The sequence below is a fragment of the Phyllopteryx taeniolatus genome, chromosome 1 (genome assembly GCF_024500385.1).
Source record: "Phyllopteryx taeniolatus isolate TA_2022b chromosome 1, UOR_Ptae_1.2, whole genome shotgun sequence".
In the NCBI taxonomy this organism is placed as follows: Eukaryota; Metazoa; Chordata; class Actinopteri; order Syngnathiformes; family Syngnathidae; genus Phyllopteryx; species Phyllopteryx taeniolatus.
In genome coordinates, this window is record NC_084502.1 from 43,157,168 (window position 1) to 43,301,346 (window position 144,179).

General features: G+C 41.7%; 4 protein-coding genes and 1 long non-coding RNA gene across 17 annotated transcripts; 3 read left to right on the forward strand and 2 right to left on the reverse strand.

The window, feature by feature from the left end:
• Positions 1-4,794: 4,794 nt before the first annotated feature.
• enpp4 (ectonucleotide pyrophosphatase/phosphodiesterase 4) lies at positions 4,795-16,357 on the forward strand. Of its 3 annotated transcripts, XM_061797547.1 has the most exons (8): positions 4,795-4,834; positions 9,988-10,231; positions 12,293-12,586; positions 12,654-12,758; positions 13,930-14,128; positions 14,231-14,404; positions 14,491-14,760; positions 14,860-16,357. In XM_061797547.1, exons 2-8 carry the CDS (start codon positions 9,989-9,991, stop codon positions 14,964-14,966), a joined length of 1,392 nt encoding a protein of 463 aa, XP_061653531.1. In that variant the 5' UTR covers positions 4,795-4,834; position 9,988; the 3' UTR covers positions 14,967-16,357. The 3 variants fall into 3 exon arrangements, with proteins under 3 accessions (XP_061653531.1, XP_061653546.1, XP_061653539.1); XM_061797562.1 differs by lacking the exons at positions 4,795-4,834; positions 14,860-16,357 and having other exon boundaries at positions 4,851-10,231; positions 14,231-14,418; positions 14,491-14,728; XM_061797555.1 differs by lacking the exons at positions 4,795-4,834; positions 12,654-12,758 and having other exon boundaries at positions 4,857-10,231.
• A 53-nt stretch (positions 16,358-16,410) lies between these two features.
• Positions 16,411-50,476, reverse strand: LOC133488947 (XK-related protein 6-like). Of its 4 annotated transcripts, none has more exons than XM_061797536.1 (5): positions 49,557-50,476; positions 49,323-49,480; positions 25,175-25,371; positions 23,386-23,803; positions 16,411-21,887 (listed from the first exon to the last, which is right to left on the reverse strand). In XM_061797536.1, exons 1-5 carry the CDS (start codon positions 49,773-49,775, stop codon positions 21,383-21,385), a joined length of 1,497 nt encoding a protein of 498 aa, XP_061653520.1. In that variant the 5' UTR covers positions 49,776-50,476; the 3' UTR covers positions 16,411-21,382. The 4 variants fall into 4 exon arrangements, with proteins under 4 accessions (XP_061653520.1, XP_061653502.1, XP_061653493.1 ...); XM_061797518.1 differs by having other exon boundaries at positions 49,323-50,152; positions 50,275-50,472; XM_061797509.1 differs by having other exon boundaries at positions 49,323-50,172; positions 50,275-50,463.
• A 13,510-nt stretch (positions 50,477-63,986) lies between these two features.
• On the forward strand, positions 63,987-74,491 carry gckr (glucokinase (hexokinase 4) regulator). Of its 6 annotated transcripts, none has more exons than XM_061797610.1 (19): positions 63,987-64,140; positions 64,366-64,515; positions 64,573-64,641; positions 64,714-64,782; positions 65,755-65,828; positions 65,920-65,986; positions 66,101-66,154; positions 66,246-66,340; positions 69,325-69,430; positions 69,558-69,676; positions 71,127-71,225; positions 71,336-71,433; positions 71,574-71,650; positions 71,791-71,887; positions 71,956-72,059; positions 72,566-72,643; positions 72,722-72,862; positions 73,440-73,574; positions 73,642-74,491. In XM_061797610.1, exons 1-19 carry the CDS (start codon positions 64,126-64,128, stop codon positions 73,753-73,755), a joined length of 1,761 nt encoding a protein of 586 aa, XP_061653594.1. In that variant the 5' UTR covers positions 63,987-64,125; the 3' UTR covers positions 73,756-74,491. The 6 variants fall into 6 exon arrangements, with proteins under 6 accessions (XP_061653594.1, XP_061653586.1, XP_061653610.1 ...); XM_061797602.1 differs by having other exon boundaries at positions 71,336-71,432; positions 71,558-71,650; XM_061797626.1 differs by lacking the exon at positions 71,127-71,225.
• Positions 74,492-74,642: 151 nt separating this feature from the next.
• On the reverse strand, positions 74,643-96,100 carry rp1l1a (rp1 like 1a). Of its 3 annotated transcripts, none has more exons than XM_061797591.1 (8): positions 95,968-96,100; positions 91,012-91,264; positions 89,936-90,328; positions 89,360-89,624; positions 85,238-89,268; positions 84,237-85,115; positions 81,838-82,695; positions 74,643-78,160 (listed from the first exon to the last, which is right to left on the reverse strand). In XM_061797591.1, exons 2-8 carry the CDS (start codon positions 91,243-91,245, stop codon positions 77,936-77,938), a joined length of 6,885 nt encoding a protein of 2,294 aa, XP_061653575.1. In that variant the 5' UTR covers positions 91,246-91,264; positions 95,968-96,100; the 3' UTR covers positions 74,643-77,935. The 3 variants fall into 3 exon arrangements, with proteins under 3 accessions (XP_061653575.1, XP_061653559.1, XP_061653568.1); XM_061797575.1 differs by lacking the exon at positions 95,968-96,100 and adding an exon at positions 93,086-93,279; XM_061797584.1 differs by lacking the exon at positions 95,968-96,100 and adding an exon at positions 92,847-93,054.
• Positions 96,101-120,913: 24,813 nt separating this feature from the next.
• On the forward strand, positions 120,914-122,588 carry LOC133475591 (uncharacterized). Its single transcript, XR_009787882.1, has 3 exons — positions 120,914-121,089; positions 122,189-122,297; positions 122,395-122,588. It is a non-coding gene; the product is annotated as an uncharacterized LOC133475591 (long non-coding RNA).
• Positions 122,589-144,179: the final 21,591 nt, after the last annotated feature.

Here is a 144,179-nt window from a genome sequence, read left to right on the forward strand (position 1 = left end):
GGCAGCTGATGGGTACCGGCTGGCCAAGCGGAATGAAGCTTTGGTGGTCACTGAAGCAAAAACTCTGACATGGGAGGAGTTCGGTGAGGCCATGGAGAAAGACTTCCGGACGGCTTCGAGGAAATTCTGTTCCACCATCCGCCGTCTCAGGAAGGGGAAGCAGGACACCATCAACACTGTGTATAGTGGGGATGGGCGCTGCTGACCTCAACTCGGGACATTGTGAGTCGGTGGGGAGAACACTTCGAAGACCTCCTCACACGCCTTCCCATGAGGAAGCAGAGTCTGGGCTCTCCTATCTCTGGGGTTGAGGTCACCGAGGTGGTGAAAAAGCTCATCGGTGGCAAGGCACCAGGGGTGAATGAGTTTCGCCCGGAGTTCCTAAACGCTCTGGATGTTGTGGGGCTGTCCTGGTTGACACACCTCTGCAACATCGCGTGGACATCGGGGACAGTGCCTCTGGATTGGCAGACTGGGGTGGTTGTCCCCCTTTTTAAGAAGGGGGACAAGAGGGTGTGTTCCAACTACAGGGGGATCACATTCCTCAGCCTCCCTAGTAAGGTCTATTCAGGGGTGCTGGAGAGGAGGGTTCATCGTGAAGTTGAATCCCAGATTCAGGAGGAGCAGTGTGGTTTTCGTCCTGGACGTGGAACAGTGGACCAGCTCGACACCCTTGGCAGGGTCCTCGAGGGTGCATGGGAGTTTGCCCAACCAGTCTACATGTGTTTTGTGGACTTGGAAAAGGCGTTCATCCGTGTACCTCGGGGAGTCCTTTGGGGGGTGCTTCGGGAGTATGGGGTACCGAACGCCCTGATACGGGCTGTTCGGTCCTTGTACGACCGGTGTCAGAGTTTGTTCCGCATCGGCGGCAGTACGTCAGACTCGTTTTCGGTGAGGGTTGGACTCCACGAAGGCTGCTCTTTGTCACCGATTCTGTTCATAACTTTCATGGACAGTATTTCTCGGCGCAGCCGAGGCGTAGAGGGGGTCTGTTTTGGTGGCCTCAGTATTGCAGCTCTGCTTTTTGCAGAGCATGTGGTTCTGTTGGCTTCATCAAGCCGTGATCTCCAACTCTCACTGGAGCAGTACGCAACCGAGTGTGAAGCTGTTGGGATGAGAATCAGCACCTCCAAATCTGAGAACGTGGTCCTCAGTCGGAAAAGGGTGGCGTGCCCTCTCCAGGTCGGGGATGAGATCCTGCCCCAAGGGGAGGAGTTCAAGTACCTTGGGGATTCAGATTTTGATGGGACCTCTTTTGTTGGAGACCTGGGGGGGGGGGGGGGGTTAGTGTCCCCCAGAACTGGTCTGGTGTTGTGATAACTCGGAGATTTTTTTTTTATGAATTTTTGAAATCCGTGAACATGACAGTGAAATATACCAATTTCAGTGGACTTTTATTTTGAAATGCCACATCAGATTTTGATGGGACCTCTTTTGTTGGAGACCTGGGGTGGTGTAGTGTCCCCCAGAACTGGTCTGGTGTTGTGATAACTAAGAGATTTTTTTTTAAGAATTTTTGAAATCCGTGATCATGACAGTGAAATATACCAATTTCAGTGGACTTTTATTTTGAAATGCCACATCAGATTTTGATGGGACCTCTTTTGTTGGAGACCTGGGGTGGTGTAGTGTCCCCCAGAACTGGTCTGGTGTTGTGATAACTAAGAGATTTCTTTTAAGGAATTTTTGAAATCCGTGATCATGACAGTGAAATATACCAATTTCAAGAGTCTTTTATTTTGAAATGCCACATCAGATTTTGATGGGATCTCTTTTGTTGCAGACCTGGGGAGGTGTAGTGTCCCCCAGAACTGGACCGGTGTTGCGATATCTCATTAAAAAGATTTAACAGATTTTTTCAGTCAGGGGTAATGAAAGCAATATATGCAGTTTTCAGAGATTTTTATTTTGAAATACAATATCAGATCTTCCTCAAACCTCTTTTCGTGGAGTCCTTGGTGGTCTGTCACACAGATCTGGACTTGTCTTGCGATACCAATGGGATTATGTTGGGGTGGTTTTGGCTCAGTAGGTAGAACAGGTTCGAATCCCTGCTACGACTGTCCGCATGTCGAAGTTTCCTTGGGCATGACACTGAGCCCTAATTTGCTCCCAGTGGGCATGGCAGCGCCTTGCATGGCAGCAGTCGCCCATTGGTTTATGAATGTGTGTGTGAATATGAGTCTTTGTAAAGCGCTTTGGCCACTGTGATGATGGAGATAAAGCACTATATAAGTGCAGTCCATTGCCATTTATTTTTCCTAAGATATCAAATAAAGTATTTTTTTTAATGTATGTATCTATGTAATGTATCTCAAGATTCAAATTAACTTTGCTGGTTGCATGCCTTAACCGAAGAGCACTTACGTCCGTATTATTGAGAAGCTTTTATTTTGAAGGTGGCTTTCGCCGCGAGTTGGCGACCTATTACCGTAATGCCGAGTATGAACAAAATTAGGGGCGGCTGGCTTGACTGCTACTTTTCGAGTGGAGGCTGGCTTGACCGCAGTTGGCAGGCCCACTGGGAGCTAATTGCGGTTCGGTGTCTTGCCCAAGGACACTTCGACATGCGGACAGTCGTAGCAGGGATTCAAACCTGTTCTACCTACTGAGCCAAAGCCACCCTAAAATAACCCCATTCTGTGTGACAGACCACCAATGACTCCACGAAAAGAGGTTTGAGGAAGATCTGATATTGTATTTCAAAATAAAAATCTCTGAAAACTGCATATATTGCTTTCATTACCCCTGACTGAAAAAATCTGTTAAATCTTTTTAATGAGATATCGCAACACCGGTCCAGTTCTTGGGGACACTTCACCACCCCAGGTCTCCAACAAAAGAGGTCCCATCCAAATCTGATGTTGCATTTCAAAATAAAAGTCCCCTGAAATTGGTATATTTCACTGTCACGAACGCAGATTTCAAAAATTCATTAAAAAACATCTGTGAGATATCGCAACACCAGTCCAGTACTGGGGGACACTACACCACCCCAGGTTCCCAACAAAAGAGGTCCCACCCAAATCTGATGTGGCATTTCAAAATAAAAGTCTCCTGAAATTGCTATATTTCACTGTCACGACTACTGATTTAAAACATTCATTAAAAAATGTGTCAATACTACTTCTTTTAATAAATAATTAGAAATAATCCTGTTCGTATCGCAATATCTTTACCCTTCATACATGTAGGAGACAATCACAGGATGCTACTACATTACTGCCATCAGCATTTGATGTAGTATATCTGCAATCTTTAAAAACCCCAGATTGTTTTATCATTAAATATGATTTTTTGGGTATCAACATTAACACTTTAACAACTGAAGTAATTTCTCATGCCAGTCTGACACTGGAAGGAAGACATGCATGGATCCATCCATTTCAACAGCACTTATCCTGTTGAGTCGCGGGGTGTTGGAGCCTACCCCTACTGAGTTCGGGCAAAAGACAGAAAAAACCCTGAGCTGGTCGGCAGTCAGTCGCAGGGCACATACACTGTAGAGACCATCACTGAGTGGGAACCAAACCCACGCTGGCTGCATTGAAGTCAGGCGAATGAACCACGACACCATCAGTAACTGGAAGGAAAACAGTATATTTTAAATAGTTAAAAGAAAGACGGTTTTCTATTTTTTTTTAAATCTTTGTCAAACCTCTTTTGATGGAGACCTGGTGTCGTGTAGTGTCCCCCAGAACTGGACTGGTGTTGCGATATCTCGTAATTTTTATAATTAATGTTTTAAATCAGTGGTAGGGACAGTGAAATATACCAATTTCAGATGATTTTTATTTTGAAATGCCACAACAAATTTGGATGGCACCTCTTTTGTTGGAAAACTGGGGAGGTGTAATGTCTCCCAGAATTGGACTGGTGTTGCGATATCGCATAGATTTTTTTTAAATTAATATTTTAAGTCAGTGGTAGTGCCAGTGAAATATACCAATTTCAGGGACTTTTATTTTGAAATGCCACATCAGATTTGGGTGGGACCTCTTTTGTTGGAGACATGAAGTGGTGTAGTGTCCCCCAGTACTGGACCGGTGTTGCGATAGCCCATCGATTTTTTTTTTTTAACAGATTTTTTTCAGTCAGGGGGAATGACAGCAAAATACGCAGTTTTCAGAGACTTTTATTTTGAAATACAATATCAGATCTTCATCAAACTGCTTTTAGTGGAGTCCTTGGTGGTCTGGCACACAGATCTGGCCTTGTCTTGCAATACCAATGGGATTATGTTGGGGTGGCTTTGGCACAGTAGGTAGAACAGGTTCGAATCCCTGCTTCAACTGTCCGCATGTCAAAGTGTCCTTGGGCAAGACACCGAACCCTAATTTGCTCCCAGTGGGCCTGGCAGCGCCTCGCATGGCAGGAGTCGCCCATTGCTTTATGAATGTGTGTGTGAATGTGAGGCTTTGTAAAGCGCTTTGGGCACTGTGATGATGTAGATAAAGCGCTAAATAAGTGCAGTCCATTACCATTTATTTTTCCTAAGATATCAAATAAAGTACATTTGTAATGTATCTCAAGATTCAAATTAACTTTGCTGGGTGCATTCCTCAACCGAAGAGCACTGACGTCCGTATTATTGGGAAGCTTTTATTTTGAAGGTGGCTTTCGCCGCGAGTTGCCGACCTATTACCGTAATGCCTAGTATGAACACAATTAGGGGCGGCTGTTCTTGACTGGTACTTTACGAGTGGCAGTCTGTTTCTTGACTGCCGTGAAACTTCGCTGTTAAACGTAACAGGAAACAACCGTATCACGGCTCGATGCCACAAAAATAACATCAAGCGCGTCGATGTGGAGGACAGTTTGGCAAGTGTACAAGGTATCGTGAACTGTAACTTTACGTCAGCAAATGGACTTACTCGTTGATTACCGACGATATTGTAGTTTGAATGACTAGCCTCCACTGACAGTCTTGGAGCCGAATAATATGCTGTGCACCTTTGAGGTGTCTTAACCACCTTTCTCTCCCGTCCTTAAATATGAACAAGTATGAGTTTCATTTGTCATGAAATAAGTCAGCGTTTGTTTAAATGGGCTCCCTCATACAAGGGATGGCTAATATGAGATGTCGCCAACTCTGAATCATTTCAAGCAAGTTGAATAAGAGCCTCCGAGTCAAGTCACGCCTTTGCAATTCATAATTGTTACGGAATGGACTCAAATTTAATAACCCGTGTACATTGGAAGATTCTGGGCCACAGTGCTGCATTTCTCCCTGTAAGCTTTTTCGTAAAACAACATGGGGTCTCCTCGGTTTCTGCCGTAGCTACATACGACGTTTCAAGCAAACGTGGGGCACGCAATGAACTACAACAGCTTGCCAAGCGGCGAGAAGTTTTCACGCGGAACAACAAGGCACGCTCTGTTGCCGCCGTATTTACTGTTTTCCCTTCGTATTATTTAAGACACTTAAGTGTTTCCTCATACAAATATTTACTGCAACTGTGACTTTTCTACTGCTAGACTGTGGTGCATCTTGACTGGCATACAAATTGGGGTTACAGTGAGCCCCCACATATTTGCGGTCACAATTTCTCTTATTCACGCGATTCTTTTGAACCTATTCTCATTTATTTGCTAAAAAAAAACGTAGCTATTCTATGTTATTGTGCTTAAACCAAAGCCATGTCTAATTTTAAAATATTTCCTAGGCACCATCTCGTCACTTGATTTTGAGTAACTGCCGATATCGAGTCCTGATTTGAGACCTTGGCAAAGCATTAAGAATAAGAAAGCAAGCATATCCAAAGTGTCTCAACTGTCAAAAGGCAACTAAAGCCATTTGTTTCTCCAAGAATACGTTAATGTGCCCTCACTACTCTAAAGACACTATTCTGATTAATATTGCGTTTGTTGAATAAGAATTAAGATGATGAATTCAATAATTTTCACCCATCTCAGGGGGCTGCCATGTTGGGCAATATCACCCTGTGCTGTTGTCCGAAATTAATGTCACAACTGCTCTCGCGTTTGCGTTGCGACTGTCATGGGACCAGAGGTGAGTAGACAAGCCAATTATTGTACTCAAATAAGAGTATTGTTACTTTAGAATAATATGACCCGGGTAGAAATAAAAAGTAGTCCACAAAATAATTACTTGAGTCAGAGTAACAAAGTACTCATGAAAGCCATTCAGCATAAAATGCTAAATATCGGCCGATACCGATCAGCCCGATAAAATCGGTGTAAAGTCTACTTTCTTGTGTTGTTTGATTGGTGAACTTGAGTCAAACATCACTGTGGTTACGTTGGATTGGTGCAACGGCGCCGTTGTGGAAGTCGAAAACGAAAGTCTAAAAATAGATGGAGCACGCAATAATTGATAAATAAGAGTTAACACCGATCTGCTCAGCTTGATCGATATCGGCCGATAATTAGCATTTTATGCTTATCGGCTGATCGTCTTTGTCATTTGCCAATCCGATCAATGACGTCATTGACCGCCTCCGCATAAGACATTTACTCCGCGTCGACATCGTGTACAGTATATACTTGAATCCGAAAGCTAGTTTATTTTTAGCCTTCTCGCGTGTCTTTTGTCGTAGTACTGTAAATATCTGACCGGCAATAAAGTTTAAAAAAAAAAAAAAACAACATGTTGGCGGTGTGGGACAGACAACACGTCTGAGACAGACAACACGTAATGCCCAGATCAGACTACAAGACAAATTTGATCTTTCACGATTGTACTATGTCAGACTACTGCAATAAAATCCTGTATTCTGATACCACCGCATCCCGTCTTTTACGATAACTGGGCTTTATCTTGTCAACTCAAACGCAACCGGTTACATTCGTTACCATAGCGACGACAACAACAATGGGTCGCGTTGTGTGTATTATAAGAACAAAATGGGGAAAAACGTGTGCTGGTGGTCACCGGTTCTCGGGAGAGGACTTTCATTCAAGGCTTGCTTGAGGTATGTTCACATACTTTTAATACGATACGGCTCGCAAGCAGGCAACAAAACGTTATGTAGCCTAGCAAAGTAGTGCTAGCACGGTTGTACGTAAACATGCCGGCGTTCGGTCGAATCATGCTCTAACCTTTCGGTGTGTGTGAAGTAATTTAATTACAATAAAGTAATTTAATTACAGTAAGTTAGCACCCATTATTTCTGTTATCTTGTAATGTTGGTTTGACCTGACTGATTAGAATACATGACTTGAATAGAGAATACTTTAAAATACTCAGTATACAGTACACAAGTATATACAGTTAATGAACAAGTCATTTAAATAGACACATTGCTCCATCTTGTGATCGGATCGGTGATTGGTTATCGTTTTTTTAAACGTGTTGATCGGTGATCGGCCACAAAAATCCTGGTCGTGTAAAGCCTAATAAATTACAGTAGCGAGTGGCAAGTATATCATTGTAGATTAAAAGTATTGTTTCCTCTTACATAAATACTCAAGTAAAAGGTATGATGCATTAAAACTACTCTGACAAGTACAATTTCTCCAAACTGTGACTTGAGTAAATGTAACAGCGTAAATGTAGCACCCTACCCACCTCTGCCCGTGACTAAACCAGGAAAACAGATTAGCGGACTCCCCGCGTATTTTGCTATAACTAGCATAACTACGGGTTGATGACATGAATTAATTTGCGTAGGAATGGAGCTAACCCAATAGCACACCCATCAAAATTACGATATACAGTGGGTACGGAAAGTATTCATACCCCCTTAAATTTTTACTCTTTGTTATATTGCAGCTATTTGCTGAAATCATTTATTTTTTTCCCGCAATGTACACACAGGACCCCATATTGACAGAAAAAAATGGAATTGTTGAAATTTTTGCAGATTTATTAAAGAAAAACTCAAATATCACACAGCCATAAGTATTCAGACCCTTTGCTGTGACACTCACATATTTAACTCGGGTGCTGTCCATTTGTTCTGATCATCCTTGAGCTGGTTCTACACCTTCATTCTTGTCCCGCTGTGTTTGATTATACTGATTGGACTTGATTAGGAAAGCCACACACCTGTCAATATAAGACCTTACAGCTCACAGTGCATGCCAGAGCAAATGAGAATCATGAGGTCAAAGGAACTGCCTGAAGCGCTCAGAGACAGAATTGTGGCAAGGCACAAGATCTGGCCAAGGTTACAAACAAAAATTCTGCTGCACTTAAGGTTCCTAAGAGCACAGTGGCCTCCATAATGATTAAATATAAGTCGTTTGGGACGACCAGAACCCTTCCTCGAGCTGGCCGTTCGGACAAACTGAGCAATCGGGGGGGATAAGAGCCTTGGTGAGAGAGGTAAAGAAGAACCCAAAGATCACTGTGGTTGAGCTCCAGAAATGCAGTCGGGAGATGGGAGAAAGTTGTAGAAAGTCAACCATCATTGCAGCCCTCCACCAGTCGGGGCTTTATGGCAGAGTGGCCCGACGGAAGCCTCTCCTCAGTGCAAGACGCATGAAAGCCCGCAAGGAGTTTGCTAAAAAACACCTGAAGGACTCCAAGGTGGTGAGAAATAAGATTATCTGGTCTGATGAGACCTTTTGGCCTTAATTCTAAGCGGTATGTGTGGAGAAAAACGGGCACTCCTCATCACCTGTCCAATACAGTCTCAACAGTGAAACATGGTGGTGGCAGCATCATGCTGTGGGGGTGTTTTTCAGCTGCAAGGACAGGATGACTGGTTGCAATCGAAGGAAAGATGAATGCAGCAAAGTACAGGGATATCCTGAACGAAAACCTTCTCCAGAGTGCTCAGGACCTCATACTGGGCCGCAGGTTCACCTTCCAACAAGACAATGACCCGAAACACACAGCTAAAATAACAAAGGAGTGGCATCAGAACAACTTAATGACTGTTCTTGAACGGTCCAGCCAGAGTCCTGACTGAAACCCAATTGAGCATCTCTGGGAGACCTGAAAATGGCTGTCCACCAACGTTCACCATCCAACCTGACAGAACTGGAGAGGATCTGCAAGGAGGAATAGCAGAGGATCCCCAAATCCAGGTGCGAAAAACTTGTTGCATCATTCCCCAAAAGACTCATGGCTGTATTAGCTCAAAAGGGTGCTTCTACTAAATACTGAACAAAGGGTCTGAATACTAATATCTGTGTTATTTCAGTTTTTCTTTTTTAATAAATCTGCAAAAATTTTAACAATTCCATTTTTTTCTGTCAATATGGGGTGCTGTATGTACATTAATGAGGAAAAAAATGAACTTAAATGATTTTAACAAATGGCTGCAATATAACAAAGAGTGACACATTTAAGGGGGTCTTAATACTTTCCGTACCCACTGTACATGAACAATACACGATTATATGGTACAGTAGATGTTTTTCTATCACGCAACTTTTGTTTTGCTTAGAAGCAACATCATTGGCCAGCAGCTTTGTATAGGGTGTTGCTTGATGAGCACACCTGCTTTGATGGACTTGTTTAATATAGTTCCTGTTCTTTTGTCAATCACCTCACCCAGTAATGTTAGGTAACTTGTGGTCTCTTATTCTGAGTTAATGTATGAACAATTAGGTGCTGTACTACCGGTCTTAAAAAGTTGCAGCTTGAATACTAGACATGCATTTTTGTCGAGTCACAGCCCTTGTGTGGATGTGGTTTTCTGCCTCTTTTTTTTTTGTTCACGCCACGCCACCACACCAACCCGAAACGTTACACTGTATAATATAAAACGAAGCTATTGATGTTCCATTTGGAAGATGTTCCCTTTTTTGTCGAAAATAAAACTCATCTTTTTCACCTGATACCGATCAGCTAGAAATTCCATGATCAGCTAAAAAAGAAAAAAGTATTTTGCTGCCATCTTTTGACATCTCTAAACTTTACAAACCTTTATATTTGGGCAGATTTTTGCAATCCGCTGCAGGGCTTGGTCACTATCCCCTGCGAGTAGTGGAGGTTCACTGTACATTGCAACAATAGGAATGGAATTCCGTTGTAAATTGAAAATTCCTGTGCAATAAATTCTTTGTCTTCAGCATGTTCCCGAGTATACGTGTTCAGTTCAGCCTCCTGTGTGGTATTTGGGCTCTGGTTACTGGAAGCGCTGCATGCCAGCAGCGTCCTCCGCCACTGCTGCTTGTATCGTTTGACGGCTTCCGAGCAGACTATCTGCAGAGGTTCCCTATGCATAACCTGACACTCCTGTACAGTCAAGGGGTCCTGGTGGAGGAGCTCACCAATGTCTTCATCACAAAGACCTTTCCCAATCACTACAGCCTGGTGAGTCAGTCTTAATATGAATTCAGATGATGAATATTGATATAAAAAATGAAAACAAGTGTAAGGATGGATTGAAAGTAATTACAAATGCAGACTTAAACAAATAGAAATACAACAAACATTGGATTGGAATAAAGAAATGTTACGAGTATATAAACAGAAAACATATTTTAATTTAGTATGTCTTGAGTTTGCTTTTAAAAATAGAAACAACATGAGCAGCTCTCAGGTTCTCAAGACTGTTCCACAGACAGGAAGCTGCTGCCTCACAGCAGGTTTTGGTTCTCACTCTCGAAATTATTAAAAGGCTACAACCAGAAGACCTCACAAGGCTCAAATGGTAAAAAAAATAAAATAAAATAAAAAGTCTGATAATTTAGGTGGCACCTTAAAACCCAATAAAAGGATCTGTAAATAGCTCTGAAGTATGCAGGTAGCCAATGTAGGGACCTTAATGGTTGACATTATGGAAAATTTACTTTCTGTTTATATACAAATCCTTTGATCTCTGAAGTGACTGCCCACCCATCAAGTGTGAATTAAAAAACAAGTGCATCTTTAGTTAGCTCCCTATTTCAGAAAATGTGTCTGAAGCAAGCCATTCTTCTTTCCTGCCCCACTGTTTTATAACATTTATTAATTAACATAATTACCACCCTCAAATAGTTTCTCAGCCAAAATCATGCACGAAGAAGTCACTTTCGAGGCATCCTTGGATCCCTTGAAAGGCACTGTATAAATATAAGATTATAATTGCTGCTGAATTTGCTGTTGCAGTAAGATTAAGCTGTGTATCATCATCTTAACTGTGAAAAGGGATACTGTGCCTCCTGATAACATATCATGACCAAATATTGACCCCTTAACACATTCCGTAGTTCGTTCACATAAAGTTCTCTGTCCGGAGCGGCTAATAAAACTATGAGGTCTGTTTCAAAGGATCAAATTATTTACTGTGTCAAAGCACTAACGCTGAGCGTTTATGGTGTCACATCTCAGATGCCGCCTCTGTTGTGTGATTTGTTCGGTAGATGTTTAAGAAAATTTAACTCATTCAAAACTCTTTTCTTTAAAGTGTTACTCAAATATGGTGCCTTCGAAACTGGTCCGTAGTTATTCAGAGGTCTAACAGCTGCTGCTTTGAGAGTGAGTGGGAAAGGCAAGTGATATTAAGTATGCAAAAGATGCCATCCAGTGATTTATAAAGGGACATAAGGATAAAATATATAAACTGTAGGTTGATGGTTTTAGTTGAGATAACCTCAGCAAGCATTTGAGTATCAACCAGGGCAAATTAATCTAGTGTTTTCTCATTTGAAAACAGCCTGCTTTAATTCAAATTGCTTTTGCGATTAGAAAATATTGAGCTAATGTTGGAAAAAATGTGAATTGAAACTTGTCTGTATTTTTAGGCCTGATGTATAAAAAGTTGATGCCATTTTGGATGCACTGACACCCCTTTTTTCAGACAGAGTGCAAGTATTCACCGGTTCTGAGTACCAATATTTGACTAGTATGAACCTCCTTGGACTCCTTTTAATCTTCCCCACAATCCTGTTAACTTTTACTATACTATTATACACACACTTTCTATTCTGTTAAACACCCTTTAAACTCTTAAAAATGGAGTAATGTACAGTAGTACTGTGCACTATGTACATTTTGTTTCTTCTAATACGAGTTTAATGCAATTTTCTTTCTTTTTACAGTTTTATTGTTTTAGGCTCGTAAACGTTTATTTTACCCCACCCCCAAAAAAAAAAAAAAAAAAAAAAATTGATGGCATCCACTCAACATCCCACAATATGAATATGGCAAAAAAATTCACACTGCGCTGAATCTGTCATAGGTGATTGCTTTGAGTGATTTATAGCTCTTTCTTCTTAATAATTCATGTCAATTTTGTGGGTTCTTTCTTGCTGCTTTAAGTGCAATATTGTGACAGAACCTATAAAAGAAAATTGTGGTCATTATATGTAATTATTACATTTAATCTCATCTCTACTCCCAGCATTTACATGTTTTTGAGTTTGAGTAGGGAATTGTTGTGCTGCCCCCCAGGTGACGGGACTCTATGCAGAGTCTCACGGTATCCTTGCCAGCTCAATGTACGACCCCATCAGGCACAAGCACTTCCACGTGAGCAATCGCAGCGACGCAATGTGGTGGAATGAGGCGACACCTATCTGGATCTCAGCACATCAAGCAGGCTACAAGACGGCGGTCGCCATGTGGCCTGGCTCCGACGTGGCTATCCACAATCAAACGCCAACGCACTTCTTTCCTTACAGCCCCGATGTGACCTTCCGGGAACGGTTGGGCAATGTGACAAACTGGTTGCTGGGAAGTGAGAAGGTAGCTCCATGTAGTAAGTTCCTATAAGGAAAGTGGCACTTAATGTGTAGGAGTTGTCTCATTCTAGGAGGAAGGAGTGATGTTCGCAGCTCTCTATTGGGAGGAGCCTGACCGATCAGGACATCTATTTGGACCTGAAAATACTTCAGCCATTGGCAAAGTGCTGAAGGAAGTAGGGACCTTTCTTAATTTGGTCAATTCATCATGGAATATTGATGCAGGAAATATATAGGAATATAAAATACAGCAAACTACACTAGCGGCACGGTGATGGACTGGTTAACACGTCTGCTTCACAGTTCAAATCTGGCCTCGTCTGTGTGGAGTTTGCATGTTCTCCCCGTGCCTGCGTTGGTTTTCTCTGGGTACTCCGGTTTCCTCCCACGGCCCAAAAACATGCGTGGTAGGTTAATTGAAAACTCAAAATTGCCCGCAGGTGTCAATGTGAGTGCGAAGGGTTGTTTGTTCATATGTGCCCTGGGATTGGCTGGCGACCAGTTCAGGGTGTACCCCGCCTCTTGCCCAGAGTCAGCTGGGATAGGCTCCAGCACGCCCGCAACCCTTGTGAGGATAAGCGATATGGAAAAAGGATGGATGGAAACTGCACTACTCACAGAGGTTATAGATAGATGGCTTTCGCATGAAATTTGAGGATGAACCTAAAATGCACTGTAACCATTATAAGTGAACTTAATTTAACGTTATCTAAACATTTGAATGCAAATGTCCAAATTTCAATGTGTCATTACTTTTTGCAAAACTTGCTGTTCTCTGGTAAAGTCACAACAGGTGTTTTTATTTATTTATTTTTTTATTTATTTCCAAGGACGTCTACTTCTATGCCTTTTGTTGACTCTGTCGGCCACTTCCTCTAAGAAGATCCTCTTTGCAGTATTGCACTGACGAGGTACTATTGATCAACTGTTGGGCATTGTCTTGGGCTCATAATCTCAATATGAGAACTGCATGATGAAGAGGATAATTGAGAATACCAATTCTATTTTAAGTAGGAAATGCTTTCGTCCAGCTATAGAGCCAACACTTGTTTTTAAATTTGCTGTTTAGCTCCTTGTTAAAGAACAGCAAGACACATTGAGCAGTTGGACGTGCATTCAAAAGTTCAGAGATGGTCAAATTATATTCACCTGTAAAGGTTACAGTGCATTGTAGGTTCCTCCTGAAATTTCAACTTTTGGTGTGGAGTGTATATATCTGTGTCTTAAAGTTCAAGCACTCAGCTAACTGGTGACCCATCTAGATAATGTGATAAGATGTGCCGCTAATAATGGACAGATGGTTCGATATTTTTCACATTGAATCAAATGGTGTGGTCCTACTCCCAGGTTGATGACAACATTGGCCTGCTGAAGTCTGAACTGAAGCGGACCGGCCTGTGGGGTCGCGTGAACGTCCTGGTGACCAGTGACCACGGCATGGCTCAGTGCTCGGCCGATCGTCTCATACGACTGGATGACTGCTTGCACCCCGACAACTACACAGTGGTGGACCTTACTCCTGTTGCCGCCCTCATCCCAAACAATAGTAAGCAGCCACTGTTTGACGACACCAAGTTAAACGTTGCAACTTGTTGTTGTTTGTTGCTGGCATGAACGTACATTATATCCTGTTGTCGTATGTTCTTAGAGCCAGAGGCTGTCTTTGCCCTGCTTGACAAGTGCCATACCCACATGACTGCCTATTTAAAGGAGGCCATCCCAGATAGTTTGCACTACCGCAACAATGAACGCATCCAACCCATCATACTGATTGCTGATGAGGGATGGACTATAATACAGCGAGGGAACAAACTGCCGAGACGTATAACTCCAAATGTGACATGAGAAACTTAACCTAGCAAAGCTGATCATTTTTATGTATTTATTGATTTATTTTACTTCCCTCAGTGGGTGATCACGGCTACGACAACTCCTTACCCAGCATGCACCCCTTCATGGCAGCTTGGGGGCCCAGCTTCCGGAGTGGATACCGGCTGAAGAGTTTGCAGAGCGTGGACCTTTACCCACTCATGTGCCACCTGCTAGCTTTGGCCCCGCAGCCCAACAATGGTACCCTGGCCAAGGCTCGGTGTATGCTCGTGGGTGAATGCTGGCAGGATGGGCTGGCGCTCATCGGTCTGGTGTTGGGTATCTTAATTGTGTTCGCTACTATACCTGGTAGGTATGGGTAGTGACAGCCATATGCTAATATCATACTGATTAGATACTTTGCAAGACACGGAATTGAAATGTCCTTCAATTAGTTTTTCCCCACAGTTCTGTTGAAGCTGATGGTACGCCGGCTACGGCCTTCCACTTCCTCAGCGTTCCGCAGACTTCAAGTTGACCGCAGCAATGATGAGGAGGAATCCCTGCTGGAGTAACATCTCTCAAGCTTTGCCTGCTCATGCACTTTACCCACTGAGGTGGAAGAAGCAAACACATTTAGAGCAACTGACTGTTACTTACACTGTTACTTAAAAGGCTGGTTGAGGAGATGTCAAATGAAGGAGTTAAACCTGTATGGCAGACACTTTGACTGTGGAGTAGAAGGCAGATTCAAACAAGTTCGTCTTCATATTCAAGATTCAGCTGTTTTTTGTTTCCTTTTCCTTAAGCCAAACCTAATTATTACCCTACCCAAGTGAAACGAACAAACAAAAAAATCATGCCAAACAGGCTTCCAAGATTCAGGGTGCAAAGACAACACACAGAATGATGGGGTAATCAATCATCTAAAAAAAAACACTTTTGTTTTTGATTAATAGAATCATGCAAAAGTTTTTTTTTGTTTTGGTAAGGTTAATTTTTCATTCAGCTCTAGTTCTATTTTATTTATGTATTTGTCGTACAACTTTTAGTCAGCAGTGGGGGTTAATAGCTCAATTGTGCAATCATTACGGCAGCTCTTCTCCAACCTTTCACAACAGTACCACATAATATAATTCTGAGTGTTCCAATTACCACCACCTTGACCAAAATGACAATATGGTAGTGTAGTAGGTGTAAGTGTTCATGAAAATGATATTGAAAGGTCATATGACATCATGTACAGTTTAAACTTTAACAATGTGCCTAAATATAGGAAAATTGTTCTAAAACGTTAAGTACAACTGCAATAAGCTATTGCACGGACGCTTGAAATTATTTGATGTGGTAATTCATACGATAATGAAATGACCGTGGTATGTGTTGCACAATTCCGTCCAATAAGAAGCTGTAGTACGCAGAAGTGCCCCCAATTAAATAGGTCAATTTGCTGATTTGAGGAGAGTTATTTTCTATGCAAAATTACACTGAAATAGTTTTCTCAGGGATCTAATCTAGGTACAGATGATACCAAAGTACAATCAGCAGGGGAAAAAAAATACTTAAGTCCTTCTGTTGCAGTGGATTTGTTTTCAATGTTTTTTTTAAGTTGGAATATCACTTTGCTTTCTGTTCTGTAGTATTTGTGCCATCCTTTAAGAACTGTTAAGACACAACAAATGACATTACTTTCTAGTGGTCTTCTATGATTGCCATCCTCAACAGTAGGCATTGAGTGAGCATGATGGTGGGATATGGTGGTTTGTCAAATATGCCAGTTTTGAATGTGTGTCTGGCCTTCTCTGATGTTGAAGTTTGTCTTTTGTCTAATATTAAGCTACATGTTTTACACGTTGTTTGAGATCCAGTTTTTTTTTTTGGCATTTTGTGTAGGCATTTTCAGGCCTGAAAGAGATTCTAGTGATGACATGAGATTGTTATTGTCAATAAACTCCCTGGGATTTTTGTTTTGTTTTTTTGCTTGACTCAAAAGAAAAATAGGACAAATATTTGGAAAAATGTATTCATATTATTTTATTATACTTTTTTTCCATTGCAGTCACAACAAACAATACAGTGTAACAAAACGGGAGTACTGCATAAAACATACTGACATACTATTGTTTTAAAATCCAAATGAACTGTTTCCATATATTTTACTTTTATCTTCACGAGGTATTGTTAGAAAAATAACGCAATTTCTAACAGTGGCCATGTTGAGCCATTTGCGAAAATATTCAACTCTTTCCCAGAATGATAGGACACTGTTGTAGACTTAAAGAAACCAGTGATACACAACAAATGCTTGTGTCTCTGGTTTCCACTGAGACATTTGGTGTGAGTTTGGGGATTTCTCCCAGAAGACAAGTTGGTTCCTGAATGATGGTGAGGTGGACATTAAGCTTAAACATGGCTGATGATTAGACCCATCGCTGAACTTGCTTCTCAACCGATAATGCTGCAGGAGGTTCTTTGATTAGATTAAATCTCACCATAAAACCTCACATGAAAATTAATTTGCTTCAAAGTTTGCAGAACCTCTAGTCTGCAAGCTATGTTTATATTTTATGCTAAACAAACTGACGCTGCATTGTCAATCATTAAATCAAAATCCAGTTTCTATGCTTGTTCTAACTGGAAGTAAAATAAATTAAAATGCTTTTCTTTCTTTTCATGTGAACGAATAAAGCAACTGCCACTTTGGCAAAAGTCTTCCCAAAACTTAATCATGCGGACAGACACTATCATCTGTCATTGTGCTTCTATTTAGGACAACACAGTGGCACAGACTCTTACAAAAACACCAGTATTTTTCTTCTCTCACCGTACATTCTGGATATTTATAGAGAACATTTACTAGCCTTGGAATGAGCAATCTACAAGTAAACTCTGTCCACATTGAGGAAACTAATGAGTTTACAGAAAAAGCTATTTACAATCAAAATGCCACAATAAATCAAATCTAGCACATCTTAAGCACAGTTTCTACAGCTACTTATTTTCAAGCTGAAGACCACAGCAGAAAAGCATGACCCCCCCAAATCAAATCCTTTTAAACTGATATTAAACTATAGTGGGTGATGATACTTTCACAACTATGTAACAATCTTTTTTTCTTTTTAAAATGTAGCTTAATAAATAAATGTGACTGGCACACGCACGCATATCCTCACATATCGGCATCATACTCTTTGCAGACCCTGATAGTGAAACATTTAAGTACTTAAAAGCACAAAAGGAGTTGTGTTTCTTCATAATAGGATGCAAATTCCTCAGTCGGGAGATCTCAGTTGTTTGTCACTGTTTTAAACCCTCTCCCAACTATAATTTGAAAACATTCCAAATCAGTCAACTGTAAAAAAAAACAAAAAAAAAACAGATCTACAAATGATTACGAATGCAAAGAAATAAGGAGAAAAATGGACACTACTTTATCCTCCCTTGCACCGCGTGTCTAATAAAAAAAAGCGACAATAACAAATGAAAAAGTAATGGTGCCCAGAACCTTTGTGTGTAATCTTGCATAGCTGTGACTGTGAAGCCATACAACACTGCAATGAAATGGAGGGACCTTTGCACGTACAGTGATGGAGGGTCGCCCATAGCTGGACAGAAGCGATGAGGAGGTGATACCTGAGGCTACAATTAAGTCTGAGCACCACACATGCAAAGCGGGACACACACTATAGTTTGGGACAATGCCTTTATCCTCCATAATGGAGCTTGTATTTAAGAGGTTTCCAAAAATCATGGTCTTTTACCATTTAAGAATTACATTTATTTGATTTTATAGTACATCTAGAGCATGTATAGTACCTCTAATATTCATAAGACCAAAAGACAAAGCGAATGACAGCAGAGAAAGCCATGAATATCAGCAGTTGTAGGTGTACTATTGTCAGAATCTACAATCAAGAGATGCCTTCATACTATCATTCTGTATATTTGTGATCCATGTCAAAGACATTTCAATTGTCTCACAATGGAATATCATGTTTCTTAAAAATCCGGAATGAAATACAGAGGATTTGCAACAACCCGTGGTGACAGTCATGCACAGGAAAGCCAAATGACCAGGAAAAAAAACAAACCCTCGGCAAACACTTTTTCGACAGATAAACCCAATGACAATTTGTATCAGAACAATGACAAAAGAAAAATTGTGGAGAAGCAAAGGATCCGATAATCATCCCCTGCAGCATACCACGTCCTGTGTCATGGACATGTCTAGCTGCCAGTGGAACTGGGTCACTGGTGTTTACTGATGATCTGAGGTGTATAGCACTTTATGCTTGACTCATATTTCGCCAAATGCTGCAAAAGGGACATGGCGCTTCACAGTATGGATAAACAGGGAGCCTAAAATGACTGGAAAAAGCAAGAAAGGACCTGCAATATCCAAGTCAGTCACGTGATGTCAAGCTAAGATTGTGTGTAGTGCGTGCAGTATGTTTATGTCAGTTTTCCAAACACTTGTAAATGTGATATTCTCAGCATAAAATGGCTGTAATTCACCAATGGTAAATTGCCATTTTTTTGTGTGCGAAACCTCTTAAATTAAAACTGAAAGGTGACAGTACTTTTTGGTTGTGTCAGACCTGATTTGCCTGTGAAACACCTGACTGGCGGGAGCTCTGGGAGTGGTAGTTATGGCGGCTGCTTAGTATGCGAACATAGCACCCACGAAACACTTCAAAGTAAGCAGTTCACACTCTATAACATGAATTCCTGGCTGTGTTTTTTTTCAGATGGTACATGATGTTGGGTTTGCACACACTGACCCCTTACTCATTGTACAATGCCTGCCCATGTGAGTGTGTAGCACTGACACCCCCTGGATTTTCCCTTCAAAAAAGGTCCATAGCCACTCCTGCCGAGTGGGTGAGGCAGGCTTCAGTGAGTGTTGCAACTTGACTGTGGAGCTCACAACACATATTTGGCTAAATTCTCCATCACACTGTAACCATGACTACAAAACCTACCCATCTTCACTTGATAGCACCATAAGAATCTTTTCCCAAATTGTAAAGGGGTCAAGGGTTACTTTACTGTATCTGTGTGTGTGTTCAAGTGGTGAGGTCGGTATACATCCCATGTTATTATTACACTACTTTTCACTGTATGCATGAACAAATTAGCACCATGCTGTACAGGACAAAACAGTTTGTGTGTGTCTTGTGAGTGAGTTAACTAAGCACATCTCCCTGCAATGAGAGAGTTGCATAGCAGTGGTCCGTGTGGCTGAAGCCTTATGGCCACTAACTGAAGGCAGTACTCAAGTTGCACCATAGAATCCAAAGTGACAATCTGCCCTTTTTGCTGCTTAATGACGCATGCTTAAGAAGTACATGTTACATATTTGCACATACTGTAAGCATATGAGTCTATTGCATCTTCACACTGACTAATCTACTCATCTGTTGGCAGCAAATGAACTGTAGCACCCCAGAAAGTAGTGTAGACTAACTCATTGTAGTTTGTATATTTAAAACGAGCTGCAATCCCAACTTTACTTTGCCATAGCATAACCCCTATAGGGCACATCAAAATATTTGGCCACATAAATTTATAAGGCAGTCAAACTCCAATGCAGAAGGGTAGTAATAACAAGGAAAGTGCATTATATCTACACTGGTACATCGTAATGAATAATATGATTATAATAATTCATAAGAAAAAAAAACTGAAAAAATTGGTCAAATCATAAATTCCTACTGCAATTTGTATGGGAGATTTTGAATTGCCAATGATTCCCTGTAGCTCTTTTTTATGCTATGTATGTTCCCTAGACAGCAACGATAATAATGTTTGTATGCGTGTACGTGTACCTCTTCAAACTGCACCATGTGTAAAGCCTAAAGCAAGTTTACCCTGTTTGATGCCAGAAGCACTCCCCAACCAGCCCCACCCCTTAATCCAAAACCTCGTGTTTGCGGTTGTCACAATGTGTTAATGCGACACCCTGATGACATGTGAACAAGACATGACTAATATTCTATGTACATGTTTTGATTCCTGCCAATGTAACAGATTGGATTACAGGGAAAAACAAACCCTGAAAAATTAAAATCACATCTTAGCTGTAGGTGGCTTTGGATGAGTGGGTACTCTATGCGTCAACATTAGAAAAAATTGATAAATAAGGGAAATGATTTAAGAACAGACTAGTCTTGCATTTGGTCATATTAAAATGATATTTCTTTTTGGTAATTGTCAAGCATATTAGTTACATATTACATCCTATTTTACACATTGACTCCTGTAATGATAACAGGGAGGATAGAGAAAAACCTTTCTCTGTTCCTCTCCAGTCTGTGCTTATTCATGGTACACGTTCATTTCGAAGGAAATTAAGTATTGTACTTCACTTTAAATACATGCTAACATTTGTGGAGTTTATCGTTGTTTATGTCTTATTACTAGCCTAGTCTGCGGCTCAAGCCCTAGGAATTTCTCAAATTGTCCCTAAATCCAGCAAACTGGGGGGATGTTGAAAGCCATATGAACCTAATTAACAGGAGCCTCTTTTAACTACAGTAGCTGATTTCTGGTTCCTTGTACAGAGGGACTTAATTCCTCCAATAATTCAATCAACTTACAGAGGCGGGTTCCTCTTTTCAATGTCTCATCTTGGTAGAGAAACGCGCGAATTTGTGTCTGAGACAATGTAACCAGCCAGTAGCAAAATCAATCTGGTATGAAATATGCTCACGGTTCTGGAGCTCTCACACAGATAAACGGCGGTATTGCAAATAGAGAGGAGGAGATTTCGGTGGATTCCCACTGAGGCAGCTTGTTGAGTCCCGGTCAAGGGACTCGCAGGTTGAAGGTGCTCGCAAGGAATGTGTGTGTTTTTTTGTGAGGGTGGGTGCATTAAAATGTGCCAGACTGCTATAATGTCTCTGTGCTTATACCAAGTGTGACGTGTTTCTTATTCATCAGTGAATGTGACTATGAAGACAAATATTTCTCCTCACAGTGGCTGTGTGTGTCAAAGTGAAGACTCATATTGTAGGAGTTCATACAGCAGGGGTCCCTCACGGTAGCGGATGCCCACAGCGGCCGGTGTGATGTACTGCAAGATGTTTATAGTCCTCCGCAGGCGCCTGTCAACGTAGTGGGCGTCCCACGCTGGGTATCGCTTCCTGGGCATGTCGATCTTTATTAGTGGGCCCTCGGGTTTGGAAGTGGGGGGCACTGACCTCACCTGGAAGACGGGAAGACACGTCTCAGCCACATCCTCATCTGTCTGGGACTTGGTCATGTGTGCAGGGGTAGGTGGGGCGGTAGGTGGTGCAGAAGGGGGAAGGGGAAGACCCCATAGCAGCTGGGCGCAGCAGGAGGAGGCGGGGCTCGGCTGGAGGCGGGCGGTGGCGGGGTGCAGGAAGCCGTAGTACAACAGCATAACCAGGACGCCACCAGCAAACGTTAAGTAGACGCCGCACAACGCTGGGACGGCGTACGAGTCGGTCAGCACGGGGTCCCTGTAGGCGTACCTGCACGCGGACACAGTCATGTTAGTACTAGCTCGACCTATGTCAATTATTTTTGTGTATTTTGTATTGCCATTGTAATTAAAGCGGCTACCTCTCTAGAAATCTTGACTTGAGACTTATTTCTACACTCTTATATTTTGTTAAACCACACCTGGTCTGCAACTAGGTAAAGCCTTGTCTGCTGGCCTAAACGCTATCAGAAGCATGTACCTACATTTACAACCTAAATTCTCATACATGTTCCATGAAATTGTTTGGATTTATTCCAAACATTGTATTGTCTTTATTTTATAGCATTTTTCTCATGTGGATATTAGATTGTTGTCCGATCAGATTTCAGCCTCTATGTGCTGCCTTGTCAATCTGCTGTAATCTGCCCTGGGCCCTTAGAATCAGTAGTTCCTTGTTGATGTAATTTAACTATATTTGCAAAGAGACTGCTTAACCAATCACATTTCAATTTCTCCTCGAAGGACCAGCTATCTGGCCCAAAATAGCATCAGCGTTTTTCCGTCCTCTGATTGGATGGCCAGAGCAGGCCAAGTTTGACGAGAAAAGCATGACTGTAGCTATCTGTAGACATGAATACATTTAATAACCCACATCTATGGTGCATTTTATTAAAATAACTAATGTTATTAGATAAATATTGATTCTGAACTGTACATCAGATTATGTACATCACACAGTTGCTTGCTGCTATTTTGTTTTTGTACATATTGATGGTGGGATTAAGAAGTGGGTTAAGTTAAATGAACCGAATATGCATGAATTTGGAATATGGCTGGAAGGGGGTGGATCTAAAGAAGAAAAAAAACAAAACAAGGAGAATGCAAACTCCACACAGCAAAGTCTATGCTGAGATTCCAATTCAGGACCGAACACTAGTTCACCGTGTTCCCGGTTTGAATTTCTGCAATTTCTTACAGTGTATAGGCCCAACTCTTGTGCGGAATACACATTTATTAGAGTGATCCATCTTCCACAGAAAACCAACCAAAACGGCACTCCAGTGTGTTGCGTGCAACTTCAGCTGCCAATTTTGCTCATATGAGATTGACAGATCAACAGAAAGATGCTGTAGATTCTGATATGCTGGAAGGCTATTCTTCCAATAGATGTTCTCATTACATTTTGTTGTGAAAGTTTTTTTTGTTAAATCTCTATTTGATAATGTACGATTTGAACCAAATTAGTTTTGCATGAACACAGTCAGAATCCATAATGTCAGATGAAATCGATCCATGTTGGGAATTTTGCAGCTATCCAAATTTAGCATGTAAAATTGCATTTCGCATTCTCCGATATGTCAAATCAAATTGTCTTGTGTTTTACTTATCCAGCACCCTGATGTTCCTAAGGAAGCAAAATGTACACGTTTAAGTGCCAATCCGATTTCACAGGGGACACATTTTTAAGCATGTTCTGCTAATGTCTAAGAATCCCTGATCAGACCATGTCATTAAGATCTCACTCTAATTCTATTTTGTTTACTCACCACAGGCCAGTGAGGATGGTGTTCTCAGCCAACACCACTGTGTAGTACGTAATCATTCTGTGTCGTGTCTGGCCCTCCTTCACATTAAACCAGCAGAAGATGTAGACAATGCCCACCACCATGTTGAAAAGCACCTCTTCCCACTTGGACATGCAGAAATCGGTGCCTCCGTGCACCACCCAGAAGGCCATGACGCACCAGTGGACCACCACAAAGATGCCAAAGTAGATATGAAAGAGCGAGGCAAAGAGGGCAAGCGAGAGGACACGGGACGAGATGGTAAAGAGGCGCCAGAAGAGGTGCAGCAGGGCGCCACGGTAGCTCATGCTGCGCTGGTCGTCACGCGAGTCCCGCAGCAGTTTGTGGTAGGACGCCAAGACCCAGGCGAGAGACAGGAGGGAAGCGAGGGAGGAGATGCCTGCAGGGAAAGTGACGAGACTCATGCTTCATTTCCTCTGATGAGCTAAATCCTTTTGGAACAAAGTTTGGAGAAACGTCAAGTGAGTAGGCACAAAGTAGGTTGAGCCAGTCGAGGCTGTCTTTAACTTGAACCAACCTGCAATTATTCAAAGACTTACAAAGCTCATACACTGGGTAATTATGAGGGCTGTCAAAGTGAAAGTGATAAGTCGTGATTAATCACAAAAAATTTGCACAATCGTGTATTAACACAGATTAATCACACTATTTATTTTGACAAGACATGCTCCTTTACCTTAACCGCAGATGGATATCTGAAATGCGGTGCAGGTTACTTTAAGGTCAATGAGCCTCAGGTCAATGCTGACGGCAGTGCAAAGATAAGTGAGGAGACTCCCACTGGGGTGCTCGGCAGCAAATCTTGCTTTAAAAGTCACTCCGATGGGACTTTCGGAAAAAAAAACTAACTAAAAATAATTTGCATATAGTCTTGCGCTAAACTCTCTTTGCATTGAAGCACAACAAATTTAAAATAGCATCTCAAAGCAAAATGTTGTACTGTGTGGTATATTTGGCACCCGTGATTAATTGCGATGAATCCAAATTCAAAAGTGTGATTAATCTGATTTAAAAAATTAATCGATTGACAGCCCTAGTAATTATTACTTTTGTGATCATCTGATACTATCATTAAGTTTCAAGACACTGTTATATTTATTATCAATATTTTCTTTGCGGTTCAGTTTCAGATTACACACCTCTACTGCCTGATACTGAGTCTATTATAACCAGTAAATTTAAAAAAAAAATTGTTTCTTTACTATATGACAAGATTATTTTTTTTCCTTTTACAACAGTTCTTCCAAAAATATAGTTATCATCACATACACAGTAAGGATAATCCAGGACAGTCTCATATGATTTTCCTTCATTTTTTAAAAATTTTACTTTAGCTCGCTGAAATCACATACCTGTAGATAATTTGGCATGGACTTTGCCTTGGGTTGTAGATACCAAATTTGGTTTGCTGTTCTATAATTTTAATGTTTTAGCTGCTGTGTCTCCTATACAAGTTGCACATTTTCCTTCTGTGTGATGACTAACACGAGTGGGTGACCCCACAAATGATACATTTCCTGGATGATTAAGCAAGAGGGGACTGATGGCCCACTGGCTAGCAACGCGCCCTGAACACTTTGGATGCCTGTGCTTTCCTGACCAAAACACACAATTAAAGTCCCAAAAGCAGCCGCATTAGCACCCAAATTAGTGGACACAATGTGTGCAGATTGCTAATTAGCATTTGTCCAGCTTCTGTTTTGTGTACTCTTTTTGCGCATCATGTAAACACGTCATTTCATCCACCTACATTGCAGCGTCTCGGCACGATTCTCCTGGATCATGATGCACAGCTGCAGGACCAGCTGAGGCGCCGACTCCAGGAAAGTCTCCAGCAGCCGAAGCATGTTGACATCGGCATACTCGAACATCATCGCCCAGTACCAGCGGCGCTGGTGCTCCTTCTGGTGACGGGACATGAGGCCGAGGTAGAGTGTCCTGATGTACCTGCAACAATCATAGGTAATTAATAAACTTAACAAATCAATTGAGAAGGAAAACATAACTTAGTTAATGTACACATGCATCCATGATGAGATAAAAAAAAATGCCTTGTCAGAGATAATAATGGTCGGGTTTGACCAATTTATCTAACTCTTGGCGACACAACTATATTCGTTCATTTCATTTTAGTTAGAGCTTGATTTAATTAAAGTCTGTGGAGCAAAAGCATGTGCAAACTTGATTGCTAGCACAAACAGATGTGGAAGCTAGGCTTGACACGATCAGGATTTTTTGCGCCGATCACCGATCAGCGAGTTTAAAAAACGATAACCGATCACCGATCCGATCACAAGATGCAGCAATGTGTCTATTTAAATGACTTGTTCATTTACTGTATATACTTGTGTACTGTACCCTGAATATCTTCAAAAGTATTCTCTATTCAGGTCATGTATTCTAATCAGTTGTCCTGTGATTGGCTGGCGACCAGTTCAGGGTGTACCCCGCCTCTCGCCCGAAGATAGCTGGGATAGGTTCCAGCACTCCCGCGACCCTAGTGATGACAAGCGATACAGAAAATGGATGGATGGATATTCTAATCAGTGAGGTTAAACCAACATTAAAGCATGACAGAAATAATGGGCGCTAACTTACTGTAATTAAATTACTTTATTGTAATTGCTAGGCTACATAACGTTTTGTTGCCTGCTTGCGAGCCGTATCGTATTAAAAGTACGTGAACATACCACAAACAATCCTTGAATGAAAGTCCTCTCCCGAGCACCGGTGACCACCAACACACTTTTTTCCCCATTTTGTTCTTATAATACACACGACGCGAGCCATTATTGTTGTCATCACCATGGAAACATGTATCCAGTCGCGTTTGAGTTGACAAGATAAAGCCCAGTGATCGTAAAAGGTGGTATAGGAATACAAGATTTTATTGCAGTAGTCTGACATAGTACAATCGTGAAGACCAAATTTGTCTTGTAGTCTGATCTGGGCATTACGTGTTGTCTGTCCCACACTGCCGACGTGTTTAAAAAAAAACTTTATTGGTTGTCAGATATTTACAGTACTATGTCAAACGACACGCGACAAGGCTAAATATAAACTAGCTTTTGGATTCAAATATACTGTTCACGGTGACGCGGAGTAAATGTCTTTTGCGGCGCTGATCTCTGTGAATTATGACATTAAAACTGATCAGCCAATCAGCATAAAATGCTAATTATCGGCCGATACTGATCAAGCCAATCAGATCGGTGTAAAGTCGAGTAGAAGCTGATCATCTAACCAGGCGCACCCCGGATTGCGCCTGTCAGACGTGCAAAATTCCCACACAGTTCATTTTACGTGTTATAGGAAGAATACAGTACGTCCAAAGAGATTAATTTAGCATGCGCAACACGATTTTTCAAACCTGAGATGAATTACGATGGCCTCATTTTGCATCACAAATCGGCAAATACTGGGCTTTACACGATCAGGATTTTTGGGTTTAAAAAACGATAACTGAACACGATCCGATGACAAGATGGAGAAATGTGTCTGTTTACATGATTTGTTCATTTATTGTATATACTTGTGTACTGTATCTTCAAACGTATTCTTTAGCATTTTAGACAAAAGTTAAAACATCAATGACCACTAAGGGGCAGTCAAGGATTGGCCACTGACATATGTTTAGGTCAAATCAACATTACAACATCAACATAACAGTGGGTGCTAACTTACTGTAATTAAATTACTTTATTGCAATTAAATTACTTTAAGAAATACTGTTAAAGACATGTTTACTCTAACTTTGTCACTGTTCCGTCTATATGTTGTCCAGAGTTTGCGTCCGTTTGGCTTTTCCTTTGTGTTTTTGTTTTTTGTTTTGCCACGCTGCGTTGCTTGAACGCGGCATGCTCCTCCTTGTGTACATTCTTCAGGTGCCTCATCAAATTTGTGGTGTTCAAACATTTCGATGACGTTCCCCGCGACGTACTTCAGTTGTGCACAGACTGCAAATAACTTGCGTGTTGTTTGTCTGAAACACCGCAAAATAGTCCCACACCGACGACGCGTTTTTTTCACCGACATGATTGAATAAAACTTTATTGGCGGTCAGATATTTCCAGTACTACGCCACAAGACACGGAATAAGGCCAAAAATAAACCAGCTTTTGGATTCATACGCTACGGCGTCGCGGAGTAAATGTCTTGTGTGGAGCCGATCAATGACGTCGTCCGATCAGCATAAACTACTAATTATCAGCCGATACCGATCAGGTCGGTGTAAAGTCTAGCAAATACAGTACATCCAATTGCCACACACTCAGGATGAGTTAAATCAAACAAAACATGGCTTTTATACAGTTACTGGCTTCCCCCCAAATATTTGGAGCATCACTTTCTTTTCTGTAACTCAGTAATATCTTTGTTTCTCTTCCACTAACACTTTCAACACTTTTACACTTGTTGCCAACAGCCCTGTGCAATGAGTGTATGAAGATGCTATTCAGTGCCCGCTATTAGGGCTCTTCTTAAAAGAACCCAATCTAGATTATGATGAAACACACCCACAAGTGAAGGCAATTTAGTGCCCACGTTTTAGGATCTTAGTAAGTCAGGCTCTTAGTGTGTTATTGTCTTTCTGATGTCAGAATAGATGAGATCCCATTGATATGACTCTTATATTGGATGTCATATTTTTGCTTGGTTGCTTGCAGATATGAATACACAAAAGAAAATTAGATATTTCACTTAATAATGAACAACCAATTAGTTTCCTCCTTTAGATAAACAAACGTATTTTTCTTAAATTTGCTTTGTGCATGAAGCAGGGCACTGCATTTTCTTGTCTACATACATTTCAAACACAAATGTAAATAGATTTCAGTTTAAACTTGGCATTTCTTGTGAATATCAAAAACATAAGGCATGAATAAATCGTGTTATAAAGGTACAATTTCATCCCACTGTGGTATGTCAGTTGGAACACTAGGGGTCACTACATAAAAATATTGAATCAAAAAGAGTTTCATGTCAAATAGATGTTATCTGTGTGCTGATCGATCGGTAAATAAAGTGAATAAAAGACATAAGAGTACAGGACTAATTCTTGAGAACACTACACTGACTAAACCAGACTGTAATGTACAGGAAGCCCAAACAGCGCACTGCCAGCCCGCCGTGTAACTATTTGCGTGATCGCTCACAAAGCTACCTGCTAATGCTAACGAAAACAAACGTACATGACGTCAAGCCATGTGATTCCCACAATGCAAGGCTCCTGTTCTCAGGTGATGTATTAATTCATTTCCGGTTTTTGGTTGTGGTCCTGTGTGGCTGTGAAGCGATTGTGTAACATTTTCTCTTCAGACACTTATTAATCATACACGCAAATCAGTCGCCTTTCGACGAAATTTGCCCTTTTGAACTCAAAATTGGCCATTTACATGAATCATATAGATCTGATGAGTTTTTCCTGGGCATGGTCACCGTCGCCATCGCTGTCGTCATAGGCTGTTTCATACTCCTTGAACGCTGGCAGCTAGATCCATTCCACACATCCACCATCCACACACAGATGTAATTTCTGAATATTACTCCGAGGCGGACTAATATGTGAACACATCGGCCTGAGGTTCCGCCTGTGCGCTCGGGACCTGCTTTGGATAAGTCACAGGAGCTGACGAGACCAGAAAAAACACTTCCGCCGCTTCTGCTGTTAAGAAGTAACGGTACTTTTACTCCGTTACAATGACCTAAATGTCGCTCGCTACTTTTATTGATCAATTATTGTTTATTAATCAACTATTTGGTGCGTGAGACGAGGACTACGACTTCAACCACCCAGATTCACTCCTCATTATTCTTGGGGCCTTTAAGAAAGCAAAACTCAACCATGAACTTCCTAAATACAAGCAGCACATTGACTGTCCCACCAGGGAAAACAACATTCTAGACCATGCCTATTGTGCAAACAGGTCTGTGGATGACGTAGTCAACATGGGACTGCACTTCATCCTCGAACACCTTGTCAGCACAGGGACCTATGTGAGGATCCTGTTCATGGACTTCAGCTCTGCGTTCAACACCATCATCCCCGAACTCCTCTCCTCCAAGCTTCTCCAGCTCAGCGTCTCGCCTGCCATCTGCCAGTGAATGGAAGGACACAGCCGGTGAGGCTGGGGGGCACCACCTCATCCACACGCACCATAAGTGGCGCCCCAAGGATGTGTCCACTCTCTGCTGCTCTTCTTTCTCTACACGAATGACTGCACCTCAACGCACCCAGCTGTCAAACTCCTGAAGTTTGCAGATGACACCACTGTCATCGGCCTCATCAAGGACGGTGACGAGTCTGCGCATCGACAGGAAGTGGAGCGGCTGGAGCTCTGGTGCGGTCAACACAACCTGGAGCTGAACAGGCTCAAGACTGTAGAGATGATCATGAACTTCAGGAAACATCCTTGGCCACAGCTGCCCCTCACTCTGCCCTGTGTCAACCATTGAGACCTTCAAGTTCCTGGGAATGACAGTTTCTGAGGACCTGAAGTGGGAGACCAACATCAACTCCATCCTCAAAAAGGTCCAGCAGAGGATGTAGGGGAGACCGGGGCTTGTTGTCACATGGGTAAGTTGTCACATTGCAAATATCTTCTCCACAAGAGGTCGCAACTAAAAAGTAGAATACTAGTTTTCTTCCTTTACATGCTCAGGGGTCGTGTCCTGTCTGACAAGAGAATCACATATTGTAAAATGAGATGAGCGCCAATCAACCTTTTTGCACAACCCAAAGTAAAAAAAGTGAATTTGATATATTTGAAAATAACCTTCTTCCAGATACAAATCCTAGAGTGAACTTGTTAGAGGAGAGATTAAGGCATCTTCTCATACCTTAGTCATTGTTCTGTTTTAAGATAACTTTAAGTTTGAGCAAGCATTGGCAAACATGGTAGTTTGGGGCAAAATGTCTCAGTCATTTTGGGGTTAGTTGTCCTATGTATTTTCATAATGAAGCAAAGCTTTCTTTTTTTGTAATTGAGTTTAATCTTGAATTTTCAGTTTAAGAAAGGTAAAACAGGCATTTGAGACTGAGAGCCATGGCCTACGTGCCGGCAGTTTCTAAAGACTTGAATCCATTGTATGTTGCATATTTTATCTTAACTTTTGTTCAACGGTTATGTTCAATGACATTTTCGAGCTTAATGATAAACATTTTCTGTGCCTGACTTCACTGTTCACTTTCAAGTAAAAATGGATAACAACAACAATATTGTTGTTGTTGTTGTCCTTGTTTTATTCGTAATAAAATCCATTGTGACGTTTTACCCCATATAGCGAGACGACTTACCCAATGGTGGGGCAACTTGTCACATGTTCACACTCTCTATTAGATTGCGTCTCACTCTGTACTGACACATAATATGAAAATGACATGAAGACGAAATATACACCTGACAGTTTGGTCTTTCATCCGGTACACATTTTGTTTATATATGATGTATCGAGTAAAAAGTGTGACATCTAGCCCCGGTCTCCCCTTCCTGCGGCTTCTGAGAAAGCACACCCTGCCACAGGAGCTGTTGAGGCAGTTATACACAGCAGTCATAAAATCGGTTCCGTGTTCAACCATCAGTCTGGTTTTTTGAAAAAACTTCTGCCTTATGGCTAATTAAAATTTAGGAGTTAATCATGGCTTTAGAAGTCTATCAAATAAACTTTGTGGGAAGCAAATAAGTAAATATACCGTACCTCCTTATGTACAGTATATTCTATTTCAAATATAATGTGTCATCATCCAGGCTATAAGAAGTTTGGTGTCTATTGGTAAGTCCACCAGTTTTGGTTGCTCTGTTTAGTTTAATTGGCTCTTTTATTGAAATCATTTCTATTATGTATTTTCTGGATAACCCTGATATAGCAGCTCAGGCTTCAGGCTAAAAGGTGCTCCTTCCCATAAAAAGCTACAACATGCATTTGTAGCATGCAAAAAAAAAGGCTGCTTTATGAACTCATGCAAAGCAACTATGTCTCAAAGTCCCTCTTTTAATTACAACCTATGATGTTACAACCTGCTTACCATTGTGCAGTTACACTTTTTCGCTCACCCCCGGGTTCAAGTCTACTTTTGTGCCCACTGCTGCTGTCTTCAGCTTGGTCTACCATCAGCTGTTGCTGTATGGAAGTATATCTGTGCCATCAGATTTTGATTCTGAATTACTAACACTGATTTTTTTCATCAAAATATTATAGCCATCAAAACATTCAGTGTACTTTTCAGCTTAAAAAATTCAACATATTCAGCTGCAAAGTCAACATTCAGTGTCAAATATTCAGTTGTAAATGCAACATTCAGTGTATATTTAAACATTCGACATACGTTGTCTGGTTCAACGTACGCTGCCCAATTCAACATTCAGATGCAAATTCAACATTTAGTGTATTTTTTCCAAAAACGTCACTTCTGGGGTGCGTTCCTTTTGGCAAGTCAGATATTTCTCACTAGCCCCAAATCGGCTTTCAAAGACGGCTACCCCGAACGTAAACAGTAAGTAGAAGCTCCTATAAAAATATGCTTCTTACCACTTCTGAATAGTTTTTGTAACACTAAATCGGCCGTATACATAATATTGTTTGACACACACACACGCATATATATATATATATGGTATTTATGCTGGAGTGCAAAATACCTTTTTCGTTATGCGAGTTACAATGCAGCCTGTGCCAACAACAGCTAACATTAGCCTGGTGGCTTTGTGGCAGACATGTTATTTTCATTTATGTTTCCGTGACCTGTTTATATGGAGAATGTTTAGAAGTACGATGTAGCAGTGAATGACCTCTGAAATAGGAATGCTTCATTGTGAATATTGTTTATTGTTAATATTTTACAATATTTTGTTCATATTGTTACTTTATAGAACATCGATACAGCACTATAGTAATATAATAAGTAAGAAATAATATATACACATCCTTAATCAATATGCTAATACAATAATACAAAGGATTATGCCAGTAACAGCAGTGTCTTGGATTTTATTGAAAAGTAAAAAAGATTGACTACCACACACAAAACAAAAATAATATATATTTCAACGTATTTATGTTCCCATACAATGATTTATATTAACATTGGTACTACTACCGCCTCATATTTTGTAATGATAATTTGTACGTTTTTAAACGGATTGATGTTTGCACATTATTCCATCGTCACTCTCGTATGTTCCTTCGTCTCACGCCATTATTTGATATGCAGAATTATTTTTACTGTGGTTCTGCATTTTTGACAAACTTTGGCTTATCTCTTAATTAATACTCCCTCTTTTTCTTGAAAATTTTTCAGTATGAAGTGCAAGTGGAGGCGCCTACGAGATCTGCAGAACATGCGGATCGATGCAATGGTGATGATCATAATGGCGGCTTGCTTTCTCCACAACATGGGCATGGGTGCGTCAGAGATCTGTCAGGAACACCCAAAAGGATGCCCAAGACAGGCAAATGAAAATGAGTAGAGAACACATTGCAAATGTCACAAGGCCATACTATGAAATGATCCTGCTCTTTCTTAAAATGTTCACACTGTAAAGAGGTATCAAGAATGCACTGCTGTAATAACTTTTTTTTCCTGCCAATAAATGTTTTACTCAATTGTTTATTTTTCTTATTATTTACTGCAATGACTCCAAATAGAAATATAATACAGTTTTAATAAAAAAAAATTTTTTAAAAACACAACAAAGATGCAAATTGGGCAAAAGAAGTTTCTCGAAGGTAATAAGGTAGTGAACATTGCGCAAAAGTGTAAACATAAAATGCCAACTATAACGAAAGGTTTCATCAATTTAGCTCTTACAGTTGATCTATCAGTCAACACATCAGGGCTGACTTCAGTTGAGCCAGGAACTCTTTGTGGCGCCTCAGAAAGTCCTCCTTGGACTTACGGAGGAATTGGAGGTCGTCATCTTGTTCCAGCCAACGCTAATGAGGCCGTCTGGGTGCTGGGGCAAGAGGCAGGGTGACACCTGAAGGTTCTCTGGTCTCGTCTCTGCTCTTCCTTCTACTCTCACAGTAGTGAGACCTCAGGAAAGACGACATCATGATGCCCTCAGGTCATTAAGGAACACGTCTGGTCCCAACTAAAGCCTTCGTTTGTCGGCATGGCCGGAGATGGTGAAGGGCTGAGGGTGCAGGCAGCATTCTCCTCCAAGCTCTCTGCAATATATTTGAATAATTGTCCACCATACATTGTATTATCGACAGCACTTTGGTTGCTTTTATGATTTATTTCTAACCTGTTGTGATGTTACTGTCCCCAGCCATAATCAGCTTTGCCACAGTGGTGCATGCAGTTGCGCTGATGTAATTCGTAGCTGCATCGTGTGTTCTCTAGAACAAAGGGACCAGGAAAAAGTGTCCTCCTGTGGAGATTGAAATACAAGCCAGTATTGCTGTCCACACAGACTGGAAGGGGAAAACGTTTACATTATTGCTATTTCCTTCAGTAAATTTTTGCATCACAAATATTTTTGAATAAAAAAGTATGTTTTATCCTGATTACTAGGGATATGCTATGGTCGTTGATAAACGATTAATCCATCCATCCATCCATTTTCCGAGCCGCTTTTCCTCACAAGGGTCGCGGGCGTGCTGGAGCCTATCCCAGCTATCTTCGGGCGAGAGGCGGGGTACACCCTGAACTGGTTGCCAGACAATCGCAGGGCACATACAAACAAACAACCATTCACACTCACATACACACCTACGGGCAATTTAGAGTTGTCAATTAACCTAACATGCATGTTTTGGGGATGTGGGAGGAAACCGGAGTGCCCGGAGAAAACCCACGCAGCCACGGGGAGAACATGAAAACTCCACATAGCCGGGGCCGGTCTTCAGAACTGTGAGGCAGACGCTCTAACCAGTTGACCACCGTGCCGCCTAAACGATTAATATTAAAGTATAAACAATATTCACGATGTGCATCCCTTGTCCAGAGGTCATTCACTGCTACATAGTACTTAAATTTGAATTCTCCACATAAACAGGTCGCGGAAACCAATGAAAACAACATGTCTACCACGAAGCTACCGGGCTAATGTTAGCCGTTGTTAGCACGGGCTGTATTGTAGCTTGCATAATGAAAAAGTATTTTACACTTCAGCAATAATACCGTATACAGTGCCATGAAAAAGTATTTGCCCCCTTCTCAAATTCTTTTTTTTTTGTTGCATAGTTTCCCTACTTTAATGTTTAAGTTTATCAAACAACTTTAAATATCACATAATAATCCAAGTAAACCTAAAATGCATTTTTCAAATGGTGATTTTATTTATTAAAGGAAAAAACTATTCATAACTACCTGGCCCTGTGTGAAAAAGTAATTGCTCCCTAAACCTAATAACTGGTTGGGCCACTTTCAGCATCATCAACATTTTCAATAACTGGCAATGAGTCTTTGGAGACATTTTGTCCCATCCTTCCTTGCAGAATTGATTTAATTCAGCAACAATGAAGGATTTTTGACCTGATTAAGGTCATGATGGAGCATTTCAATTGGATTCAAGTCCAGATTTTGATTAGGCCACCCAAGAACCTTCATTTTGTTTTTTAAAGCCATTCAGAAGTTGCAGGTGTGTTTTGGATCTTTATCCTGCTGCAGAACCCATGTGCGAGGTCACAAACTGATGGCCAAACAATCTCCTTCAGGATTTTCTGGTAAAGATTACAATTCATTGTTCTATCAATCACACCAAGTTGTCCATGTTCAGAAGGAGCTAAGCAGTCCCAGACCATCACACTACTACCACCATGTTTGGCTGTTGTTATGATGTTCTTTTTCTGAAATGCTGTGCTACTTTTATGCCAGATGTAACGAGATACGCACCTTCCAAAAAGCTCAACTTTCATCTCTTCAGTCCATATACTGTAATATTATCCCAAAGGTCTTGGGAATCATTCAGATGTTCTTTTTTTTCTTTATCTTTTTCATAGGTTAGACCAACCTTTATGTTCTTTTTGGTCAGAAGTGGTTTTCACCTTGGACCTCTGTCATGGATACCATATTTGCCCAGTCTCTTACTATCGTTGAGTCATAAACACTGACCTTCGCTGAGGCAACGGAACCCTGCAGTTCTTTAGCTGTTATCCTGGGTTCCTTTGTGACCTCCCGAATGAGTCGTTGGTGTGCTCTTGGGGTAATTTTTGCAGACTGGCCACTCCTGGGAAGGTTCACCACTGTTACATGTTTTCTCCATTTGTGGATAATGGCTCTCACTGTGGTTCGCTGGAGTCCTAAAGCTTGAGAAATGGCTGAATGTACCCTTTTTGAATGTACCCGCCTCTCGCCCGAAGATAGCTGGGATAGGCTCCAGCAGGCCCGCGACCCTAGTGAGGATAAGCGGAACGGAAAAAGAATGAATGAATGTAGGTAATCAGTTTTGGGTGTGGTCAGTGAAAATTTATGAAAAAAAATGTGATTACTCACAATGAATTTGTGATTTAACAAGAAAGACAATTACTTTTTCACACAGGGGCCACGTAGCTTTGAATATTTTTTTTCCCCTTTATAAATAAAATTACAGTTTAAAAACTGCTTTTTATGTTTACTTGGGTTATCTTTAGCTGATATTTTCATTTGTTTGATGATATTAAACATGAAAGTGGGGATAAAAATATAAATAGATAAAAATAAGCATTTGAGAAGGAGGCAAATCCTTCTTCACGGCAGTATATAGGTCGAACAAGATAATGTTTAAGGCTGATTTAGTGTGACAAAAACTATTCAGAAGTGATAAGAAACGGAAGGAACTTCTACTTACTGTTTACACTCGGGGCAGCCATCTTTGAAAGCCAACTCGGGGGTCGTGAGAAATCTCCAACTTTCCGAATAGAACGCACCCTGGAAGTGACTTTTTGGGAAAAAATACACTGACTGTTGAATTTGCAACTGAATGTTGAATTGAGCAACGTAAGTTGAACCAGGTGACGGTGTGAATTTGAGTGCGAATGGTTGTCCGTGTCTACATGTGCCCTGCGACTGACTGGCGACCAGTTCAGGGTTTAGTCCGCCTTTCGCCCGGAGTCAGCTGGGATAGGCTCCAGTGCCCCGCGACCCTAACCAGGATAAGCGGTGTTGAAAATGGATGGATGGAAGTTGAACCAGACAACGTATGTCGAATGTTGAAATATGCACTGAATGTTGAATTTGCAATTGAATACATATTTGACACTGAATGTTGAATTTGCGGCTGAATATGTTGAATTTTTGAAGCTGAAAATTACATTGAATATTTTGATGGTACAAAAAATCAGTATTAGTAATTCAGATTCAAAATCTGATGGCACAGATATTCTGTGTAGCCCCTCTAAATTGTGGGCTACTCTCTTAGAAAAAAAGGGGGGAAAAAACAGCAGCAACGCAATGGGCTCCAGACGACTGCCAGCCCGGCCGGGCCTGATGGCCAGTCCACCCCTGCATGGAGACGATGATTAGTTGACACCAGATGTGAATGAACTTTGGCCTCGTGTGGCTCCACGTTGTGGTTAGTTGCGTTAGTATACACAGCGAGCTACATAACTGTGCGCTGGCCACAGTTTTTGCTTGTGTCATCAGCACATCCTGTTGGGCCGTGTTGCTTCAGCGACATGTTTTGGCTGAAAAATGCACTTTTGAGCCATTTTCGGACAAAAATTTTCATTGACTCAATTTCTGTGCATTCCTACATACAGCATATACCATGAATGATAAGTTTTTGTAGAGTAGAGATGAGCCAAAAACTCTACCGATGACCAAAAAAGGTTATGTATTTTCAGGATGACCATCACTTATGGCTTCCTATATTCCCTTTGAACAACATCTATTCCAAAGAGTAAGCAACTGTGAACTTGAGCTAAACGTATGTGAATGCTTCTTCTTATCATTAACGTCTTGTGAACAAACAGGAAGACGAGTAAAAGATGCTCCACACTTTGTTGTTAAGATAGTAAATAGTAACAGCTCATGTGGGTGGGTATGAATTTCAATTAAAATGTCCCTGGGCTCTGACTGTATGTATGCATGTTTATGTGCTTTAATACTTTCCATGTGCACAGGCGTCATTGTATGCTTTTATTGCATGTCTGGTGCGGTATTGCCATTAAGTACACGTAAAGAATAACTGTAAAAAGTACCGTAAAAAGTATCAGTTACTGTACATCCACATAGCATGAAAAATACAGCATCCATAGAGGAGCTCATATACTCGCCTGCCCTGCAAGGAGCATGGATTGTGGGATGACATTTTGCATCAAAATATGGTGTGACCTTGACTGAAGAAATATTTATATTTATTTTAACAGTATTATGTTTGGCTTCGGTGTAAACAAACGAGCCTTTTGGTTTAAAGACGAAGTAGCAGGTGACAGCTGCTAACAGCTGCTTGCATTCGACAATTACAAACCGTAAGTGTGGATCTTTTTACATCAACCCTCCCCCAGCACTTTCCCTTTCCTTCTCCCATCCCCCTTTCTCTGGTATTGTGTGCAAGCAACCCACCTCTTTTTCCCATCTCTTCCTCTCCCCATCTTATCCCTTCCATCCTCTTCATCCTCCCTCTATCCACCCCCCTTGCCCCTTCATCATCCCCTTCTTCTTCCTCCCTCTCCTATATTCATCTCTTTTCTCCTCCATACTTTCCATAGCCTCTCTCCATCTCTTAACGATCCATCTCAATCAGTCTGAAGGCTTCCCTTGCCCCTTCTTCCCTGTTTCTCCACTTTTCACAGGTAGGAGAGCCCATTCTGCAGTCTGACGGGGGTTCGCGGGTTGGAGTGGAAGGAGGAGGTGTGTGTGTGTGTGTGTGTGTGTGAGTGAGTGTGTGTGTGTGTCTGTGTGTGTGTTGATGGGTGGTCGATTTAACCCTCGAAAGTCAAAACTGACGAAAGCTGAGGTGCTGCAGTGGTGTTTTCCCTCTCAGCAGGATGTAAAGACACACACACACACACACACAACACAGTAGTTGTTACTTGAGCTGCTGTCTGCCCAGAGGCAAGTGGACGCCATAAAATAATCTTCTCAGAGAGATCAGCCGGGAAGGGAATGAGCGAGGGAACAATTGTCTTTGCAGTTAGAGCTGAGAGGCTGAAGGTAGCCCGAACACAAACCGAGGCGACCGAATGCAACTGAATTGTTTTGCAGTGTGCAGGATTCTGCAACTAGTATTCATGAGTGGCTGACTACTATTGCTGCGATTCGAAATTTGAATCGCTGATGAATGCCATAGCAAAATTATGGTCACAACAGTTGCAAATGCCACAACACATTAACACCACAACACAATGACATTAACGCATAACAAATGAAAACACCGCAACACTTTATGTACACAGGAAGTGAGGGAGGGACTCCCTCCGACTGTGTAATTCGTCCGGGTTACCGGGGACTTATATTGCCAAAGGACTAATGGGTTTCCCTATATCCAGGGCTTGAAATTAACTTTTTTGCTCACCAGCCACTGTGGCTAGTGGTTTCCCAGAGTTACTAGCCACTCAGCATTTTCACTATCCACAATTTTGATGTTGGATAATTGTGTTTAATATAATAGCAAGATTAAAGAACTAGATTTACAACCATTTTAAAAGTATTTGACCCCTGTGCACGACCAAAACAAGACTATATAAATGTTTAATGCTACAAGAACCACCATACATATCAGACTTGACGCGGAACTTAGGGGGATTTTTTTCTAATGGCCTTTCCGAGCAGCTCAAGGATGAGCTAGCAGTCTGGGACGAGCCCTCCTCTCTCTCTCTCTCTCTCTCTCTCTCTCTCTCTCTCTCTCTCTCTCTCTCTCTCTCTCTCTCTCTCTCGAGGATCTCATTAGCCTTTCCATCGAGAGCGAACACGAGAGAGGGGGGTTCGCTCGCGCAAAAGCCATCCCACTGCGAGCACCGCACCGTCAGCTTCACACCAGCCTCCCGCATCGTCTTCCGCACTTCCGTCACTCCCCATAGTCACCGAAGAGCCCATGCAAATTGCAAAGACACGATTAGATCCACAGGAGCGTCAGCGTCGTATCACCCAGCAGCTGTGTATCTACTGCGCTCAATCCGGTCACTTTATTTCCTCGTGTCTCCTCCGACCAAAAGACCAGGCTCACCGCGACCCGAGAGCATCGTTGTGTGCCAAACCTCCATTCCCTCAAGCTCTCCTTCTCGCATGACCGTTCCCGCTTGCATTATAGTTTCTACTCATAACACCTCCATCACTGCCCTGATTGATTGCGGTGCCGATGACAATTTCATTCATGAAGCCATAATTCACCAACTCCAAATCCCTCTCCAACCACTTCCGTCCCAGAAGAAGGTCACAGCCCTGGATGGCCAAATCATCTCTTCTGTAACCCACCAAACTGTGCCATTCACCTTGCTTATTTCAGGAAATCACCGTGAGAACATCTCTCTTCCCCTGATACCCCATTAGTCCTTGGAATTCCCTGGCTCCAAAAACATAAACCCACCATAGACTGGACACACTGTACAACCTTTCCCGACCTGAGAAAAGGGCAATGGAGGACTATATCCATGACTCTCTGGTTTCCAGACTCATTCGACCTTCCTCTTCTCCAGTTGGGGCCGGCTTCTTTTTTGTTAAAAAAAAAGACACCACTCTCCGCCCGTGTATCGACTACCGTGGTCTCAATGATATCACCGGGAAGAATAAATCTCCGCTTCCCCTCATTGACCTGTTGTTTAAACCCCTTTGTGACACCCAGGTATTCACCAAATTGCATCTACGAAACGCCTACCACCTCATCCTTATCCGAGAGGGGGACCGCCTTCAATACCCCTCTCGGACACTTCGAGTATCTGGTCATGCCATTCGGTTTAACCAACGCCCCTGCAGTTTTCCAAACATTTAACTCCTGTGTTTTCCCCCGTGTTCCTGATACACGTCATTCCTGCCGCCAAGCCAGCGGCCTGTCCTCACCATTGCCTGCCACCTGTCCACGCCACTGCCTGCCAACCCACCTAGGACCACCGCCATTACCTTTCCTCAATAAACTGTTCATCATTTTACATCTGCATCTGCCTGCTCTTGGCTCCAGCTACTCCCCATACGTGACATATTGATGACTGCAAACACACACGTTACAACACGTTACATCCATCCATCCATACATTTTCTGAGCCGCTTCTCCTCACTAGGGTCGAGGGCGTGCTGGTGCCTATCCCAGCTATCATTGGGCAGGAGGCGGGGTACACCCTGAACTGGTTGCCAGCCAATCGCAGGGCACATAGAAACAAACAACCATTCGCACTCACATTCACATCTACGGGCAATTTAGAGTTGTCAATTAACCTACCATGCAGGATTTTTGGGATGTGGGAGGAAACCGGAGTGCCGGGAGAAAACCTACACAGGCAAGGGGAGAACATGCAAACTCCACATAGGCGGGGCCAGGGATTGAACCCCGCTCCTCAGAACTGTGAGGTTGACGCTCTAACCAGACGGCCACCATGCCGCCACAACACGTCAAATTAAAATATTAAAGTCTGCCGGGCCATATCAAATTAAATTTCAAATGGGCCACTAGTTAAATAGGCCTGTTTTATTGCATGCATTCATTGCAAATACCTCCAAACTAATCGGAAGAAGCTTCATCATGCAATAAGACAACGACCAAAAATATACTGCCAACACAACACTTCATCAGGGGGAAAAAGTGGAAGGTCTTAGACTGGCAATGTCAATCACCGGACCTTAACCCAAAAGAGCATGCATTTTACCTCCTGAAGAGGAGACTGAAGGGAAAAAAACCCAGAAACAAACAAGACCTGAAAGAGGCTGCAATAAAGGATTTCAAATGAAGAATTCAACAGTCTGGTGAAATCAATGGTTCACAGGCTTGATGCAGTTATTGAAAGTAAGGGTTATGCCACCAAATATTAAATGTTATTCACTTCAAGTTAATTTAATAATGTCTGTTCCAATACTTTTGCTCACTTGAAAAGTGGGTGGCTTCAAACAAAAGGTGCTCTGTGCTGAGTTGTTGAACACATCTAGATGTAAATACCATGAAATGAAAGCTGGAATTCTGAACTTCTGTCTCATATTCATCTTCTGATTTGAAACTCAAATGTCTGCAGAAAACAACAAAAACGAAGGAATTGACCTTGGCATTCCAATGCTTTTGGAGGGGACTGTATTTGTGTTTAGGCCTGTCATGATAGCAAATTCTTTAGGACGATATATTTTCCCAAACTTTATCACGACGAACAATATTGATGTTTTAAGGTTAGGGCTAACCCTATAATAATATTAGAGCATAGTAATTCAAGTACATCCTTTTTAAGAACAATTCACTTTTTATTTTAATTCCAAGAATAATGAACATTGACATTGTAATGTAGAAAAATGAACAAAATATCTTCGATAAAAAATATAAATAAAACCGACTCAGGCTCTGTTCAACAAAAATTGCACTTCAACAAATATTAAAATGCCTTAACAGGCAATATACTGTCAATCAAGTTTCCAGTTGGTTAACAAAAAGTGCCAAGTAGCAACATTATTGACAACACAAGTCGATCAAAGCAACCTGTTTTGATTCAAGATCTGGACTACATTTTTCATTTTCAAAGTCAGCAGCCTTTTTTTTAAATGCTGCTTTGTCAACATGTTCAATAGCTACATCTTTTACAATAGCAACGCTATACTGTATATAATGTGAGCATATGTGGGCCATATTCACGTTTGTATTTGCATTGTTGGGCAAATTGCAAGTTGACGGGAAACGGGAAATGTCCCACAGTGTTTTTTGTTCCCATGCTGAAGAAATTGGGTGGGATGGTTGTGTTTAAAATTAATACAAGATACAAGATGGCGCCTAACCGTGTGGTCACCTCGGTTACGTGCGCTCTAGTATTGTCTGTTTTTGTGTTTTTTGTTCGTCTTACAGACATTACGCGACTCACCTAAAGAAAAGGAAGACTTGCTAAACATTAGGGAGTCTACCCCGGATTTTCTTTCACCAACTTTCACAAATTCGCCCAGTTTCTTCTGAGTTACTCATCGGAGTAAGGGGAAGTGAGCCGGAGTGCAGGTCAAGCTCCGTCAGAGAGGATTCCGAATGCCCCTCCCTTCGGTTCACCTCGCGAATCTACGCTCTCTACCCAAAAAAATGGACGAGCTTCATCATCAAAGACCAGTAAAGACTTCGGCCATTCCGCTGCCTTCTGCTTCACGGAGACATGGCTTTGTGAACGCGTCCCCGATGGCGCCGTAATGCTTACTTCCGGGTTTCCAGACCGTGGGAAACAAAAGGCGGCGGGATATGCTTCTATGTCTACGAAAAATGGTGTACCGACGTCACGGACCTCAGAACACACTGCAGCCCGGACTTGGAGTGGCTGTTTTTGAGCTGTAAGTCATTCTACTTGCCCCATGAGTTTGCCTCTTTCATACTTGTGGGTGTTTACATTCCTCCTCGAGCTAACACGAATGCCGCACTGCTAACAGATGTAACAGTGTATTCATCCAGGCTGCCAGTTGAAGTTTCAAAGACACTCCAGTCTGTGCAGTCTAAACAGGTTTGAAGTTCTATCTGCTTCATTGGCCCATTTCTTCACTGTTTTAACCATAGGCTTCCCACATTGAAGTTCTTTTTTCTGTATGTTGGTATTAAGCAGTGATCAAACGAGCCCAGAGCAGCATAAGAATAGTATGGTAATTCATTTAGCGTAGTATAGCAGTGGTCTAAAATCCCTGGTAGGACAGTCGATGTGCTGCTTGTATTTAGGGAGTTTGTGGTTGAGTTTAGCTTTGTTAGTCCCCAAGAATAATGAGGGGTGAATCTGGGTGTTTTTTCTTTCAATTTCATTGACTTGTTCTGTGGTTCACTGCCAAACTTAAGCAACTTCGCCAGGCTAAAGAGGACGCCTTTCGAAGTGGGGATAGAGCCCTGTATAATTGTGCTCCAAACCAGCGGACTAAAGAAATTAATAGACTTTACCCCGATCTTATTGGCTTGATCGGTATCGGTCGATAATTAGCATTTTATGCATTATTTTCGGCTTTAAAGTCATCATTCGCCGCAAAAGACATTTAGTCCACATCGCCATCGTCTACAATATATTTGAATCCAAAAGCTAGTTTATTTTTAGCCTTGTCGCGTGTCATTGGACATAGTACTGTAAATATCTGACAACCAATAAAGTTTTTTTTTTTTTTAATATGGCGGAGTTGTGGGACAGACAACATGTCTGAGACAGACAACACATAATGCCCAGATCAGACTACAAGACGAATTTGGTCTTTCACGATTGCACTATGTCAGACTACTGCAATAAAATCTTGTATTCCGATACCACCGCATCCCGTCTTTTACGATCACTGGGCTTTGCGGTAGAAAATGGATGGATAGATGGATGGGCTTTATCTTGTCATCTCAAACGCGACCGGATACACTTGTTACCATGGCGACCACAACAACACTGGATCGCGCCGTGTGTATTATAAGAACAAAATGGGGAAAAATGTGTGCTGGTGGTCACCGGTGCTCGGGAGATGACTTTAATTCAAGGATTGCTTGAAGTATGTTCACGTACTTTTATTACGATACGGCTCGTAAGCAGGCAACGAAACGTTATGTAGCCGAGCAAGCTAGTGCTAGCACTAACGGTTGTACGTAAACATGCCAGCATTCTGTCGAATCATGCTCTAAAGGTTTGCTGTGTGTGAAGTAATTTAATTACAATAAAGAAATTTAATTACAGTACGTTAGCACCCGTTATTCCTGTAATGTTGTAATGTTGGTTTGACCTGACTGATTAGAATACATGACCTGAATAGAGAATACTTTTGAAGATACTGAGTATACAGTACACAAGTATTTACAGTAAATGAACAATTGAATTAAATAGACACATTGCTCCATTTTGTGATCGGATCGGTGATCGTTTTTTTAAACTCGGTGATCGGCCCCAAAAATCCTGATTGTGGAAAGGCTAGAAATTAACATCTCAAAGAGACATTATGCAGTAAAGTTAGAAAAACAGTTTACCGCTAAAGACTATAAGATTACAATCGCTAACCAATTACAAGCGACCATCCCCCCCAAGCAGAGAACAATAATGGGCTAGCTGACAACTTGAACACCTTCTACTGCAGATTTGAAAAGGACACTTTCATACCTCACAACCACCCAGCCACACCACCGACTACCATCACACCTCTGACTCGACCTTCCGTGTTGACCATCCACAAGCAGAATGAGAGATGTATCTTCCAACAACAAAAGATGAACAAATTGGCAGGCCCAGACTTTGTGTCCCCATCCTGCCTCAAAGTCTACGTGGACCAGCTCGCTCCAGTTTTCACACAGATCTTCAATAGAGCTCTGGAATTGTGTGAAGAACCATCCTGTTTCAAACGCTCCACCATCATCCCAGTCCCCAAGAAACCTGCAATATTGGGTCTGAATAACTTAAGACAGGCCTGTCGCCCTTACATCTGTAGTCATGAAGTCCTTTGAACACCTCGTGCTGGACCATCTCAAGCGCGTCACAGGTCCCCTGCTGGACCCCTGCAGTTTGTCTACCAAGCAAACAGGTCTGTGGATGACGCAGTCAACATGGGACTGCACTTCATTCCGAGAACCCCTCGACGGCACGGGGACCTATGGGACGATCCTGTTTGTGGACTTCAGCTCTGCGTTCAACACCATCATCCGCAAACTCCTCTCCTCCAAGCTCCTCAAGCTCAGAGTCTCGCTTGCCATCTGCTACTGGATTTACACCTTCCTAATGGGCAGGACACAGCAGGTGAGGATGTGGGACACCATCTCATTTACACGCACCACCAGCACCAGGGCGCCCCAAGGATGTGTCCTCTCTCCGCTGGTCTTCTCCCTCTACACGAACGACTGCACCTCAACGCGCCCGGCAGTCAAACTGCTGAAGTCCGCTAAACGTCTCAACCCCCGACAAGGTCGCTGTGCACTATTCCTGAGCAGGTTCAATTTCAGTCTCTCCTTCCGTCCCGGTTCACGTAACACCAAGGCAGATGCCCTGTCCCGTATTCACTCACCACCCTCCAGCTCAGCAGAACCCGAACCCATTCTCCCGTCCTCCTGTTTCATTGGAGCATCCACGTGGAATATCGAGCAGGTGGTCAAGGAGGCTCAAAAGAACCAACCTGATCCCAAGCCCGGGCATCCACACCGCCTGTTTGTACCGGATTCTGCACGTTCTGAAGTTCTACAGTGAGCCCACACCTTTAAACTCACTTGTCACCCTGACATCACCCGTACTACCCAGTTCATCCAGCAGCACTTCTGGTGACCCAGCCTCATCAAAGACACCCGAGAGTTCGTCCAAGCCTGCTCCGTCTGAGCAAGTCTTCACACCTGCCCCCAGTTGGCCTGTTGCGGCCCTTACAGATTCCAAGCCGCCCTTGGTCTCACATCGCTGTGGACTTCATTACCGCCCTGCCCCCCTCAGAAGGTAACTGAGGGGGGCAGGGCGATCAATTCTCACTATTATTGATCACTTTTCCAAATTTGTAGATTATATGGCCCACCACAAACTCCAGTCCACCCTGGAAACTGCTAACCACCTTGTCTTGCATGTGTTCAAACTCCATGGTATCCCCATCGACATAGTCTCCGATCAAGGTCCCCAGTTCTCTTCTCAGGTCTGGAAGGAATTCTGCAAGGTGGTGGGTGCAGCATCCGCAGACCAACGGCCAGACGGAGCGGGCCAATCATTCATCTTCCGTTCCGCATATCCACACTAGAGTCGCGGGAGTTCTGGAGCCTATCTCAGCTATCTTCGGGCGAGAGGCGGGGGACACCCTGAACTGGTCGCCAGCCAATCGCAGGGCACATATAAACAAACAACCATTCACACTCACAGTCACACCTACGGGCAATTTAGAGTCTTCAATTAACCTACCCTGCATGTTTTTGGGTTGTGTGAGGAAACCGGAGTACCCGGAGGCACGGGGAGAACATGCAAACTCCACACAGCCAGGCCCGGGTTTTGAACCCCGGTCCTCAGAACTGTGAGGCAGATGTGCTAACCAGTTGTCCGCCGCGGGCCAATCAATCCCTGGAATCAGCTCTCCGCTGTGTGGCCGCACGCAACCCCTCCTCATGGAGTACATTCCTCCCGTTGATCGAATATGCTCACAACTCCCTCACCAACTCCGCTACCGGTATGTCCCCGTTCATGGCTTGCTACGGTTTCCATCCCCCGCTATTCAAAGTACAGGAGCAGGGGGTGGCAGTTCCAACCATACATGATCACCTCGGGAGAATCCAGGGGGTGTGGGAGGATGTCCAGGCGGCGTTGACCTGGTCCACGGCGCGTAGCAAGCAGCTCGCAGACCGTCATCGCTGCCCTCCGCCCGAATACAAGGTGGGTTAATCTGTCTGGCTTTTCTCCCATGACCTCCCACTTCAAACAGAGCCCCGTAAACTCACTCGGCGTTTCATTGGTCCTTGGAGTCGGGCGTGGAATGCGAAAAATCACAGGTGCCGTGTGAAGTTACTTTTCGTGCCAAAATGCTGAGTTCCTTGCGTATCCTTCAAAATAAAAGGCTCCAAGCTTTAAACAGGAAGTTAAGGTAAAACTTGCACATATAAACCATTTGACGTGATGAAACAGTCCCAAATAACTATTTTAACAATGCTATGTTTAACTTTTAGCTGAAACATTAATTAATGAATATTAAGTCAATTGGGTTAGTTCCACACACATTGCCTTTTAGTTCATAGGTTTGATGATATTGATACTGGTTATAAAGAACCTCGAAATAAATGTTCATTTTAGTCTATGACGCGGGCTGCTAAGAAAGTGGATGTTCATAATTTGGACACCTTTTATTATGTTGTTTGCATGTGTGTAGATTTGTGTGCATGTAGATTTAGAGGGGTGACTTGGCAGAAGTGCAGGTGCTCTATGTGCACTGACACCCGTTGGGAGAGCACTTTCTCCCCCCGCTCAAAACACGCATGCACGCGCACGCACACGCACACACAAAGCTTTTGTAGCTCAGTGAAATGCACAGCTGCAAAAGGGTTCAAAGAATGCTTAAAATACTGTACACGTTTTTTGGGGGCGGGGGTATTTGTAGGCGCAGTTTACTCTCTTTTGTGAGTTTTCGCACAGACATGGAATTAGTGTCTGTGTTATACTAACTGAAGCGTGAGAGAGGCTGCAGAAAGACTTGGTCATTGAGCTGTCATCGTAAAGCAAGCTCTTCTTCCACTCAGTTTCATTTAGTCGACACCACACTTTCCCCATTAAAGAGTGGTAAATTTCCGAGCGGCCCAACTAACTAGTTTTTGGACTTGCGACGTAACACACATATGTGTTACGAGCGAGCGTCAGGTTTCCCTGGAACTGGTCTGCAGTTTAGTGCCCAAGTGCTGTGAGGAATAGTCTCTTATCTACTATTGCAGCCCACAGTGTAGTTTAGTGACCAGGCGAGTGCCGTTTGTGGTAGTGGTGTAGCTAAGAATCTGGCGAGAGTTTAACAGGCTACTTAAGCGCAAGGCCGTGCGAGATGAATGCCTGGAAATAGTCTCATTCATCCAGGTCATTTCATTCTCAGGGCATTGAATCGATCGCAACTTAACTGTTCTGATTGTCGTAGAGGTTTCACCTCTCATCTGAGCAGGCTTCATCAGTTCATGCAACAAGGCTTTCTGAAGTTAGGACAGCACTAGCATGAATTGGTGTGGAAAAACTCAGCGATTTACAGTCCAAGTTGGAGGCAGGCTCCAAACCATGAATGGTATCATTCTTTTGGAATGAAAAAGGGGGAGTCGTTCGAATACCTGGCAGAGAGCCCACTGCCTGTCAACACGAGTCATTGTGGGGTGTGGGTGGCAAACTCCCGAGTCGTTAATATTGAATTCAGTTATAAAAAGGTGTAGGAGCTGTCTTAGGGCCCAGGAAGCTGTTTTCGTGTTGGAGGCAGAATTATTGAGTTTCTTTGGAATGGATGGAACGACAGCATAGGACAACTCTGGCCCAATGGTTAAGATGCTCGCCTGCCACTGTGGGGGACCTAGGTTCAAGACCCTGACTGGACCGTCTGCCAACATCAACCGGACTCACAGTTGTGGTGTCCTTGAGCAAGACACTGATACCCCGAAATGCTCCCCGGGCGCTGCAGCTGCCCCCTGCTCCAGTGTGTTCCATTGTATGTGTTCACTTTGATGGGTAAAATGCAGAGAACAAATTTTGTGTGCATGCATGCATGTTCATGACAATAAAGGTGATTCTTCTTCTTCATAGTAAGTGGGAGATAGGTTGTGTCGTAAGCCACCTCCTCTGTTAAGCAATGGTCTCTCCACCTTCATGTACATGGCCTCTCTCACTCCTCTTTCAAACCATCTGTGTTCCCTGTCCAGAAGTTGTGCATTTTTGACCCCAAAATAATGCGTTTTTTATGGTGCAGGTAAACAGCTGAGTCTTGACCTACATTTTTGGGGAGTCAGAAGGGATTGAAGGAGTAAATTCTTGACTTGAACGGTATCGACTGGAAACCATGTTACAGTTGAAAGTAGATGGTAAATTACCAGGAATATAGGAAATGATAAGCATGAATGGCCACCGTGTGGTTGCCTTTCGGCTTGTCCCACAGAGCAGTAATTACACATCCTAAAACAAGTCATCCCTTTACATCATCTTTTATGATTTTATACAACACAGTGCCATTGTTTTTAATAAAAACACATAAGGAATATTTTTTGTGGTGTTTTGGCGCGATGGAACTGATTAATTGCATGTCAGTTGATTTCGAAAGGGAAACATGATTTGATATACGAGTACTTTGAGTTACGAGCTTGGTCACGGAACAAATTCAACCGTACTGTGCGAGATGAGCTTGTGTGAGGGGGTGGGGGCGTTTGTACCACGGTGTGTGGTGCATCGTCACCACGCACAAGCCCACGTACCTCCAGACTTGCCCCAGCTGCAGGATGTGTATGATGGCCTGCCACAGCCAGATGGTGGCCAGCTGCAAGCGGTCCTTGCCGGGATAGTGGCACCCCGGAGCCACCGCACCCCGCTTTGTCAGACCCTCCACCTCCCCGAGCCCCCCGCCGGTGTAGTCCTGCACAAACCAGCGGAAACTCAAAATCTGGACCAGCACCGATGGCACCAACACGAAGAAGAGCGTGAGGCCAAACCACAGGTAGTCCCGCCTCTGGTAGTACTCCACCGCGAGGCACAGGTCCGTGCCAACGTCCCAGAAGAAGACGAGGAGGGCCACTATGATCCAGAGGCAGTCCAGCCACAACTGCTGCCGGGGTGGGCAGTGAGTCTCGCGGATACCGACCCCCCCGGCGGCGGGTTGGCCCCCGCCGAGCAATGAGCCGAGGCAGGCGGAGCGGCAGCCCCAGTAGCATGCCGAAGAGCGGCAGCACTGGCAGATGTGGATGGCGGCCGAGTCCAGCCGCTCGTCGGCGTCGACGTCGTAAAGCTGGGCGAAACCCATCCCGGCTTTACCGTCCGACTGCGCGGCCATGTTCCCCTTCCCGCTCGTACCCTCCGGTGAAAAGCACGACAGCCCCACCGTGGTGCTTCTTTTTCGCGGGGTGCGGACACCGCGTCTCTTCCCTGATACCTGCTGCCGCTGCTGTACGCTGCCCTCGGTGTCTCCTTCCAGCCCGGGCCGCGGAGAGCCATCAGAGCTCCCTTCCCCGGTCCATTGAAGACCCCGTCAGTACAACCGGACACCTTATCCACGAGCCCTGTATCGTCTGGTCATTTGGGCGACTGGAGCCTATGACGTCATACATCGCGCTTAAAAAAAAACAACAACAAAAACAAACAAACGGCCGAGCGTGAATGGACGCGCTCGCCCCAGTGGTCGTTTCTCCGTCCCGGTCGTTCGGCTACTCTCACCACTCGCCCCAGCTCTTGTCCCGACTGACACAGCTGTCCGACCCCGGTCTGCACTGCCCAGCACCGCTGCCACGCTGGATCTCTCACTCCGCCCTGGACGGGAGACCGACTTCAACACAGACAAGAACGTAGACAGTTGGTTCCCCAGTTCCTGCAATACATCAGCGTGTCTGCCATATTGGATGTGGCATAACTGCCTGTAAACTTTTGCAAATGGACAAAAAGTGGACAAATGGACTTCAAAAAGCGACAACATACAAAGCACGCACACATTTTTAGTCTGACTACTGTAAATGTTTTCTCCTTATATGTTTAGTACTGAGCACCAAACCAACGTCTGTATTTTTAAAAAATGTTTTCATGAATATTTACAGCTACCAATGTATAGAATGCCGTTACTGTGATGATACATATTTAAATTTATAGAATCAATGCTAAAATTTAAATATTTAATTAGTGTCTATAATAACTGGTAATAATAATAATCTGATGTGATTTTCTATTAAATAGAGCAGTAACATTTGCGTTGAGGGATTTTGATTATCCATCCATTTTCCGTACCGCTTATCCTCACTAGGTTTGCGTTTATATTCATTGATTTATATCAATTTATCTAGCCTACTGGCAATCCCGCCCTGGGAGTGCCCAAGCTCGTCAGATCTCGGAAGTTAAGCAGGGTCGGTCTTGGTTACTTGGATGGGAGACCACCTATGAATACCAGGTGCTGGGGTTGGGCAGTGGGCCAATCAACTGCTCCCGTGAAAACCTACAGATTACAGAAACCACAACTGCGGTCCATGCACCTCTAACATTACTAGCAGATATTCCAACAGCTTCTTCCCTCTTGCAATCAACTTCTTAAACACCTAACCTACAATTCCATTGCAACATGCTGGCAATTTTTTGTCTTTTTGTCTTGAGTTTGTTGTCACATTTCTGTCGGGCCAATTATATATTACTCGTGCTCTTGCTGTAGTAGTCTCACCACGCTGCACTATTTGCATATCTGTTGGTGCCCAATACTGGCCACTTATGCCAAAGTAGCATCTGCTCCATTTGCACACTGACTGAGGAGTATCTGCAACATTTGCACAATCAACATTGTCCCAGACTATCGTACTTCTCGCTTGAAGTCTCGGCGCCCTTGCACAATGGTCATTGCAATATTAGTCATTCGAACTGCTCTAAGTGCTAGAGGACTCTGCATCTTTTTGCCCAATTGTCCAAAAAATTAAAATAATAAAAAAAATAATAAGAATAATGTACCACCATTACCAGATAACGAGCAACCCTTTAATGCTCAGTGAATGTTTTTCTCAATGTCTTTATGTCTCAAAAGTGTTCTCTGTAAATTGACTGTCTGTTGCGGTACTAGAGCGGCTCCAATTCCCGGAGACAAATTCCTTGTTTGTTTTTTGGACGTACTTGGCAAATCAAGATGATTCTGATTCTGATTCTGATTCTGATTCTGAATCTAACTAACTAACTGGCAATCACTGAAGATAGACTATAGACTGTCTGACAGCTGCTTCCCACAGCTTTTCAGCAGTTTATCTTTGGGAAACCTACAAAAGTTGCAGAGCTGCCATTTATCATACTAACATTCAGACAGTACTGTATACTTCAGCACAGTTTAGTTAAGTGCGAAAAACTTCTTTATAGGGCTGGTTTCACCGGAGACAGATGTACTAGAAACTAAAGACATGTCTGTTGACTTCAAGAAGAGAAGTGCTTCTCTCTCCAATCCTCCCCTCACCATCAAGGGCTTACAAGTAGAAACAGTAGAGAGCTACAAATATTTGGGCACAGTGACTGACAACGACTCAAGCCATGACCTGAACACTTCTGCCATCTGTAAAAAGGGCCCACAAATACTTTTCTGCTTAGACTAAGACGGACTGATGCAAAGTGGAAAAGTGTTCTGTCGGCCGATGAGTCCACATTTCAAATTGCTTTTGGAAATTGTGGACGTCGTGTCCTCTGGGCCAAAGAGGAAAAGAACCATCCGGACTGTTATGGACGCAAAGTTCAAAAGCTAGGATCTGTGATGGTATGGGGCTGGTTAGTGCCAATGGCATGGGTAACTTACACATCCGTGAATGCACCATTAATGCTGAAAGGTACATACAGGTTTTGGAGAAACATACGCTGCCATCCAAGCGACGTCTTTTTCATGGACACCCCTGTTTATTTGAGCAAGACAATGCCAAGCCAAATGCATGTGTTACAAGAGCGTGGCTTCGTAGTAAAAGAGTGTGGGTACTAGACTGGCCTGCCTGCAGTCCAGACCTGTCTCCCATTGAAAATGTGCGGCGCATTACGAAGCGTAAAATATGACAACGGAGACCCCGGACTGTTGAACAGCTGAAGCTGTACATCAAGCAAGAATGGGAACGAATTCCAACTACAAAGCTTCAACAATTAGTGTCCTCAGTTCCCAAACGTTTATTGAATGTTATTAAAAGAAAAGGTGATGTAACACAGTGGTTAACATGACCCTGTCCCAGATTTTTTTGAACGTGTTGCAGCCATAAAATTCTAAGTTAATGATTATTTGCTAAAAACAATCAAGTTTATCAGTTTGAACATTAAATATCTTGTCTTTGTAGTGTATTCAATTCAATATAGGTTGAACATGATTTGCAAATCATTGTATTCCGTTAACACAATGTCCTAACTTCATTGGAATTGGGGTTGTATTATAATAATAATAATAATAATTTATTCATTCATCTTCCGTTACACTTATCCTCACAAGGGTGGAACACCCTGAACTGGTCTCCAGCCAATCGCGGGGCACATATAAACAAACAACCATACGCACTCACATTCATACCTATGGGCAAGTCTTCAATTAACCTACCCTGCAAGTTTGTGGGGATCTGGGAGGAAACCGGAGTACCCAGAGAAAACCCACACAGGTATGGGGACAACATGCAAACTCCACACAGGCAGGGCCGGGATTTGAACCCTGGTCCTCAGAACTGTGAGCCAGATGTGCTAACCAGTCGTCCACCGTGCCGCCCTAAGTCATTTATTTAATCAATTTTAACATTTTGTTTTGTCTCGTGGTACGGTAACTTAACAGTGCAGAACAAAATACGGTTGCAAGACATTATCAAAGTGGCCAGTAAAATAATTGGCACACACACAATACAGGCACACACTCACACCAGACTCAGGGTGGCACTAGCCACTTTAGCAGCACTGGGGTTTTGTCATCTAATTTAGAAATGTCTTATTTGCCTTGGTTCCCTGACCTTGACTAGTTTGCGCACGTCACCTGACCTTTGATATTTTCACATTCAATTAATACTTTTGATACTGCCTATACTATAGCTTATTTAGCTTTTATATTATTATTTGTACTGTCTTTTGTAGCACCGCAGGCCATTGAGTACCGTAATTTCAACCCTCTGTATGTGTTACGGATATTGAAGAATTGACAATAAAAGTACCTTGTACCTTGTAAATGAAATACTTAATCTCCATTACTGTAGGTTTGTATTCGTAATGACATAATAAAAAAAATATCTCCATGTGCCTCTTGAACAAAGTACTTCCTTTATCTTACCTGTTTTAATGCTGGTAATTATTAACAAGTTTTTAATTGTTTCTATTTATTCACCTTTTTGCACACTTGTTATGGGTGTCGCTCGGGGAGAGAGCGAGACGGAGAGAAACAGAGAAAAGTGAAGGTTCAATGTCAGAGGACGACTCCAGATGAAAGTCATGTCAAAGTAATTACATACTGTACATACATCTTCTTCTTTTCCTTTCGGCTTGTCCCGTTAGGGGTCGCCACAGCGCGTCATCCTTTTCCATGAGAGCCTATCTCCTGCATCCTCCTCTCGAACACCAACTGCCATCATGTCTTCCCTCACGACATCCATCAACCTTCTCTTTGGTCTTCCTCGAGCTCTCTTGCCTGGCAGCTCCATCCTCATCATCCTTCTACCAATATACTCACTATTTCTCCTCTGGATGTGTCCAAACCATCGAAGTCTGCTCTCTCTAACTTTGTCTCCAAAACATCGAACCTTGGCTGTCCCTCTGATGAGCTCATTTCTAATTTTATCCAACCTGGTCACTCCGAGAGCGAACCTCAACATCTTCATTTCCGCCACCTCCAGCTCTGCTTCCTGTTTTCTCTTCAGTGCCACTGTCTCTAATCCATACATCATGGCTGGCCTCACCACTGTTTTATAAACTTTGCCCTTCATCCTAGCAGAGACTCTTCTGTCACATAACACACCTGACACCTTCCTCCACCCGTTCCAACCTGCTTGGAGCCGTTTCTTCACTTCCTGACCACACTCAGCATTGCTCTGGACGGTTGACCCCAAGTATTTAAAGTCCTCTACCCTTGCCATCTCTTCTCCCTGTAGCCTCATTCTTCCCCCACCACCCCTCTCATTCATGCACATATATTCTGTTTTACTTCGGCTAATCTTCATTCCTCTTCTTTCCAGTGCATGCCTCCATCTTTCTAACTGTTCCTCCAGCTGCTCCCTGCTTTCACTGCAGATCACAATGTCATCTGCAAACATCATGGTCCACGGGGATTCCAGTCTAACCTCGTCTGTCAGCCTATCCATCACCACTGCAAAAAGGAAGGGGCTCAGGGCTGATCCCTGATGCAGTCCCACGTCCACCTTAAATTCTTCTGTCACACCGACAGCAAACCTCACCGCTGTTCTGCTGCCCTCGTACATGTCCTGTATTATTCTAACATACTTCTTTGCCAGACTTCCGCATGCAGTACCACAGTTCCTCTCTGGGTACTCTATCATAGGCTTTCTCTAGATCTACAAAGACACAATGTAGCTCCTTCTGACCTTCTCTGTACTTTTCCATCAACATCCTCAAGGCAAATAATGCATCTGTGGTACTCTTTCTAGGCATGAAACCATACTGTTGCTCGCAAATACTCACTTCTGTCCTGAGTCTAGCCTCCACTACTCTTTCCCATAACTTCATTGGGTGGCTCATCAACTTTATTCCTCTATAGTTGCCACAGCTCTGCACATCACCTTTGTTCTTAAAAATGGGCACCAGTACACTTTTCCTCCATTCCTCAGGCATCTTCTCACGCACTAGAATTCTATTGAACAAGCTGGTCAAAAACTCCACAGCCACCTCTCCTAGATGCTTCCATACCTCCACAGGAATGTCATCAGGACCAACTGCCTTTCCATTTTTCATTCTCTTTAATGCCTTTCTAACTTCCCCCTTACTAATCATTGCCACTTCCTGGTCCACCACACTTGCCTCTTCTACTCTCCCTTCTCTATCATTTTCCTCATTCATCAACTCCTCGAAGTATTCTTTCCATCTACCTAGCACACTGCTGGCACCAGTCAACATATTTCCATCTCTATCCTTAATCACCCTAACCTGCTGCACATCCTTCCCATCTCTATCCCTCTGTCTGGCCAGCCTGTATAGATCCTTTTCTCCTTCTTTAGTGTCCAACCTGCCATACATGTCATCATATGCCTCTTGTTTTGCCTTTGCCACCTCTACCTTTGCCCTGTGTCGCATCTCAATGTATTCCTTTCGCCTCTCCTCGGTCCTCTCAGTGTCCCACTTCTTCTTAGCTAACCGTTTTCCTTGTACGATTTCCTGTACTGTGAGGTTCCACCACCAAGTCTCCTTCTCTCCTTTCCTGCCAGAAGATACACCAAGTACTCTCCTGCCTGCTTCTCTGATCACCTTGGCTGCAGTGGTCCAGTCTTCTGGAAGCTCTTCCCGTCCACCGAGAGCCTGTATCACCTCTTCCCGAAAAGCTGCACAACACTCGTCCTGTCTCAGCTTCCACCACATGGTTCTCTTCTCTGCCTTTGTCTTCCTAATTTTCCTCCCCACCACCAGAGTCATCTTACACACCACCATCCTATGCTGTCTAGCCACACTGTCCCCTACCACTACCTTACAGTTGGTAACCTCCTTCAGATTACATCGTCTGCACAAGATGTAATCCACCTGTGTGCTTCTACCTCCGCTCTTGTAGGTCACCCTATGTTCGTGCCTCTTCTGGAAAAAAGTGTTCACTACAGCCATTTGCATCCTTGTTGCAAAGTCTACCACCATCTGTCCCTCCAAGTTCCTTTCCTGGATGCCGTACTTACCCATCACTTCTTCATCACCCCTATTACCTTCACCAACATGTCCATTACAATCTGCACCAATTACGACTCTCTCTCTGTCTGGGATGCTCAGAACTACATCTTCTAGCTCCTTCCAGAATTTGTCTTTCACCTCTAGGTCACATCCTACCTGTGGGGCATAGCCACTAATCACATTACACATAACACCCTCAATTTCAAATTTCAGCCTCATCACTCGATCTGATACTCTTTTCACCTCCAAGACATTCTTAGCCAACTCTTCTTTTAAAATAACCCCGACTCCATTTCTCTTCCCATCTACACCATGGTAAAATAATTTAAACCCTCCCCCTAAACCTCTAGCCTTACTGCCTTTCCACCTGGTCTCCTGGACACACAATATATAAACCTTTCTCCTAATCATCATGTCAACCAACTCCCGAGTTTTTCCTGTCATAGTCCCAACATTCAAAGTCCCCACATTCAGTTCTAGGCTCTGTGCTTTCCTCTTCTCTTTCTGCCGAAGAACCCGCTTTCCACCTCTTCTTCTTCTTCTTCTTTGACTTCGACTTCGACCCACAGTAGCTGAATTTCCAACAGCGCCCTGCAGGTTGACGGCGCCGGTGGCGGACGTTGTTAACCCGGGCCACGACCGATCCGGTATGGAATTCTTTGGATGAACGCTCATATTTGTTTGGCAAGGTTTTAAGCCGGATGCCCTTCCTGACGCAACCCTCTGCATTTATCCGGGCTTGGGACCGGCCTACAGTTTGCACTGACTTGTGCCCCCCATAGGGCTGCATTACATACTGTACATACATAAATGTGAATATTTGCAGACAACAACAACAACAACAGCAGCAGGAGTTAATGATCAGTAGCCATGATAACTTTGGCCTCCACAGTTATGGATGATTTTTTTTTTCAAATAAATGACCTTTTTGCTCCAAATCAGGACTCCAGATCAAATGCTCCATGCTCACATGCTGACTATTGAGTTAGGATGCATAGTGAGACTCTTGGATTATTCAATGATAAGTAAATCCAACAAGATTAAAAGGACCACCTCATTTTTGTTAGGAATCGAAAGGAGTTTTTATGTGTTCCACTAACGTAGAAACACAATAGATGTAATTAGTCAAATCTGGGAGGACAAATCTCTGCAACTGATGGCGCTATACATAAATTAATGACCTGATGTCTGTCAAACCTTTGTTACTCTGTATTATTTAGAGCTGTGATTCTAAACCCGTGGGTCGGGACCGAAAAGTGAGTCGCCGAGCCAGTTTTTGGTATTTTCTAGGTATTTCCTGTTCATATACATGGGTGAGATGTGAAATGCAGCAGTGAGCAGCCTCACCTCAACTCACATTGTGCAATCCTTCACCAACTGGGTCGAGGAGGCTTACAAGCCTTAGCAAGTTAATTAATTAAATTTAGCAATGAGCAAGTGCCTGTTTCTGTCTTTCCCCACGTCTGCAATATATATATATATATATATATATATATATATATATATATATATATATTTATATATTATTTATTTTTTCCTGGGGGTGGCACTTTTAATATGCACTCAAATTTTGTATGGTCAGGCAGGCTAATGTATAATATTTTTGTGTTCCTATTTAGTTTTGCTGATCACATAAAAGCACAACATGAGACAGACAGTATCACAAAGGGAAACTTACCGTTAAGCAAACAAAGGCAATTGCCTAGGGCACCAGGATTTCCAGGGCTCCCCAAAAACTGATTAATAGAGTTTTCTTCAGTTTGAAGCAATTACTATTGTTTTGGTTCTGATTCACATGCTAAAAGGCCCCCCTTCTATCAAATCCAAACATTTCCACTGTTTTATGCATAACACAGGTCAAAATGAGTCTGTGACCTGCACAAGACTTGCAGAACAACCTGATCACATTTCCGTGTTTGTAACATAGAGTTCCTAAATATTCAAGTACCTGCCAACTTTGTGGTTGCTACAAGCCCACTCATTTCAGGAAAAATGGCTGACAACATGGCTGCATCTTATAAAAAGCTTTTCATCACTTGCTGAGTTGAGGAATGAATGGCTTAAATTTATTTTTATATAAATTCCTCAGCAAAAAAGAATTGTGCTGTGTTCGAGCCAAGTGTTTTAATTTCTTGTGTAACTGTGGATAAAATACTGTAGTGACGTTTGTGCAGTCACACAATATCCCCCTCTCTTGTTTTTTCCACCCACGTCCTCTGTAGAAATTTGTGCCTTCCTGTATTGCTACTGTCTTTCTATCTTTATGGTTTAATAAAAGTGAACATGTCATATACTGCCCTGCAGTTCCATTATTGGAGCCGGGAGGGCGCTTTGTGTCCTCTCTCTCCCCCCTCCCCTCTCTGTTTTCAGCACCTGTCTTCAATCAGCTCATCACCACCGGTGTATATACGCCTGCCTGTTCCCGGAATATTGCAGCCTCTTCTAGCGGTACCACGGCTCACCTTATGTCAAGTAAGCTATACTGTTCCTCGCTTCCCTTGTTAATGCTTGTCTCCTCGTTTCCAGTGCTCCCCTGTGTTCCTGACCCATGTCATTCCTGCTACCAAGCCAGCTGCCTGTTCTGTCCACTGCCTGCCGCCTGCCAACACATCCAGGACCACCTCAATAAACTGTTCATCATTTTACATCTGCCTCCGCCTGCTCTTGGGTCCAGCGACTCCCCACACCTGACAGATCAAATACAATATACTGTATATGTGCATCCTTTACAGGATCGCCCTTCAAGGGCGTCACACGACGTCGCTATGAACGATTTGCCGCCGTAAAATGGCTGCTGAGATGCCGCCAAGGACCAATCAGAGCAATGCTGTTTTCCATATTTGAAGTAGAAATATCAATGATACAATCAGAGCAAAGTTTATTTACATATCAACTTAATGAGAACTCTGCTGTCTCAAATCCCTGGTGGAAAAGACCCACTAGAATAGCTTAAAAAAGTCATACTAGCCATTTTCAACTCAAATTATCGCACAAACATGATAGAATGACATCAAACATTACAAAAAATAAAAATGATGACATGGGACCTTTAAAAACACTTCCAAATGATTAATCCAACATGATCGCCTTGACTGCTCCAGCCTCCACCCTCCTTTTTTAAGCAGTGTACTATTCAGGCTTCTCACTGCACAATGCAGATTTGAGGAAGGACAACAGAAGAAAATGAAGTGGCAGCTACAGTCTGTGCATTCTCAAATTCTGCTCCAAATTGAAAGTCAAACATGCATGATATATCTGTCCTTCAAAATTTCTCTAAAGTAGACTATCAATTGAAATAGGATGTAATTATTAAAGGAAGACCCCTTAGATTAAAGATCTGCTTCAAGCATCAGGTCAGAAAATACCAGTTTTTAGAGTCAGGCTGCAAATTTAATGGTAAATACGCATCTCATCTCATTTATGTATCATAAATTTGTAAATCTGACTGTCAGTTTCTCACCAGCCATGAACCTCACTGCACATCACTGCATACTTCGAGCTGCATTTAAACAGCTTCTCCCGGGATGTTCAAATGTAGCCAAATAAAACAAACAAACAAACAAACAAAAAATTTTTCATTTTCTTTATGCATTTATCCTGTTCATTGGCAGTTTCTTATATTGCGTAGTTATGTTTAAAAACATGATACAAAATGAGTACACTCCTTACATTTTGGGAATTTTTTAAAAAACTTTGCTACAAAATGAATTTGTTAGTGAAAAGCATGTGTAGCAGTGCAAATTTACTCTTTCCTCAAAATAACTCAACGCACAGCATTAGCATTAGCATTAATCAGTTTATTTAAAAGGGGACAATGCAATTTCATAAAACACATGAAGTACACATGGTTAAAAAAGCCAGAATTAGCCAGAAGGCTAGTTTTCATCTGTAGTCCCCTGGCCATGATGTAAAAAAGCAGTAAAATACATCTACAAGACAATATAATACAGGATACATAATCAAAGACTTACTATACTATGAAGAGAGAATAAAACCACAAATCATTTGATCATAACAAAAAAAAAACATCATAACATACTTGTCTTTTAGTGTTGGCAGCTATAGGTGTTAACTAGCCACATTTTCAGTTTTTTTGTGAAGGCCTTGTATGTTGTAAGCAGTTTAACCTCCTCAGGTACTGAGTTCTACTCACCAGCGCTCCTCACTGACCAGGCTGACTTACTGAAAGCGCTCCCGCGCAGAGGAATGAGACAGTCACCTCTGACAGAGCCTCGAGTGACACGCTCAGAGCTGTTTCTTTGGCTGATGAACTCAGCCAGAGGAGCTGGAGCCAAATCATGCAGTACTTTATAAATCAAATTTAAATCTGCAAATATTTGAAGACTGTCCCAGTTTAAAAGACTGTATTTTTTTTTAAAAATTGCACAGTGATGATAGTGCCTTGGTTTTTTATCCATCACTTTAATTACTTGTTTGTACAAAACTTCCAATGGTTTTTTTGCATTATGACCAGCCTGGGATCAACTGGTTATGCAATAGTTAAAGTGACTAAGAATCATTGAATGTAAGTACATTTTTGCGGCTTCAGTTGACATTTCATTTCGAATTGCACAAAAATTTGCGAGGTTTAATTTGATGTTTTTACACAATTTGTCAATATGGGCTTTAATGGAAAGCTGTGAATCTATTATTAACCGAAGATATTTGTATTGGCTGACAATTTGCATTTTTTCTCCATTAACAAGTATGTCGGGGTCAGGTGATACTCTATTTGTTTTAGTGAAATACATGCCTACAGTTTTAGAAACGTTTAGACAGCACTCCTGCAACCAAGTTGTGACACAGGACATTGTATTAGTGAGTTTAGCAGCAACAGTATCTTTGGAGCGACCATGAACAAAGAAAACCGTGTCGTCTCCATACATTACGCCCTCTGCTTCAGAACAAACAGTGGGCAAGTCGTTGATATAAAGACTAAATAAAAGGGGGCCTAATCTTGATCCCTGAGGGACTCCAGAGGTTAGCCTAAGAGACTCTGATCCGCAGTTGTTAACTGATACAGATTGTGTTCGGTCATGCAGATATGATTCAATCCAGCTCACATCTTTGCAAGAGAAGTTAAATTTTGAGAGCTTGGTAAGAAGAACAGAGTGATTTACTGTATCGAAAGCTTTCCTGAGGTCCAAGAACACCGCCCCTACAACTCCACCCTTGTCGAGTTATTTTCTCAATGAAGAGGCATGTATCCATTTCAGTGGAATTCTTGGATCTGAAACCAAACTGCATGGCGTGGAGAGAGGGGGAGCTGCTGTTTAAATAATGGACAATCTGCTCTGACACCCATTTTTCTGCAAATTTGGAAATGGCTGGAAGAATGCTTATAGGTCGGTAGTTATTCAGAGAAGTTGAGTCACTGGATTTAAAAACAGGGGTAACAATAGCAGATTTCCAGGCCTTTGGATAGTGACCAGATGAAATTGAAAGATTAATGATTGAGGCAATAGGAGTAGCAAGAGTTGAACCTAGATCTTTGAGCATGGTCGTGTCCATTCCAAAAACATCCTTTGCCTTAGATGGTTTGAGTGAATGAATTAAATTGATAACTTTGGTCTCAGTAATATTTGTAATAGTAAAGAACTGCGTTGCAGACAATGCAGGGTATTGCTTCCTTTGTTTTACTGCAAACTTAGCAGAGATTTCTGACACAGATTCAATGAAGTAGTTGTTAAAAGCATCAGCCATCACTTGAGGTTCCGTCAGAAAGTTTCCATTTAATTTAATTTGCATTAGTTTTGTTTTGTTATTGTTATTGTGTATCACCCAATACTTTTTTAATATAATTGCAGGTTATTTTTTAATTTCCCTTTGCACTATTCAAAGCAGTAATGAAAAAGTCAGCTTTAGATTTTCTTATTTCTTTCACTACCCTATTTCTCAGTGAAATAAAGTGGTGTCTATTGTATCCTGATTTGACCGACAATTTCAAGGAATGATCGCGTTCTTTCATCAGTTTCACAATAAATGTGTTTAACCAAGGAAGGCCATTCTTTCTAGCTTTTAGTTTAATTATCCGTGTAAATTGTATAATAATTTCTTGTATTTTGTTGGCAAATTTAGAACAATCCTCATCTAAATTTTTGCCAGTGAGTAATACATCCCAGTTTACTGCCTGGATAGAATCTTGGAAATTTTGTTGTTCATGTTATATTGGATTCAGTGGTGGCCAAGGGTTTGAAGCGCTTTTTATTTAATTTTCTTGTGACCATTATAAGATTGTGATTAGACAATCTTGTATGGCTTCAAGATCCTTTCTGGCCTATTAGTAAAAGCTAGATCAATCTGAGTTCGGGTGGAGTTTGTAATTCTCGTAGGGCCATTAATTACCTGAGTCATATCAATATCATCCATAACCCTTTTAAATTTTTTCCTAACTTTGTTAACTTCCCAATTAACATTTAGGTCACCCATTATTATCACCTCTTTTGCAAGATTGAGTTGTTTCAGTAAAATTTCCAGCTTTTCATAAAAAGCTGCATTTGATGAGGGAGGCCGATAAATAACTACAAGAATAAAAGACATTTGCTGTGACAAAGAAACAGTTAGTCCAATAAATTCTAATCCATTCTCATCTGTAACATGTATTTCATTACAATTAAAAGTGTCCTTGGCATAAATCATAACACCTCCTGCCTTAGAACCCTGTCTGTCTTTTCTAAACATTTTATAACCAGGTACAGATAGTATTGCTGAGGGCGAAGATTCATGGAGCCATGTCTCAGATAGGCAGAGGAAGTCAATATTTGAGTCAGTGAGAAGGTGATTAACCTGATCACTTTTCGTTAAAATGCTTCGTATATTTAAGTGTGCACAAAGAATGCCTTTTGGTTTACGTGTTGAGTCCCATATTAATTTAGAGTTATTAACGGCATGGAACACCCTGCATTTCCGGTGCTTTAGTATTGCGGGGTTTGGCAGCCCCCTGTTTCTTTTATTGGCAATGTTTGCATATAGCTTTACGCTGCCAGCTTCCGCATCAGCCAGCAGTGGAGGAGGCCCAGCTAGCAGAGGTGGAAGCCCAGCCGGCAGAGGTGGAGGCCCAGCCGGCAGTGGCGGAAGCCCAGCTAGCAGAAGTGGAGGCCCAGCTGGCAGAGGTGGAGGCCCAGCTGGCAGAGGTGGAGGCCCAGCTGCCACAGCCATTTATGTCTAAACTGCTGGAAACAAAAATGAGTGAACATCATACTGTGTGCTTTCAGAGCACACTAGAATCATGACCTCTATTTAATCTTATTTTTGTTTTATTCTGTTTTACAAAAGAGTCTTATATTTAAAAATGTATAATAAAATGTTTATTATTGTGGTTATAATTTGCACTGGTGTTGTAATGAACTGTATCATGAGGTATGCTTCATATATTTTGTTCTTTGGCTGCATGGAAGGAGCAAAATAATAGCGACATCTCTGTGTGCAGTTCAACACCACTGCAAGCTGGAACCACAATAATAAACAGCTTGTTAATGCCTTTCTGACAGTTCTTATATTAGATCTCATTAGATCATGCATGACATGGACTTTGCATTGTGACCAGTGAATGTATAACAGAGATCTATTTAGAGAACTGTACACCGAAGCTTTCAAAACATCCTTTAACCACTCTCATTTCAAAGGTCTTTTTCTGGACTTTGTCACTGCAGAAAGATCCAGGCGCTGACTTGTTTCCATTGTAAACCTCAGCAACAGAAATTGGCAGATTTCTGCTTTCTCTCTACAATGCATGAATGGGAGGTAGGAATATTATTACATTTCAACAGTAATATCAAAATATTCACTGTTTTTATGTTAGTGATGACTTGAGATTCATTTTATGCAAAAAAGATCCAAATCAGTATCAACATAATCTAATGATGTAACACAAAAATGGATAAAAATCCCAAACTACAAAAAAAAAAAATAAAAAAAAACATAATACATGTTGATACAAGTTGATGCAAGTTGATGTGTTGTCACCAGTCGCCGCATTACGAGCCCTCACTTCCTGTTTCGGAGAAGTCAAACCCGCTGACTCGGGACATCGACCGGGCTTCACCCAGTCGCATTGTGAGGATGTTGCAGAGCTGTGATGCCGAGATGTTTCTCAAAGAGACAGGAAGCACTTACCAGGTTAGTAAAGGAACAACAGAATGTCTCGCAAGTCTCTGAAACAGAAACACGTTTTAGATGCTTTTGTGTGACAAAGTGGTGAAAACCATGATGGAGGTGGCTGAACTAGTGGAGCTCATCCTCAAGGTATCCATCTTACCTTGTGTTTCTGTTCATGTTTCATCGCTGCGACGTGTAAGTGCATCCTTTGTTTCGTAGGAGCCACTGGACAGCCTTGTTGTCTTGAGTGGCTGTGGGACTTCAGGTCGCCTGGCTTTCCTAGTGGTGGTAAAACAGATTTTTCAACATTTGTGTGAATGTTGACAGAGTTGGCAATTACAAATGAAAATCTTGATTCCTATCTGTAAATTTCTTTTTGTGAGTTTCCTGTGAGTTTTGTGTTTGAGTATTCCTGTGCTTACATCTGTTTTATCTGCGTATTCTGGCTTCATCCCCCACCTGGATCATTTGAAGACTTGTTCAAAGGTGCGAAAATATGAATGGTGGTTTGTGAATTCAATTGTGTAAAGAATAACCACTTATTTAAAAAAGCCAGTAAACACCAGCACCATCTAATATGAAAGTAGTGCTTTTCTTCCATCTTGTGGCATCTATAGGCAATTATAAATATTTTTAGGGTGGACGTCAAATACTTTCAGATTTGCGCTATAAAATTGCATGTAGGTGTGAATGTGAGTGAGAATGGTTGTTTGTTTGTATGTGCGCTGCGATTGGCTGGCAACCAGTTCAGGGTGTACCCTGCCTCCTGCCCGATGACAGCTGGGATAGGCTCCAGCACGCCCGCGACCCTAGTGAGGAGAAGCGGCTCAGAAAATGGATGGATGTATACTCAGATTGACTTTTAAAACAGAAATCATGGAAAATAGTGACAACCAACTATGTTAAAGGATTGGGCGGAGAAAAAAAGGTTGGGGGGAAAAAAAATCAATTTTAGGACAGTTTTTCATCCAAAATGAAAAGAACACATAAAATTAACAAGAAACATACTAGCAGATACACTTTATTTGCTTTAGTGGTCCACCAAAAAAATTATGTGGTGGGGCAGATCAAGCCCCAAAGCCCTGAGTTTGATACCTCCGGTATTGGCAAGCATTAGCATGCAATCTTAGAATTGCTGTGATATATCTTGATGCATTCATCATTTCTTTATTTGGCATTCAACATCCCTGAGGGAAGTGCAATTTCCTGTTGGAACTTCACAATGGAACAATAACATCACAGTTACGTGTATGTGTGTAGTCAGGATTCAACAAAGCACTGAGAGAGATGAACCACAGTGAGGTCTACGAATACATCATCGCAGGAGGTGATAGGTGTGTGTGTCCATGTGTCACTCACTCACTCACTCACTCACTCACTCACTCACTCACTCACTCACATTGTTCACATCTTTCTTGTTTTAAGAGCGCTGTTTTCCTCCCAAGAGGCTCCAGAAGATGACCCCCACCTGGGCATGCGCTGTCTTAAGAAGGTCAGGAGTGTGATGGAAAATGTGTGCAACATGTGTTTGTCTTCTCCTCCCATCTCCAAATCAAGGCTTCAGCGATGACTCATTGCATCGGTTATTTTGACCTTTTTTTATCAGGTGTGTGAAGGAAAGAAGAGGGTTTTGTTTATTGGGATTTCCTGTGGATTATCTGTGAGTCTGAATCTTAAGACATTTATCCGAATGTTTAATACAGCTTGGTTTCGTACCTTTTTTTTTTTTAATTTTATTTATGTACCTTTAGGCTCCATTTGTGGCAGGTCAGTTGGATTTCTGCCTGCGACACCCGGAGGTCTTCACTCCTGTTTTGCTTGGTTTTAACCCTGCACATCAGGCACGGTGTGTATGTTTAGTATTCTAAACACTCATTGGTCACAACATTAGGTTCACTTCCACAAATGACATTCAATACATAGAGCTGTATCAGAAATTCTGCAAAAGTTTTGACACTGTCAAAACACACTGAAATTCTGCAAAAGGTTTGACACTGTCAGTGATATAATATTTAATGTGTTTATTGATCTTCTTTTTGTTACTGCATTGAGTGCACTGCGTCAAACTGAGGGCTCTATTTTAGTAGATAGCGCATTTTCGTCGTGGCCCAAATGCTGGCGGATTCTGATTTTCATGCAAGCTCAAGTCTTGGTGCGTATGTTTGCTAATTTGGCAGACCGGTCTGCGCCAACCTGGGCGTTCTGGCGCAGCGAGGGTGTGTTCTTTGTAGCGTATATTGATTGAGATAAAAATGTAATTAATTTAGGAGAAATGACTAAGCGGGAAGCGACGCCTGCATTACTTCTGGTTTAGTGTAATTTTAGGTTTCATCGTTATAAATCAAGATATTTTGTCTCGTAAAGGGGCACCACGTCACTTTTTATGTATAAAATTTAGGAGAAAGCAACGACAAACCTTTTAACAGTCTCGTAATCAGAAGGTTGCTACAGGAATTAGATAAGAGTTCTCGATAACCAGAGGTCTTTTGTCGAACCCAAACACACACAAATGATACAGGTAGTGAATTTTTATAGAAAATTTAATGAGCTCTACCAGGGCGAATCTACAGGGAAACAAGGCAGAAAAACGTAAAACAAAGGACGGGCAAACATTGGTCGGAAGAGGCAGAACTTGTGATGTGAGGGTGGAATGAGCGTGTATTGACAATGCATATAGCTGCGGGTTCCTGTTCTCGTTAATTTAAACCCACATATGCACTAATCTGTACTTTTAGTAGACCAAGTTGGACTGCGTGGAACAGAATTTAGACAGGTTGGTCGATCTCCCGAATGTTTGGCCGGTCCGGTCCGCACAGGGAATAGATGGATTTGGTAGAAAATGAGGAAGGAAAAAAAAAGAAGAGCAGGAAAAAAAAAAGTTCCCAGGCAGGGCGGCCGGAGCCCGTATGTTGCTGTTCGCAAGACGTTCGGAGTGGACGTGTCCTGCCTGCTTCCTTCCCAACGGAGTTTGCCCAGGCACCCAAAAGGGTTGCTCGGAGCGCTGGCAGAATGCCCTGTGGCAGGGAAGGGTCTGATGTGTTCTCGCCACCTCGTGGTGCGAGGTGGGGCTTCCTGGCTGAGCCAGTCTTCGGTAACTTGGTCGAAAGAGCGCCAGCACTCAACACTGCGGCCAACAGGGAAGATAGACCGCCTCTTAATGTTACTTTACCATCCAAGGATTATTTTGTGGTTTAAAACCAGTGGGATAAAATATTAATTGTTGGATTTAAAATATCGAGACCATTTTCCAGTTTTGCATTGTCACTCGCACATCCTCTTTAATCCCTGTAACGAACGTTTCAACTGTATGTGGTTATTGAAAACACTGTAATATTTGCAATGTTACATTTGTGTTGTGTGGGGTGATACATCTCATCCGATTCAGTTGACAAACAGATTTGACATCAGACATTAACATTTGCAGAAATACAATCACGAGTGGCGCTATTGTGATGGTAACACTGGGAACGTTCATTTAACGTTCTTAAAATATCATGCATCATTCAAATTCGATGCAGATTGTGATTAGTTCCTCCGGAGTTGCAGTAGATTTCCACCGCCTGTGGGTGTCGCTAGTGTCCCATCTATTGTCCCAGACAGAAGGAAAAATTGTCATTTAAAACAGCGGGAAAAAGAACAAGGCTTTCTTTAGATGTCCTGTGTACGCAGACTGGCTTAGCGGGGCAGCCGAGGCAGGTATGCGGAACAGCACGAGACTGGGGGATGCTGGGTGCCATCTTTAATGGCGTGTCCGTTACAACTTGGACATGTGCCTGTCAGAGCGACAATTTGGTCGCAGAAAGTCAGTCTAAACTTATGCCTGCTCAGACCATGTCTAACTGTTGGTGCAGGCTAGAATACTGGTCTAATGAGATTTTGGTGAATTTGATTGGGGCACAGGCAGACAGATACTCAGGTTGGCAAACATATTTAAGTCACCAGTGATTATCACCAACTCGCTGTGTTAAATAAGGATACCACTCACATTGTCTGCTGCCACACCAGCCAAGAGCAGTGAAATTGCTCCACTCACGTATGGATCGCTGTGATTACGCATCACCCTCTTCCGCACAGAGACGTCTCTGTTGAGACTATCATTGCACCAAATTTAAAGGGAATGAGAGGAGCCGCTTTGATTGGCAGCCAATGAAGTCGACTGTAACCATTCCCTCAGTGGCACAGCTGCCTACTTTCGGATCCGCTGGGCTGCACTAGTCTACGAAATTCCCAATACCGGTTTAACACACCCCTGGTGCACAGTTGCGCCGTCCACTGCGCCAGATTTATGCTGTTTATGAAAATAGCGCCCTGAGAGTTTGTTCTGCTATTTGATTACATTATTTAGCTACATGCATAGGGCAAAGTCTCATAAGTATGCTACAGCTCTGTCCTGGACCTTTTTCGACCCTGACCTTGTGTAGGTGTGCCAGGTCTTGTTAGTCACTGAGCATGTACTCTGTACGTTTATTCTATGAGACACAATATCCATCCATCTGTTTTCTGAACCGCTTATCCTCAGTAGGGTCGCGGGCGTGCTGGAACCTATCGCAGCAAACTCTGGGCGAGAGGCGGGGTACTCACATTCACACTTACGGGCAATTTAGAGTTTTCAATTAACCTACCATGCATGATTTGGGGTTACGGGAGGAAACTGGAGTGCCCGGAGAAAACCCGCCCAGGCACAGGGAGAACATCCAAACTCCACACAGGTGAGGCTGGGATTTGTTTGCACCCGGGGCCTCAGAACTGTGAGGCAAATGTGCTAACCAGTCCTCCACCGTGCCGCCACATACAGTATTTATATGTAATTCTGAATGTATGTCTGTACAGGAATGAATCCGTACCAGGTTGCACTTTCACTTTCCTCAATGTGGTCCAAAGAATGCAAGTGCTTGCCAATGGTCGAAGGGCCTTTCTCATCAACCCATCAGTTGGGGTGAGAGCTCGTCACTGGTACTAATCCCCCACCACACACACACACACACAAAGCATATTCTCTTGTCAAAATCAGAGGCATTAGTGTACCTGTGTTCCCTTTGTGCCTTTTGTATGCTTGAGTTCAGCCAGAGGCAATCAGTGGCTCTTCCAGGATGAAAGGAGGCAGTGCAACTAAGATGCTCCTGGAGGTCATCCTGGGTGCTGCTCATGCTGCCGCATTCTCACATGCAGCCACCACACACCAGTAAGTGACTGTGAAGAACGTAACCTATATGTTAGTATACAGTACTGTCTACTCACTGCCATTGATTCGGTGCTGCACCTCTTCAAACTACAGTCCCAGTTATAAACATACAGTATTGAAGTGTCAGTGTCAATTAAATAGCAATAAATGTTGTAAAGGCAGAATACTATCAGGTAGGTAGGTACTGTCCCCACACTGCAGCTCAAGAGGTGCAAGACTGCTTGCATGCCCTCTTCAATCTGATAAGTCTCCTTGCATGCCTGCACGAGTGTGATCTGGTTCTCTGTGTCGTGTGCAACACAAAAAACATACAGCAGAGTGTGAATTTAATTTCCTCTTGAGGGATTAGAAGTGTAATAAATAATAATAATTAAAAAAATCTTAAAAAACAAACAAAAATGTAAAAATGAGAATTAATGCAGTGTTAGGTTAACAAAAAATTTAAATGTAAATGTGGCTACAATATATCCTACAACCACTAGTACAAAAACAACACATTTCACACATTTGGGCTGTTTTGTGGACATTCACCTATCAGGTCATTGAAATGACCTTTGTGAAACTTGTGACTTCAAGCGGCCTCAAAGGACCAAGAGACGTGGCTGCATCGTGCAGTGAGTGTCGTGAGTGCTTCAGTGTGAAAAGTTCCATTCCACGGATTCTTTTGTTATAACAACACTTCCTAGTCTTGTTTTCCATGTTTATCCCTGCTTTAATATTTCAGTGAGTTGTGCTACAACAGAGAAGGAAGAAGGCACATGTCGCTGCATGGGCTCCTCAGCGAGGTAGTTTGTGCTCTGAGAATTATTCATGCTGCGTACGTAAATACAGACCGGCAAATTAATGCGATACCTTTAATTAAATCTCTTCTGATCAAAGGAGAGCTCGAATGGGCTGTGTTTTTTTTGGTATGTTACTGACCTCTACTGGTGGGAACACAGATTCTATTTAGACAGTCTCGTCGCTCGTTTGTTTCCCAACCTTTATTGAGCCAATGCATTTACATATTTTACATAAAAAAAAAAAAAATGTCGCGGCACACCATCAAACAACAATGTCACAAAAAGTAGATAGTTAATATTATTAATAAATCAATTGTTTATTTTTATTTTTACCTGCATGTGTGTGTGCGCTTGCGTGTGTCTGTGTGGAGGAGTGGCAGGAGGAGATTTTAACAATGCAAAGCACTTGGTGGTGCATTTCTTTGTAGGAAAAGTGCTTTATTAATAAAGTTTTATTTGATTTGATCTAGTGGAAGACCATTTCATTGTTCTGCCTATCACTATATGTTGCTGGCACAGATAAACAAAGATGCATTACTGTATTTATAGTAAATGATAAAAATGTGAAGTTGGACAATTTTCAGTGGCACATCTGATGATCTCTCATTTCCACAGCCTGGTTTTATGTGTTCACCATTGAGTGCTGCACTGTTTCTTCTTTCCATAAGGGGTATCTTGCAGCACCTGAGAGCCTATGAGAAAACAGTGGAGGTCACATACTCTCATAGTACAGCCATAGCTGGCTTGGTGGCCGCAGCTGGGCAGAGGTCCATCAGTCAAGTACAATTATTCTCCTAACAGCGTAAAGGAATGCATACAGCATGTCCAACTAATAAGAAATGTGTGGCTGCATTAAGGATGTTTGTGTGTGTTACAGTTTGCTCTGTAAGAAACATGTGTGTTACCTGGGCTGGGGCAGCCTGGCTGTGCTTGGCCTCATTGATGCCAGTGAGTGTGAGCCTACCTTTGGAGCTGGTGAGCAGCATGGCCTAACAATCAAGTCTTCTTACTGTAATTACGAATGTGTTGTAATGCATTGGATTTTGGAAAAACTGTCTGCATACTACATATTGTCTTTGTGTGTGTGTGTGTGTGTGTGGGTGGGTGTGTCGTAGCCCATGGGGATATTCAAGCTTTCATAAGTGGAGGACACAGAGCGCTCAACAACAATGAGGGTTCCATTGCTTTGATGGTATATTTGAGGGGTAACCCATCTCTCAAATTTGACAATGTCTAAATAATAAAACAAAATCTATCATCCAATACATTATAATGTAGTAGTGTGACACTGAGTACATCTATGGTCATAGACGGGGATATTTCTTGATTTAGGGTCCCCAGTTTTGTATTTCGCATGAAGAGTTTTTGCTTCATGTCCTACCCACTCTTGATGACCAAGATACTGTGATTCTCATCTACACACATACCGGTGAGTACGACAGAGTTTGTGATCTGTACCCTCACATCCTCTTTATTTTCCCCGATGTCTTTTCACAGACAATGTCACCGAAGTGATGAATGTAGCCTACCGAGTGAGGGAAAAGATGTCTAATCTCTATGCTATTTACCACCGAGCTGATGGAGATGGTGCTGGTTTACACGTTGGTTACCTCCCTAATTAAAATCATATTTACCCACATCTACGTACTGTAACTATCTACCAGTCTGCCTGCCTAGCCTCGTACTTATCCTTTCTGCTTTCCTACCCGCTTACCTTTCCGACACTGCACAACATTATAGCCTCACTTAATTCAATCAACTTGTTTTTTTTCTCTTTAACTGAAAGTGTTCTGACAAGTTTTGAACTTAACAGTATGCAGTAACATTACATATTTAAACAGCAATGCAGTAGTAACGTTGTATGCAGGTACACATACTTTTCTACCTCCTTAGAAATTTGCCAAATTGCCTACAGTACTTACCTATTCTGTCTGCCTACCTAGTACCTGCCTACCAAAATATAGCTGGCTACCTTTTCTAACTAGCTACAGAACCTTACATACTATACCTCCATATCCTGCCTAACCTAGCATTTACTGCTACCTTAACAATCTTGTTACCTTCATATCCACCTATATATAACCTAGTGTTCTTTTTTTCTTTGCAGGATGAAATAAATCGATTGTATATGTCCACCTTAACATTTTCATGGCCATTACCTACTTCTGGAAGTCTACAGCACATGGTACAGCATCACTCACTCACTCACTCACTCACTCAACATCCCAGCCACCCACCTACCTACCTACCTGTTGTTCGGCAGTGGGAGCTGTCCACTAAGTTGGTGCTGAACGCTGTGAGCACGGGAGCGCACATCCTAAAGGGTAAGGTTTACCAGAACCACATGATCGACGTGCAAGTCACCAACAGCAAACTCTATCGCCGAGCCACACATTTAATCCAGGTATAAATTTACATCTTCAATCACACATGAATTAACATCGAGTTACTATGAGTCTGGTTTGTGTGTTTAGTTATATTGTGTGTAATACTTACCTTTTATGACTCATGAGTGCGTTTTAGAAGTTACATTTTTGTTTTTTTTGCACCAGCATCTCACTTCAGCAGCTTGTTGCAGCAGCTCCGATTCACTTTCTCTTTTATTTATTTCTCTTTTATTTTATTTGCCATGCCCATTCTGGTCAGTGGACACTTCAATCATGTTCCTCTCTCTCATCTACTAACAACTTCACACATATGTAAACTGTGCAGTGAGCGGAAATAAAACTTTGGATTTGATGTATGCCAATTTGGAGGAAGCCTACGAATCTTATGTCCCCCCGCCTCTGGAGAATCTGATCATAATTTCATTCTCTGGAGTTGTGAATTTGATCAGTGTTACAAAAGCAATTACACAGTTAAATTATGAGCAGCTCAGGTTTTAAATTTTTTTTTTTTACCCAAAATCTAAGGAAAAGGTGCAAGATATATGATAGTGACAACAGTGATGGCATTAAATTCAGACTGTCTCCTCTTGCTAGAAATTGTCTGGTCATCCTGAAGCCCAGTGTGAGGAAGCTCTCCTGAAGGCTATCTACCAGGTGGACCACCTGACTGAGGACATAACATCCTGTCACATGACCACACACACAGCCACTGGCATTGAAAGGACAAAGGTAATTAAGTGCATGGCAGAAGACAAGATGAACGTTCCATGTCATGAGCCTCCCTTTTTGTGACCAGGTAGTGCCTCTGACCTTGGTGTCATTGCTGGCTGGTTGCTCTTTCGATGATGCGAGGTCTCATCTGGATCAGGAGCCAATCATACGAAAGGCTGTGGAGGCATGTCTGCAGTAATGTCCAAGATATAAAATTAAGCAACAGATACAAGTGACATTATTCTGTCCATGAATCTCTCTACCGATGAAGATGCATGAGCCTTGTTTGTATATTTTCCCAATCTCATTCTCGTATATTTTCAGCTTCTCTTTAACTCACCAAAATCACATTTAATGTGTATGCATTTTTTGCTGATCTTCAGTCTTAATTGTTCATGTTTTAAAATCAAATCTGCACACATTGAAACATTTGGATCGGTATTCAAATCTGCTGTGCTCAAGCGCATACCAACATCATGCCAAAAAAACGCAACATATTATTTACATGCAAGTCTACTAACTTAATGTTAATGGAAATTGGAATGAAAGTTTAGGCTAAACCTTTTCCAAAACCTCTAGGTGGTGGTGGCATACTAGAATGAAAGTGTACAGCTTTTTCATAACCTCTAGATGGCGGCATACATTTATAAAATGTGAAAGTTTTTTTTTTTTTCATTTTCCCCTATATCTATGCATAATGCGCACTATTGATTTTTGAAAATTTCTTTGGGGAAAAAAAATGCCCATTATGCACAAGAAATTACGATAAGTCTTCGTATCCAGCATTCCTATCCATGTTTTGACCTTGTGTATGACCGTGCTTGTTTTTTTAACTGTGTCCTTGCCTCACGTCTTTTTGGATACTGTTGCCTGGTTGGATTGACTACCTGTTTGCCGAACCCTGACCGTAATAAACTGCCTAAATTTGCCTCCTACCGACTGTGTCTTGGCCTTTGTGTCCAACCCGTTCTGTGTCAGGAACCGTGTTAGTTTCTTTTTCATTATTCATTAAATACATTCTGCGGCACGGTGGCCGACTGGTTAGAGCGTCAGCCTCACAGTTCTGAGGACCCGGGTTCAATCCCCGGCCCCGCCTGTGTGGAGTTTGCATGTTCTCCCCGTGCCTGCGTGGGTTTTCTCCGGGCACTCCGGTTTCCTCCCACATCCCAAAAACATGCATGAATTGGAGACTCTAAATTGCCCGTAGGCATGACTGTGAGTGCGAATGGTTGTTTGTTCCTATGTGCCCTGCGATTGGCTGGCAACCAGTTCAGGGTGTACCCCGCCTCCTGCCTGATGACAGCTGGGATAGGCTCCAGCACGCCCGCGACCCTAGTGAGGAGAAGCGGCTCAGAAAATGGATGGATGGATGGATTAAATACATTCTCGTTTTTGTTTTGTTTCCCTCACGAAAATGTTTTTCAGGTTTAATTTTATTTTGTTTGTTTCGTTTACTATAATCACCTTGGTGTACGGTGTGTGTAGCCAACACAATGAAAGAAAACCATCAATTAATGGATACATAAAAATACTAATGTATTTAAAACCACCTTCACAGTATAATAAATAATAAACAATATAAGCGTTTATATTTTCTGTTTCCTTGTTTTATTATATTAATTATATCCCCAAATTGAATGGAGTAAACAAATGGTGTTTCACTCCTGAACTCAACCAATAGTTCTCAGGAAGTAGACTAGCTAACTACTATTAACTACTACTTACTATGTATTTCCATATGTCATTCAGTCTGCAGTGGGATTTAAACTGTTTTTCGTTCGGTCCAAAACCAAGTACTTACGAACTAACAGTTTTAACTACGGATGTTCGGCATTACTTTTTTTCTAGACCGATACCAGTATGAGTATTCACTCTTACCAAGTACTGATGTCATCAGTACTTTTGATAAATACAATTTCAAATAAACTTGTTTGGAGTTTGCATGTTCTCCCCGTGCCTGCGTGGGTTTTCTCCGGGCACTCCGGTTTCCTCCCACATCCCAAAAACATGCATGGTAGGTTAATTGATGACTCTACATTGCCCCGTAGGTGTGAATGTGAGTGCGACTGGTTGCTTGTTGTATGTGTCCTGCCCGATGATAGCTGGGATAGGCTCCTGCGACCCTTGTGAGGATAAGCGGCTCAGAAAAAGGGATGGATGGATGGACAATGAAACAGACCTTCTGTCTTTCTTTCTGACGCACATACTGATTCGTCAATGTGTTAAACCGCTGCAGTGTAGCGCCAACTACGGGTGAGGAGGATTTATTCAATGTCAGATTTTTTTTTTCCTATAAGTATCAGTGGCTGGTATTGATAGCCTTCCTTAGTACCCATTACCTTGAAATAAGGCCAGTATCGGCCACATACCGATACCTGTTACCGGTACACGCCCATCCCTAGTTTTGACAATCTGAATTATGCTATACATTTTTTTACTACCTGTCCGCAACCCACCTAAAATCGGGACGGGAGAGGAGAGACACCTCCAAATAACATTTTGTGTAAGGCCCTATTCCTTGGGGTCGAGACCCCGATGAGGACGATGAGCATACAGATGAGCTTCCCTGAGAATTTATAACATTTTGTGCAGAAATTGTTGCAGCAGCTTTTTGGGTGGCTGGTCTAAGACAATCTCGAACGTGAAAATGCTGGATGTGAGGTCCAAGGCTTGTGTGGTTACGTATGGTCTGAGGATGTGAGGCCGGCTGGATGTACTGCCAGATTCTCTGAAATGTCTTTGGAAAAGGTTTATGGTTGAGAAATGAACATTCAATTCATGGGCAACAGTTGTATCGGACATCACTGCAGTCAGCATGCCAAATGCATGTGCCCTCAAAAATCTGTGGCACTGTGCTATGTGATAAAACTGCACATTTTAGAATGGCCTTTTATTGTAGGCAGCCTAAAGAAACACCTGTGCAATAATGATGCTTTCTAATCAGCATCTTAATATGCTACACCTGTGAGGTGGATGCATTTTCTTGGCAAAGGAAACACGCTCCCTAACACAGATTTGGACAGATTTGTGAACAAATAGAAAAAGTCTTCAATTTCATCCATCCATCCATCCATTTTCTACACTGCTTATCCTCAGTGGGGTCACGGGTATGCTGGAGCCTATCCCAGCTAACGGCAGGCAAGAGGCAGGGTACACCCTGAACTGTTTGCCAAAAACTAAATTGTTGTGTTTATATTTTTGTTCAGTATATTTAACATTGAGACTCAGCCTGTCTCATTGCCACTTCATTGTACCCCATCATCACTTTCCAGCATTCTTTTTTTCACGCCACTTATTCAAGTAATCTCTGACCCTGCTTGTTTATTTGACTGTCACATTTTTAATACCTTTGCCTTCACTGACTCACTACCTGTGTACCCAGTCAAACGTGTTATTTAACAGTTTGTTTTTTGGAACGCTTACATCTTGCATTTGGGTCCGACCGCTATCCTGTTAATGACAGCAGAACAGGCCTACAATACCTGCAAACAATATGCCAAGGTCCTTTGAAAGTTGAGCATATGTAACCTTTTGTTTTAGTACAAATGACGGACAAAATAATAAATAATAAAATGTTGCATTGCTTTTATCTGTATCAACATGATATTCATGTCTTCATCACACTTGGGCCTGCGATTGGCAACCAGTTCAGGGTGTACCCCGCCTCCTGCCCGAAGATAGTTGAGATAGGCTCCAGCACTCCTGCGACCCTTGTGAGGAGAAGCGGTTCAGAAAATGGATGGATGGATCACGCTTGGGACATGAGGTGCACTTTGTGACACCCTGATGCCTACGCAAACACACTGATAGCAGCACACTCTTCCGCCCCCTTGGCAAGCTCAGGAGCAGAGCCAGATACATCATCTGTCATCGTCAACATATCTGCAGAGAGAGCATGGAGCCCATCTACTTGAACATGGCGACGTGTCCTTGTTTCTGTGGATCCACCCTCATACTGTATAGCCACGGATACGGTAAGGCATCAGTAACACATGTCACGCTGCTGTTCCACTAGTTCGGTAACATTTGACCCTTCAAAAGCAATGTGCTAGTGATATAGAGAAATGTTTCACAGAATACACACGCAAAAATAATAAATAAAAACTATGGCAACTAAAACCGTACCTAGAGATCTATATGGATATAAATTATTAAATATAAAAGTTTAGTTTAAAACATTCTTATCCTTGAAATACTACGTCTGCATTCTTAGAAAATACAACTTCAAGTTTCATATCACTCAGACTCCCACAGCAGAGAGATAAAGTGCATCAAGTGTTCAGGCGTGTCCACTTGTTCTAATCAGTCTTTGAATGAGAGAAAGAGCCAAGAGTTACAAAGTGTTGATTCAAGTTCAATGTTTCAGTTGATGGGGGGTCTCAGTCTTCTAAGGAGCCCTGCTGGGACTCCACTGAAATCCTGGTGAACTGATGCAGCAGAGCGCCATCTGCTGTTGTGCTCCCGTCCACATCCTCACCACCGTGAGTCTTGTATTCTGACTCATCTGGGCTGTTGTCACTTGGATGTTTAGCGTCAGTGCTTGAGTCTTCAGCATCGGCTTTCTCGCCCTCGGTCACAAAGACATCCCAGTTTGAACTATGACGCTGTCAGTTCAAGAAAAAAAAGTGGTCAGGTGACAATTTCAACACCAATATTCAGGCACATGCACACATAGACCCCAAGTGGTGTTCGGGCAGCTGCCCTTTTGCCCTGGATGAAAAAAGTGCCCTTTTTGCTGCAGCCCATTTTTTTTCTTCATTCACCATTGTTTAAAACACATAACAATTACCCTCTGTGTCATCAATTCCACCCGAAGTGTTTTTATATCTGACAGGCATTTATTAGAGTCCTTGGGAGAATTAAACATATGATATGATAAATTACATTGATGCTTTGAAATTTTTGTACCTTACTTCTAACTTACACATTTGGACAATGAGACCCCCTGATGCTGCGGAAGCTCTCTGCGGACCATGGGTTGTGTTGTAAGATGTGACAAAAAAAATGACCGATTTATTAGTGCTTAATCAGCGGCACTTTAAATGATGGCAGTTGTGTTTTGGCTCCCATTTAACACGAGTTTGAATGTGATCGCTTCATTCTGAATACAGTCATGTCCAGATTTATGAGGGCATGTGAACTTGTGCAGCCACGTTATTTAAGTTGTTTATTTTTACTTCCCCTGTGTTAAATATTGTATTGTATTTTAATGGAGTTGTACAGGTTATAGGTCAACTAATATTGAAAAAGTGTTTTAAAATGATTGATCTTGGTCCCATTTTTGTACATTATTACAAAAACCTGCCATTTGAACAGGGGTGTTTAGACTATAATCATCAAAATTATAGTATTAATAAAATGGCTGAAAAAATCAGGACATGTTTCACTTTTTCACCAAAGTAAATGGAGGTTTTGACACTATTCTAATTTAATTGAGATGTACCTGTAACTACACCTCTGACAACTGACAATGCCAGCAATATAGATAATGCTGTCACGGCTGGGCTAGTTATGATATAACTTTTACTTTCTAAGGAGCTATATATTTGTCAAATATACTCTGTTGCTAAGAATGCACCACAGAAGATACATACTTGTTTTTAATTAAGATTATTTTTACAGTTGGTAAATTCAGTAAAAAAAAATGTTTAAAAAGGCCAGCAAATTTTTCTTTTTTATATTGAAAAAAAATATCAAACTGTGACACTTAAGTATCGAACCGAACCGTGAATTTTGTGTATCGTAGCACCCCTATTGAGCACCTGCCCCCATAAAACGTCTGTGCACGTGGCTGCCAATATTGCTCCATCTCTCCAAAAGTTGATGCATCAAAACCACGGTCACATGTAAGAGACCAACTCAAGTTTTAATACAAGGCAATAGTTGCAGTACATTATGCAGTGTAAACTGTGTTTGCCCAAAGGGAGAGAAAATTCATCATATGGTGAACCCCCATATTTTCGTGGTTCTGCATTCGCTAATTCGCTTACTCACAGACTTTTTGTGGGAACCCATCCTCTGTCGTTTGCTGAAAAATTCACCTACTCACTGTTTTTGTGCTCAGGCCAAATCCATGTCTCATATAAAAATATTGCTTTATTTATATTTTCAGCTTTTGGTCTCTTGGAGCCAAACAACTATATCGAAGAGGGAGGAGGAGCTTTGTTTAATCAGGCCATATCCTTGTCTAATAGAAAAAAGTGATTAGCTGCTATCCTGGCAATTACAAATCTTTTGGGGGGGCATCAGTTCGCAGATTTTCACTGTTCGCGGCAGGACTCTCTCTCCCCTGCAAATAGCGTCCGCTTACTATAAAAGAATTCAATGTCGAACCTGCACAAGCATGTCGAGGTAAGTTCATTAAGGTACGAGGTAGGTAAGTACGCTTACATAATCCTTTGTTCAAACTATGCAGCTTCTCTCTCTTTCATCAAGTCAGATGTTTTGTTTATTATTGATTATTTTGCTTTTGGGCTGTGCTATCAAGTGCAAGTGCAGTTTGACACTTTGTTATTAATACATTATTTATTATAAGTCTGATGTTGTGTTGCTACATAAAAAACACCCAGTTTCAGAATTTCCTCTTTTTTTGCAAGAGACTGCCCATAAAAAGTAACAAGTAATCTATACGCAATCTGTTATTTCTTAGTTATTTTTTTTTAATTTGACTAATTTGAAGTACTTTTTACTGCAGTACAGTATTTTAGTACTCTTCCCACCTGTGGTTGTTAGTAATATTCCAGTGGCACCAATAATATTCATTCAATATTCAATATAATAATGGCAGCAAGAAAAGAAAAGTTGCAAGTCATACATCTAGCAGTGGAGGCAAGTCGTTGCTGTTAACGAAAATGGATTTGTTCAGTCTTTCTAATTGGATAGTGAGATTAGTTTCCCTTGCTGGCTTAGAATTAGCATTTAGACTGCAGTAGGTCACATTCCCCTTTGAGGTGGACTTGACCCCCTTGGTCATGTTCTCAAACAGGAGTGGTAATATACTGAATACTCAAGAGGCCACATGGCAAATGTTGATTGGGGCATTTTGAATCGTTTTGGACAACTCTGACTTCCTTTTCCTGCCTGCTGTCTGTCTAGTGGTACAGCAACATCAGCCTTACTTTGCCGTTGAAACAGCCTCGTGGCTGTGGCTGCCATATGGCCTTTTTTCATTGGGTTTTCAGGAACAAATTCAGCCTTGCAACAATTTGCTTGGCAAATGTATGACATGAACTGTTCCGCATCCACATAAATATATCAGCATACTAATTAGCGAGTGATGAACTGCTGACTGCACGAGTAAAAATGGCTATCTTTGTGGAGGCTTGTGTGCACCTGGCAGTTTGCGCTCAATACCCCGTAGCGTCGACATGGTAACGAAAACTGTACTCAGCATTGGTCCCGCAGTAGCAGTGTGCTGGCTCATTTGCATGAGACTGAATCACCCCCGCAAAACAGGGTAATTACAATGAAGCTTGAATGAGACAGTAAAGTACAGGCGCCGTGGCGCAGAGGGAAAGCGTAACCAGTAACCGGCGGGTCACTGGTTCGTATCGCCGTCCGAGCGCATGTTATTGTTGTGTCCCTGGGCAAGACATTTTAACCCAAATTTCCTATGAATGAATATGGTTGGCTGTTTGCTGGTGGTCGTAAGCACAGAATGGCAGCCAATCATAAAAGTAATATATAGTGTATCCTAACCTAATATATAGTGCATCCTAACCTTCCGTATTATTATTATTAATTCATTAAGTAAGACATCAATCCTTCAATGCTCCTGGGGAATTGTGACCCAAAAAAAAAAGATGTCAAAGATATATTATTAAGACACATGGTCACAGTTTCAATGCAAATGCATAATGTCTCCTTTAAAGAATCTGATGGGAAGAGACACTTTCAGGGAGACAACTGTGATTTTCCTGGTAGGCATGCTACATATGTTGGTGTACCACTATTTTTGTCCATGGAAAACCCCCACTTGGTACACCTGTATGTAATATACAGAGTAATCCAATTGATCCAATACAATAGCTGTTTTAAAAACAATCTGCTTAAATGATTTGGTCTGCATTCTACTAAGAAGACTTCATTAAAAAATACTTTACCTTAATGTAGTTAACCTAAATGTTTCATTAATGAAAATGTATTACACAAATTTTGATTTATAAAGGTAAGTTAAATTAAATAGGTAAATTACTCATAAAATATTTCAAATACAATATCATGTGCAGGTGCATATGGACTTTTTTTGTTTTCACTATTTCAGTGTCCAGTGTATCCTAACCTTCTGTGAGGCTCTTTCTTGCTGTGACGACTCGCCTTCTTCTTGAGACTCTCCACTACCATCATTCTCCTCCTCCTCTTGCTCATCTTCATTCTCTGCTCCTGCTGAAGCACTGGTGTTTTCCTTCTCCTCCAAAAGTGTTGATTCTTCAAGATCTTGATTTGTAGAGTCCTGGGTAACCTTTTGCTCTTCCTCCTCTGTAGCCACTCCATCAACCTTGTCGCCCTCGGAATCCTCTTCATTATATACTGTCCCAACCCCCTCCTCTGCTGTCTCGGCTTCATCTTCAGTCTCCTTCTCCCCTTTACCTCCCATGTTATCACTAGTTTTGTCAGCCTCCTCTGGTGTTTCTTCCCTCGTGCACAATTTCTCCCCGCTGATCTGTGAGTGGCCAGCTTCCCTGCCCCCTGTTACTTCCTCATCTTCCCCCTCATCACCCTCACATTTCACCTCTTCATCTGCATCCTCATCATCATCCTCGGGAATTGTCTCTTCTAAACTCGTTTTGAAATCCTCGCTTGATTCCTCGTCCTCCTCTTCCTCCTGTACAACCTCTAAACTCCTCACTTCCTCCTCAATGACTACACTGTCATCACACTTATCTTTAGGCTGTGACACAGATGAAGGGACAGCTGCTGGGGTCTTCTTGAGCTGTAGTATCTTAAGAAGATCAAACTCCATCATCACAGGAGCGTCAACTGCCGCAGGGTTCATTTTGAGAGGCCTTACAGCCATTTTTTTGCGTACACAAGCATCACATGGGCAGTAATCGTCGTCACTTCGTTGGTCACTGAACTCGGCTGTCATCTCGCCATCGCTGAAGGAGTCGGCAGTTTTAACTGACTGGTTCTTCATGACCTGATAATTAAATAATACAACAATGTCCAACTTTTCTGCAGCAAACTCTTGCTAATTATAGTGTAGAAAAACTGTTTCATCACAAACCACATATGTCAGTTCACTGTAATGCCTAGATCAAACTACAGGATTTTAGCCCCGATATTGGCCCGATTAGCTATCAATGCCGATTTTCTAGATCGGGCCTGACATATTTGGTCAGGAATGACAAACCTTCTTGTTGTGTGACATAATCCACGACCAATGATTTGGCCTTACGATAGTCTTTCGACGCCAAAATGAAAAGTCTAGCATGTTTGATTTTTTTGGATATCTTTCGTGTAGTGTGAGATATCAGCAACAACTCTCCAACAGCGCACCTTGACGTCAACCAATAGGATTGCGTATTGTGACCGGCGCTTCGCCCCACCCATCCTTGCCGTTGTCAACATACTTGCACATGTTGCCAACATTTATTCACGCGCACAAACCAATGTAAACCGAAGCTTTAGAGCATGATTCAACATAACGGCGGCATGTTTACGTACAACCGTTAGTGCTAGCACTAGCTTGCTAGGCCTCAATAATGTTTTGTTGCCTGCTTGCGAGCCGTATCGTATTAAAAATAAGTGACCATAACTCTATGCTTGAATGAACGTCCTCTCCCGAGCAATGGTGAGGACCAACAAGACCAACTTTGTCGTGTAGTTTGATCCAGGCATAAGACACCTACTCGCAATTTAATGACCTCTTGCATCATCTAATCCCGACATGGCAAAGTCAAGGCCCGGGGGCCAGATCCAGCCCACCACAACATATGTGGCTCGCGAATACAAATCGTGTGTCAACTTCCATGATTCTTGCTCAAACTTGAACCAAAATTTCAAAATTTCAAAAATAATATTGGGTTATTGCAAGCATTTTTTTTGTTATCAAACCCTTTTTACAGTAACTTGAACAATAGCTGAGAAAACTATTTTCCTTGAATTTTTATTTCAGAACTAGTAATTTATCAGTTTATTGTGTTAATATAATAAAATGATGAGTCGATCACAGTCATAACGGACCTCTGAGGGAACCCGTAACTATATGGCCCACGACAAAATGCGTCTGATACCCAATGAGATCCAATGGACGAGCGGCATAAAAAAAATTCTGCCTTTACAAAGTTAATACTGCTCAGTATTGATTGGGTACCTTATTTAACTACATAGGTCAGAGCTGAGCTTCGAACCCTGAACTCTTAATTGTGAGGAAGATGTGCTCGAGACATGCACTTCCTGGGACGTAGCAATACAATAATAACCTTCCTAAAACATTAATAAAATCTGAGTATTAATATCTTTGCAAAGACAGAATTTTGATACAGCTCTTAAAGGTATCTGATGAGACTGTGCAAGTCATTGAGTATAATATGTATTAGACGGACATAGTTTTGCCAACAAGTAGGAAAGCAAATACATATATGTTTTTTGTATTTTGGCCACATTGAAATTGAAAAATCTGCCTCATAAAGTGAGTTTGATTTGCATTAGTGGAGAGTTGAATTGTGCACGATTTACCTTCAGCATTCGTCGGCGCTTCTCTGTCATTGTGGACTCCCTGGATAGATTTGCCCCCTTTGGAGGCCGTGGTGATTTACCGCCTCGGCCAGATCGACTCTGGATCTTACTCATTTCCCGCTTTATGCTGCTTTGGATTCGGTGGTTCACCTCATCCTTCAGCTCTGAGATCATTGTGTCCAGAATGAGGCTGTCATCAAGGTCCCAACGGACTTTAAACTCTGCCATGGCATCAAGGTAGTGGTTCATGAATTCCTTCTCCAGCTTCTCCAGGAGGTGCAAGACCCACACTGGATCGGGATCTTGGGACGGTTTATTTGAAAATGATGCTTTTAAAACTGTTGGAGGTGTTGTTGAGCTGAAGTTGGAGCTATTGTTGGCTGAGCTTTTGTCAGATGATGAGGGGTTCCCTTCTTTTGGACTTTCCAGAATTGGAGGGACTTGAATTTGCTCCTCACTGTGATAAGGTTGTTCTTTTAAAAATACCTCCTTAATTTCCAAGGTTTGTGGTTCTATTCCATCCCCTAAACCCTTCTCCACAGCCTCATCCTCATGTGATGACACTTTGGGGAGTGTTTCATCTCCTCCTTGATGGTCATGGTCCTTCCCTGAGCCACCAGAGCCACTGCTCATGCCTACCCCTGATGAAGACCTTGGTGGGGTCCCTTGTTCTGTGCCAGTGTCCTTGGTCTCAATGTCCTTAGGTTCAGTGATCCAAAGGGATTGAAGAATGGCTATAATGTCCCCATACTGCCGGCTTCTGTCTTCATTTTTGTTGCAACCTTGACCCCCCACGGGCTCAATGAGCTGAAGCTGGGCCAAACAGTCAAGGAGGCCCTTGGCTGATGTGCTTAGTCTGCGGCCATAAACTGGAGACACCTATAGAGCACAACAATTTCTGAAAATTCAGAACATTTCTTGCATTTCTCTGTTACACAAACATAACTATCCACTACTTACTCCAAACAAAGCAATGTTTAGTATTATTTAGCATACTATACCTCAGGCAAGCTTCTACATCGTCCCAGAGAGGAGCTGAGAAGAACCTTCATCACTGCAGCTGAAGAACGCCAGTTCTTAGGCAATGCCTTTCCACTAATAAACGGAGAGCTGGGCTGGGGAGAAGCTTCTATTGCCCCAATACCTGCAGTCAGATCTGGATTTTTTCCTTCATCTATTGCTGCACATTCTTCTTCTTTCTTGTCATCCCCAACGTTCTCTGTCTTGTCTAATTTATCCGTCTGAGTGTGTTCCTCATTTGATTCTGTTACGTCCGCTTCAACTTTAGCCATCAATTCTTTGCCAGGCCCATCCTCAGTGAGCTCATCAAGGGCGATAATATTGCTGTTGGAAGGAATGCTACGCAACCAATCACTGACAACTTCACTGGGCGAAGCGTTGGGCAGACATGCAGGGGTCACTTCTGTCCCTTCACCCTGATCCTTCTGGTTCCACTTTATCTGATGCCTCCTGATTTTCTCAACATGCTGTTCGTTGCTGGCTTTGCTTGCCTTTCTAGACTGGTGACAATGTTGACGCATGGCCTTAGTGTCCATGAGAATATCAGTAGCAGACATGGTACTTTCACCACATGTCTCTTTACTGCACCGTCTGGAGTTGCCTTGCCTTGAGGACCTGACTGACATCACTTTCTTTGAAGAACTGGATGTTTTGCCAGACTGGACACTGCCACTGTCAGTCGCTTTGACAATACCATCTTCTTTTAAGCCATTCACTTTTGCATCAGCTGCCAAGTCACTCGTGAGGGAACAGAGTCCACTGGAGTGTCCACCAGCTGCCTTGTTGATGAGACTATTCTGTTTTTCTTCGGCTCTACTTGCTGATTTTTTGGAGCCATTGTTGTCAGGATCAACATTTTTCACATCTCCATCAGATTGTTGAGAAAGCTTAGAATTTTTAACATTGGCACTAGCTGATGACAGGGAAGATGAGGTCCTGTTGTTGATCCTTTTAATGTTACAGCTTGAGGCTGGGCTGGCAAAAATATAGTTTTTAGGGTGGTTGTCAACATCCCCATCAGATCCAGGTGCTTCAATAGTAGGGACATCGCCTGCTTTCGGACTTTCTTCGACTTTGGACTGATGAGACAATATTGACTGGACATTTGGAGTTGCTGTCCTCAGTCTATCCTTGTTGTGATTGTCATTACGCAATGACATGCAAGACTTGCAGCTGTCTGCGTCACACATTTCATGGTCATCGGGCAGCCCAAGAGAGATGGACCCAGATGAGTTTTGACTTAGTTGCTCTGTGCCTCTTGAGCCCTCTATGTCATTTAGTTCCATTTTGTCTCCATCTTTCTTTGCTTCATTTTCCTCTCCCACCCTTTTTTTCTTTCCCTCTTCAAGTGTCAAAGCTACAACACATTGGCATTTATAACTTCCAGATTTAGAAGAAGTTACTGAGTGAACTGAGAAGGCACTCTGACCACTTACCTCACTAGAAATGCTGGGCGATGCAGCCCTCGCTTTCTGGAAATGGGCCTGGGATGAGCTTATTCCAGTGGGTGACAACATTTGACCGTAAGCGTGACCAGAGGTTTTACTTTGGGCATTTCTTTCTTCCACCTCTTCACCTACAACAGAATCATTGCCATTTTTTTGGGTTGTCTCTGTTGCCTCACTAACCTTATCAACCCTTTCTGGGGTTTTAATGGTGACTACATTTGGTCTTTGGGATGCTGATTTTAGATGCTTGGTAGAAACTGACTTCTGAGAGGCACAGGAGCCCAATGAAGAGTTTGACTTCATAGAGATGGCACTGACCACCTGCTCTTTAGCATCATTTGACTTATTTCCATTCCCCTCAATAGAGGAAACATTGGCTTCCTTTAGATTGGGAGATCCTGCGGTGCAAGTTGTCTGACAAGAGGTTGTTGAGTTTGCAGACAAAGCACTGGTTGCCCTTTCTTCGGCTGTATTACAGTCTGGTTTGTTGTCTCCAATTTTTTGATTTTCAAGACACATGTCTGTTTCTTCCTTTTCATTTGGTTGTACCACTTTTGGCTCATCTATTGCACATTGACTATTTGTGGACTTGTGGCAAGATATTTTGGACTTTCCTGATATATTTGACTTTGATGATTCAGTTGAGAGGACACTGTTGGGTCTGTCTTCCTTGCCAGACTTGATAGAAGCATTTGAATTTCCAGAAAGACAACTATGAGATCTACTGTTTGTGTTTTCCAAGGCTGTATTGTCAGCTGGAGAGTTCATCCTGATACCTGAGACAGTCTTAGGTGAAATACAAGGTTTTGCTTCTCTTTTGTCACAGGTTCCTCCCTCTGCTTCCTCTGTTGTTGTGATGTGAGATCTTTTAACTGTGCCACTGAAGTTGGACTTGTTGGACTGTCCTGACACAGCACTGGAGCTTCTCTCCATCTTATTTTCAGTTGTGGCACCAGTAGACACAGATTTCTGTGATGTGTTGGACTTGTGGGTTATAGCCGTGGTGGCTCTTTCTTGTTCCTTTTTTGTTAGCTCAGGACTGGACATTCTGGATATGGCACTGGATGCTTTACTTTCCAGGACATCTTGTATGACAGATCCATGTGCTGTGAGATTTGTTTTGTTGGATTGTGTAGACAAAGCATCATCGTTCGTACAGTAATTGTCATTCTCTTGGTTTTCGAGAGATGAAGTCAGGTTTGACGGAGCTTGAGGAGTACGACATGATTTCTGTGAAACTCGACTACTGCTATTGGAGGTGACTACCCATTTGTAGCCCCCACAATTAGGACATACACTCGACATCCCAGACTGGCCAGTGGTGCCAGATAAAGCTTCAACAATGCTCTGTATCTGTTCACTCTCATTTGTTTGGTTCACAACTTTGGTGGCCCTATAAGAGGCTCTACTTACATTGGAGCTGAATCTATGAGTTTGATCTAGCTCAGCTGCTTCGCTTGCTATGTGAGGGGTGGCAGCTCCACATAGACAAGAGGTGACTGGAGATGCTGTTCCACTTCCTTTATCGTCCTGGTCCTCTGGCTTGTCCAGCTCAGTTGAGTGGCTGACTGGCCGATTAGCGTTCAAGTGACCATTCAGGGATGACTTAGTTCTATGGGAGCACTCTGAAGCTCTCGGTGGTAGGTCATCATCAACATCTTGGTCTTCTTTGAATGACTGTAGTACATGTGAGGAGCTGGTGACTCTAGACAGTGGGTGATCCACCTCTTCCTCCATCGGCTCATCTACAACTGACCTCTCGCTAAGAGATCTCACATTGCCATCCAGGGTGACCACTTCACTCCGACTGGAGCACCTGCTCCTCATACACACCTCGTTAGTGTCTTCATTCGGTCCCATCGCTACGCTTCGCTCTACCTGTTCCATCACACATGTTTCCTCTTGGACAAACTGGCTCTGCTCTGAATCAGAAACTCTTCCACAGTTGGAGAATTTTGCTTGGCAACGCACTACTCTCATCGAGTTACAAGATGAGGACGAGCAAGAGGAATGTGACTGTCTGATTGTAGTGTGAGTGTGGCTAGATATATATGGGGGTGGGATGGGTGGGTGCTTATGGCTTTTTATTGGGTTTTCCCAGAGGTTGTACTGCTGTCCTTGCATCTGGTAACAACAGGGGCACTGGCTTACATCCAATGCATGATGGAGCGATTGATTGGAATAGTTCATATAATCTCGGTCAAATGTTGCACAATCAGAGCAGCTTTCTGATTGGTCATTTTGTAAGTAAGGGTGGTGGGGATGGGTTGGAGGGCAGCAGTCACTTGTCAGAGAGGGCGATTTTCCAATCTGCGTGGACCACTGCAAGGTCTCATCATTGCGGAGGCGAAAACGCACTTTCATTTCCACGGAAAGACTGCCATCCTTGTTGACTAGGACACGCTTTTCAATGTCATCATTCAATATAGGTGGTCTCTGCTCCAAGTGTGCTCTTACACCATTGCCAAAGGACTTCTCTGAGGACAATGAAAATCGAGTGGATCGGGTTGATGAATCAGACCGAGGGTGGATGATGCTCTTTTTTGTTTCCAGACCAAAGTTAACTGAAAGCAGAGAGTGAAAAATCAAACAGTAATTAGTGCTGTGTTTTAAATTCATGTGTCTGCATATGTATGTAAATAACTGATAGCCTACCACTTTTCTTGCTCTCTTGTCCTTCACTGAACTCACTGGCTCTGGACTGAGCTCCATAAGGGGATGATCTTGCTTCTTGAATACCAGGGGATCGAGCCCCATTTCCAGGAGTCCTGGGACCAAGACCAGGGGACCTGCTGCTCAAAACAGGCAGTTTTTCCTCTGAGCTCTTACTCAGGAACTTCAACAGCAACGGACTGAGGGCCTCTCTGCCGACACACACCAAAACTCCAGGGCAGGTCATCAGACTTTGAACACTGTCAACCTAGGGACAATTTTACAGCCTTTAGTCGTCTCCAAAATGTAACTAAGGTAAGACAAAATCTGAACTATGAATACCATTGCCAAGGAGGTTTTGTTTACAGTGTCTGTTTGTCAGTATGCAGTTATACACGTGCGGATTCTGGATTCATTCGCCTTTGTTAATGCTGTAAAACTTTTTTTTTTAAATTGCTCAGTGTATAATGCATGAATCTTAATGAATATTTAAAAAAATCTGTCATATTCAGGAGGGGGGTTTTCATAGATCTAAGTAGTGACTGCTATTGAAGTATAGAAGTAGACCTAATCTCTCACCTTGCGTCCATCTGCAGTATAAATTTTTCGGACATGGAACTGCATCACTTCAGAGACCTCTTCAAGAAAGGCCCTCATGCTTCTGATTGACCTCCTGCTCAGTACCACATTTCTCCGCATCCCTGGATCTGTGTTTTTAATCAGAAGGATCTGTCGATGCCTGTGAGGGAGGTGGCCAGATGAAGACGTGGACAAGGTTTCTGGTTGCGGGGGTATGCGGCTGTGATGGTGCCAAATGCTTTGCCGTTTGCTGGCATGCAACATGTTGACTGGTTTAGGCTGGCGCCGGTCAGAGCAGAGGTAACAGCCTCCATCCTGGAGTTCCTCCAGATGTTTGATGATGTGTGTGCCGCGGGGGGTGGTCACAGTCCGAACACCGAATGGAAGGGGCACCTATGCAGAGATTAAATATTTTTTCACATCTGTATACGTTACGTCTAGCTGTTATCAACCCATCAAGGAAGAATGTTATTACTACTTGTTAGTAGAACAATACGGAAAAAAAAAACACTTTCTGGAGCAGTAGGCAATGGAGGTATGCACTATCGTAAGTGGATTGTCCCTAGGGAAGATTAAAATTGACTCAACAGTGCTCAATCCAAAGTAAAATAGATAAAAGTGGATGGAGGTAAGGTTTTGTATGCCTAATGCCACTGCTTTGGAACAAAGGTAATCATACCATCCATCCATCCATTTTCTGAGCCGCTTCTCCTCACTAGGGTCCCGGGCGTGCTGGAGCCTATCCCAGCTGTCATCGGGCAGGAGGCGGGGTACACCCTGAACTGGTTGCCAGCCAATCGCAGGGCACATAGGAACAAACAACCATTCGCACTCACAGTCATGCCTACGGGCAATTTAGAGTCTCCAATTCATGCATGTTTTTGGGATGTGGGAGGAAACCGGAGTACCCGGAGAAAACCCACACAGGCACGGGGAGAACATGCAAACTCCACACAGGCGGGGCCGGGGATTGAACCCGGGTCCACAGAACTGTGAGGCTGACGCTCTAACCAGTCGCCCACCGTGCCGCCTAGGTAATCATACATTCCCCGTTTTAAAACTTGACACTTACTAACCTTTTGTGAAAGGTCATCCAGCAGGGCATCAAAGCATTTGAAGCTGCGCTTGTGGATGGCCATCCTGACACCTCCAAACTGGCTATCCCCGCTTCTGTAGAAAGTGATTCTCTTAGCTGGTGTGGTGGTCTCCACGTGGGCGAGGCGCGAATTAGAAGGTGGTCGAGGCCTGGGTGTCGAGGCATCCTTAGATGCACGCTGAGGCTCCCACCTCCCTTCTTGGACAGACTGCATGCTGCACTTTCACACGCACCTGAGGGTTGCAGTAAAGGGCAACATTGAATCTAGATTACTTTTGAGATATTGTTCAGTCACATTTCCTTCTTTGCATATAACCAAGTTATTAATCTGGTTGAATTTTCCAACGTGCAATGAATGAAACATATTTTTTGGTCAATAAACTCAAACTGTAATCACAACCGAAAACAGCAATATGACCACTTGCACAATCTAATGAGTTCTAATTTGATATCTCTATTTTAATAATGCTCAGTTTTCATTGAAATTGTCAATGAGGTATTCATTAAACAATACATTAGCCGGGTTTACATGCAGACTTTTTATCATTCCGATTGAAGATCTCAGGTCAACTGTTTAAATGTGACGTGATCTATTACATGCACCACATTTAATCAAAACAGCCATTTTACAGACGAGTGACATGCACAGATCTAAGTAATCATAATGTTATTCATCAAGATGGAGATCAGTTGTCTCTTTAGCACAGCAGTAGTGATTGATTTTACATTTTATTAAAACAACAGCTTGATAAAAACAATTTACAAGTAGTTGAAAAACAAGAGCTCCAGCTGTTTTGAAGCCGCCATATTTTCAAGTACAGAAACGATGACGTCACTGCACATTTACATCAAGAAAGAGCATGAGCAGACAGAACCCGTCTTGACTACTCCGATTGAACCGTACATACATGATTTTTGATCGGTTTGGGGAAAGGAATATTCTACTGCTGTGAAACCAAAATAAATTCCATTCGGTTTCAGCCTTTTTATTCAGTTTGGGCTTCTAACCTGATTCTAATAGCAATAAAAGGCTCCATGTAATATTTTTTTTATTGTGGGTGTAGTTTGCACTCCATAATATTAAGAGCTATTTCTACTATTTTAGCAACCTTATTTAGCTACATGACAGAATCAAAACACAACTCTTAGCATTTCAAACTAACCACTTCAAACTACAACCACGTTAATAAATATATTGTCAAATTAATACAATCAAATCAGAACTATTATCTTACAGGTTTTTGACACAGCTCTGTGTATTAGTGACCTTAACATTCCTTGGGTGAGATAAGAGGGCAAATCACTTCTCTTGGCTGCAGACAACCTAAACGTGACACTCAGCATCTTAATCCCTCCTAACACCCTTACACCTAAAACACCACCAGGCTCTCTTTTTAAAGGGAAATTAAATTTCACCTACCAATGTTTTAGTTGTTTCTTTAGTGGTACAAACCAAACATGCTACTCATGAGGCACATTTGGAAAACACATGTTTTCCTTTGCTTGTTATTAGAACTGGTTTATGAAGATGTGGGTGAAGGAGAGGAATAAAGAGTAATTCTGCAAACCATCTAAAGTAGAAACTCTATATAAATCCCTTGTACAACCAAAACAAAGATAATCACAGTTATTTATAGCATTAGCCTAACTCGGAGAAAAATGCATGAAAAAAAATATGGATGCTGTTCAAAACTAATACTACCTACCTCTACGTATTTACATGTAACACCCCACTACTACCATAGGATTGACAGTTGATGCCTTTTTTGAACATATTAACATCCATCCATCCATCCATCCATCCATTTCCTGTACCGCTTTATCCTCACTCGGGTCGCAGGCGTGCTGGAGCCTATCCCAGCAATCTCTGGGCGGGAGGCAGGGTACACCCTGAACCGGTCGCCAGACAATCGCAGACATATTAACGTATCCAATAAAACAATTACGTTATCATTTCAGTTTTCAATAATTGGAACTTCTTTTCTTGCATTTCACACTGTTTTTCTACAAAGATCTAATTTAAAAAAATAAAAAAATAAAAATATGGCACTCACATTTTTAGGAAACATGGTCCAAACACAGTTTGAAAATGCCGTCGTGGAAAGCGCTTGATCTACCCAAAGGTCTGACCGGTCACATCAGACAGCAAGTTTTAACAGTTATTTTCAAGCTATTGTATCTCTGCACTTTGAGTCATGAGCTAAGATGCTTCTTCAGCCCTTACATTAAAATGGCAGTCACTAATCGGGAAAATGGAGGAGGAGCATGAGGAGGGGTAATGGAAGAGACAAGAGGAGGAGGCTAAGTATAGAAAGAAAAGCCTGCTTAAGAACCTGTGTGGAGGGAGGAGGGAGGTTGCTATGGTGAGGCCAAGATGGTGGAAAGACAAATGACGTTCCCATGTGACAGGATTTGATGCATATAATGTGCTATTTTAAACATATCTTAAAGGTCCCATGCCATATATTTTTTTTCTTTTTTGATATCCTGTTATCGGGTTTGCAAGATAATTTGAGTTACTAATGACCAGGATGCACTTTTTCAAGCTATTCTTGTTGGTCTATTAGGCCTGGCGATTGAGACGGCCAGATTTCTCAATATTCAATATGTAAAAAAGCTTTGCTCTGATTGGATCGCTGTTATTCTTAATTTAAATATGGAAAACAGCTGTGCTCTGATTGGTCTTTGGTGATATCATGGTGTCTTGTGGCTTGTTGCAGCCAAGCGTTCATAGCAACGTCGTGTTTGTATCCTTCAATGTGGGGTCTAACTATAATTGCAAAGCAGAATTCACCAAGTGTTGTATTGTTTGGCCCACTAATAGGGAACGTGAGCTGAAAGGGTATGTGGATGTAAATGGCTACTTTGAGAAGTTGGTCCTGTATGAGGGGCCGTTAGTGACATTATTCAGGATTAGCTCTCACACTTACTATTCAAATGCTCCCACACACACACTACTGAAAGGCTCTCATAAACCCTAGTCAAACGTGCTCATGAACACTTGTTAAATGCTCTTATAAACACCCGTCAAGCACTCTCATATCCACGACTGAAAGGCTCTCACAAGCACTACTCAAATGCTCATGCGAGCATGTCACTGGCGCTCATGTGCACATATCAATCACACACATGTACACGTCATTGGCGCTCGCACATGCATGTCGATAACATTCACGCACGCATGTCAATCACACTCACAGGCGAATCGTGTCAATCTTAATTAAGTTAGGTAGTTCAATGCAAAAAGTGAAACTCATATTATAGAGATGCTCTGCACACAGAGTGAAATAAAAATAGAATATCATGTAATATTTCACTCTGAGTGTGTGTAGTCTGTAGTGCATCGCTATTACACGAGTTTCACTTTTTGAATTGAACTTCCTAACTAAATTAATCTTTTGACACTAATCTAATTTATAGAGCTGTACCTCGATTTAATTATTTCTTCGATTAGGACAATCCTCATTAATCAACGCATGGGCAAAAAGGCATTCATTTAAGTATGCCAGACCTAACTCAGTGGCTAAATTTCATCCTTCTCCTAAAGTGGATATCCGAAAACATACAATAAAAAGACAATACTTGTATGTTTTCACAAGTCCTGGGACCTCGGGTATTGAATTTCGTGCCATACCGTGTTTAACGGTGTATTGGTATGACAATAAAATTCCTTGAATCCTTTAAAACACCTCATTAGGTACACCAGCGAATCTTATATGCGACTATCCTGCCATCTGTCTGCAACGAACTACATTCATTTCATATTGTAATTCGGCAGCATCCATGTTCTATTAATGGTGTCTAGCTCTGGGTAGACGAGCCTAGCCCTGCCTCATCCACGACACGGCTTCTGATTGGCAGGCCAGCGCGTCATATCCTGCAGCACTTACAAATTAAAAGCAACCTTATCACGTCAATGAGGAAACGCGTTACTGTAACACAATCAAGTATACAACATATATACATTATAAATATATATGTCGATACTATACAGTATATTGCTACGTAACTGCTGCTGGAGTTAGGCTTACTATTGTACTTTATGGCTGTTGGCCAATATCATGTTTTACTTTGACACACCCTAAAATCAGTTCCTTTTCAAATTGTATAAATGGTAGCTCACACACACGTAAATTGTGTTCTTATACACACACGTCAAACACCGCATACACATCCAGGTCAAATAAGCTCACGTAAATATGTCACATCCATTCACACACCATACTAAAATGCATTCAAAAACAATACTCAAATCCTTTCACACATCAATCTCAAATTTCCTAAATTCCTTTTGTTTCTTGTCAATGTTCCAGGTAAAATTAATGATGGATAAAATAAACAAACATAAAACAACCATTATGGTATGGCAAATAATAATAATACAGTAATGACAAATGCATTCACAATTTATTTGAATAAACTGCAACTAACATCTCTTCAGGTTGGATTAACAGTGTGTTTACCTGCTACTTCCGATGTTGTTTTTCAACAGTAATAAACATTTTATTGTAATTGAACACATACTACCACTGATGGTGTTATATATATATATATATATATATATATATATATATATATATATATATATGGCTTCCATAGGTTTTTTTTTTTTAAACGCGTACAGTGCACCTCATTGTTTTCGGTTGCATTTCAGATTTGTACTCACACCTTATGAGTTAATTCTCTTGGGTATGTAGATGGTAGTCCTTACTCTGCTCCTTTTGTCTTTGTTTATATTTTTAGTTTTAGGTTTTCGAGGTTATTAACTACTCCAATAATTCTGGTCCAAAAGAGCATCAAATTAATTTTTTCCCGGTCAACGTTTATCCCTCATACTGTAAGTGGCAAGTGCTACTGACCTCTCCATAACTGATTGCTTAGACCGTCCCACTATAGTAGTTTATGGAAAAATCAAAATAAGTAAGATTATTCTTACCACATGGACGCAACCCAACTGCAAAGGGCAATTGTGCACTGAAACAGTATTGACAATGGAGAAAAGACGAACTGAGCTTTGGACCGTCGTACATTCTTCTCTCTCGCTTCCGGAGATCGCAAATAAGAGGAGCACCTGAGATTCGTCAAGTGAACTGGTGCATAGACAGTTTTGCCGGAAGCGCTACAATCTAGCCCTTCCAAATAAAACGGCATGCTCCTCACTTACTTGCTTACAAAAGAAGAGACCATAAAATAGGACCTTCTTGGTCAGAGATTTAAAATTATATTATAATATAATAATTATTTGACCCACTCAGCAGTTATTCAAGTGTACTGTATTTAGTCTAAATAAAAAAGTATAGATTCTCTCAGGAAGTCAACAGTAATACTTTCTTGTTGTTATTCTGTCGTTGTCGTATAACTTTTAATTCAAATCAACAACTCACATCATTATCAGAAGAAGGCAAAAGAACCTGGAGTGGGGAGGGGATAAAAGGGGGTAGTTAAAAGAAGATTAGACTTGTTGCACCATCTGTGACCCTCAGACAACAGCCGTCTGCTGCTCTCTTATTAGTGTCATTGTCTCTTTGTCCTCGCGTTTACTGTAGTCTCATTATCTATTTGATGCAAAAGACCTCTTTAAATGAATGTGTTGTGTTTTGCTCAAATGTTAAAGGTCCCATGTCTGTTTTAGTTTGACATGGTTTCAGTTTGAAACCTACTGTGTGGGGTTTGTCGATTGTGTGCAATAGCCTTTGGAAAACAAAGCACTGGAAAACGTGTGAATCCAGTAAATGCCCACTCAAGTCAAGTTCGCGTGACTTGGCGTCTTGACAGCCAATCAGTGCGATTTGTGCTGAAAAAATGAGCCAAGCAGTTGCATAATTTATGTTTACTATATGTGTTAGTCCTAATAATAATACATTATTAAATAAAAATATAATGGTAGTGTGAATCTGTCGTTTTCAATTAAAAGTATTCGACTACTATATTTTGCTGTTGTTATCTTTTTTTTTTCTTCTAATTTTCATATGGTGGTGCTTCTGCCCATCCCATGTGATATAGTGTATTATAGCACCACCATGTGGCTACATAGAAAACAGCGGTATGCCCAATTCACCACGCAATACATGCTCGCCAGTGTTTTATAAGCAATACAGTGTAACATTTTTGCATGTATTTTTGGATGTAAATACTGTAGCTTCTTGAATATGCTAAATTCCCATTCAACGAATAACATGCATACGGATACATTGTTATTTGTCCCTTGTGAAAAGCAAATTAATCTTGTTGTAATCTATTCTAGGGTATTCACGGTCACGTTCGTGACAATATGTTCCTGATAAACTAATGAATGATCAAGTGTCCCCGCTTTAATTAAGATGGAATTTCCGTGTCAGTACCAACCTTGTCCCTGCAAATGATGTCCAGGTGATGGATTCTGTGAGGCTAGGGGGATCAATCTGTGTCTTACATCACGAAATCAATGATCACACATCCGAGACGAAGAGAAAAATACCCCTAACACTGGCTCTGTTGAGTCTCCGTTAGATTTTTGTTTCAGGCATCTAACAGTTTTGCATGATGACTGAAATGAAAATGTGCTCGTGAAATGTTATTAATCAAAGGCAATCACACAAAATGTATTCCAAAACATGAGCTAATAATAAAAGAGAATACAGTGTGTGTATAGGTCTGTATTTCGCCAGTAGATGGAGGAAGAAGCAAACAAATTGAAAAAAAACAAACAAACAAAAAAAACAAAACATATATATATATATATATATATATATATATATATATATATATATATATATATATACATAAACAGTGACCTGCAGTTGACCATGTTACGTATTACACAATTATACATATTCATTGTTTTTATTACTGGTTAATGTATTAATTTAAGGAACGTAACAGATATGTAAGAGCCAATCTGTCATTTTTTTCCCCTCACATTTTTAAAACGAACCTATTGAAATTGAAATTCTAGCCTTCTTTTTCTTTTCCTATAAAAGTCCAAATCTGTGGGAAAAAAAGAAATAAATAAATTGGGTGACATTCACAGTCGCCATTGTTACCGTTTCCGTTTACCGCCACACATACTTGGACATGAACCAATTTCTCGAGCAGGAATCCAAGCAGAATTGGCTTCAATAGATGATGCATGTCCTATTGTCTTTTGCTTAAATTAGCCTCTGTTGTTTTTGCCATTTTGGACCTCTGCCAGATACCTCAATGTGTGGCGTAGTCACGGCTTGTTTTCCACTATTGTGTTTGAATTTACACACAGTAAATGAAAAGCTAATAAAATGGAAAGCTTGCATTGTTGTTTATTTCCACCATATATTCGGCATGTATAAAACAAACAATGCTGTAAAGTGCAAACATCGACATTTTTTGAGTGGAAAAGAGTATTTGGGGGATTTCTTTGGTGCCAGACACAAATGTATTGATTTTTTTATTTAGATTTTTTTGACTTTCAACACTTTGCTTTTATGCCAACTTGCATAGGTGGTGTTTAAGATTGAGCCGTTTTTTTCCTTTGATTTTCCTTTAGCGACTCCGTCAGTTCCCTCAGCGGTTGCCTTCAACTTGACAGTTTGAAAATGAGCGAAATAAAGCCTTCTTCGAGATAACACATCTCTATTAATTTTAAATGTTGGTGATTTTCAGTCTTATCCAATTTGTGAACACATTCAGGTGTAAGGGCTCCTGCACAAGATGTACAGGATGTAGGACAACAGAAAGATACAGCCCTGCATGTGTCATCCCTGCATTTAGTCGGTGTCCCACTGAATTCACCATCAATGACTCCCTGTCATTTATCACCATTAGGGAATTGAGGCTAAATGTAGTGTGTGAGGGGTTAATTAGACACAACAGACGAGGTCAGAGGTGTATGTGTCGCCCACATGTGATCATGAACAGGCTGGACCTTTTAGAAATGGGGGGCGGAATTAAATAAGGACCCTCCAGAGATGATTTATCCGTGGGCTGTGATTCGCAGACAAATAGTGGTGATAGGTGAAGGCCGTTGGTGTGGAGGCCAGTCAGAGAGATGAATCGCTTGTGTGTGTGTGTGTGTGTGTGTGTGGAAGCACAGGCCTAAATAGGATGCCAGGCCATATTCACTTATCACTGAGTGTGCCGCTCTCTGGAATCTGCTCTTGACATCCAGCAGGGACCCCGCTTGCCTTCCTTGTTTTGTCCATGCTTCTCTCTTTTACCTTATCTAGCTCCGCTCTTTTCTACGCTCTCCCCCATCCCGTTGGCCTTCAACCAACACCTCCCCCACTCCAAGATACATCCTCGTCCTTCTTCTCCAGTGCCCTCAGCAATATCTCTCTAGCCTCTCAGCTTCCCATATTACACTGCCAGTGATAACAGCGCAGAAGGGCCCAAGTGACAGGAACCCCAAATTAATTTACAACCAACGATGCCATTCCCGGGCTGATAGAACAGTCTTTCTACAATATCAAGGGATGGCTTCTAGGCTGCTCCGGGTGGACCGTGCTATCTTTGTAATTATAGGGAGGAACCTTGAGCCGGCTGTCTCTTTCTGTCCTCCCTTGGTCTCTTTCTTACCCCTCACGATAACTACCACAGCAGAAACTCCAGAGATAAATTCAAGTAACACATAGTATGCAATAAAGAAATCAGGAATCGATTAGATTTCCTTCATTTTGGGCCTTCTTTGATCTCATCGTACACTCACAGTGCACAAATATTCTCAAGAAAAGGGATGACTACAATTCAATTGATCTTTTTATTGTACAGAATGTTATCAATCATGAGGTAATTTGGTCAAACAAAAATCCAATCAAATTAACAGCGTTATCCTGTGCACATGCTACATTGCGCTGCAGTTGAGGCACACTTGATTTCATTCATTTGCGGCAACCAGCAGTCCTAAATCTAAATTCCCTCAGGCCCAGCCAGTTTGCTGCCTCAGGTTGCTAAATATTTTGAAGGAAAAAAACCAACAACAACAACAGCAAAAACAAAATAAAACATTATATACTTCCAAATAAACGGTGGAATGAAGTGAATTAAGTAAGGTTACACCTTGTGAACTTGTTTGAGAATACTGTATATTATGCAGTTTCTCTTCCCTTTTTCATGGCGGTAGCAAACCCAGTCACACTTTGTACTTAAGTCGAAGTACACATACTCGTTTAAATGAATAGTCCTGTATAAATACAATTATGGCTTAAGCTCCTTTACTTAGGTCAAAAAGTACATACTTTGAAATATACAAAAGTACAAAAGATGATTTAAAAAAAAAAAAATTTTTTACAGTCAATTATGTCATAATCTTTTTGTTGATGGGAACCGCACACAAAATATTTCCCCTCTTTTATTAACTTGCAAAGTGCTCCCACTAAAATAAAAATGTGACTGGACACAGCATTGCTGCAAGCAGGACTGAATCAGGGCTGAACTAATAACAGGTCTTGCAAGTAAAACAAAACAACAAAACAAAAATTGTTCAATTAACTAATGAAAACAAATAAGAAAAAAAACCCACATTACATGCACGGGTTTTTTCAGATTAGACTGAGAAGTTTAGAATGCCAGAAGCTGGTGTGTTTTTTTTTTGGCTGGGCACGGCTGGGGAATATCTTGCCACTCCGAATCAATTGCGTCATCGTCATTAATGTTCCCTGGTTCATGTTCCTCCGTGTTGCTGCATCCATCCATTCATTTTCTGAGCCGCTTCTCCTCACTAGGGTCGCAGGCGTGTTGGAGGCAGGGTACACCCTGAACTGGTTGCCAGCCAATCGCAGGGCACATATAAACAAACAACCATTCGCACTTACATTGACCTACCATGCATGTTTTTGGGATGTGGAAGGAAACCGGAGTACCCGGAGCAAACCCACGCAGGCACGGGGAGAACATGCAAACACTACAGAGGCGGGATTTGATCCCCGGTCCTCAGAACTGTGAGGCAGACGCTCTAACCAGTCGTCCACCGTGCCGGCGTGTTGCTGCGGTCCCTGTTTTTTTTTTTTTAGTCCCAAGAGCTCATTCAATCAATCAGGATCTTAATCAAGGTTGGCTTTACCTTTTACATCCGCGGAGGAGGAAAAAAGTAACAATCTTATTCTGAGTAGAAAGTACAGATATCTGTGATTAAATGAATGGGAGAAACAAATAATTTCCAAGTAAAGTACAGATACCAAAAAATAAAAAAATACTTCAGTACAACTAGAGTATTTGTACTTTGTTACTTCCCAGCATTGTTAATTCAGTATTAATTTCTTTGTTTTAAACAAAGGATTGTGAAGAGAATTGTTGGAGTATAATTTCTTCTCAGAAAGACATCCTTTTCTTAGAATCTGCTGCCATCTAATGTAACAACAACAAGAAAAAGAAGACATGATTAACTTTCCGAATCATCAATCAAGAGTTCTTGGAATGCCCATCCCTATTGCAAACGAGCTCTGAGCTCGGCAGTCTCCCGCTGCTTGTATTTCAACACTCATTGCATGATTTGCCACAGCCCTGTGGTCTAATAGGCTTAGTGTGCCATCAAATCCAAGTGGATTAAGGGAATCAGTTTCCTAGGCTGCATTCACAAGCTACGTGTTCTGCCAACAGTTGATGATGAACAGACTTTCTGCCCAGTGCGACCACTCCGGCGTCCCCTGACAGTCCCGGCAAAATGAAGAAGTAATGCAGGAGGTCTGGATCCAAACTGGCACTCAGCTTGCTCCCACAAAATCTGGAGCATCGCCCTTCTTGCTTTGGCAAAACTTAGCCAAGGAGTCAAAAAATGCAATTTTAATATTTTTCGCACATGGACACGACATGATTGGACTGCAGTGGCAGAGGAATAATCTGTTGTTTTTGGGACTATTGGATCGTATAGTTTGTTAACAGGGTATACAATGCTACTATTCATCAGTTGCCAGTCAAACTGAGGTGACATGATGATGAGACATAGACAAATAGTCAGCGGTGTTTGTGCTGGAATCACATGTGAGCAAGTCTCCTTCCAAAAGCAGGAATGGATCGGTTCTCATAGTTGTGAGTCGCAGTGATTTGTGAGCTGTGAAATGGATTGTTTGTTGGAGCCAGCATTCAGGGGGCAGCTGCACACAGTTCCACAGTCGTGATGGCGCTCCAGCGATCCGACACACACGAAACCCGTTCAGTCCTAGTTTACACGTTGCTCTTGAGCTCCCAGCTGTAGCTGCTGGAGCTCGCTAGATGGATGGTTAATACATGAGGCATGTTGTTGCTGAGTTAATAACCTTCTCATATCGAGTTAGGGGATAGCCTGCATTGTGTGGCTCTTATGCGCTTTAAGTGGTCGAACAGAAGGTTTTGAACATTTGTAATGCTTTGAAGTGCAATTAATGAAGTCAATCTGTGGCATTTGTCGCTCCAAATGAATTAAAACGATAAGAACACACGAATGTTAAGTCTGTTGGCTTCCGTCTGCGGCGTGGTAACCTCAAGCTTCCCCGTGGTGACACTGTGAGAATTACGGCATGAAGAAGAATGGCTTGAGGTTTGGCCTCCAAGCAAACACGACTTAGCAACAGTTGCAGGAGGAGATCAGCACACTGACATAGTTGCAACAGCCAGATGGCGCTCATGTATGGTGGCTGCTCCTCACAGAGCGGCACAAGTGTACTGTAAATCCAAAACTGAAAACTCCATTAAGCCAAGTCAGTCATGCATCCATGTGTGCCCGTGCCAGACAGCTCTGTAAATCGGCTTTTTTTTATTCTAGCTTCACTGAAGACACCGGTGTGGTTTGTGTCTAGGTACTGAGCACTGCTTCACACACACACACACACACACACACACACACACACACACACACACACGCATGCTATGATACTGGTTGAACTAGTGACATGTGCACCTGTCAGACATGAGTTGCTAAAGCGGTGTCCTTCTGTATGTACTGCAATGCTTTGATGGCCAAAGTTGGTTTGCTGTTTGTCCTTCTTCAAGACAAAAATCAGAATACTGCCTTGATCTCACTATCAGTCATTCAAATAGAAATGGCCAACATTTGTGAATAACTTGTATACAAATGTATTTCAAATATGCACACTAATGATAATTTCTCTGACACGGTAGTGTTCATCAGAATGACGGGATGGGCTCCATCTGCCTCTGAGTGACTATAAAGTCAATGGACAGAGTGTGTGTGCTGGCCAGTAAAGGCTGACTGAGCCAAAGCAGGTGCGGGACACTTGTTTGAGGAATGTGGAGGGCCAGACCTCAGACCTCCCAGCAGGCCTGAGCTTCCTCCATGCTGCATATCTGTGTGTGCATGTGCGTGTGCGTGTAAAAGTGTTATGTATGGAAGATGCATGGGTGGCGGTCACCACCTGCTCTCCGCCTAATTTCAGTGTTGCTCAGGACCCGAACATTACATTGCACTGTGCAGGGGTTTCATCGCAACGGAGGTGGGTAAAATTGCAACAAACGAAATTTATAAAAGAAAAAAAAAAAAAGAAAAAAAAAAAAAAGGGGGTCAAGACCTCATCCTTGCTTCCAAATTACACCAATGCTACACTTGTTTGTAATAGTAGTAGATTATCTCTTGGTGCATGATCAATATGCAAACGCACCAATATTCATGATATTACAGCATACTAAAATAATCAGACAATATTTATTTCAAGGCATCCTGTTACAACGCAAACAAGCAAAGTCAGTGTTAATCACTAATGCCTGGATTAGACTACAAGACAAATTTGGTCTTTCATGATTACACTATGTCAGACTACCGCCATAAAATCTTGCTGTATCTCAGTCAGACAGTGGCAACACTACATACACAACATGTATAACAATACCACCGTATCCGGTTATTTACGGTCACTAGGTTTTATCTTGGCAAATCAAACAGTGTTGGGGAGGTGTGCCCAGAAAACGTGTCATCTTTCACCGCAACGGGATACACCCATTACCATGGTGACAACAAGTTGTTGTCAACCAATGGATTGCTGTTGAAAAAAAACAAAAAAAAACACAAAAAGGGGAAAAAAATTGTGGGGTCATTGGGATGATGTTATGGGCAATCTATTCAAGGAGGGCTTGAGGTACTGTAGGTTCACGTACTTTTAATAGGATATGGCTCGCAAGCAGGCAACAAAACATTATGTAGCCTTGCAAGCTAGTGCTAGCACAACCGTTTGAATGTAAACATGTCGGCGTTCTGTCGAATAATGCTCTAAATTTTCAGCAAACATCGGTTTGTGTGTGTGACTAAGTGTTGACAACGGCGACCAAGTATGTTGACGACAGCAAGCACGGGAGGCGAGTTGCTGGTCACAATACACAATCCTTTTGATCGACATCAGGGTGCACTGTTGGAGAGTTGTCATTGATATGTCACACTACACAAGAGATATCCCAAAAAACATGCAACATTTTTTATTTTGGGGGTGTAGGACTATCGTAGGGCTAAATCGTTGGTCATAGATTATGTCGCACTACAAGAAATTTTGTCGTTCCCAACAAAAAATATCTGGCCCGATCTGGGAAATTGCTGGTGTGGGCCAATGTCGGGGCTAAAATCCTGTAGTCTGATCTTGGCATAGCGTTCACTATCATCCATTTGTATTCTTCAAATAACATGTTTTTTGCAGCGGTGGAGGCAAGGCTTCTGTGCTGCCCTAAACATAAGCATAAGCACCGACCTACGTCAACAACCTAAATTGTAATATTTGTTTCATGAGATTGTAAAAGTTTATTTTCAACAGTGTGTTCCCCTTGACTGCACTGCTTCCAGTACATGTATGTGGATGTCAGATTTTTTTGTCCAATTAGATATCAGCCTCTTGGTGCTGCCATGTCAGTCTAATATGCCCACTGCCTTGGAAATCAGTATTGCAATGGGACTATTTCTTTAACCAATCAGATTTCAAATTCCTCCTCGCTGGGACAGCCTCTGATTAGTTGGTGAGAGCAAAACCTCCATCCATTCTCAACACCGCTTATCCTGGTTAGGGTCGCGGGGCGATGGAGCCTATCCCAGCTCACTTCGGGTGCAAGGGAGACTACACCCTGAACTGGTCACCAGTCAGTCGCAGGGCAGCGAGCAAAAACTGTTAAAGCCAGCTTCGACTCCAAAGCACATCTGTAGTGATCTGCACCTGAACCCTAACTGGAATTTCCTGGACCCCCCCTCACATTCACACCTATGGGCAATTTAGATTATTGCGTGTTTTTGGGATGGAAACCGGAGTACCCAGAGAAAACCCACACAGGCACGGGGAGAACATGCAAACTCCACACAGGCGAGGCCGGATTTGTGAGACAAATATGCTAATCAGTAGTCCACCGTGCCGCTCTTTTATAAGCCTGGCCTAAACACTATCAGCACTGACATTTAAAATGTAATTAAATTATTCATTATTATTAACAATTATTATAACATAATTTAATACAAAATATATAACATATATGATAATATATATTATTTCCAACAGTCTTTTGTCTTTATTTCATAGCATGTGTCTTCAGTGTCCAGCTTCCAGTCATTTTTAGATTATTATTATTGTTATTTTGTCCAATTAGATTTCAGTTTCTGTGTTATCATGTCAATGTAATCTGCCGTGGACCTTTAGAATCCCCATCGCTGGCTGACGACAAATAGGCATTATGAACAGTGGCTATCTGCATTGTCTCTCTAACAGATCTCTCTCGCTGTACGCTGGATTTCCCCATCCTCTGATTTGTTGATAGTTGTCCTGCAGCTAACTCAAAGGGATTCATTGGGGTTTGCGCAGGTGCCAAGATGGACGAATATCGGACATGATAAAACAATTCATTTTCAAAGTGGCCTTTTCCAAAAAATTGGAGATTGTGAGGACAGGACGGTGGCTTGTTTGAACCCGGTAAAGGGTTTATTGTGGGGGTGCCCTGATCAGATCTTTGAGAAAGGATATCAATCCGATGTCAGCAAAAAACGAATATTGGATCGGACTGGATCGAAAAGCTCCGATTTTACCACTTTTATACAAGCAGTCCATTTCATGCTCCGCTTCAGCACTTCTATCCAGCAGCGTATTTGGCATCCACGTGATCACAACAACAGTTGCTAAGATGCTCACATAGTAGCAAGGAGTAATAGCGAATGTTGATTGCTTAAAGTCATTTATTGACATTCCAGTTGAAGTTCACTGTAAAACTAAACACAACAAAAGAATTACACCTCTTGGATTTTCACATATAGCACAGACTTTGGCCTGGTACACACAGAGATTTGTCCACTCCTAAAATATTTTTATTTGCTACAGACTGCACACACAAAGGTAAAAAAAAATGGCCATTCAATAGTTTTGCTCGTTGTGTGTGTGGTATGCTCTGAGAATCTCAACACAGCAGACCACACACATAAAGAGTGTGCACCGCCAATCTCAAAGTCTCACGTTTTCACACGTAGTCTCACAAAACTGAAGAAGAGGAAACACTTCCCAATACGTGCTGATGTTTCCCGAGTGTTCCCGAATGTTGCCGGAGCCAAGAGCCTTGTTAAATGGTGTTGTTCTCAAAAAACGACTGCTTTGGAAAATATTTATTGCTGTCTGAGCAACCCACGTTTATACTTAAAAGAACATCGGGTAAAACATTTTTGTTTTCCTTTATGGTCGTTTCCGTGTGCGTCAATCTTGAGTGCTTCTTTGATTGGTTACATTCTGATCAATGTCACGTTCTCGGCGTCATGACCCAGGAGTCGGCGTTCCCCACACATATTCAGAGTTTTGGTCATAAATATAAACATTATTGAAGATTATCGGCCCCGACCTGTTTTGGACCCTAAAATCGGGAGTAACCCACTCTTAACACACATCAGACCTAAGATTTAAGATTGTCTGGTGTTTGATGTACTTGGTCGGCAATGGGCAAAATCGGCACAAAAACAGGTTGCTTGCCTTTATGTGTGTACTGGGCCTTTGTGTCTTTCTTTGTTTTTGTTTACAAAAATTGCTAGCTCAAAGCAAGCACACAATGAACGAAAAACACCATTGACGAGCTAACAAAAATTAGCATCAAACTCGCGGTGCTTATATCGCTCGAAATAATAAATATTGGTACACAAATGCTGTATACATACATAGAAAAAGGCAATATAACAATACTCTCAGGCATATTTTCTTCAAATTCTGTGAAAAAGGAGTTATATTCACAATATTCAATTGTGACTTCTACTTTCTTTTTACTGCATGTATCACATTGCGTGCGCCACACTGCCCCTCAGAGGTGAAGACGTGCACAGCAGGAACAGCAAATAAAGCTATACCCCAGATGCATTGCTGCATGTGGAGAAAGCAAATGCTTTTCCCGCCATATACTGACAGTAAAAAAAGTACTGTAACTGAATTGGGCTTGAATTGTTATGTTACACTTTAAATTTATATTTATTATTTATTGAGGTATTTTTTTCAAGGGTTTAAATTTAATCTATTTAATTGTAGAATATGCTTTGTTCATATTGCTTTTATTGAAATTATTTTTCAGGATTGCCCAATATAATTTTTAATTATTGTATTCAATTGTAGTACATCCTTATTTTTAAAGTTACTTTATGTAACCCATCGGTTAATAATAAATGGGTCAGTTTTTCCCCTCATACCTACTGTTGCTGATTATTGTTCTCTGTTTGAGAAATATTACTTGATCAAGCCGTTTCTAACATTACATACAATATAATAAGTAAAGTACGTATGATTATTGCTGATATCAGATTAGACAGATCGGTATCAGTCAAAACTCAAGGCTGCAATATCGGTATCGGATCGGAAGTGTAAAAAGTTGGATGGGGACATCCCTAGTTTATTCGCTTCACTTCAAGAGCAGCAACAACTTGCTAGTTGTGACTCCTAGTAGTCAGAGCTACAGATAGCTCTGACTAAGCAACACAACTCTGAGGAGCAAAGGATTATGGAGTTTGTCGATAAATATGCATTTTTGGTGAGTACATGTATTTTATTTCAAGTTTTTAATGCTTTTGTCATGTTATTAGCTGTTAGAACTGATACGTTGTCATGTAGAGGTTTGTGATTTTTTTGGGAGGTGATGTTGGAAGATAAAGGTTTAATTATACCTTATGTTTCTTGCTTCAGTAATGTTATATATCAGCCAATCTTAATGAAACTGAGAGCTACTTCTTCGGTACTGATTAATGTGAAGGGCTACGAGTTTGATACACAGTTCTGAAATAAAAATATTATACATCATTAATAATTAATTATCTTTATTTATGTAAAGACACTGATCAGGTTCATGATTTCTCACAATAATTAGGAAACAGATATGAATATGGAACAATGTTGCATCACTGGGGAGCAACTTCTAGGACAGGCCCGCGGGCACCATGTTGGTGACCCCTGGTATACATCCTCAAATATGCTTAAAACTCCTCTCTTGCGCTCTCTCTCTGTAATGCCACAGATAATTTATATTGTGGTTTTGTACATCATTTTGTGATGTGATAGTTGTAGAATTAAGATGTGGATTTCAATACTGAAGCCGCCACTCAATGCCCAGGTCCAAAATGCACTGCACGTCACTGGTAGGGAGGTCACAAAAAAGCCTGACCAGTGACTAGTCAAGTCACTGGTAGCCTGACCAGTGACTTGACTAGTCACTGGTCAGGCTTTCTAATATAGTGAAAGAATATAGTGAATACAAAAAAAATACCAAAAAAATGCTATTAACTAATGCAATTAATAAATACTATGAATAAATCAATTTAGATAATGCGTGTGTGTGCGCATCCGTGTGTGTGTGTGTATGTGTGTGTGTGCCCCTCTGACAAAACCCCTGGCCCCAGCCCGGCCCCCCCAGTAAAATTAGTCTAGAACCACAACTGTATAAACCGTGACTTTCCCCCCTAGCTTTAACCCTCGCAGCTTAAACAATGATGTACGGAGCCCCCCCTGGTGCCAAGGTATGAGAAAAATAAAATTCATTGATAATCCGTACCCTCAGTTTAGCAAATGTCTGGGGCTCCGTATACCTACGTATAGCTGTCAAGTGAAATAAATTCTATTTGTATGTTATATTCTTACTCGTGTGAATTCTGTGTATAAATTGTCATGTCGTGATATATCCTACATCCCATTTTTTCAACTGAAAGGCAATATTGCGGTAGTTCGAGGGGGTTGATCATTATATAGCAGTACAAGCAGGACTGGCTACAATTAGCCTGCGTGTTTCCTAAACACAGTACTAAATTGAGGGTACGGTTTACTAAACTGAGGGTACGGATTGCTAAACTGAGGGTACAGTTTACTAAACTGAGGGAACGGATTACTAAACTGAGGGAACAGATTATCAATGAATTTTATTTTTCTCATACATTGGCACCAGGGGGGCTCCGTAGGTTTGTGTTTACTGTTCATGAAATTTATTTTTGGATTAACTTTTTGAATCAAGTCCGCACACATTGAACCTTTCAGTTCAACATTTAGATCTACTCTGCTGAAGCGCACACCCTCTCATTATGCTTAAAAAAAAAAAAAAAACAGACATTAATTTATTTAGTTTTACTACTATCAGTATTTTCATTTCCTGCAGTGGGAAGATAGCTTTCCAAAGGAGAGGCAAAGTGTTTGTGCTTCAAGTTGTTTTCGGTCACCATAAATGTTCATTTAAAGTACTTTAGACGCAGAATCACTGCCATTATGAATAACGCAAAATAAGTCTGCTAGCTTAATGCTAACATACAATGAGAAACACCATAGACAGGCTAACAGAAATTAGTATTGTTATTGCAGTAATAATAGACCCATCAAACAACTGTTACTCACAAACACTGCAGTAAAACATGAAGAGACATTGTGAGGACAGGGCGGCAGTTTAGCTTTAACTTCAGTTTAGTTTACTTACCATCTACTTCTTGTCACACAACTGCTACCATCAGGCTAAGCAATGTACACCAGAGGGGGCAGCACACGCTCATATATTTTTATGTGTAATATGTGCAGCTTATAAACCAGGGAATTCAATCGATGCCATTTAAAAGTAGTAGTAATTTTTCACTTTGTTTTGGGTATTGCTGTTGAGTGAACTTTGCACGTTGCGGGTCAATGTTCCATAATTCGGCTATTTGTAGATATTTTTTTTCACCTGTTCTCCATCAGTTACTAAATAACATTTTTGCCGTTTTTGTCCTAAGGACAAAGCAATAACAGTATTGGTTTGGCGCTATCTAGTGGCATCTTGGTGCTAGTGAGTTGAGGAGCTTCACTTAGACAAAAAGTAGTTTTTTTGCCACCATCCTCTGTCATCGATAGGCAAATACAGTGCAGTAAAAAGTAAGTCAAGTGAAAAGTTATACATCTTAAGGAGGAGTTGATTGCTCGTGGATTTTCGCTCTTCGCGGCAGAACTCATTCCTGAATAGCGGGGGTTCACTGTATTTGCACATCCACAAGCTTTGCTGGACTGGCACTGTGTGTTTGAACCCTGGGTGAGTTGTCCACAGTGTTCAAGAGAGTGAAGTAAAATGATAAAGCTGTGGGCAGTAAGGTAAAAACATTACAGGGCTAGATCCTAAAGGGTTCATCTTAACTCACTGAAATGGAAATGTGTAGTTAGACCACATAGTGTGTCATTTGCATTAAATCTCATGTCACAGAATGTGAACAGTATGTTAATTCACCAGATTTCCCGGCTAATGTGCCTTGTAATTAGACAATGCAGTAATGTGGAACCAGTTGAAGGCGAGATGACTCCTTCATATTTTACCTGTATCTGTCTGCTAATTTAGATATCAAATGCATCTTTTTATGCATTCTGAGCATTTACCCATAGCATCTGACAAGACTGGGTGAGGTGCAGGCCACTGAGGAAACGGCACACTTTGTTGCCACAGATCAGAATTAAGTGTGATGAATTCGGGCTTATCAGTGCAACAAAAAGCCTTAAATTGGTGTGACTCAGCAGATAGGTCTCCAAGGTCTTTAATGTGGATGAATGTTACCTGTGTGTGTTTACTCATCACATTTACATGCTCTAATCATCACCACAAGGGATAGGCCAAAGTATCGATATCATTATGTGTCATACCTGTATGTTAGGTACAGTACTGATCAGAATCAGAATCAGAACCATCTTTATTTGTCAAGTATGTCCAAAAAACACACAAGGAATTTGTCTCCGGTAGTTGGAGCCGCTCTAGTACGACAACAGTCAGTTGACAGAGAACACTTTTGAGACATAAAGACATTGACAAAAAAAAAAAAAAACACTCCCATCAAATATTTAAAATTGTCACTGTCATGCCAATGTATATTTTTTAATGTGATGTGATTCATATTCTCCCCCTTGTACCTTTGACGTTTTATTTGTTCCATGACCATGCTTGTAACTTAATTTAATAAAGCAATGATTCTAAATCAAATCAATGTTTCCCATTGAAATTCCATCCATCCATTTTCTGAGCCTCTTCTCCTCACTGGGGTCGCGGGCGGGCTGGAGACTATCCCAGCTATCATCGGGCAGGAAGCGGGGACTGACAGTCACGTGACGTCTGGAGCTCGATGAAGCTAAACTCAACACTGCCACATGCTGGTTGTGGCACCGTACATACCAGACTCGACTGTGCACTTTTAGTTTTCTGGTCGATAAGAAAGACTAAATGTCACACTCTTTCATTAAATATATTAGACAGTCTGTTAAATGTCATTAAGTGCAGTACATGTGTGATAAAACGTATATTATTGGCGATGTAATGAGGAAACACCAATGTCTCTCGTGTGAAGCCACAAGTAGGGTTGGGGATCGTTTGAATTTGATTTCAATAAAATTTCGATTCCAGTCCCGATTCCGGTTCCTCATTTCGATTCCGGTTCCAAACGATTCTCGATTCCGATTCTTTTAGGGGCATGGGTCCAAAACGTTTGCAGGCTTTAAATAAGGGATGTCCAAATTATGAACATCCATTTTCTTAGCAGCCTTCAACATAAACTAAAATGAACATTTGAGTCGGGGTTCTTTATAACCAGTATCAATACCAAACCTATGAAATAAAAGGCAATGTGTGTGGAACTAACCCAACTGACTTAATAGTCGTTACTTATTGTTTCAGCTAAAAGTTAAACATAGCATTGTTAAAATAGTTATTCGTGACTGTTTTGTCACGTCAAATTGTTTATATGTGCAGGTTTTAACACAACTTCCTATTTTAAGCATGTAGCGTTTTGCATTTTGGCACGAAAAAAATCACTTCAGACGACACCGGTAAAAAACAAAAGTAAAACAAAAAACAGTAATGAATGGAACCAATTGCGCTGTAAAACGTTAATTCCTTTACCTACCCACCGATGAGACACAAGGTTAGTGTTTGTGACAAAGTTTTCGTGAAATGTGTCCCAATTCATTGTGATGTAAAGTTGCTAGTTTGACCTTTGGTGAAGTTTTAGCTCAATGTTAAGCTTGTAACGCAGCTGTTTCTACTTTCTTTCCAGTATGGTAAAATAATTGATATTTTCTTTTTTTGTGTCTGTCATCAGCTCTTACATTGCTTTGAATACTAAAATAAACACTGAAAACCATCAGTGCAAGAGTGCAACCCACCGTTCAACTTGTTAGCTGCCTCAATGTTGGCATAGACATATTTTATTGTTTCACTCACCCTATTGACTGAAGTTCCGTGCGGTGTAGGCTGAGGCTCGGAGAGGGAGGGAGCACGTCAGACTTCCACACATCATGAAAGACTCCTTTGCACAATATAATTTGCATCCAAATGTTGCACTGAGGTGACTGGTCATTTATTTGAACAGAGTTAAAACACAACACACTTATGTTCGCCGCTGCCGCTGGGCGCTTTCTTCTTCGTTGGTTTTCGCCACTTTCTTGTTCGGGGTCGGCGGACTGTAGGCATCAAAACTGGGAACCGAAATTCTTTCATTTGAACGATTCCGGGAGAACCGGAATGTTAGTCCCGGTTCCAATCGGTTCTCGATTCTCAAAGCCCAACCCCGGTCACAAGAAAACAAGACGTAACATGAAACAAAACTGATTAATCTAAACCACAATAACACAGATCATGACAGTAATATCATATCGGGAGTTATTCTGTGGTTATACCCCAAATCATCACCACACCCCATGTTGACTGCTTCGAGGGTAATTATGTAGTTTGGGGCATATCCTGGTATTGTAACCATGGAAATGTTGCTGCAAACTGAATATTTGCTTTCAGCTGCAACTGAATTAAGGTGAGGGGTTTGTCCATTACATTTATTTATTCAACTCTCTTCTTAATTCTTCCTCTCTCTTCCACCATCTTCTTTCCTCCCTCATTGTTCCAGTTGCCAGAATGACTGATGGTGACCAGCAGAAGCGAGTGTCCGGCATTATCACTCCAACAAATGGTTGCGGCCTACTCGGGCTAGGCCTTGGACCAGACAGAAATCAATATTTCACCATTTAAAATCTATCAAAAGAGGATTTCTGAGCACGTATCCTCTTCCACCCGCCGCCCACCCCCTCACACACCGCCACCCCCCACCCACCCGCGCCAACACCCCCATTCTCACACCTTTCCTGCCGAGCCACAAACACTGAATCAGACACATTGTAGTTACAACTAGTAATCAATAAGCCAGCACCTTCACAGATCTTAACCACGGTCGCCTCAGAGTGGTGATGGATGGCGAGGAAGGCCACGATTCATTTTGTCAGGCCATTACGCCGGCAAATTCTGTCCACTTCATCCTGAGAGCGATCATTTTTCACACTTCATAAGAGGCAGAAATGGGTTGCGATGGTGGTGAGGGAGGCAGCAGGAGGAGGGGGGCACAGAGGAGTAGTACTAAGAGAGGGTGGCCAGAGAAAGAGAAAAGAGGGATGAATCATGGGAAAAGATGATAAGGAAAATGGAGAAGCGGAGGCAAGTCAATGCTGGCACTCTAGAAGAGGAAACAAAGAATAGAAGGAGAGTGCAGAATCCAGCCCTTTTAGCCTTTCTGCATATTACCAAAAACCCTGTTTGGTTAACATTTCACATTTATCTTCATCTAAAACAAAAGTAAAAAGACGCGTGAGTGTGTGTCAATGCGTGGACGTGTGCAACTGAGTCAGTCAGGGGGGAAATTGATTTTTTTTCTTCCCCTCCTCACTGAGAGCATCCTATCCCCATAAAAGACACAAGACCAAAGTAACCATGAACAAGTCAAACGTATTGTGTTCACAACAACAAACTGGTAAATTAGTTGAGCTACAGCGCTTCCGCTCAGTGAAATATGCTTCATTTAGAATGCTTTGTGTCTAATAGGGCAGCCGCAGGAAATTGTCTTTAGCATCAGTGCTCTCCCTCCTCCTGGCTGTGCCAACCTTTCCTCTTCTTGCCTTGGCCCGGCTCCCAAAGGCACCGCAGTGCTCTTGTTGAATCCGTCTTGCCTTGGAAAACAAGTGACAGCTGCTGTGTGTGGGTCCCTACGTCGTGGTCTCGGCCCATATGTTGGCCCTCACCTGCTGATGAGCGAGGATTATGAACTACACGCCCTTATTAAAACCGGATTTGTTTACTCTCCCGCTTGCATGCCGCGACAAACAAAAACAGTTTGACCTGTCTGTCGATGGACCTGATGAGCTGATACGACTGTCACCTCAAATGAGTGAAGCACATTGTAAGAACACCAATCACACCTGATTAGTTGATTAGCTCATCTCATGAATGACCACTATCGTAATGTTGCTTATACTCTACTTTTTTTCTGGAAGTTTGGCTGAACGGTTTTCGTTCAATTGGACTCTTATTTCCAGCGTGTTGCATTTTTGAGGCTTGGATTTTTGTACAAAGTGCCTTCCAATAAATCTCTATACATGCAGTATGTCTGAATAATTTGAAAAGAAAGCGGGTTATATTTGAAGCCAGGTGGCACGAGAACATAAACCCACAACTATAAAATAATATCATCTGTCTAATTGGACAACGTCATTTAAGTCTGTGCTATAGAGTATGTATACACCATAGTTTTAAGGTGCTGGAAATAATGCAGCTTGCTGCATTTGTTTCATTTGTCCACATTTCTTCCTCACCATCACCTTCCTCCCTGCACCCTCGAATCAAGCAATAAACACTGATGTCTTCTCTCCTCTTCGGTCGAGGTTCCAGTCTAATATGTGTCACGTCTCACTGCCCCCCTCTGTTTTGTCTCTCCGCACATGAGAACAACAGCCTTTCTTTTCCTGTCGACTCCCATATCTGCCCTACATTTTCATTCTTTTGTGTAGGATTGCTTTTCTAGTTTTGGTTTATCTACATCTCTTTATCTTATATTTCTATGCTTTTTTGTTTTTTTTCGGGGTGGCAGCGGCGTGTGTGCTAAATAACCCCCACCCGTTGCCTCTGTCCATTCACCTTTTTAATGTGTTTTCCCCTATTTGTTGGGGCAAGGCTGTAGAGTATGAATACAGTGCACTGGGGGATAATTTCCCTCATTCTCAAAAAAAAAAAAAAAAAAGCTTAATTCTTTTAAATGTGCAAAGGTTTATTAATACTACCAGTAAAATGATACTGCTTTTGCTTTTCTTCTTCATGTCCCAGAATGGTCATATTTTTGGCAAGTTATGCATATCGCTGTGAAAAAACCCTCAATGTAGTTTAAACAATACAGCGTGCAACTGGGCTTGCTTGTTATAATTACTTGTGCACGCTGCAGGCTGTTGGCCCTGTCACACCTCGAAAGCGTACGCAGCCTCATTGCTGCAAGCCTTGCAGCTCACTCCTGTCTTATCACGACTGCCATCAGCTGGCTATGTGTCAGGAATCGCCAGTAGGGGGCGCAGGACCACTATTTAATTGTCTTGCACAGGCCAGCCAGAGAGTAGCTGAAGGCCTCAAGCGCCTGCTGGCAGGCTTTTATTTTCATTTAGTTAGACTTAGTTAACACGCTCATCTTCTCCTTTTCAAATTTTTCAAAAACTGTTCCCCCATGAGTATCTATTAGTTATTGTTAAGTTGTAGCCATTATTAATGAATGAGTAGTAATTCAAATGTTCCTAAAATATACTATAAAATCAAGTAAACAAAATATTCTCCTTTCTCTTAATTTGGTCCACCAAATGTAAAAAAAAACAATCCCCAACTATTAAATATAATACATTGCGCTATAGTATTTCTTAATCTTAAAATGGGGCAAACATGAATTGTTCTCCTAATGAGTCAGTGATACTAATTACATCGCTGTGGTGCATTTGAGCTGGCGGTGTGTAAGGACTGTTTTAATAAATGAGAAATCAGGGCAGGTTAAGTAGCTCAGAGGCGGGGACAAAAGCCAATTTCCTATCAGCTTGTTGCCTTTTGTGCCAAAGCACATTGGAGGATTGAACCTGTCAATCAAGAGTGTAACAGGCATGTTGCCACTGCTGCAGGACAATAAAGCCCCATCTCAGATTTTGGCACGACTTTTATAGGCACTGAAACAAAAGCTGAAACACTTAGTAATACATGCGATATCATCATAAAACGTGACCTCTTGAATTCACTTTCTGCCATGTTTTACACATGGCACTCTTGAGTGTCGCCTTTCAAAGATATAAAATTGAAGGTGCTGAGGATAAAAAAAAATTGATTTTTATAGTTTAGGTAGCTAAAGACACAGACGGTTAAAAAAAAAAAAACGCAAGTGGGAATTGGATGCACAGATTGCAAAAACCTCCCCTCGACCGGCCAAGCATCACAGGCATCAAAGTGAAGACATTGTTTGGGAGGAACAATGGCTGCAGTCACAGTCCAGGAGTTTGTGTGTCGTTGCATGTTTGCGCTCCCAGAATCCCCCCGCGAAAGTGAAATCACTGGATTATCAAAGCAGCAGATGCACATCACAGAGAACAATATCATTGGCAGCTCTCAGAGGGGACTCTTCAGAGGCTCGTCTCCTGGAGATGCACAGATAACTTCTAACAAAGAAAAAAAAAAGAAAAACATTGGAAACTCACCATTTGCTTCTCTCAACAGTATCCATTTACTCACATTTTACAGTCTATCATGGAATAGGATTTAGATTTTAGTTAACATTTACAGTACTAGCAGTTTGTTGGCAAGTTTTTATGCAAAGAAACAGGCTTTTATTAAGAAACTAGTTTTAAACTAGTCCTTTAAATAATTCTATTGTCAGTGTGGCATAGGTTTGTTGGCCTCCATTCACATTTTCCTGCAAGAAATAAAACAACAACTTTGTATCCAGAATTAAAAGCGCTCCGCCCTGTTTAAAACGATAAGGAAACTCTGGAAGCATATGGTAATGTCATCAGACTGACATTCATACAACCGCTGAGATGCTTTAGCCAAGTAAGTCCAGGCCACAGACAACAAGAGAAATGACGGTGAAAAATAATTACTGGAAAAGTAGATCCCCTCGGACCCCACGATAGTCCGCCTAAAAACATCTTCAGCAGGCCAAATGGATAATCAATAAGAAACGGCATATAGTGGCAGAAATAATAGGCTAATGATAACATTCTTGAGCAATTTATGAGGAGAGGTCAGCAGAATTGATTCTCTGGTAACTTAATTGGCCGCTTTGTGCTTTAATGAGGCTAATTTCAAAATAAGAAAGATGATAGGCATAGATCGAAGTGAGAGGAGCACCAAATTCAGTAAATAAAATGTAAAAATAGCTGTTAAGGCATCATTTCAGTCGTTGTGTTCACCTGTAAGTGACCCTTACATTTCAAGTGTGTCATCCACAAGTTACCGTGGTGATTCTTTAGCCTAAAACCTTTAACTGTGGGAAGACATCATTTTTTTTGTGATGGATCCTTTGCCCAATTAAGTCTCCAATCTTTGATTTTCTGAGTGCATTTCTTCACTCACAGTGAGTCATGATTAAAGTGGTGCTGCGGTGCATGCCAACAGGCAAGATAAATGATGTGCATAATAGTTTTCCATCTCCTGCACCGGCTGATGGGGTGTTTTATCCTTAAAAATACAGCGTATTGCCCTGCAGTTAAACCACTGCTGAATATGGATGGGGAGTGTTTCAGGATGACCTGTTCATCATTTCATCCAGTAACGAGTCTTAATTTATCAACACAGCCAATAAACCAACTATTAACAAAGGAAGTGAAGGAAAAACTATAGTAGATATAAAAAGTCTCCACAAATGTTCAAATGGCAGGTGTGTAGTATCCAAAAATGTGACTAAGATAAATCATTTGACAAATTTTTCCCGCTGTTAGTCAACCTATAACCAGTACAACTTAATTGAAAAATAAACTGAGGGTAAGTTAAAAAAAAAAAAAAAAAGGAAAGAAAACACGTGAGAAAATGTGCTTGCACAAGTGCGCACACCCTCCTATAAACGGGGAACTGGCTCTGTTCAGAATCAAGCAATCACATTCAAACATGTTAAATAGGGGTCAGTACAAAATTGCCACCATTTACAAGTGCATATGATTAACCAGAAATAAATTAATGTAGCAGCGTATGTACAGGACTCAAATAAAATGCTCCTCAAACATCAAAACACTTTGGGTGGAATAAATGAAGGAGTTTTTTTTTTTTTTTTTTAATTATATGAATGAAGTGGTACAAAATGGGCAGCAGAAAAAGTGGCAGTTTTTTTTGTCCAGGACAAAAGGGCAGGTGCTTGAGCACCACTTGGGGTCCATGTGTGCACATGCCTGCGCGTCAACATAGAATATGTGTCGCACTTGCGGCGTCAACATTATCACAAAATAAACACTCAATCAAATCAATGGGATTTGTTGTAACATTTATTTGCTTTTTGGCCTTGCCACAACAATATTCTTCTCATATTGCATAGCGATAATCAAGGTCAGCGACCATCAACAACAAAAAATAAAAAACCCACCCCAAAATTGCTTTCATTTCAGCCTTGTTAAGCTTCCAATAGTTGCATACACTCAGGCACACACAAACGCACACGCAGTGTAAACCAATCCCTCTGATACTGTCAGGGAACAAGTGGCAACCTGCTGGGTGGAAAAGGGCACATAGTGAGAAATGCTCAATCACTTTCAATTAATCCCCCCACCCCTTCTCTTTTTCATGAAACTTAAACTGCCTCCTGGTTGTGATAGCACCAGCAGACATGGATTTATTACCACCACCCAACAATATTTACGGCCACCAGTCCTGTCGCCATCACGATGCAATTGACTTTGAGCATAGGAGGAGACAGGAGGTGACTCTTAAAACAGCAGGTGGCAAAATGATATTAGAGCCATTTTCGGACTCCGGTTCCACAATACTCTCTTAACAAGGAATCTGCCCTGTTGTGATTTCCAGACAGTGCTTATCGTGTGCTAATAGCGCAGCTAATGATAATAAAAGAGTGTGTGTAGCGGTTTGTGTGAAATCTGGAGTGACCCTGCTTGAAATGATTAGAAGGTTGGAGCCATTATGAGCTCCTCTCTGCCTTTTGTATCCCCCGTAATGAATATTGAGGGGGTATTTGGAGCACTTTGAGGAACTAACAGCCTTTTTAATCCTTTAATCCTGAGGAAAACCAATTTCACCCCAACACACACACATAAACACACACACACACACACACACACACACTCCTAGTATTTGAAAGGGGTGTCAGTGAATGTAATGTGTGTGTGTATTTAACCTACTCTCGTTAATTTCCCGGCCCATAGACCTGGTGATTCTGGAGATTAGGTTCATTAACATCACATATTGTGTGTGTGTGTGAGTGTTTGCGCGTGTGTGTGTGTGTGTTGGGATCAATGTGCAGATAGGGAGAGGCAAACGGTGTTGGGGTTATCACACTGAGGTCCTCACACATATACCACACACACACACACACACACACACACACACACACACACACACACACACACACACACACACACACACACACACACGCACATACGCACGCACACACTTCGAGCCTCGAGCGGCTGCTGTAGACTGTGCTTGACCCCTGTGAAACAACCTGCTGTGACAAGTGCTACAGTGACCTCCAGGAACTTTCATCTCATCATTAAAACCTTTACCACTCTACCTTCTAGAAATCACGTGAGAAAATAAATACAGTTCTAGAATTCCCAGTGACAGGCATTTCCTATATTTTTTGACTCGTTATGTTGAACACATTTAGATGAACAGGTCAGGATTGCAAAAATAGAAATATCTGTAAAACATCAATGTAAATTAAAAAGGGACCATTGCTTCAAGAGTAGCACTATGATTAAGGCAATACTCCCAAGGTTATATGATATCATGCATATCTAAGACGTTCCCAGATGAAATACTTAAAAACGTTGCTTCACTTTAGGTTGATTTGAGCAATCTAAAAAGTAGGTACGCGCTATCATCATCCAACCATGACACTTGTTCAACCAAATAAACCACCCATACCAAATGTGAAGTACTTTTGAAAATAATTAAAATAGAAAATATGAATTATACTGTATATATAAATATACACTGTATATAGCTTTGATGTGTTCTGATCTGGTGAGTGTCTGCTATCACAAACACACAAGTACATTGTATGTACTATTGTATGCCCTTTTCACACTTCCCAACTATGCACACGTGTACTGCACATGTCGCAATAAGGAGCGCAAAAAAATACTACCTTAGAATTTCACACATGTATTTGGTTAATCCGCTACACCGGTGGTGTTTGGGCTGCACAGTGTGAACAGTTTTTGATGGTATTTTGTAGTACCTTCACACTGCTGAGGACTGGAATTTAAGACAAAGATTAGAAAGTAATATCCCATTTTGTCAGCGTGTTACATGGAAGTGAAGTGCTGGAAGTGGCGAAGGTAGAAATGAAGCAAACAGGCGATTGGGGGTGGGGGTGGGGGGGATTGCGACGAGAGCATGCGGCTCATGCAGCAGGCTGATAAGGCAGCAGGGGAAGCATGAGTGGGAATTATTTCTATGCTGCAGTTTCCTTCATATTCCCTTTTCTGTATTTGTATGTATTGGGTAGCATTCGTCCAGGCAGCATAAAGGAGGAGTGTCTGGGGAGTTTTATCACTGAGTCGGGCTGTCCGGGGGACTGGGGAATTGTGTTCAAAGAGCCCCCATGACGTTGAATAGGTGTCAATGTCAATAGGCCAGGACATGAGAGGACCAGAGAAGAAAATGGTCCCACCAGCATTGCACAGGGGCCTCTCTCAATCCCTCTGTGTAGGTGAGTAGCTGCATAATTAATACGGTGGAAAAGAAATAGTGGATGTGGGAGGACAGATAAGGTCTAATGTAGGAGGAGATAAGACCGAGAGGGAGAAGGATAAAGATGAAGCAGGCTACACAGTGGATGAGTGGAAACCCTGACATTGTCACACATACCAGCGAGTATGTGAAAAAAGAGGTTAAGGTTGGGAGTTTGTAGGCTTTTCACTTCATAGCAAATTATTAAAAGGTTGATGTTTGTTTTTTTCTTTGTTTAAATTGTAATACAAAATGATTATTATTGTTTTTATTTTATTTAAAGTATGTGAAACTACCACTTTTTTTTGGGGGGTTCACTAACGTTTGTTAGTGAACTGGTATCTGATCCAGAAGAAGTAATGGTATCGATTAACAGCATCAAACTGGATGAATACCCAGCAATAAGATGATCAATCATATCTTTCGCAGTCCTGGGCCACATGTTTTAGACTTCGCATTAATTCAATCTCCATTATATGAGGTAAAGAGGGTCTCTGTAATGGATTTGTGCACTCTAACAGAAAATGGCTTTTTGCAAACAACGCACAATTAGAACAAAGGGTTTTGGCAAACCATACTGGTATTGTCAATTTAATGGGAAATAAACCCTGCAGCTTTTCAAATGAGTTAGAAAATTTGGGCTTAATAATGTGTACGAAAAGTTTTCACCGTGAATTTATTATTATTTGAGAGACCATTGATCAAAGCAAGCTTTTCCAATTGATTTGAATATATATTCAATCGTGTTAATCTTCTTTGTTGTTAATCTGCTTTTCTGCCTTTAATTTACTGCTGGCATGATTAGATTGTGCACTGTGACAGTTCGCATGTTTCAGGCCTCCCACAGCACACAGTTGCAAACGTTTTGGTAAGAAAATGTGACAAACTGCCTACCTATACTCTGTGCGCATGTGAAAAGCCCAAAATGACACACTTCAAAACAATCAACATGGGACTAAAAGCACAGTATTTTATTGTATTTATGGCATTTTGTTTTCATGATGTCAAAGCAGTTATGGTTTGCGCATCTTATTTTCATCATATTGCATTCAATTCAAGGTCCTTTTCTTTTTTTACAGGCAAACTTTATCTCTCATCATGAAGAACTTTATTGTACGGTATCACATTCCTGTCAAGGTGCGACTCATAGGGATTAATGGGGCTTCAATGGCACTCAAGTAAACCAAGGTAAAATAGTACTTCTTACACAAGAGATGAGAAGGAGTAAAGCGAGGAACATGGAGTTTTGATGTTTTTTTTTTTTGTTTTTTTTTCCCCCCGTAAGAACATGATGACTTTCCTGTTAGGTAAACAAAGCCTCCTCGCCTGGTGGCCTAATACTCTGAAAAAGTACCAAATCAGCCGGCAAGGATTCACTGTGCGTGGGGATTAAAGCTCAACCTGCAAGGCCGTGACACCCCTGTATGCAAACACAGTCGGCTACGTTAACCCAGTCTGATATCACAATGCATAATCTGCTTTTTCTGCCCTTTTTTTTTTTTTTTTTTTTTAAAGCACACACACACACACACACACGTACAGACACATACCCCCATAATCTCTTCTTCCGGCAACTATCGGGGTGTGACCTCCATGGCCGGATACCTGCTGAGTGACAGGCAGCTCATCTCTGCACAGGAGCAATACACACATCTACACGTATTTGCACATGCACAAGTGACATCTATTTTTTTTTTTTTTTTTTTTGATAGTGTGTTTGGTCAGAGTGCATCCAAAGCACAAAGTATACATTTTAGCTGTAAAACATGACCTTGCCTGTCAGATTAAAGCCTCACTGACGCTTATCAGTCCCTACCTGATGTGACACCTGCTTACCATGATGCAAACATTCTGTCCTTGTCCTATAATGACTTGTACATTTTATAACCTCATGCCCTACAAAATGTGGCCGGGGCAACATTTGGGGAAAAATCTGCTTCTTATTGATGTCATGCATGACATCACTCATATAAGACCTCCCTGGACCTCATTTCAGCAAGCATCAAAGGATTAACTCTGAGCATGTTTTTTCAAATGTTTTTTTATTTGGCCTTTTGCAACACTTATTACGGAAGGTGTCTCGCTGTTGCCTATTGTGTCACCACGCAAGACATCAGCGCCTCAGATGGGCTCAGTTCAGCGAGTGTCAAAGGATTAACTCTGCGCTTGTTTTTACTTGTTGTTTGGCTTTTTGGCAACACCTAATGCAAATGAAGGAAAACTCTCAATGATGGTTGTTAAGATGCGAAGAATGTGAAAAGAGAAGATGAATGCAGCAGAAGCCACTTGAAGTAAGCTGATTCATACTTTAAAGCAAACCCAAATTTCATGTTCAATTGGCATCGAAAAATGAAAAAGTGACCTATTATTTTGCTATCTGTTTTTAAATCTAACGCAAAATGCAAAATATTGCATGATTTTTCATATTTAAATTTTTGGGGTCAGATAATTAAAAAAATACCGGTAATATAGTTTCCACTGCTGTTGTTTTCAATTTATTCACGTCCACACAGAAGACCACATGTGGACTAGAAGACGTGGGGCAAATCACATAAACAACAGTTATTTCCATCGTATACTGTTTGTTTCAGTTGACTGATTGTGGCGGCTAACAAGCTAGTATATCTTTCCTGTGGCCGGATTTTCAATTTCAAATTTTTGATCCAAGCCTAATATTGAATTATGAATGAAAAAACAATACCAACAAAATTAGTCACTGCCAAATGAAAATGGCGAGAATGAATGATACACAGATTAAAACAGAAAACTTCACCATTTTGTCATTATTTGTCTTTAAGGTTAAGGCAAGGATGAAGTTCTTTTTAAAACTTGTTTATCAGTAAGAATGTTAAAAAAAAAAATTGGATGCATGAGGTGCATCTGCGTTGTAATTCACTTGCTTTGTATAATGTTTTTGGCTTATTATTTTCTTCTTTAATTAATATAACTATATTTATACAATAGTAAATTAAACAGTGGTGATGTGGGTTTTAGGCTTAAATGACTGTTTAACATTGTTGCTTAAAAATGTCTGAGTACAGTTAATAGATTTATGAAAGTCTGACCCCGGAAAAAGGTTTTCTATTTCCAAGCTGAAAAATGAGTCGGCGGTCGGACAGCCTGCTGGAACAGATTGTGTTTAACCTTAAAGGTTTCAGTGCACGTAATAAAAATATGAATACGTTTCATTCGACTCATTTCACGACAAATGTAGGGTTTTGCTTGGTTCTGTGAGTACGTACAGCACATTGGGACCATTTTCTGCCGTGGGTTCGGTCCTTTTGCCCTATAGACAGATTCGAAAGAACGTTTCTGTTTTCCATCTTGAGTGCGAGAGCTTTGTCGAACCTAATTAAAGGTGAACTGAAGCCCAACACTTTGCTAAAACAATTTGTCATTGTCTGCATGTTTCACCAACTGGTAAAGGGCACTCTCAAGCTCCCCATTCACAGCATGTGTTCTGCTTCGGGCAGTTCAGGGTCAGGCTGACCTTATATCCCAAATTGCACAACTTTCAAATGCTTCACCAACTCTATGTTGTCTATTCTATCTGCCCCTGGCACACACCGGACCTGTGGACTGAAGGCAAATACTCATTAGTTGATATTTACGCAGCATTTGCAAAGCCACTTTTTCAAGCCATTATAGGTGCTGTGCAGATGTGTATCATTGTGGGCATTGATCCATGTCCTTCCGTGCAAAGGTTGGACCCTTCTAAAGGTTAATTGGAACACAAAATGATTGAAAGACTCTTTGTCAACCTTAAGTACTAAATTTGTAGATTGAATTTGCTTTGAAAAGAGTCACGGGAATGTCGTGCATTTGTGTCACTACGGTTGATGCAAAAAAGTTACGTGCAGTGAGCTTTTTGTAATAGACAGCGTTCTTGGGACGTCAAGGCCCACAGAGGAACCTTCCGAATTGTGAGGAAACACTTGTATTTACAGGTTTGCGCTTCTAATCATTTTGTCAGTCGCTGGCCTCGGAGCCCAAATAGGGAGCAGAGAGGCCTCCTTGAGCTGAAGACGACCCACTTTAACAAGCAATACATCAACTTGCTGTTGTGCCCTCCTCAATTTTTAGGTCTGTCTAATCCGAGAAGAGAGACTGTTATGGCGTATAGATATCTAACCACAATATCGCCACTAATCCAGCTTAGTTGATTTAATGATGCCACTTGTGGCGTGCCGAACGCCGCCGAGAAGTCTATAAAAGCCTTCCATTAAAATGCAAATGCGACCTGGTGGAGAAAAGCTAAGCGACAGAAACGCAGGAGAATTTGACCCCTCTTTTCACCACACAGCAGTGCTCCCTCAACTAATAACTGATTCTGTGATTAGGACCACTGCTGCAAGCTGTCCATGATGCCCGTCCTCCTCAGAACAAAACAACAAGGTGAAAACTGGGCATAATTCCATTTCAGCTGAGCCTTTTGCACTTTTCTCACTGTTGTTGTCAGGAAATGAACAAATGGTTATCAATGTTTGAAGAGGAAACATCCCATCTTGGAGCCAGGTTTTCTCAGCTGATACTATTTTTTTTTTTTTTGAGTACAGGGCAGGAAATGAAATTTCTCTGTGCCATATCTCCTCTCATCCTACACCACCTCCCCTGTCTACTCTACCTTTTTATCAGGATATCCCATAGTGAGCGCGTATGGAGCCGCCTCTCCAAACAGAGAAGTTCTCTACAGCAATAAGAGGCCTTATGATGATACACACACCAATAGTGCAGTTTCAATTTACAGTGTTATTTGGAACAGCCTAGAGGATTTTTATTTTTTTTTCTGGAAAAGGATTATACCATATCATGTCTGTCACACACCACTGTCTTTGTTGCACATTAAATGAGGCCATCAGAACATTGTACGGCTCTCCCTCCCGAAAACCTTTTGACCTTTAGAATAATTGAAGTGCATACATGAGGGAAATGTATTCAGGTTGAAGTGCAAGGGTCCTGGTCAGAAAGTCGTCCGTATAATAATCATTGCTCAGGTGAACGGAGGTTTAAAATGTGTCAGAGAAAAAGCGCAAGCAGGCCATACAGTTTCCCACATACCTCTCATTAAAAAAAATTGTCAGTACAATAAATGTTTGTCCCTCAGGCCAGCATATATATATATATATAATATCTTTTTTCAGTATTTGAAGAAAGATGATATATAGAGTGCGCTGTTGTTTTTTCATATGGGAAATGAATTTAAAGAGCCAATGCCTTTATTTTAAACAACAAAATTCTATAGGGATTGTGCAAACTTTGGGCCTTGTTCACGAACCGTTAAGAACAAATCTGGCCAACTCTTGCACTTTTTCAAGAATCACCACTTCATGTTTTCCGAAGAACACTGCAGAATCATACATCATGTATCATGATTGAATGTTTTCAATGTTATAATATTACCCTATTCATCATGCCTTTGTTTGAATTCAAGACTGCTTTGTTTTTTTTTGTAAGAATCTTGCAAGAAACATCCATCAATCCATTTTCTATCCCGTTTATTCACAGGTGAGCTGGAGCCAATCCCACCTGATTTTCTCAAGGCCATATTTATGAATTGAGTCATTTGTTTCTGTCATGCTGCATAGGCCAGTCATGTCCATTTCTCAAAAGTAATTTCTTACAATTGTGAACAATCTTATGTACATTAACAGCATTAAAAAAAAAAAAAACTCAAATTAGCTTGACTGTACACTTAAATTCATTCTTTAATGGTTTTATTGATTAAATGTGCCCTGTGTATTGCTGTAACCAACACGTTTTGAATGCCTCAGATAAATTGGGAAAACAGTTGTTGATTAACTGCATGCTAATAGTAACATACTGTACATGTACTGTATGCTTATCCCGCATTCAACTTGTATGATGTTTTCCTCAAAAGTCAAGTGAACTTGAATCATCAAATAATTGAAGTGTGTTGTGTTTCAGCATATGCAGAACTGTTATACTGAATGGAGAAAAGTAGTGAGGTTTGTAAAGTGCGGAATATTTTAGGTCTATATTTGTCAAATGAATTATTCGAAAAGGCTGAAAATGTCCCATCTGTGCTAATTTGGCCACCAATTGCCAGAGGGAATTTGGAGAAATGAACAAATGGCATTCACTCAAAAATGGCAATGCAACAGAAACCACACAGAATTCGTGTGCCAAATAGTACGAAATATATTGAACTTGTACACCAAAACTACATGTACCCAATACTGAAAATAGGATCAAAACTTTTACCTCTCAAGCCCCGGAATCAAGTCCCGATCAAATTAAAATTTGTCTATGCGCTAAAAGAAGAAGTCCTCCCAAGAACGTGTTGACGTCTTGTTGGAGCAGGAGTGTTAACTTAGCCGATGAAACGGAGGGTGTAAAGTGGGAAGGGCATGATGAGAGGGAGAGATTTGGGGAGCATCTGCCTGCAGTCATGGTTCACTCACTTTCGGAATGGTTTCTAAGCGCTTTGAGAATGCACCGTGTGCAAAGGAAGGGAAAAGGACAACAGGGGGCTGAGAGTTGGTATAGAAACAGTTCTCCCTTTTTTCCCTTTCTCGTTTCATCATATACCCAAGGGAATGATGACTTTCACTTTTTACGTCACCACCAATCCTGTGACTCCCTTATGATCTCTGTTGGTGAAGTCAATAAAAAGAAGGAAGCGACACCAAAGTCAGGAAAGATGACGCGCAAGTCAGGGGAATGCTGCTCTTTCTGCGCTCATTCTTATTGCTCGTTTCCTGGGAATTTATATGGTGTAAAACTCAAGCCACTCTGAAGGATTTCTGTGGTCTAGACAGAGGAAAAAAATAGCACATTCACATGCACACGCCGTCCTTAAGTCCTTGTTACAGTTGCCAGGGAAATTACGTCTTTGCCAGAGTTTGCCTGTCTGCCTGTGAACAAAAACTACACTGACAAAGCAAAGGTGGACTAAGGGGGAGGCCATTACATCTTGAGGCTGGTCATCACCCCCCCCCCAAACAAAAGAGTGTGCTTTGTGTTTCCTTGTTGTCAACTGAAATGTATTCAAATAGTATAATGTGTAAAACCTCTTGCAGAACCTCTATTATTGAAATCATCATAGCCCGGTCGAGGAGCTGCACATTCGAGTAATCTGTGAGTCACTACATCTTTTGGAAACTATTGGGATTTATCGAGGTACTGAAAAAAAATGGCTGTGTAAGGCAAATCTGGTTTAGATAGATAGCAGACGCTTTGGGATAAATGCTCCAATCAAAAGAGGCTCCATCACAAGCTGTCTGAGGTTCTCCTCTGCATCTTGGAAAGGCCAAGCCTTTTGGGCGCTCCCAGAGCAGAGAATTGATTCAACCGTTCAGAATAACAAAGGCTGAGTGTTTGCATGCTAAAGAATATTTCTTTAGGTAACCAGAAAGCGTCAAGGCCACATTTTGAGTTTTTCGGGGTCCTTGATAAGCCAACCCAAGCTAGGACATTCGACAGGGGAAGATGTATCTGCTTGTGATATCGTGTCAAGCCTGTTCCAGCCACACATGGTGACTCCGCCCCCACCCACCTCAAATCGATAGCATCACAAAGCAAGCTCATCTACGTTTTACTCATCACAAGTCGACCACAACACTACTCTGGCATCATCAGCATTGGATTACATTCATTGATGGTCTTGCCACTTTCGGCTTGCCCCATCAGGGGATTGCGAGAGCGAGTCACTCGCATGATTTGTTTGGCAGTTTTTTATGCCGGCTGTCCTTCCTGACGCTATCCGCCCATTTTTCTTTTCTTTTTTTAAAAAACCTGGGCATGGGATCGGCACTGGCCGGGTATCGGGGCAGTGATCGGGAAACGAACCCACAGCGTCCGCACGAAAGGAAGCAGCATGTACTACACAAGCAGTTTTAGGATTTTGTCAAAGCTCAAGTAAAGTGTGCTCAAATATTTTCTGTTTACATATTGATCAAAACAATAGTTGAAGCACATATGCATGCATTTTAAAAGGCCACGAACAAAACAAAAAAACTGACTATCATTTTGTTTTTTGATTGTTTAGGACCATAAGAGTGATTTTGATTTTGAGTTTGTTTGATGCAAAGACTTTCTCATTTTCTCTTGGAAGATAACACCAAAATTTGGGAGTCCTTTGTCGTCTCGCTCTCCAATTGGTCCCATTAACTCAGACGTGTCAAGGCATGTCTATTGCTCGCTGTCCCTGAGCCAGAGCCATGGCAAAGCAGGACAGATGGTTGTTATTGAGGTTGCCAGGGCGGATCATTACACTCGTGCGTGTAATTTCAAAGCCATAGTTCACCGTTGGACAATGGCCTCTCTGGTCAACGCCAGGATTGGGTCGTAGCACCAAGCCGCGACACGATAATGCCGGTGGTGCCTGTGAGGGTTGCAACCTAAAAACGGGGTCCATCAGAGATAGCAGCTTGGCCTCACAGTGGGCAGGACACCTTGCCAGTGTCACCACGTCGCAACGCGTGAATGTCACTGTCCTGCTTTGCCTGCCTAACACACATGCCTCTTGTCTGTCTTTCAACTTCAGAAAAAAACAACATGAAAAGCAAAAATGGAAAGAGAATAACAGGATTCGCTTATGATTTACCGCAACCGCCTGCTTTCATGAATCTTCGTGAAGACTCTTGTTTTGGTTTATGATTTGTCAGTTTTGCGTGTCTTCTTTGAGAATGGGCTGTTTTGACTGAGGCCATAATACTAGACACTATTCTAAGATTAGAGGTCTGTATTTAGCCACTTGTGGTATGTCCACCTACTGCACACTGAGTCAGAACAGCAGGAACTGTCCTCATGAAAATATCTAAATGGATACAAGGAGTGATTGGCAATTTATTTTGGATAGTGGGATTTGATTCTTGACAGTGTATTATTGTAAGTCTTTATCCTAGATATATTTTAAAAGGGGGGGGGGGGGGAATCACCATTTTCATCACCAAGTTGGACTCTGGGTAAAAAAGTAGTACCTCGTAACGACTTGTCGAAAAAGCAGCAGTGTAATCAGTTAGCCACTCATCATTTTGAAGAAGAATTGAGACCTCTGTGCGCATGTAAATTCAACTTGGCTTAATTTTACAGGACAGATTATGCCCAGCAGGTGAGTCTGTGGGTAATGGTGACAGGCTGCAAGCATTGGCGCGACATCCCGACAGCAATAACTCTAATGGAGCACTTTCAAGGCTCCTGGGAGGGGAATCAAATGCTGTCAGGCATGTCATAATTCAGTCCTAGCCTTGCGAAAGACACTAAAATGAATGAGAGAGCAAAAGAGAGAAAAAGAGAGAGACAGAGAGAGAGTGGAGGGTCAGGGGTCTGAACTGCAGCAACTGAGAGGCATGCAGTTTCTTGACCATGACTGGTGAAATAACTGGAAACCAGACAGCCGAAATCCATGATACAATACCATGTCAAAATGCTGACAGTCTACAAACACAATCCCTGTTAATAAGAGCTCACATGGAAGAAATTCATTCATTCATTTGTTTACGAGTGAGCAGGGTTATACAGTAACTACCAAACTGAATTCATTGTTGAGGACTTGGTGTCAAGGAATAACCTATTACATTCTGGTGAGGCTCCAGGAATGTTTTTATTTTTAATTTTTTCTTAAAGATCAGTTCGTTCTGCCGTCTCTTCTTTGACCTTTGATCTTAGCCAATTAAACAATTTATTATGTGCTTGCCTAGAGAGTGACAGTGTAGCATGTGTACATACAGTATATTGATGGAATCGTTGAGTTGCCCATTGAGGCACCATTAGATTCCTTGCAATAACCAAAAGTATGTGTGTACGGGTATGTGCGTGTGTAGGTGTGTGGGAGTGTTGGTGTGTTCACGCGTGTGTGCGTGCGTATGAGATGTTCCTCCAATTTGGACCATTCCGCCAGCTGACTGATGACTTTCCCTCCAGCGTGCAGCGACATCACAGCACAAAAGAGCACTCTGTGTGAAACAAAAGCCTCTAATTGTGTCTTTGAGTAAGCCACTTGGTCGCTTTACCGGTGGCCTGTGAATCCACTGGCTGCTGGAATAAATTAGGAAAAATAAGGTTGGCTTTCTAATTAAGGTGCGAACCCACCTGGAGATGACTTTAAATCCACGTCGTAATGTGTTTTACAGTTGGACTCCTGTAGGAGCAATACTCTTAAAGACAAAGGCAGACAATATAGGAGTAACAAAGCTGCTACAATAGCACACCGAGCGCCGTGATTGACTACATAATACGTGGTGGCAAAATGCGCCGCTCAAAATAGTGAGTTGTGTCGTCCAGATCATCCAGGGCACCAGCAGTGCTCTGACTGTGATGGATGGTGGATGCTGGTGGTCTGTTGTTGTGGATTTGAACAGCCGGGCCATTTGGTCCTATTGTTAGCCTTTGTTAAGGAGGGCTATTGAGCAAGAACCCTGGCTCTTTGCCTGAGGTCAATGAGGTTTGATGACGTTGTAATGGCTACAAAATGACTATTGAAAGAGCTGAAAATAGAGCCGCCTGCTATGTTTTCACATCTAATCAACACAGCTTGCAAATTGGAAAACATCTTAAAAGTAAAGGTATATAATGGTAATGTTTACAGTGAGAACCTTAAGAAGAAGCTGTGTTAGTTAATTGTCCATGTATGCTTTTGTTACTCTTATGCCAGAACACGCACAAATGTCGTGACAACCTCGCCACATCAAAAAATGTTTTCTTCAAAACCAGGCAGCTATTTGTGTAGTGGCATGTTGCAAGAAGAGTGTGTGCTGCCGTGAAGAGAAAGCTTGCTCTCAAAGAGAGATATTTGTGTGTGTGTGTGTGTGTGTGTGTATGCACGTTTTGCTTTGTTGCTGTTTGAAGCGGCGACAGACAACAGACCGAGAGGCACTCTTCAGGCTGCACCGCTGTGCTCACAACGCACCACTAGAACGTGCCCTTGTGCAGATTCCTGACTTGGGCTAGGTACACTTGGATTTGACACACAGTAAACACATTCAGTCAGCAGGCTTTGCATTCAAAACCTCTCATTTGTATTAAAAAAAAACAAAAAAACAACAACAACAACAAGTCACGTGATTTATTTGAATTCAATATTTACAAATAATTTATTTTCCTTACACTCACACACACTTCTATTCTCAGTAAATAAACTAAATAAAAGCCACAATATCCATCCATCCATTTACCGTACCGCTTATCCTCACTAGGGTCGCAGAAAAGCCAGAATTTCTTAAATAAAATATTGAACATACAGTACATGGACCTATCACGACATTACGACCACTTGCACTTTCATCTACTGAGATCCAATACAAAGCTATATCAAAGATATTTTGCCTTTTAAAATGCTCCATTTTTATTGACATTAATGAATTAATTGGCATTCATTTGACAACAGTGCTTTTGGGGTGTACAATTGCACTCCATCATACAGAGCTGCGTAACATTTTTCTTATTTCATATTGCTAGATGAGGGCTTTTCTGGGCACAACTGCAAACTGTAACTCCAACAATGAACATATTGTTCAGTTAAAAACAGCTTTGTGTCAATCAAAACACAACTTATTACTCTTTGTAAAGGCACAATATTTGTCGCAGATCTTGTTTTGGATATCATTCGAATGGACAAGTGGTCATAATTTGTGGCCAGTCAGTGAAGAGCACATACACTTTAAAGTGATGAACAATACGATACAATTAAATGCACTTTGTCGGGCGGTGTATTGATTGGATTTGTCAGTGAGGCACAAATTTGTTGAATGCAGGAGATAAGGGGAGGGGCTAAATGCAACTGAAAGCGAAAAGGGTTGCGTGTGGCGTCTGCTGTGCAAAATGAATGGAGGGATGGCTTTCATCAACTCCATTCTCACAAACTCTGTCTGTCTTCTTTGTCCACAGTTTATCAGCAGCTTGCCATTTCATTAGAACGCCAGTCAGGGTCAGTCAGCACTCAGAGTAGATCTCATCATGTTTGGGACAGGGTTGTACCACCTAATAATAATTTAACAATCGTGAAATTCCCTCACGTGCAACTGTTCGTCAGGCAGCAAATGACCGTTCAATAATTGCACGAATACACATAACAGCATAACAGCATCTTGGGATTCACAAGGCAGAAGCTCTGGCTATATTATATTATATTATATTTGTACGTACGGTACATAACCAAAAGGTTTATATGCACACATCTCTTCATGGAGCTAAAACACAATTTCCCTGAGAAATACATAAACATGCCCATGAATGTTGATCTCAGTGAGGATGGAGGCAATGGAGGCACTCCCACTGGGCTTCATAGTCCCAGAGGGCTTTCCTGGAGTCTCCAGTGTGTCCTCCATCACTCTTAAGACAGTAATTATTTCTTCATTTTCAGTTTGCCTCCATAACCGTGTGTCCAAATAGGATGTGGCTATTTCTTGACATAAGTAGTTTGTCTCTTTCAAGAACATTTTTTTTTTTAGGATCCAACATTATTGGGGGTTTGGCAGATTCGCTCTCCTGACAAATCCAATAATAGGATCAATATATTCCTTTTATCATAGCTTTTGTTATTTACAGGATATGATTTGTTGCTGTTGTTGTTTCCCAGCCACATGGTAAGAAACAAAAAAGAGCTTTGGGATGCTTTTCGCAGCAGCAACAATTAAAGTCTAAATTATATTGAGAAGCTGTTGTCATCTAGGCTAAGCTAATAAACAAAGCTAAGTTCAGGGCTCGCTGCCTCTGACTTTGAATGGACAAATGGTATTAAAATGATAGCCCTTCTGTTTCTTTTTAACTTTGGGAATTTGAGCAGTGTTTATTTGCAGCCAAATTTAGATGTTGTTTTTCAGCTCACTTTGCATGAATAGAAACAAAGACTTGGGAGTTGGCAAGCGCAGCACATGCAAAGAAAGACAACAGCACCTCAAGTTACTCGATAATTACAAGGCAAAAATCCACAACAATGAACAAATAATAAAGAAGCACACTGTGCAGCATGGCTCTTATGAAGCAAATATACATGTATTTCCATAGAAATATAAAATGAGAAAATCTTTTTTTTTCTGATGTTACGACATGCAAGACATTTCATTGAGAGGCTATTTTAAGTACCATGTCATCCAGATCATCATCTATCTGTCAAGCATGCATGAATTCTGCTCTAATGTAGTCGATCAAAAACAGGACCAAATGTCAGACTGCATTTATTGGAGCCAAAATCATTTGATTGAGGTCCCATGTGCAGCAGCTGTGTGTGGAACATCAACACGAGGCCTCACGCAGCACATCAAATACCAAGTCTTCAATAGGACAATAATATTTATGCTGCATGTGCAACATGCACAACTTTACGACTCAATGCAAGTTAGCTCAAGCCTGGAAAGACAACACATTCTATAAAGGATTGGCATAACCTGGGGATATCCATCCTCTGTGAATACGTACGTGCTCTTACGGGAAACGTTGCCGGCTTCATGTTTAATTAGCTTTTTCGTGGAGTGTCAATGAAGAAAACAATCGGTCTTAATTAAAATTTCCTCATGCCGTGGTGTGGTTTCATAGCAATAAACCCATAGCACCACTACATGCATAATGAACATACATTACAGCAATTTCCGATCATTTACTGCAGTGGGAAAACAGCCCGAATAAATGATTCTTACGAGTTAGTACAACCTGAATATCTTTGTGCTTTTAATTAAAAAAATGTACTTGTACTAAAATGGCATTTATTGCCTTTAAATAGCTACTTGATTGTCACATTGCCTATATAGAAATAATTTACTCGAATGCAGTGAATTGATTGATTGAAAAAATGCTATAAATATCAGGGACATGGAAATATGTTGAAATGTTGCTTGACCAAATGGTGATAAAATGAGACAGTTGCTGCAATATGCTATAATATCATTAGATAGTAATTGTAAATTATTATTATTATTTTTTTGTCATGGTGACACTTTGAAGTAGGACAGTGATTACTTTCCTGAGAGCAAAATGTGTTTTTTTTGTTTGTTTTTTTAGCATGGGAGTCCTGGGGTGCAGAACAGCAAGCACAACAATTGCACAGGTGTTGTGACAAACGAGAAGGGTAAATATTGTGTATATTTGAGAGGTGGTGAGGTGAACCAGTAGCCTAAAGATGTGCTTCTGAGGACACACGCACACACAAATTCAGTTTAATATGTAGCTTTTCCAAATGGGAAGTGAAGCAGAACCTTTGCTGTTCTCCCAACAGAAGGCTTGTGTATATTTGCAGATGTGTGTGTGTGTGTGTGTGTGTGTGTGCGTGTCTGTGTGTCTGCGACCACAGTTGACTCCATCATTCAGCCTCTTCATATTCATATTATTGCTTCAGAATGAAAACCACGTGGAGACCCTGGAGGACTATGGGAGCTGGTGATCATTATTATTGTTGTTATTGAACATTAAGAAGCTAGCAACATGGGAAATATCTTGAAATCAGCATGTAACTGAGGAGATCATTGCTTCCTCATAAATGGATGCTTATCTTGCTTGTATTTATGTTACAACATGCATATATAGCACAACTAAGAGGGCAAATTCTCACCTACCATAAACAAACAACCAACCTCACATTAGAAGTTTCAAGGCTTCACATTCATATAAGGGCCTACAATATATTGTATATAAAAAGTGTTTGCCCCCTTCCTGATTTCTTCTTTTTTTTTTTCATGTTTGTCACACTTAAATGTTTCCCATCATCAAACAAATTTAAATATTAGTCAAAGACAACAATAGTAAACACAAAATGCAGTTTTAACATGAAGGTTTTTATTATTAACGGAGAGAAAAAAATCCAAACCTACATAGCCCTGTGTGAAAAAGTGATTGCCCCCCGTTAAAAAATAACTGCGGTTTATCATACAAGAGTTCAATTTCTCTAGCCACACCCAAGCCTGATACTGCCACACCTGTTCTCAATCAAAGGGAAAAAAACCCCACTTAAATAGGACCTGCCTGACAAAGTCAAGCAGACCAAAAGATCCTCAAAAGCTAGACATCATGCAGTGATCTAAAGAAATTCAGGAACAAATGAAGAAGAAAGTAACTGAGATCTATGAGTGTGGAAAAGGTTATAAAGCCATTTATAAAGCTTTGGGACTCCAGCTAACCACAGTGAGAGCCATTCTCCACAAATGGCAAAAACATAGATCAGTGGCGAACCTTCCCAGGAGTGGCCGGCCGGCCGACCAAAATTAACCCAAGAGCCCAGCGACGACTTATCTAAGAGGTCACAAAAGACCCCACAAGAACATCCAAAGAACTGCAGGCCTCACTTGCCTCAGTTAAGGTCAGTGTTCATGACGCCAACATAAGAAAAAGACTGGGCAAAAATGGCCTGCATGGCAGAGTTCCAAGACGAAAACCACTGCGGAGCAAAAAGAACACTAAGCCTCATATCCAATTTGCCAGATGACATCTTGATGATCCCCAAGACCTTCGGGAACATACGCTGTAGTTTGACGAGACAAAAGTTTAACTTTTTGTCCCATTACATCATACATTACATAATGCCCAAAACGTTTGAGCGCCACTGACCGTTTTCATGTGAATACATTTTTGGTTATTTACACCATAGAGATAAATAAACACATTATAATATATGTATAATATTATTTACACATGCCGGCCGCATGCCATATTCCGAAAAGTGTTACGACATATTGACAACGACAAAGTGCCGTAAGTGTCGTGTTGGTGCGTGTTTTCCTACTTTAAGATGAATAAAGCTCTCGTTTGCACACAGTTGTTGTCTGCAAATTATTGGATAATTTGGCAATGAAGCTTCACTTTACGTCACCGCCCTTGTTTTTTGCCGACATTCCAGGGTTCCGCTGCCGCCGTTATCTTCGTTAGCTTTGGCTATCGACTTGAGGTTAACACCCGTTTCCTGTCAAACGCATGTCGTGGTTTTTCCTTTCATCATTATTACATCTTGTCTCGGCCGGGGTATTTCAGTGATAAAAGTATTTCGGTCCAAAATGCGCTTTTGGGCCATTTTCAGCCAGTAAAATTTTTCGGTGACTTAGAAATTTGTACTGTTGGCCTGAGCGGACCAACGTCAATAGTGACGTTATGCTGGGAAATGAAAGCATTGTTACGGATAACCAGCCAGCATTGTTGGAGGTGTACAATTCCAATGGAATTGTTCAATTGGACCCGCTGGGACGTCAGAACTGGTTTTCGATTCCCATTCATAATTGTCACCACCTAAGGGACTGGAGTAGAACAGTTTGAGCTGCATTTCCCATGCATGAAAAATGCTATATAAGTGAAGTTTTGATTGATTGAGTGATTGATATATTGATTGATTGATTGATAAGTCAACTTTTAACAGTTCCAAAGTAAAACTTTACTTCGTTAAAAGCAGACCGAGTTGTTGCTGTTCTCTTACTGCAAATACCTTTCCAGCAAGTCACAACGCTCCACTGATTGCTCTTATTCCAAGCCATTGTACCATAAATATAATTGGTACCTGTATTAAACCTTTTACGTACTCAAGAACCCTACCTGTATGCTTCATCTTCAGATATCACTTCGTTTAATCATCTACCACGTCAGTATGCTGGACCTATTCAAATGAGCTTAATTAAGGTAATTATCCAACCAAGAGTAGCTTAGATAGTCAAAGTAGTTGTGTTTAATAGTGCATTATCACCATTCTCCAATTTTCTCAGTAATTTACAATTAATTGGAAATTATATATACGGTGCACTGGGCACATGGCCTTTGTACATGACTCAGATAAAGCTAACCTTTCTCCTGCAAATTCAAGTTAATTAAATCTCATTTTAATTGTATTTTCACACAAAAAAAACACATTACTGCCATAAATGTCTCTTAAAAAAACTCTAACAGAGAGTTTGAATGGAGGAAGAGCAAAAAGCCTAAAAATACTGTAATAATTTCCCCCCTTCATTTTCTAAGAGAAGTGAAGTGTCAGCGAATTACAAGGGGCGAAGGCAAAATTAATTATTTCAGCTTGATAAAGCTTTTCATCTGCCCGACTCAGTGCACTGAAAAAGCCAATTAATAATGTCAAACATGCTCTCCCTCTCTGAGGACGGCCTCTGCTCGAAAGAGTGTGTTTGCCGCAGTGGGAAAGGCGCCGTGTGTGTGTGTGTGTGTGCGTGTGTGCGTGTGTGTGTGTGTGCGTATTTGTGTGTATGTGAGTGTCTCCCAACCCAGAACAGGACCTTCCTTCCTAATCAAAGCCCACCTGTCAGGCCTCTGTCTCATTATCTATATACAGGGAGAGTGTTTTGTCAGGGCAGCCTCTCCAGCCGTCACACTGTCCTCTGGCAGATAATTCACTTAATTATGGGGTAGAAGTATCCCGCAGCAGGAATAGGTCACCACAAACTGACACAGAGCTTAGTGCAGAGCTCACATGGACTCGACGATCTGCCGCGAGACGACACATTTTTCCCATCTGAGGAACGATTAGCTTTCTAATTAACTGACTTGTATCTGATGCTCCTCTTGATCTGTTAGGTCAGAGGTCACTGTTGGCTCCAGTGGGAGCCCATTGGACTAGGCAATTGGTAGCCAGCTAAATACACAGAAGCAATGTCATTTTTTTGTTGTTTTTTGTTCATAATCCAGGTTCTTATCCTTATATGGTATCCTGTTATGACCCTTAAAGATGTATGAAAAAAAGTTGACTCTTTAATTACTTGCATACAAATGGTTGAGTCTCTGGAGGGCCTGCCCATCCATTAAGTGTGAAATTAAACAACCAAGTAAATCTTTTCATATCTATCTCTTTCTCTGAGCAGCTTCAAGCGAGCCCTTCCAATTTTAAGAATCGTATTAAAAATGTGTCTTAATTCTGCTAATGTGCATAATAACCGCCCCCCCCCGCTGAGTTTCTCCACCCATGACTCGCCAACTAGGCTGGGCAAAGAGGCAGAGCCACTTTCAAGCAGCCAGACTAGACTGTCTTAAACACTTTGTCAAAGACAAAAAGATAAGCTGAGCGGCATCGAGTTTTGGTAGATGCACAGATTAGCATTAGCTTCTTATAAGCGGTCCATACGTGATAGCTCATTGATGTTGTTGACTTGGTGGCGGTGAGGGGTATTTGTGTTTGGTGATATGTCCTTGTGCCACATACACAATGTAATGTATAATGTGCTCCCTCGATGTCTAAAAATGCCTACATTGTCTTAATGGGCACTAGCTTTCTTGATGCACACTCTGGGCTCTGCTCTCACAAGCAGAAGAAACTCTGGTCGCAAAGCTGAGGCTCCGCCCACAGTCAACATGGTAACAAAAGCCAGACTTGCCATATAGACCCTGCAGTATACGATATGAGGCAGGGTATACAGTCAGTCACTTGCAGGAAACTGAGCTGGGCCCCCAAAAAGGCCTTATTACAGTAAGACAAGAATTCACAGTCAAAGCTAAAAAAAAAAAAAAAAAAAAAAAGTTTATCAGTTTGAACATTAAATATCTTTGTAGTGTATTCAATTGAATATAGGTTGAAAAGGATTTGCAAATGTTTGTATTCTGTTTTTTGTTTTTTTTTGTAATCAAGCCAAAAGTCTCACACACCAGAGATATCAAAACTATTGGTATTCAGTACTTAATTATTTAGTACCTGTGCAAAAATGTGGTGAAAGTACTGAAGCCACAACCTTAAGTGAATGTACAAAAGTACACACTAATAAATGTACTTAATTAAAAAAGTACAATTTAAATTGACATTTTTCAACCTAATAAATTACATACAGTATAGTGAGATTTTTCTATCTCTCCAGATGATTGGCATGTTTTTTCTGGTGGCAACAATGGACAAAACAAAGAAAAAGAAAAATGCAATGAAATGAAAAGGGAATAAATGAATTGAAAAATACATGACGTGTATATTTGTACTATTGAAATAAGGTCATATACAGTACAGCATAAATCGTTAAAAAGCTAGGCTTTTTTCAAACAATTTGTGGCCCACTGCCAAACGGGAGGGAGGAAGGGAGGTGGTGTTGACTGAAACAAGTCGTAAATGAAAAGATTATGGCCATTTTCAGTGAAAGGTTTTTTACGGTTTTGTTTTGCCAGTGGGCAAATTATGTATTTTAAGTATTCTAGTGTATGTCAATGCTCAAATGCGACAGAATTTATTGCCAGCGAGCCAGACTTCAACAAGCTAGCTTTCTAACAAACTGACATGGGTCATTCATTGGAGGGGGGAAAAAAAGAGCCACAAAATATTACCTATATGAAAGTTCAGAGTTCCCTTGTGATTGCACGACATGTGCAACCGTACACAGGCATGCGCAGGCATCCTTGTTATTTTGTTTTCACACCGTGCCATCCACAAACACCGAATGCGCTGACACTTGGCCCTCATTAGCTTAGCGTCACCGCAGGCACGCGGCTCATGGGCAGGGTCGTAGCTACGATGTCTATGATCAAATGTGCTCGGCTTCCGGTTTTTCGCATTTCTGCTTTTCATGTCGCGTCGTCGCCGACTACGTTTTAAAAGTAATGAGCTCATTTAAAAAAATATAAGGAGTATAATTGACTTTTTTTTGGGGGGGGGGGGCGAAATCCCACCACCAAATCACTGGCAACTGAAAAAAACCAAAAAGGGATTTAGTGGGGTTACACTAGAAGCAAACAAATTGACTAACACAAATCTATAAACCAAACAAACAAAACAAAGGAACTAAATTAAGAACCCATGCACTTCAAATAAAGGACAAACAATGAATGCAAAATATTTAGCTCCACTCGTTACTTGGACAAACAAAATATATAATGCAAGATAGTTGCTATTAAAATATGTAAACCAGTGGTCAGCAGTTACCAACATGCTCAAGCAGTGCCATAAAAACTGCACAAGACTCAAACTGGTCGTGTACTTCCCAAAGAATAAAGCAGCAATGGTTCCCGTGCTGCTGGTGCTCGGGTAGCACGCCTGAAAGCGTCACACGATGCTATTCGTATCCCACCAGCAGACGAAGTCGGGCCCTATACGTGCGTATCATATAGGAAAAGGGACGAAGAGGACCGCACACTACCACATCAATTGACAGTGCTAAAGTTTGCACATTGTTACTTTCACACACTAGTAGAAACGGAGACACTTACCACTATAAGAATAGGTGGCACGGAAATAGGACTGCTGACATGCGTCACATGCAGGAGGGAAGGGAGAAAAAGAACCACACACTACCACATCCATTGGCAGTGGTAATGTTAAGAACAATTTGCAGATATCCACACAAACACAGGAGGAAACACTTACCACTATAGGAGGAAAAAAGGTGGCACAAGCCGTGAAACCTGCTGGCGTCCGGTTCAGCCACTCTGCAGTGCAATATTAAATTCTTTATCCCCAGTCGCAAGCTAAACAGCAGCAGGTGCGCAGAGCAACTATGTTACCTGATTGAAGCACGGTGGACGACTGCCTCACAGTTCTGAGGACCGGGGTTCAAATCCCGGCCCTGCCTGTGTGGAGTTTGCATGTTCTCCCCGTGCCTGTGTGGGTTTTCTCTGGGTACTCCGGTTTCCTCCCACATCCCAAAAACATGAATGATAGGTTAATTGAAGACTTTAAATTGCCTGTAGGTGTGAATGTGAGTGCGATTGGCTGTTTGTTTATATGTGCCCTGCGATTGGCTGGCGACCAGTTCCGGGTGTACCCCGCCTCTCGGCCGAAGATAGATGGGATAGGCTCCAGCATGCCCGCGACCCTAGTGAGGATACGCGGTACAGAAAATGGATGGATGGATGATGTCAATTAGGCTTGGCCCTGAGCATGGCGAAGCACAGTTCTCGATGCTGCCACAACCGTAGCTCCATAACTTCCAGCGTGATGGATCTCTTCTCCACAGCTTAAAATTGTTTGAAACACCCTTGGCTGGTGTTATTTGTGTGTGTGTGTGTGTGCGTGCGTGTGCGTGTGTAATGTTAATTGTTAGCCCGTGTGGCTCTGGTGTTTTCCATTGTATGCTTGATCAAGGTTATGTGGTTGTTTCAAATACACAATGTTTAATTATCTTTGTTTTATGGTTAGTTTGACAGTAAACTCTAACTGACAGTGTCAATAAACAGTTTAAAGCCTCTTATATGAATAATATTTACAAATTACAGTGGAAAGTCAGGTTAAGAATTCGGTTTGTTCCGTGACCCCATTCTCAAGCTGAAACGGTCGCAAACCGAGGTAATGTTTCCCTTGGAAATGAATGAAAATGCAATTAATGCGTTCAAGCCGCAGAACGAATGAACGTTATATTGACCTTATTTTTTATTGTTGTGTGGTTAGAAATAATAGTGGTTAGAATAGTGTCATAGAAATAGATGAAAACACAATTTTGTCATATACTGCCCTGCAGTTCCATTATTGGAGCCGGGAGGGCGCTTTGTGTCCTCTCTCTCCCCCCTCCCGTCTCTGTTTTCAGCACCTGTCTTCAATCAGCCTCATCACCACCGGTGTATATCAGCCTGCCTGTTCCCGGAAATCCTCGCCTAAGTATTGCAGCCTCTCCTAGCGGTACCACGGCCCATCTTATGTCAAGTAAGCTATACTGTTCCTCGTTCCCTTGTTAACTCTTGTGTCTCCTCGTTCTCAGTGCTCCCCAGTGTTCCTGACCCACATCATTCCTGCCACCAAGCCAGACGCCTGTTCTGTGCACTGCCTGCCACCTGTCCACGCCGCCGCCTGCCAACACATCCAGGACCACCTCCATAACCTTTCCTCAATAAACTGTTCATCATTTTACATCTGCCTCCGCCTGCTCTTGGGTCCAGCTACTACCCACACGTGACAAATTTATTATGATGAAATAACAGTGTGTTCACTAGTAAATCACTGTGCAGCGTCTTAGCCTTTTCCAGGACAGTAATGAGATCAGTTCATTGAGTTTACTCCTAGCCCTGAATGTCCTCCACCTCCCACAATGCAGCGTAGCTTGTGCATTGCATTGTGAGATGTGGTGGCCATTTTAGGCAAAAAACAAAGCTATCTGAAGCGCAGAGCCAATTATGTTTATGTGGCACGAGAAAAGGCAAAGTTCTGAGCCTTCTGTGGCCATGCCAAGACTCCGTAAACTCCGAGGTAATTTTTCTTAAAAAAAAAAAAAAAAAGTGTTCATAAACTTGGTCATTTGTAAATCGAAGTTCCATTGTATATCAGGCAAACTGCTGCTGCTTTTGAAGTGAGTGGAGCAACCTGCCGCTATATGGCACTCATGTCTCAGGTTTGGGCTCACAAGTCAAGGCAAAAAGTCGGCCGATTGATAGCTCGTGTCTCGGAGAAAGAAAAAAAAAAAACACAGTCAGGCCACTCGTAAATCAAGGCAACATTCCATTAGGTATCTTGTCATAAACCAAAAGGCTTGTGAAAAAAAAAAAAAAAAAACGTGAAAGGTTTGTTGGAGAGGAGCAGCAGAGAGATGATTGTTCATTCTGAAAGGGAAATGAATGTCCGAAGTGCATGTCAGGGAAAATCTGCCCAGTGTTTGAGAAGACATTTCAATCCAGACTTCCTAGGTATGGCAAGCAGAGGTGCGCAATGATTTGCAAACATTCAGTAGTGTCTTGGTATAAATGACAACAACAAACTGTTTATTGATGTATTGACAGTGATACGTGTGTGCAAGCTGGGATCCTGACAACACAGATCATCAGCATTCCAGAAACGGAGCACGTTTGTCCGCAGGCGCACACATGTGAACACGTTCTTTTGGACGAAGTGAGAGTGAAATATACACAAGACGAGGGTGTTGGCGCTGCTCACTGACAGCGCGATCAAGACGTATGCAACTGCAGCATGCGCACATTTTAGGCTTGGGGAAGTACACGTCAGGACCCTACTGGACCTCCCAAACATTATCCATCCTCAGAGATGATCTGGAGTTGTGTCACACATGTAACAAACACTCGTGCGATGTACACAGGGTCATAGACACACAGCAAGTCACACGGACCTATAGGAACCATGTGGGCCTGAGTGTCTCAGACATTACAACCATCATTTTACTCTCCTGCCCAAGGCTCCCTCATTATTTTACCGTGTGTGTGTGTGTGTGTTTTGTCAAACGCACGCCTGTCAGGCTCCTTCAAGCATACTGATAAAATTAATTCCTCCTTGAATTAAGTCTCCCT

Bases quoted from the DNA above. Each gene is read 5' to 3' on its own strand.
- enpp4 (XM_061797547.1), top strand. From the start codon at position 9,989: ATGTTCCCGAGTATACGTGTTCAGTTCAGCCTCCTGTGTGGTATTTGG. The intron at 10,232-12,292 runs GTGAGTCAGTCT...GCTGCCCCCCAG, and splicing joins TTCCCAATCACTACAGCCTG to GTGACGGGACTCTATGCAGA. The intron at 14,129-14,230 runs GTAAGCAGCCAC...GTATGTTCTTAG, and splicing joins CGCCCTCATCCCAAACAATA to AGCCAGAGGCTGTCTTTGCC.
- LOC133488947 (XM_061797518.1), bottom strand. From the start codon at position 49,894: ATGGCCGCGCAGTCGGACGGTAAAGCCGGGATGGGTTTCGCCCAGCTT. The intron at 25,372-49,322 runs GTACGTGGGCTT...TGATTGTTGCAG, and splicing joins CAGCTGGGGCAAGTCTGGAG to GTACATCAGGACACTCTACC. The intron at 23,804-25,174 runs GTAGGTGGATGA...CTTTCCCTGCAG, and splicing joins TCGTGCCGAGACGCTGCAAT to GCATCTCCTCCCTCGCTTCC.
- gckr (XM_061797602.1), top strand. The intron at 64,516-64,572 runs GTTAGTAAAGGA...AACACGTTTTAG, and splicing joins AGACAGGAAGCACTTACCAG to ATGCTTTTGTGTGACAAAGT. The intron at 72,863-73,439 runs GTATAAATTTAC...TCCTCTTGCTAG, and splicing joins GAGCCACACATTTAATCCAG to AAATTGTCTGGTCATCCTGA.
- rp1l1a (XM_061797591.1), bottom strand. From the start codon at position 91,245: ATGCAGTCTGTCCAAGAAGGGAGGTGGGAGCCTCAGCGTGCATCTAAG. The intron at 90,329-91,011 runs GTTAGTAAGTGT...ATCTCTGCATAG, and splicing joins TGGATGACCTTTCACAAAAG to GTGCCCCTTCCATTCGGTGT. The intron at 85,116-85,237 runs GTATAGTATGCT...TGTGCTCTATAG, and splicing joins GATGTAGAAGCTTGCCTGAG to GTGTCTCCAGTTTATGGCCG.